At 42.4% G+C, this 144,179-nt stretch overlaps 2 protein-coding genes across 2 annotated transcripts; one reads left to right on the top strand and one right to left on the bottom strand.

Annotated features, from left to right (window-relative positions):
- Nucleotides 1-63,954: 63,954 nt before the first annotated feature.
- Nucleotides 63,955-98,645, top strand: PCOLCE2 (procollagen C-endopeptidase enhancer 2). Its single transcript, XM_084847216.1, has 9 exons — nucleotides 63,955-64,205; nucleotides 70,985-71,090; nucleotides 80,753-81,008; nucleotides 82,396-82,520; nucleotides 86,502-86,638; nucleotides 90,528-90,682; nucleotides 91,427-91,510; nucleotides 92,634-92,801; nucleotides 97,889-98,645. The coding sequence occupies exons 1-9, from the start codon at nucleotides 64,114-64,116 to the stop codon at nucleotides 98,017-98,019; spliced, it is 1,254 nt and encodes a 417-aa protein (XP_084703342.1). The 5' UTR covers nucleotides 63,955-64,113; the 3' UTR covers nucleotides 98,020-98,645.
- A 1,874-nt stretch (nucleotides 98,646-100,519) lies between these two features.
- Nucleotides 100,520-140,822, bottom strand: TRPC1 (transient receptor potential cation channel subfamily C member 1). The gene is made up of 13 exons (XM_084847215.1): nucleotides 140,474-140,822; nucleotides 138,935-139,089; nucleotides 138,661-138,762; nucleotides 134,758-134,960; nucleotides 133,076-133,207; nucleotides 131,342-131,537; nucleotides 129,538-129,874; nucleotides 125,623-125,762; nucleotides 118,106-118,249; nucleotides 115,891-116,066; nucleotides 113,855-114,056; nucleotides 112,167-112,361; nucleotides 100,520-103,603 (listed from the first exon to the last, which is right to left on the bottom strand). The coding sequence occupies exons 1-13, from the start codon at nucleotides 140,607-140,609 to the stop codon at nucleotides 103,376-103,378; spliced, it is 2,346 nt and encodes a 781-aa protein (XP_084703341.1). The 5' UTR covers nucleotides 140,610-140,822; the 3' UTR covers nucleotides 100,520-103,375.
- Nucleotides 140,823-144,179: the final 3,357 nt, after the last annotated feature.

The following is a 144,179-nucleotide window of genomic DNA, read 5'->3' as shown; positions in this document are numbered from 1 at the left end:
CACTCCATGCATAATTTTGTACACATCTCTTTTCTAAGTTAAACAATGTAACTTTTCCTCATAGGGGAGTTGCTCAAGCCCCTTGATCATTTTAGTTGCCCCTTTCTGCACTTTTTCCAACTCTGCAATATCCTTTTTAGGTGCAGTGACCAGAACTGTACACAGTATTCTAAGTGTGGTCACACCATAGATTTGTATAAAGGCAGTATGATATTTGCAGTTTTATTTTCAGTTCCTTTCCTAATTATGACTAACATGGAATTTGCCCTTTTCACAGCAGCCGCACACTAGGCTGACTTTTTCATCAAGCTGTCCACCACAGCCCCAAGATCTCTTTCTTCATCGGTCACCACTAGCTCAGATCCCAGCAGGCTATACTTGAAGTTGGGAGTTTTTGCCCCAGTGTGCATCCATTTATACTTGCTTATATTGAACTACATTTGCCATTTTGATGCCCATTCTCCCAGTTTGGAGAGATCCTTTTGGAGCTCCTCACAGTCCCTTTTTGTTTTAACCACCTTAAATAATGTGGTGTCATCAGTGAACTTGGCCACGTCAGTGCTCACTCCTAACTCCAGATTATTTATGAACAAGTTGAAAGGCATTAGTCCTAATACTGATCCCTGAATTGGGACCCCACTGTTTACATCCCTCCATTGGGAGAATTTACCATCTATTCCTACTCCCTGCTTTCTGTTCTTTAACCAGTTACTGATCCATAAGAGAACCTCTCCTCTTATTCCATGACTGCGAAGTTTGCTCAGGAGTCTTTGGTGAGGGACTTTGTCAAAAGCCTTTTGGAAGTCCAAGTAAACCATGTCTACTGGACAACCCCAGTCCACATGTTTATTGACACTCTCAAAGAACTCTAAAAGGTTAGTGAGACAGGACTTACCTTTGCAGAAGTCATGTTAATTCTTTTTCAGCAGGGTTTGTCTTTCTTTAATAACGCCTTCACCCAATTTACCTGGAGCAGACATTAAGCCAACTGGCCTGTAATTCCCCTGATCACCCTGGATCACTTTTTAAAAATTGGTGTTACACTGGCCATTCTCCAGTCCTCTGGTAGAGAGGCTGATCTTAGGGACATGTTACATATTTTTATTAGAAGATCAACAGTTTCATATTTGAGTTCATTAGGAATCATGACTAACAAATCCCATTGATTTTAATGGGTCTACTCTAAGTATGACTAAATCTAGACCCAACCCCAAGTATTTAAATGTTTGTTTTTACTCCATTGAAGGGCACACATGTAGCAATGCCAGCACAATTTGCTATTTAATGGTTTGTTGTTGTTCAGTTGTTCAGTCGTGTCCAACTCTTCGTGACCCCATGGACCATAGCACGCCAGGCCTTCCTGTCCTGCGCTCATTTAATGGTTAGTTATCCATAAATATGGACAAAAAAAGGACAAAATGTTTATAATATAGAGGTGCAAAATTATTTCAAAGTCAGTGGCAAAATCCTTTCTAATTTTTTTTTGTGAACAAGAGATAACCCCTGGACTGTCTCTTACAGGCAGGAGACCATTCCATTTATCCACAGGTATATGCATGGTCCACACAGTTGCTCTACTCTTGAGGAGTGTTCTAAGACAGGAGTGGGCAGCAAGTAGATCTCCAGATGTTTTGGACTTTCAGCATGTCTGACCATTGGCCATGTTGGCAGGAGCTTCTGAAAGTAGAAGCCCCAAACAGCTGGAGATTACCTTCTGCCCACCCCTGTTCTAGAGGACAGATTTTTGCAGGGCTTTGAATATTCTGGATTTACATAATTTCTTAGACTTTCTGTAATGTGTCTGGGCTTGTCACCTTTCTCAAGAAAGTCATAGAAGACTGAGGAGGTCATTTCTGATTAGTGTATGAAAACTGGACCTGCACATGCAGTGGACTGTAGAGGCTAGCAACATGGCTTACAGCAGTGTTTCTTTTCAGGGTGGTGTACCAGTTGACATGTTTATATGCACGTGCATGTCAATTGCCGGCATTGTGAATACCGATTGAACCCTGCTGGCTTTGACATTTGGGGGGGGGGGCGATGTGTACCCCAAAAGAGAGAATGATTTCAATAAAGTGCATAATGACCCATTTCGCATGCAGTGGTAACCAGTTTGCATGCGATGGTAACCAGTTCACCTGCAACAGTGACCAGTTTGCATGCAACAATTTGCATGCTAATTCATGTGGTTCGTTTGCTCTCACTTGGCTCATCCTGCCTGCAGCAGTGGCTAAATATCCCCTAGAGTGACATCTGAATCCAGAACTCTGGTTTGTCTCTGCCTCAACAAGTCAGAGTTGGAACTCAGGGTTTATTTTCATCTCTAGGTTATTTAGCCACTTCTTGGTTTGTTCATGGTAATCCAGAGTTTAAAAAAAAAACTTGTCACCAGTGGTTCATTGTGTATGAACCAGGCCATAGTTTCCAACTGCTTCAGAACCTATAGACCTATTTTGAATCTTCTCTGCCCTGAGAGGCTGATATAGATATAGAATGCCTGAAAGTGGGATCTGTGGTGTATTCATTTGTATGTCAGTGTGTAAATGCACAATCCTACTTAGGGTGGGAGAGTTAAGCAATGGATCATCTGCCACTTCCAAAGCTCTGCTGGCTCATTGAAGCCCAGTAGTTCTGAATGTCAATCGAAGGGAAAACACCTATGCTAGCTCAAGGCTGGCAGAGGTTCACTGCCTGATTCAGGGCCATTTCGGGGCTAGCAAGGGAGCTTTGGATGCGGCAAATCCAAGGCCATACTCAGAACACCCCACATAGCCCCCTACCACCACCGGGAATACTGCCAGTGGTAATCCATGGGTATACCAGGGGCCTCTGAGGCAGACACGTTGCTTCACTGGCAAAACTCCTCTCCACTGGGACATGGGCATTTCTACCCCATCCTAATCGTCCACATCCAGCCTCTGGCAGGAGTTAGACTACCCTGCCCAACTACTCTTTTATTTGGAAGTAGTTTCATTGGAATCAATAGGAATGACATCTGAGTAAATGTGCTTAGGATCATCCCTAAAATATGTGTCTCTTGCTTACAGTAAGGCTAACATTTTGAAAACTTAAGAAGCAACAGAAAGGCTTTGAATGCACAATTTGGCTCTCCATGTTGAAAATGTAGAAACAGATCAAAAATATTACCGTTCTGTCTTTCTAAGTTCTGATCCTCTTTTGAGCTCATGCTCTGTTTTGGGTTCCAGTCTGGTTAGTGATATCCAACAGAAGTGTGATCTGACAATTTTCTGTGTTTGAATCAGTAAGTATAATGTTCCTCTCAGTATAATATTCCTGACTGCGCAATTGTAAGGAGATGGTGTACATTGAAATTAGCTGAAATCATTTGGTTGCCCACATGCCTTACAGGTGCTGCATCATGCACACAGTAATTGCCCAAATATGCACACTCTAGTTGACTGCCTGAGTGGTTAAAGCACAGAGTTAGGAAGAAGGAGTTACCTGTTCTATTCCCAGCTTGCCTGCTAGATGTTGGCACAGTCTAGCCTTCCCCAACCTGATGCCTTTCAGATGTGTTAGACTGTAACCCCCATCATTCCCAGCCAGCATGGCCATTATTTATACCTTAATCCTAAACTCTTAAGACACAATCCGGTTTAGCCAGGGGAGTGGAGCTGTGAATTCCCCTCTACCTGCCTATGTTTACAGAGACAGCACAATGGATTGTTATGGACAATAAGAAGTCTGTGACTTTCTGTGTATCGCTAGCCTTCCTTCTCCCTTCAGTGCAAGTTGCATCCCCGCCTATGCTTACGTAGATGGGGAGAGGGCCATCTCCAGAGTCTTTGAGCCTTTGGATGTCTTCCCACCATATATAGTAGGGCTTGGTGATGCCTTGAGGGTGCAGTCCAACAAAGGTTAGGCACTTTCAGTTTCCACTGATTTCAAGCACATGTTTAGTTTCACTGAAATAAATGACACTTTGTGCTTAACTATGGCTGGATCGCTCTCTTACTTGGAATTTCATTGTCTTCACTTAAATTAAGTCCAAAAGAATTAAGTTCCATTGACTGTGCATAGGTTTGAGCACTTACTCCACAGAATTATGTCAGGCATTTATGTGGTCCTCCTTCATCTCTGTTTTCCTATCTGTAGAATGGGAGTTCTTTGCTTATTTACCTCATCAGGATTGTTTCTGGATTAGCTAGTGCTTTAAAAACAATGCAGAAAGAAGTTGTTGTTGTTGTTCAGTCATTCAGTCGTGTCCGACTCTTCGTGACCCCATGGACCATAGCACGCCAGGCCTTCCTGTCCTGCGCTCTCTCCCGGAGCGTGCTCAAGTTCATATTCATTGCATCCGTGATGCTATCTAGCCATCTCATCCTCTGCCGTCCCCTTCTCCTTTTGCCTTCAGTCTTTCCCAGCATCAGGGTCTTTTCCAGGGAGTTTTCTCTTCGCATTAGGTGGCCAAAATATTGGAGCTTCAGCTTCATTATCTGTCCTTCCAATGAGCAGTCAGGGTTGATTTCCTTTAGGATGGACTGATTTGACCTCCTTGCAGTCCAGGGCACTCGTAAGAGTCTTCTCCAGCACCACAGTTCGAAAGCATCAATTCTTCGGCGCTCAGCCTTCCTTATAGTCCAGCTCTCACAGCCATACATTACTACTGGGAAAACCATAGCTTTGATTAGACGGACCTTTGTCGGCAAGGTGATGTCTCTGCTTCTTACTATGGTGTCTAGATTGGCCATAGCTTTCCTCCCAAGGAGCAAGCGTCTTTCCTCCCAAGGAGCAAGCGTCTATGTAACAAATGGAGGGTTGGCCACTGAGAATGTCATTTACTCCTAATGGCTTGTTGTCTTTTGCTGTAAAAGAAGCACATATGCCTGTATGATCAAAAACTTTTCGGTCTTGAGTTTAAGCCCCGGGCCTTCTTCAAGTTATGGTTTGGCTCCTGCTCCCCCCAAAATTCAAAAACATTCCTTTTCCTCTTGAGGCCTAAATTCTTATTGTCTTCACCAAAGCTCTTACCAGACATGATGTCAACAGGGGTGTTGTTGTTTTTTTACATCAAGCATGCTGAAATGAAAAATGAGTGGCAGCAAGACAGCATCGCTGCCCCAAATATGCTTGTGGCCTTGATCACAACTCATTCTTGTCAGAGAGAGAGAGAGTATAATTAGTAATATTTAGCCAACAACAAGCTAACCCTTATCTAGTCATTTTAAAAGAAGCCAGCCCAGGTCATATATGACTGCAAGCCTCAAAGCACTCTGAGCAACGCTAGTTCAGAGAAAGTAATTCAGATACTTCACCCCTTTCCCTAACCTATGGGCCCTCCTTTTTAAATAACTTTTCTGAATGGTAAGGACAAGTGGTGCAGCTGAGTAGGTGAAAGGGACAAAATGTTTCTGGGGGCTTACGTGAATAGTGGTGTTAATGTGATCTGGGGAGATTTGAAGGGCAGTTTTAGCTGCAGCCAATTTAAACAGAAGAATTTTGGACTTAAGCCAGTTGATTCTCAGTGTAAGAGGAAGTTCTGGTGCTCTCCAGGAGCTCATGATATGCTAACCCAAAACTAGTTTTCAAATCAAGCTTGGGGACAAGATGAGAAGCCAAGTTTGCATTTTAAGTATATCTTAAGATATATATTTTTATAACTCAGGTGTCATGCAATTTATTATTTTTAAAGAGCCAGCAGTGTGCCTGCAAGTACTTGATCTTTTTAAAAGAAAAATGCCGCAGATCTCTTTCTCTCCAGTATGCATGTTCATAACAGCCTACTGGGAATTTCTCCTTCTCAAGCCCCCAATGAAATAAATGGCAGCTGGTTGCCCAATAGAACTTGCACAGAATATCTCTGTGTGTGAGAGGGAGAGAGAGAGACAGAGTCCAAGTGCAGGGGTGGGCAATTTGTAGCCTTCCAGATGTTTTAGCCTACAACTCCCATCAGCCCTAGCCAGCATAGCCAATGGTGAGGGATAATGGGAGCTGTAGACCAAAACATCTGGAGGGCCAGAAGTTGCCCACCCATGCATCTAGCATATATATTTGTTCTTTAAAACCAAGATTCTCAGAATTGGTGGTAGACCTCCCTACAGTGATTGCTCATGGCTGCATAAACTCTGGCCGCCCTTGTGTAAAGCAATTCACCACTCTAACAAGATGTTGGTTTTGTTTTGTTGCATTTACTTCCTCTTAAAGCCAATTTGAAAGTGCACCTCTGCAAGTGATGCAGTCTGCAAATGATACAGTCCTCTCATGGAACTGCAAATGATACAGTCCTTTTATGGAACGGTACCATCTCAGAATGCAGATAACTTATTTGGAGGCTCTCCCATCACATAATACTGGGAAGAATGGACTGAGGAGGTGCAAATTGCTTGTGCTTCCTCTGTTACCGCTTCTGGATAATGTATTAAGTGGGTTCAAGAGCAGCAGATATACCCTGGCAACTTCCTCCTTGATGGCCTACCATGAATTTGGCACCTCATACTTTTGCGTCACAATCATTCCTTTCATTTGCCTCTTGGGAGGGTGGCAAAAAAGAAAAAGGAAAGTGTGTCTCTAGAAGTGTACAAAGAAGGTTTTAGTATGTTGTTGAGTTGGAAAGTTGAAACAGAGACTTTTATTCACCTACCTTCAGGAACCTTAAATCAGGTGCAATAGAATCTTTCTCTTCTTCAGTCACTCTCCAGGCTCTCTCTTTTGGCACCGTAGCCCTTCTCTCTTTCTTTCTGTCTCTCTTCTGGACTTGGAGGGAGGAGGAGATATTATATGTACCATGCCAATGTCTGTTCATTTCCTTGGGGCTGTCTTCAGATTTGATGAGCAACGGCTGCTAGTGAAGGAGCGCTCTTGATAGAGGACCTATATTGTACATCCCACCATACTTCAGGGTTCCCTCCTGCAGTTAAGCGTTTATTGCATGGAAATGCTCAAGAAGACCATGGAGACATCTTAGGGATATCTTTGTACCTGCTGTTGTGTTGAGCACATGCTTCTATCACTGTTATTTTTAAGATTCTGTGCATGAAACTGAACAAACTAGAGTGCAAGTATTCATTTTAATGTTCATCTTTGCTTGTTTGCTTTTTGAAGGACTTGTTCTTCGTAAAGTCTTGGTTGCTAATTATATTGTATAAAGGTACTGTACATTTTTTGACACAAAGGGGAAAAGTAAAGAGTTCCAAATAAAATTGCTTCTGAACTCAATGTGAACTTTATTTATGAGTATTGGAAATGCTGGACCACAATTGTTGTAAACTGCCTAGAGAGCTTCGCCTATGGGGCAGTATAGAAATGAAATAATAATAATAGTAATCCTATAATCTCCCATTTTATATGTAAGTGATGGCTTGTGCAATGATACTGATACAGTTTAATGTATAAGTAGCTATTTTTTATTGAATTTGTACAGCATGTTTCAACTTGCACAATAAAAAGAAAAATCAGATTTACACTTCTCAGAATGGGAAAAGAATAATTGAAACATGTAGGTTTCAAAGAGGCAGTATGGAGTCACAGAAGAGCTTTGAACTCTTATGGAAATTGAAGGCTTCCACAGATCAACCTAACTGGTTCTACTGTGGCTACATTATAAGATATAACTAGGAACCTGTCATTTTAATTTATTGTGCAGTGGTAGTTCAACGTTGGGTACTTTATTCTTAACAATAGGTTTGTAGGGGATGACCAGATTCATAAACCTTCTCTTTACCTCCCATGGCACAGGGAGATAGCAAAACCTTGCATCATTGGGGCTTGTATATCTTATCCAAAGTTCTCACCCGTCATCACTCACCAGTTATAACTACCAGTTGACACCATATGTGTGAACTGCCACGAGTCAACTGGAATAAGAAGCATCATGACTACAACTGATCACTGATATCCTCACTAGCTGGTCACTACAAAAGCACCATATTTTGTAGAGTTCTCCATAAAGTATGATTTATTTAATTTTGGGGGGATACTATGATGTCTCGCATTTCAAATTGTTTTGTTCCCAATTGTTCCTTACCCCAGTGGTGAGCAGACCTCAGGCTTGTGGGATCTTCTTTGTTTCTTTTTGCTAAAACCAGAGATTCATCAACCAGAGCCTGGTTTAAAGACATACACTTAGAATTAAAGCACTCTGAGCCGTGGAATTTGTTTGAATACCAGAACTGCTCACAGTCCTTTCCCACAAAAATACAATCCTGATTATCCCAAGCTTAAAAAAAAAAAAGTAGTATAATTTGTGGGGGAGGGGAGAGAGATCTTGTTGCTGCTATTGTAAAATCATTGGAAGTCAGAAATCCCTGCCAATCTACTACAAATCACCCAGCGATCTCCCAGTAGATCCAGATCTGTCTTCTGCCCTGCCATACACAGAAAATTTTGTTTCTCCTTTTAAAGACTGATAAAGAGCTTGTTTTGATTTGTGCCTGCTATGAAGGGTCTCCCCAATTAGCTAATGACTGGAAACATAAGTATTCCTCTGTAGTCTTGGGCAATACCACTGTTGCTTGCTTAGAAGAGGTCTATGTACTTGAAGTTTATTCCTACCTGCAAAGCCCATTTAACCAGCAGATGAGTTCTGAGTTATGCAATCGGAAAGCAGGCTGATACAGTCTCTTCGTTTTTGCATCTAGCTCCTCCTTTGGCTCTGCTTTTGCACAGAGGATGGTCTACATCATCCACGTATTTACACTCCAGTCCTACAATTTTGGTTAAGCTGAAGTAAGACAAGGAAACTCCTATGTATTTCTCAACCATGGTTCTTATTGCCCATTTGCATTGAGCCATTTGACAGGCACATCTACCCCTACTTACACAGCATGAATGTGCCATGGAAGGCTCGGGGAAAACCATAGCTCATTGGTAAAACACATGCTTTGCATGGAAAAAGATTATACATTCATTCCCTGACCTCTGCAGGTTGCTGTGTCTGAAACTCTGGAAAGCCATTGCTAGTCAGTGTAGAACAGGGTTAGGCAACTTAGTGCCCTCCAGACATTTTGGATTACAATTCCCATCGGTTCGAGCCAGTGTGGCCAGTGGTCAGGGATTATGGGAGTTGTAGTCCAAAATTTGTAGAGCACGCCAGGTTTCCTAGCCCTGGGGTAGATAGTACTGAGCTAGATGGACCAATGATATAACTTAGGGAGGTACCATAGCTCAGTTGTAGAGCACTTGCTTTGCATGGAGAAGGGACCAGGTTCAATCCCTGGCACCTCCAGGGAAGGCTAGGAAAGAATCTTGCCTGAAACCCTGGAGAGCTGCTGCCTGTCAGTGTCGACAATACTGGGCTAGATGGACCCTTGGTCTGACTCAGTATAAGGCAGTTTCCTCTGTTCTTATGTTCCTACCTCGGTATAACGCAGCTTCCTAAAGTACTAGTTGATCAGCATCAGTGATTCAGGGCCTAGGTGCTGCCCTAATGTTGGTTCATGGTGGGATGAGTTGTCACCTCGCTTCCATTAATTTTTTTTTCTTATTGTAAAGTTTTTAAAAATGCATATAATGAATACCTAAATGGACCAGTCAGCTCAAATATTACAGCATAACTGGTATCTCCAATACAACTGATTCTCCAGATCCAGTTTGATTATTGTTTTTTAAGTCTCTGTTGAATAATTTTTTCCTTCCCGCAAATGCTTATAGCTTATAAGTTTGTTCAAAAGCATAATGTTCTATATTTCTTCAGATGGAAGTTGATCTGTTGCCCAACTTGTTGCCAGTACGATCCATTCAGTTGCTAACAATGAACAAATAAGTACGCATAAGAAAGTTATTTTCTGACTTTTACACAACCCGAAGGGGCAGTTAATAGATCCACTTGTATTTCATGTCCTGTTATGTCTTTTGTACATTTTATCTGCTTCCCATACTTCTTACTTCAATTCATATACAAGCAAAAGTGCCTGTACCTCTTCCATATCTCTGACAAGATCTGAAACATTTGGATACATTTTTGACAACCTTACTGGAGTATCACACCATCGATACAAAACCTGTATAGAAATTGTCTTTAAAAATTAAATCCAACAGAAACATCATTGCATCTTTATGTATATATGTCTTTGTGTCTTGTATATTAAGATTAAATTCTCTTTCCCAGTTTTCATGTATTATTCCTATCACCATCCTTCAGTACTCTATAAATAGACTTCTTTAACTGACTTTTAAAAACAAGACTTCTTTGGTTTTCCTAAAGTAATTCCATTCTCAAAAGGACTGAGAGACCTGCCGATATTAACTGCTCATACAGAATTTTGAATATAACTTTGAATTCATAAACAGTGGAAAATTGTAAACGGATATCTTCAACCCTCTGAGTAAACCACATATATGAGACTATAGAACTTTAAGATGTGTCATCCATAAATCTAGGACAGGAGTGTTGAACCTCTTTCAGCCACAGGGCCAAATTCCATTTCGGGGAAGCTCTTGGGGGCCAAAGGCAAAGGGGAGGAGCCTAAAATACCAGCATATTTTAGCTTAAAGCTTTTAGTGCCAGTAACTAAGGGCTCCTTCACATGGAGCTTTTATCCTGCTATTGAAATTGCTCACTCATGGAAGTTTGTGGGCTCTTTAGATGATGTTGTGAACCTCCAGGGTGTCTCCTGCAATAAATGACCTTTATTCCATTTTTAAATAGATCGGAGATATAAATGCAGGATTTTAGGCTGGTGTAGAGATACTCTAAGCCTTAGGAGAGGGATTTCAACCTTTTAGAAAGGGAAGAGGAGAAATTGCACAGAAGCTAGGAAACCATCAAATGATCTGTGGTTGGGGGGAAAAAGAGTATGGCCAGGGGAAGGCGTGTAGCCATCTTGAGAACCCTGGAGAGCAGGGTTAGGACCCCAGGAGGGCCAAATTTGGCCCCCAGCTCTGAGGTTCTATACCCCTGATCTAGGAATATCTTACCTAGCACAAAGGGTGAAACCTTCCTCTTCTCTTGCTCTTTGAAATCCACCGCTATTTATTGCTGATGATAAGGGAGAGATATCGGACTAAAATCTGTCCCATATCTTCACTATTATTTGTTTAATTTCAGTTGATTCTAGCCTCCCGCACTATAGTTAAAAAGAATAGTTAAAAAGAATTGTTCTGACCCAGCAATTGTTCCTGTGTTTCATTTAAACAATGTCTCCATTAAAGATTACTGGAATCCAGTTTTCATGGGTTGGCTAGACTCATAAGCTTGTTTTTATTAATTATGTCCCTCTCTTTAGTAATTCTGTTTGTCTCCCACTCTTCTTGTCAGCTGTCATACAAGGGAACGGCCTTGTAGTTGCTACAGACAGTGGAGTTGACGGCTCCATTAAGGTATGAGGAGTTAAGGCCATGTACACCTCCTTGGGAGTAAGCTCAATTGAACACAGTGGGATTTACTCCTGAGTAAAAATGCAAAGGATTGTCCTAGCATTGTGGCACCTAAGGTGGCACCATGTGTTGTTACTGTAACGCTAATATCATCAGTCACCACATGAAGTTAATATTGCATTAAAAAACTGGTCACCTCCTTAAGTGACACAATTAATCACTGTGTATTGATCACTGGGTTGCCTATTATTTACTAGGTCCCCACCTAGGATATCCACAGAAGATAACATGGTGATGAAAGCAAACACAAGAATGTGTTTGGCCTCACGTTGTAGGTTCGGCCACATGTGTCTTTGTTATTTAAAATGTTTCCATCCTGTATTTCCTTTTTAAAAAGCTCAAGACATGTAACAACAAGTTAAAACAAATAAAGCAAAATTACTAGAAGGAGCAGCACAAAATATACAAAGCAGCTATTAAAACAATTGGGCATCTTTCAGCAGTAAAAACAATTCAAAACAGTAAGTTAAAAACAGAAGCTTAACAACTATTCATGGACCCAAAGTACCCCTAAGCTAGAGGTTTCAGCCCTCCAGTGGAAGGCTATTAAAATGAGGGGAAGAGGAACCTCCCTTGGGAGGGTATTCCAGAACCTGGGCACTGCAAATGAAATGACCCTCTCTTTGGTCCCAATTAAGTTTACTTCTGGGGATGTTGAGGCACAGAAGGGGCATTCAGCGTGAATGCCTTGTGTATAACCACCATCGGACACAACAACCCACGGTCAGGGCTGAATATTCAGGATGGTGCCCATGGGTGCCACAGCTCACTGTGGTTTAAATAAGCCACAACGAGGGGCAGTGTGCCCTAATAACTCAAACTGAAGTTTGTGTGGGTGAGATGACTAGCAGTTAGCTTCTTGTTAATTCAAGTCAATTATTATTCTATAGAAAAGTAGCAATATGTCAAACAGCAACAATAATCCACCACACATTTACAGTAAATGACAACCATCTGTGTAGTTTGTAAAGAAGTTGCACCCACAATAAAAGACTCCCTAACCAAATAGCAGTTTGTTGGTTTGTTTTGTAATCCTAAGAATACTTTTATTTATTATTTTTAAATTTTTATTTACAATATTTCTGAATTACCCCTCTACTTAATGCATATTTGAGGCAACTTATAATAAAACCATAAACACAAAATAATACAACAGTTTCATTCAAAAAACTTATCACGTCATAATTTTATTCAATGGCATAATTCTGCAATCTACTGCTCTTGTAAAATTGGTATTATGTATACTGGGTTGCTCCAAAATTGCCAGCACACCACTTCCTGATGTGGGCAATTCTTCCTGTATTACTATATGTGCCACAGTAGTAATTTGCAAGGGTAAGGAAAATGGATCGTCATCTTCCAGATTAGAAAACACCATAAAGAAGAATGGTGTTTCCCCTGGGGAATTGAATTTCTCATTAAGGGCATCAGTAAGGGCTTGTTTACCTCTGTGTCTCCATGTACAGCAATACTGCATGGTAAACTAAACTTTGAGCATTGTATTACATAGTACAGTGGAGCTCATTTTTGCCTTCTACTTTACACAACAAAATTAGAGTTCTATACGTCTCTCTTGCCATGTGCTTAGTTTCCTTTATGTTACTAAGAGATACTTCCTAGTTTGGGAGCATTCTTTTCTCTTAAAAGTGTAGTCAACTGCTTAAGGATTGCTGTGTATTAAGTAAATTTAGTCTGACTCTGTGCCCTGTTCCACAAAGCATCTCTGGCCTTTGGGGATGGGTGGGGAAGTAATCTCTGAATGAGTGTCTGGATGGGCAGATGAACCAGTAGACAGTTAACCATATGCTTATTTCTTGTATACAAGTACTTGTACACAAACAGCAAGATTGTAGTACACAATCTTGTTATTAGGGAGAGGTTGAGATTATCATTCAGACTGTGTATCAATAACAAGTTGAAGGATATTTCAGAAATTAAGGGCTACAATCCTGGGTATGCTTATTTGAGAGAGAGCCTCACTGAAAACAGTGGGACTTAACTTTCAAGGAAACACGCAGAGTAGCATAGGCTGTAAAGCTGCACCTGCACAATAGCTTCCTTCAATAGTAATCGGAATAGTAAACAAGAAATATGCATGTGTGTGCGGGGGCATATACCTTCATATAATATAGTATTGGCTGGAGGGTTGATGCTAACATTGCTGGTTTTGTGCTGTGGTCGCTTTGCAATGTATATTTAAGACAATTTGAACAGAAGAAGTCTGCAGTGTCAGACCTACACGGATCTGATATAGTTTCCACTCGCCATCTAATCTGATCAAGATGAAACATTCATGCTTCTGCTGGGTTTCATATGGACACTCTTTAAGATTTAATGTGCCAGCCGAGCAATAAGTTTGCATTAAAAGAATTGTAGCTTGTTGCGTGCAAATCAATAAAAAGCATTAGTCTGTGATTCAGTATGAATCTTTATAAATAAACACATTATCCAGCCATGTATGGAATTTTTCTCTCAACTATTAAAGTGCTTGTTTCAAAAGAAATAGGCTTGGATCTTATGATAAGTTAACTTAAGGACGTTCACAGAAGAAATGTTTCTCATCCCCTCTCGTCTTGCAGCCACTTGCACCCCCAAAAAGCCTCTCCAAAGTGTTGGGGGAGCTTTCCAGAATTTTGTGGGATGGGGCACGGGGCGGGGGGCTGCTGAGGGGAGAAGGGGAATGGAAACTCTTGTGAACTTCCATACCAGAGCAATCCTTTGGTCCCTGGGAGGAGTCCCAGGGACCGTATGGTATAGCAGATCCCCCACTCCCCTACAAGGGTGTAGACAGAGCCATGATCTGAGGGTGAGGGATCCATGTGGGGATTCCTCCCACCCCCCCCAGCTCCCACAGAAAGCTCTGCAGCAGCTCCTTGTGTGACCTTGCACAAGGACGGGGAGGGTGAAAAGGGTGTGTGCTGGTGGGTGAAGAGGAGAGATGACATGGATCCACTAGATCCACAAACGTCTCCATCCCTATCTCTCCCCATTACCAAGTAAGCCAGCTAGACAGGCTCAGAAGACTTCCTAGCACTAAATGCTTTTTAAGGAGGTACAGGAGGCAAGAATGCCTCCTTTGTTCCTCCCACCCTGCCTGGCTCTTGCCTGCAGGGCGCTGGATTCTTGGAACACTCCAACATTGGTGTGCTCTGTCCTGTGGGCTAGATGCCCATAGGATTGCTCGGCAAGTTAATTTATCTTAGAATCCAGTATCTTTTCATGAACGATGGTTTATAAATATCCTAAGAAATATCCTATTAGGTCCAATTGAGGGTGATCCCCCTTATCCTTGCAGCCCATTCCACATTGTTCAGGAGGGCCCTCTGACCCTCCAGAAAGGTTTTGTGGCGGGGGTGAGCATAGGTGGCGGCAGAGGGGACAAATTCCGTGAACTTTAAGTTATCTTAGGATCCAAGCCATTGTCTATAGTTTAAAAAAAAATTAAAGGAAATTTTAAATTCTATTGCACAAATTCATTGATATTTAGAATTTCATGATATATGTGAGAACATAAAGGAAAAGTGATCTAACATTTTTTAAAGTTCACATATGGTATTCATACTGAAGATATACAGTGGCAGTAAAGGAGAAATACACTGCAGGTTCATTGCAATGCAAATGTTTCAGATTGTATTTGTATTAAACTGGTTGTATGACTGCTAATATTACAAGCTGATCCCCCTTGGGAGATCCCCCTGAAACCTTGGTCAGTCAGCATTTATTAATTAATTATAAACAGGTTTTATTGGTTGTTATTTTTAAATCAGAGCTGAACCCTGTGAAAAGCAATGTTATAAATATATGTATGTGCATCCTCATTATTTTTTATTTTATTCAGGCATTGTGTGTTAAGATTGTCTCAACAACATATTATTTGCCTGGTTTGTTTAACTGATAGTTGATTTTTAAAAGTGGTCGTAATTAATTATCAAACTTTCATCTGCATTTGTATATAACTATGCCAAGCACATATGCAGTGGATCAGTGGAACTTTCCATCTTCAAAATACAAAAGGCCAGTAGAGTGACAGAGTACAAAAAAGGACTGGACAAATTCCAGGAAGATCTGAGCATCAGCAGTTCCCAGGTGAGGTACATAAAGCATTACATTTTTCTTCCCGGTCAAAGAGAAAATGAAGTTTGCAAAATTTACACAGCTGTAATTTGCATTCCTCACAATAGGAGTTTGTTTGGTAGGAGTATAAACTATAGGACAGCAATTAACGCACTAGGGGCTACCAAGTATCCCAAGGAAGGAAACCTAAATATATCTGACACATTGGCATGAGAGCTTGGATCAGAAATGCATTCCAAAAGTGGGGAGAATGAGCAAGGCACTGACTAGCAGGAAACAGAGAAGGGAAACCAAGTGTATGTAAAATTATAGCTCCTCTTGAGCTAAGCGAAACCTGAGAATGAAACAGAGAACCTGCAAATATTAACAATACACGTTTAAGGCCTTTGTGTCTGTACCACCATCATAAATTTACATCCCCTTTATTTAATATACCCTTTCTTACCTAAGGTAGCTTGTCATTAGATATGAGACAAACAGTCCAGAAGTATAAGTATAGTAAACAGGGATGTTAAGGGTGCAATTTTATGCATGTTTAGACAGAAAAAGTACTACAACTCCCGGCATTCCCCAGTAAGACTTTTTCTGTCTAAACTTGCATAGGATTGCATCCTAAATATTTTATTTAAAAGAAATAAAACAAGAAAGCTTATTAACTTCTATTTACTGTTACTTTAGAACAAGGATTTAAGAAGCTACAGTTCCTAACCCAAACGAAACCTAGGCCAATTCCCCTATCAAGCTCTACCCCAGTTACCACACAGGCCTGTCAACCAAGGCTTGTAAGGTTTGACTGCCAACTAGGACCTTTAATGCAGTTTATCACTTCCCTTGAAGTCTTCAGTCTGGTCCAGCAGCTGCTCTGACTTCAGACCTCCACCATCAACTGTTGCCAGGCTTTGGCTATCCCCAAAGGTGGCTCCTCGAGTCATCCTCTCCATACTTGCTAGCCTTCTTCTGATCCTACCTTGCTTGCTTCTAGCTTGGTTTCCCAGTCCACCTGCTGGTGCTGCTGCTTTCTCCAGACTGTCAGACTCTCCTGAAGACACCCCTCTTCTCCAGACAAACTTCCCCAGACAAAAACTCCCCCAGACGCCTCTCTACAGCTCCTTATATTTGCTCCAGTCAGAACCCTCCAGCCAATCAACTTATTCATTGCCAACATTCTATCACACCACCTCTGTTCAAATATCCAATAGATATCTTTAGAATGTTTCACTATCTTCCAATCAGATGGTACCAATTTTGAGCCAACCATACTTCACGCAAGCTGGGAATATGGCTTCATATTCCCCTCTCAGTGGTAACTCCAGTCCACCAGCACACCATGTTTATAACGTATCACTCCTCGGGCAGAAGCCAGAGTAAAAGATGCACACTTTTCCCTTGAACTATTAAGCCCTTCATCTTCAATCCTTATAGCAAAACCTAACAGCTGAACACATTAAACTTTTACCTCACAAAAATCAGTTTTTTCATAGTGTCAGAACAGGATGTGGACCATAGCTCCATAGTTGAGCCCGAGAGTCCCAGATTCTATCCATGTTATCTCCAGGATCTCAAGTAGCTGGTGATGGGACCCAGATGAACACAGTGAGCCTAGAATTAAGCAAAACTTTGACAGAGAGACCCCTGGTGTCCTTTCTGTCAGGGCTGAAGTAACTCACCAAAGCCTGAAGACTAGTCCAAACAGGGCAGCTAAAGACGAGACTGGTGCAGAAATATTGGGAAATCCCAGACTGGGGGCTTCTTCACATGGAGCTTTTATCTTGCTATTGAGATTGGTTGCTCATGGAGGTTTGTGGGTCCTTTAGATGATGTTGTCAACCTCCAGGGCGTCTCCCATACAAAATGAGCTTTATTCCATTTTTTTAAAAGATTGGAGATGATGAGCTAACAAATTACAGAACTTGAGTTCCGTTTCAGTTCCCTTGCGAAAAGAGGAAAGCCTGTAATAAGAGGAGCTAGACCACAGCATGATCTAGTGACTGTATAATGAAACATAGTGAAGACTCAGATATGGGGGGAAAGGAAGCACCTGTAAAGGGAGTCTGTTGTGATCCTGCATTTAAAATGGAAGCAGAAAGCCCCTATTTTAAATGCAGGATTTTAGGCTGGTGTAGAAATGCTCTGGATATGCTAGCAGGTCAGAGAAGCTGGGCAGAAAATTGGAGCGGTTGATGCAGAGTGGCAGAAAATATACAGTGTGGATCCAAAAGCAGGACAAGAGACAAGCAAACATCATCTGTAGAAACAACATGTAGCAGGTATGTTCCTTTGCACAAAGAAAAGAGCTGGAGAAAGAAACAGGTGGCCAGTGGGACTTACTACCTAGTAAGTGTGCTTATGCTTGCAGACATGCTGATTCATGCATTACAGCTTTTCTTTTGTACATTGAGCTGTTCAAGCGAGTGCTCAAATGGAGTATAACAATAGAGAGGAACTTGCAGAAGACTAGGCAGCTATTTCTGTGAAAAGAGGTTGCAGTGTACCTTGCCATGGTCAGCTATGTCTGAACTTAGCCTGGAGGTTAGGCTCTGAGGTCAGTTGCTGGAGATGGTGAAGTTGGCAGATGCCCCAAATGTAGCAAACTGGCAAAAGGAGGAGTTGCTGTGTTGACAGAAATCAAGGTTCCTGGTATTTATACCTGGCCTAGCCAATCCAGAGGCTTCATTGTTGTTGTTGTTCAGTCGTTCAGTTGTGTCTGACTCTTCGTGACCCCATGGCCCATAGCACGCCAGGCCTTCCTGTCCTGCACTCTCTCCCGAAGTGCGCTCAAGTCCATATTTATTGCATCGGTGATGCTATCTAGCCATCTCATCCTCTGCCGTCCCCTTCTCCTTTTGCCTTCTATCTTTCCCAGCATCAGGGTCTTTTCCAGTGACTTTTCTCTTCGCATGAGGTGACCAAAATATTTGAGTTTCAGCTTCAGTATCTGTCCTTCCAATGAGCAGTCTCTCAAATCACAGGTGCTATTGCTGCACCTTCTTAGTTGTGCTTTGAGGCCTAACAAAGGACAATCTTGGGTAGCTCACTTGGTTACATCCTAACCCCAGGCCATGAGGTTCCCAGTTCAAGGCCTGAAGTCCTTGACGCTGGTCATGGAAGTAGTCAAGCAGTACTTCCTCTGCTATTACATTGCTTACATGAATAGACCACACATGGCCATTAGCGAGGGGATCTAGAGGCACTGGGTGGCTGCACCCTCTGCTTCCCAGGAATGACATCAAGCCAAGGGGGAGACCAACCTGGCCCATCCATTGGCCAGAGAAGGAGCAGTTGCAGGGAGCTCGCTTCCCCACTCCCTGCCAGAAAGAACAATTGACTCCAACCAGCAGTTGCCCTGGGAACAGAGGGGAAGCACACCCTGACCCCATCCAACAGTCAAAGGAACAACAGACACCAATTGCTATTCAAGCAAGAACCCCAGCAAGGCAACATCAGCCTGGCCTGAAGTTCATTTAAATGCCCACTTACAGCTCACCAGCTTGTTCTTGTCTTGAAAAACTGGCCTCCCTCCTTTTTCCTTCCACCCCCCTTCCCTTGTGTGTCTTGTCATTTTAAAAGGTAAAGGTGTCCCCAACCAGTCGTGTCCGACTCTAGGGTGCGGTGCTCATCCCCGTTTCTAAGCCGAAGAGCCAGCGCTGTCCGAAGACGCTTCCATGGTCACGTGGCCGGCATGACTGAACACCGAGGTGCACGGAACGCTGTTACCTTTCCCGCCAAGGCGGTACCTATTTATCTACTTGCAATTTCTTGCTTTCGAACTGCTAGGTTGGCAGAAGCTGGGACCGAAGACGGGAGCTCACTCCGTCATGCAGTACTTGGGTCTCGAACTGCTGACCTGCCGACCTTCCAGTCTGCAGTTCAGCGTCTTAACCACTAAGCCACCGCGGCCATTTGTAACTAAAATGATGGCAGGGCCCGTATCTCTCTCATTGATGTGAGCCACTTTTGGAGACAATAATTGTCTGAACAGTGGGATAAAAACACATTAAATAAATGTGGGGGAAAACAACATACAAAGCAGCTGTTAATGTCAGTACAGAATCCACAACACCATCATAAATTGCCCATGAAGTAGATTCAGCCTGAATGTATTCCACTTATCGGGGGACAGGTAGGCATTATCTTTTGTCAACCCTAAACCTCTGATCTCCAGGTGCCACTATTTCCTTTGTCCAAAGTGTAAAGAAACAGACTATATGAAAATGTCAATAAATGCAGGCCTCTTTCCGAATGCATAAAATTGCAAATCAGAATATCTACCTTAAAACATGCTGAAAAAGGAGCTATAACAGCACAAGTAGTGGTTAACATCATTTAGAGAAGAGCTTTAGTTTATTCATACGAAGTGGAGGGCTACGTCCTGGATGAAAGCAGTGGGAGGTGCTTTAAATCGACCACTAGGGGGAGTAAGAAGGCCACTCAGTTTGGTGCAGTCAGTCAGGTCAGGTGGCAATGCTGCTATTCAGCCCCAGGTCAGGCAGTTGAGCCGAGAGGCATTTTTCTTTGCTGCTGTATTCCTACTCCCAGGTTCCTCAAGGTCAATGACTGCGCTACTTCTCAGAGCACAGTCAAGAGATGGAGCTACTGTAGCAAATGCATCCAGACCCCGAGTGCTTTTCTGAAGGGGGATAAAACGATTGCTAAAGCAGTGCTGCATATGCAGCCGTGCTCAGGCGGGAACTGATTTTGTGTTGCCACATTCAGATTTGTACGGTCAAGCCCAAGTACTTTGCTGCCCAAGCCATTTGCTTTAAGAGTGACACAGGATTTCCCTGGGGAACCTGGAAGGGTGGGAACTGAAATGAGCAGCGTTCTGGAGGTCTGGCAGGGAGAAACAACGCCTGTCAAAACAGCTGCTTTAATTTCATCATAGCTTATGATAAATGGAAATGAAAAGCATTTGAGAAAGAAGGATACTTCAGCTTGGATGGCTGAAAACAAAAAAATTGGGTGTGAGGCAGCAGCAGCTGGAGTGTGTAATCAGCCACAGCAACGCAGCATGTCTCATTTAAAACTAATTGATCTGATGCTTTTTCCATGTAAACAACATGATATACAGCTAAGTGTGCTTAAAGGCAGAGCAAGTCTGAGTGTGTGTGTGTTGGGAGGAGGGCAGGGGGAAGAGTGTTTCATCGCAAACAATCCATCACTTCCAAAGCCCTACTGGCTTGCTCCTGCCAGTGATGGAGATGGAAGTGATTGTTTTCCATCTATTTTTTTTTACAGATCTGGTGGTGGGTCCCCAATTTCTCTCCCATTAAATACCTGCGCTAGCCTGGAGATGGCTTAGGTTGGGCTCCAAATCCAGGGGCACGTCTGGGGAGCGAGGGGGCTTTGGATTCAGCAGGTCCAAGGTGACTCCCAACACATCCCTGACATGCCCCAGGAACACCCCAGATTGGGCCCCACCACTGGTGGAAGCACTGGTGATTCTCCTACACCTGCAGAGATGTGCATGGGTGTATGTACTGGGATCGTCCAGGGCAGATGTCCTGCCCTACTGCTGGAGCTTCTCTCCACTGGCAAAGGAGCTCTTTCACCCACTTTGGTTGGGGTTAGGATTGTTCCATTAGAAGTTAAGCCACTCAGTTCCCTTGGGACTTGGTGGCTGGTGGCTCTGATGTCAGTGGGGCAGTGACTCTGATCCGGGCTTCAGTCAGAACCAGTCAGAACTCTGAAGGAGCTAACCAAGGCTAGAATTGCCTCCATAGTGAAAAAAAGGCTGTGCAAAGAAATCATAATTATGAAGATGAGTAAACGCCACTCTAAGATGAAACATTGCACTTGCAATGAAAACTGCAGTAAAGCATTCTAAAATTAAAATCCTAAAAATATAGCACTGGAGCTAATACAAAAGGTATCTCACATCGAACCTGAATTCTCTGAAGTTGAATATGCTGTTGTGGGTGTTCTTGAGTCATCACTTTTTAGACACATTGAAAGTGGCTTTTTCAATATCAGATCTTTCTTTTGTTTATAATAGAAGTGTTCAGATAATGAAGTTGAACCTGACAGTACACAGCCCACACATTTAACTTACTGGATGCATTGCTATGTGCTGCTGTGAGCAGAGTGTTGGGTAAGGAACATGATACAAATGCCCTGCTCAGCCACAAAAGCTCCCTGAGCAACCTTGGGCAAATCTCATTATCATGCAGACAAGCCTTGTTTGGTAGATTGTTGGGATATAGCTGAAATTAAAAATGGTAGGACAGTTAGTACATAATGCACAGTTTTAAGGATTTCCAAGTATTTTGGGGAACCCTTGTAAGAAAACCCCAGGGCCTTGTTGAGGGATGGAATTCAGGGCAGGCCCAGCCTCTCTTTGTTTGTTTACAATATTTTTACGCACTCTTCAGCAAAAAAAAAAAAAAAATGCTCCTAGAGTGGCCTACAAAGATTAATAATAAGACTGTCCCTGCCCCCAGGCTTACAATCTAAAAGACACAACACAAAAGGAAAAGGGATTGGGAGGGAGGAGGGGGAAAAAACAAAACTCAGGCACCAGTTCTTAGTTTCAAAGTTCTTATAGGTGTTATTTTTGGCAAGGAAAGGCCAGTTTAAAGCGGGGGTGGGGAACCCCCAACCCATGGGCCAAATACAGACCTCTCACCCTGGACCTCCAGACTCTCCCCAAGCCATACTTCCTCAAAGACTCCACCCCCACACGCAGGTTACTGAAATAATTTACTCCATCTTGCTCTGTCCCCCCAACTGCAAAGCTGATGGGGGAACATTGCACAAGTTGGGGAAAGAGAATGCTTGGATACAAATGACTTTCTCCTCTATTGTATACTATAGGAGTCATATCCATAATTCTGCCCACATTTGGCTTTGGTCACATGCATTGCTGGAATATGGACCCCCAACAGGTTTTGGCTAGGGTACTGTGGACCTCAACAGGAAAAAGATTCTCTACCCTGTTTTAAAGGGTGGGCTCAGCTTACCTACTCTTGGGACTCAGTATTTAACCTTTTACTTGTGTTAGATTAATAGAAAACAGTAGAAATAGTTACAAAATTATTTTCAGTTTATTTTCTTTTTATTTTAATCAAAAATTGTGTGTGTGTACATAGACACACATCTTTTGATTAAAATAAAAGTAAACATATATGTGATGTGGCAATTGTGGAAATCCATGTCCTGATGTCTCAGCTTATTGGGTGTTTTCCTGTCCCTTCCCTGGCAGCCACTGGAGCAGTGTGGACAAACCCACAACACTGGGGTTTCAAGGCACCGGAAATTTGTCATAGATGTTGTGGAATGGAAGGCGGGAATAAAATAGGCGATTGCCACCATCTGTGCCCACTGCACATCTAATTTAACATGTCATTCCACTTCTGTCTAGCCTATTGCATCTTGGCAGTTGACCCAATAAAGCTTGCTTGTTTCAATTTTTGAAAATAAGTCATGCTACTACTACTATCTTGTCAATGCTTTTGTTTTTATCCTTGTGTCTTGGAAGTTGCTGACTATTTAAGGGAATTCTATTACTCTGTATTTCCCCCCCTTCTTTCTAGGGTATTATTTTGCTCCATCTCCTTTCTTCTTCTAATACTCAAGACATGAAATTTTTGGTTTCTGGAATTAGACACCCAAGAACTTCTTTGAGCAGCCTCCTCTGTGCATATTCATCTTGCCTGAACATAGTATTTAAAAGTATCCTGCTACTGCCACCCATAGTCATTAAAGTACATGAGTCATGTCAGCCAAATAATCAGATTGTCTTAATAACAATAACAAAATAACAAATTGCTTTCTAAAAATAAAAGTGCATGTTTATTTGTCTTATGATTTCTAATCCTTTAACATACATCTTGAGAGACTACCTAATTCCATTTTTATATGGAGCCTACTGAGGAGGGCTGTCATTCTTCCCAGCTTGACCCTCCAAACCTTAGGGTTCGACTCTTGGGGGTTGAGCACTGGAATTCAACGTTGCCATCTTTCAGAGCAGGGGATATAGTCTATGGAGCTTAGTAATTTTTAGAGAGAGATCTCAAGACTTTCTTTCAAATTGTTGTTTAATGCAGGATTATTGTCCTCTTCCACAGATGTTTTCAAAATTACATGATGCCTTTATTGGTGCCTACTGCTCTGTCATTCTCTCCCGCCAGAAGAAATTCAGGCTGGAAAAACATTCTGAGAAAGGGTGTGGTTTAACATTTAGAATGGGGAATTCTTTCTCCGCACCACTGCTCAACGTCTGGCTCCTCACTTAGATATTTAACTCCATTTGGGACCGTGAGAAGGAGGATAAAACCATTAAACTTTGGATCTAACTCTGAGACCTGGCAACAATACTGGAGAAGAATTTGCAGACTCCACCATGATAGAGCCAGACTGGATCAAGGACACACCAAAATTCAGATGGAGGGGCTCCTTCACACGGAGCTTTTATCCTGCGATTGAGATTGCTCCTTCACGGAAGTTTGTGGGTTCTTTACATGACGCCGTGACCCTGCCGTGACCCTCCTGCACTAAATGCCCTTTGTTCCATTTTTAAATAGATCGCAGATAATGAGCCATCAAATTACCCCATTGTGTTCTGCTTCAGTTTCCTCTGTGAAAAGAGTTAAAGCAGCAAGAAGAGGAGCCAGATCAATGAAAGATAATGGAAGACTCAGATATGGGGAGAAGGAGGGGGAAGGGGGTGGGGGGAAAGGAAGCACGTGAAAAAGGGAGTTGTGATCCTGCATTTAAAATGGAAGCAGAAAGCCCCGTTTTAAGTGCAGGATTTTAGGCTGGTGTAGAGATCCCCTGGGTCTGCTACAGTCTGTAATGCTTGAGCAACATCCTGCATATGCATAGAGGTCTTCTACAGTGAGATGACATCATTTTAGCACTGCTGCATAGGAATATTCTGCATGTATAATGTGGCCTAAACTGTTGCTGAAGCCTCTGAATTAGTCAGACATACCAGTACCTAGCAGACATAACATAACGTAACAATATCAGGCATAGGGAAAGATATAACCGTGCACTCCCATTAGTGCTATTGACTTTGTGCTAGTGGAAACCAACACTTACGCAACATCAATAGTGCTTGGTAGGAAGTGCTACTGATGTTGCACAAGCTTTGGTTTCCTCTAGCGCAGTGCCAATAGCACTAATGGGAGCACATCATTGGATCTTTCCCATATGTCTGAAATAGCCAGATAGACTTCTGCATTAGCCAGACATATCAGAATTCAAGTTTAGTAAGTACATCAGCAAAGTTGTCTATTGAGAATCCAGAACAGATCCTAGATCATATTCTAAAAGTCTGGTGGAAATCTAGAACAACCATAGGTAGTTGGCTCATCTCTCAGTACAGCCAGACAAATTCTTCAGTATATCCTCTGCAATGATAGGGTAACTTTTTTTTCCTTTCAAATTGCCATAAGTTAAAATTTCACAAGAATGGGCAACACTGGGTATTTTTCCCCTTTCCAGACATGTCGGAAATTATGTTTCCACTGGAGGACAAAAAATGACAGCTGAGAAAAATACAGATTGGATTAAGTACCTCTCAGAAATTGGAATGGTATGGGAGGCATCTCCTCAGGTGTTTTCCAGACAGATGGCTCCTAGAGAAGATATTGTACAGCAATTCCATCTCCCCCCCCCCTTAATAGATTTTCTGTGGTAAGGAAAAGGACAGAAGAAGTGGTGGGAAAATATCATAGGTCACAAGTAGAAGACCACATCTAGACACCCTGTAAAATTCCACAAATGAAGCATGGAGATGGTGCAGTAAAAGCATCATCTGGAAGCACTGTTCTCCCTTCAGTCTCACACCCTGGCTGTGATAGTTAACCAAAAAGTGACAACACTGGGATACATAAATAGAGGCAGTGTGAACCCAGGGCTGGTTTCATGTTTGAAGGAATCCTTGGCAAAGTGCACTATACTGGAACCTTGTGTGGGTTCCCTTCCAGGTTTATGTAGTGGTGGCGGCAGCAGCAGCGCTCTAAGGGCTTCTTCACATGGAGCTTTTATCCTGCTACTGAGATGGCTCTCTCACGGAAGTTTGCAGGCTCTTTAGATGACACCGTGAACCTCCAGGGCGTCTCCTGCCATTTTCCCCAGCCTATCCCGTGTTTTCCCCAAACACAAAAAATGTGGTATTTTTTCCAGCCCACAGAACAGGAGCACCATAAGGTCCCCATGATATTCTCAAATTAGAACCGCAAAATGCAACATCGGGGGGGGGGGAATATTCTGAAACCTTAAACACACAAAAGTGTAAAACAATTTGAACCAGTTGAAAACAACTAATAATAAACCAGCAGGAGCCTAGAAAACAGCAACAGATGTTAAGAATCAGGAAAAACTTCCTGACTGTTAGAGCAATACGACAATGGAACCGATTCCCTAGGGAGGTGGTGGGCTCTCCCAGACTGGAGGCATTCAAGATGAAGCTGGACAGCCATCTGTCAGGGATGCTTTGACTTAGATTCCTGCATTGAGGAATCGAGTCCAACCTCCATTGAGGTTGGACTCGACGGTTTTATAGGCCTCTTCCAACCCTACTTTTCTATGATTCTATGATTCTCCAATAGCAGAAGAAACCGCTGTGTCTGGTTGGCTGTGGGCTGTGCTGTCTCCATGCCTGCCATATAAATGCTGGAGCACATTTCTCAATTGGAGGGAGAAGAGGGTAAAATGCCTCTCTGCAACGAAGGGAGACAGATCTGATCCCCCACCCCACCAAGTTCAGAATCAACATCCCCTGTTGATTCAGAGCACCCCATTAAGTTCAGTGGGGCTTACTCCCAAGTAAGTGTGCTGAGGGTTGCAGACTTACAGCACAATCTTATGTCTACTCAGAAGCTCAGAAGTACTGTAAGTCGTAGCTTTCCTGGGGGCTGCGAGGAAACAGTACCGCACAAGATAAGAGATGAGAACAAGACACACGCACACCCTGCTCCTTTGCACACATGCCGGGGAGGGAGGGAGGCGCTCCTTTTATTCCCTCCACCTTTGAAGTCACTAGAAGGGCTTCAGACTTCCCTCCTGCTGTGGCGGAGTGGAGGGACAGGCGGAGCCATCAATCATGTCACAGGAATCAACGATCAGCCTTCTGTCCTGAATTTTCCGCGCAGCCATGAAAAGGTATAAAGCAGAGGGAAGTGCTATGAGAGATGCCCGTGTACAGGGCCAGTCTAAATCCCTGAAAGGATCTGGAATCAAAAGGACCAGTTTGTAGTGGGATAAAATGCCAGGTGTGAAGAGAGTTAAAGTCAGCTCCAGGTAGCTAGCCACCATTTTAATATTTCACATTATGGAAAGGATTGCAGGAAAGTGAAATGGTGCCAAGCCACCTAGTGCTGGTTGGAAGGCCCAGGACAGGAGTCAGCTGTAGGCCCTGCCAGTGTTCTAGGACCCTGACAACTGGGTACCTCATGCCAGGTTTGCGTGAGCCACTTTTAAACTGTGCTCGACTGCCAGCGTCTTATTAGAACAACCTTCCCTACCCTGTGCTCTTCAGATGTGTTGGACTACAACTCTCAGCATCCCTAGCCAGCTATGTTTGGGGTTGGGCCAACACATCAGCTTGTGGAAGGCTGTATTTGAGAGCCAGTGTGGTGTAGGGGCTAGAGTGTTGGACTGGGAGCCAGGAGATCTGGGTTCTAGTCCCCACTCAGCCATGGAAGCTCACTGGGTGACTTTGGGCCAGTCACAGACCCTCAGCCCGACCTACCTCACAGGGCTGTTGTTGTGAGGCTAAAATGGAGAGTAGGAGGGTTATGTACACCACCTTGGGTTCCTCAAAGAGGGAAAAAAGGTGGGATATAAATGTAATTAATAAAAGAGAGAGAAAGAAAGAAAGGAGGGAAGGAAGGAAGGAAGGAAGGAAGGAAGAAAGACACCTGCTTTAAAATAGTGATTACTTGACCTCCAGGCCTGCTCTATTATTATAAGCCCTGATATTATTATAAACCACAGAATGCCTCAAACTACTCTTAAATACTAAAGAACATCTTGATAGTGCAAGACCAGCAGTATTTAAGGGTTTGAAATTAAAACATAGGGAAAACTAGTGATGGCCACCAATTTGGATGGCTTTAAAAGGGGATTGGACAAATTCATGGAGGAGAAGGCTACCAATGGCTACTAGTCCTGATGGCTGTATGCTACCTTCAGTGTCAGAGGCAGCATACCTGTGTACACAAATTGCTTGGGAACATAGGCAGGAGGGTGCTCTTGCATTCATGTCCTGCTTCTGTGTTTCCCTGGGCAGCTGGTTGGCCACTGTGTGAACAGAATGCTGGACTAGGCGGGCCTTGGTCTGATCCAGCATGGCTCTTCTTATGTTGTTATGAAAACCTAGCTAAAACAAGTAAGTTCCTTTTGAGTAAAAAGCTAATTTCATAAAGAAAAACAAGTATAAGCACAAGACTGGAAGTCCTGAAAAATTAAACATATGCAAGCTTGCTAGTTTGTTGTTTGGCAATATTGGCATGGCTTGTTCCAAAGCTGTAAATATCTAACCTCTTCCAGTTCAACCTGCCTAAAATCCCAGATTCCCAGCCAGGAAGATGCTACTTCTGACCTATATCTCTGACAAAGGCATAATCGCAAACTATCTTTCCTTGTCAGAGACACAAAACAGGTATCATGAAGCATGGTCAAAGGAGAGCAAGACTCGGAAACAAGCATCATCCCCTCTTTTTTTAAAGATTTTAAAGTCTAGCTTGAGGGACTATGTGACTTGCATTCCAGCCAAAGAGTAAGGCTGCTGGGTTTTGTTAACAGGCTTTCATTGCAAACTAAGAGTTGGCCAGGGGAGCAGGGGCATCATGAGAATAGGGCCCACCTGGGCACGGATCTTTTTGATCCAGCAATAGGAAGGGCTGTAGCTCAGTGGTTGAGCATGTACTTGGCATGCAGAAGGTCCCGGGTTCAATCCCCAGCATCTCCAGGTAGGGCTAGGAAAGAATCCTGCCAGAAACTAGGGATGTCGGAGAATTCCGCCACAGACTCCAGTGAGGCCAGATTCTTTAGAATTCAGCCCCCCAGAGTCCGTGGCGGAATGGGGCAATCCCCCCTGCCACCCCGCAGAATCCCCCCTGGTGGCGGCTTTGGCAGCAGCTCTGGCAGCAGCTCCAGGTTGTCTTCTGGCCGCTGCTGGGCTATGGCCGCTACGCCGGCCGCCATTTGCCGCCATTTGCGTCCCTGCCTTTTGCCGTGATAGGCTATGTAGATACTTACGTAGCCTATCACGGCTTGGCAGGGACACAAATGCTGGCCAGCGTAGCAGCCGCCATTTGCGGCCACAGCCCAGCAGCAGCCGGAAGTCCAGCTGTGGCCAGCCAGGCAGGATTCCGGGGGGAGGGAGGGATCGCCTCCCCCCATCGCAGATGCCCCTGAGCGGAGCAAGGTAAGGGATTCATACATCCCTACCAGAAACCCTGGAGAGCCACTGCTGCCAGTCAGTGTCAACAATACTACACTAGATGGACCCAGGGTCTGACTCAGTATAAGGCAGCTTCCTATGTTCCTATGATCAGAAAGCTTTAATAAAAATAGGAGTTTTTGGTTTGTTTTTTTAAGTGGAGGAGAGATAAATACTGTTCATTTATACAATCCTATGTATGCCTACTCAGAAGCCCCATTATGTTTAATGAGGCTTACCTTCAGGAAAGTGTGCATAGGATTCCAGCATGAGTTACTTTTGTAGGGACATTTGCACTTTGATATTCTGGATGTTTACTCAGAAATAAGTCCTGAGTTGTGAGTGTGGTATTGCAGGATTAATACAGTGCCTACCGAATTCTACCTAATGAATTGACTACCCTTTCAGCTCAGTCCTATGCATGTTTTTTCATTTGTGGGTTTGGTGGTGGTGGTGGTTGTTTTGCATGAACTCTAGCTTCAGTGGTGAGGGAAAGGCACTAAGCACATGCTCAGCGTTTCTCCATAAATGAGCCCTAGTTTTGAAAACAGACTGCTTGGCTGAATCCTGGTGAAGTCTTGGCACAAATGAAGTTATGGGGAGGAAGATACAATGAGAGCTTGTGCATAACAAGGAGGAGGTAGAGAGGAGTTGCACAAAAAAAGACATCTGTTTTTATGAAGAGTTGCTGGAGGATGGTAGGATGAGGAGGGATGGTTGCACCGAATAGAATTGGTAGGGGGAGAATGTAAATGCTTAGTGGTGAAAGAAAAGCATTCTGCATATGCTCAGAGGCACTCACTATTTAAGAACATAAGACGAGCCATGCTGCATCAGACCAAGGTCCATCTAGTCCAGCACTCTGTTCACACAGTGGCCAATCAGATGCCAATGGGAAACCCACAAGTAGAACATGAGTGCAACAGCACCTTGCCACCCATGTTCTCCTGCTGCTAATATTGGTGAAATGTAAATAAATTCTAGTCATTCTAAATTTGCATGTATGTATATCCTTCAGAAACTTGGCAGGTTTCTTGCCTGGGAGACACCTCTAATGACATATGCATTTTCATACAAATTTACCCAAAAAACTATTGGGGAAGGGGTGAAGGGAAAGCAAATCACTCCCTTCCCCAAACTGGAGAACTCTCCTCCCACATGAACTGCTTCACTTATCCTTCTGAAACTTTGCTGGTTTCTTACTTAGGGACAACTCTAGACTGTCTGTAATTTTCAGAACAATGTTCCACAAGGAAAATAAGGAGATTAGTATGTCCTCTTTTAGAGACCTCAAAATGTCAAGGCCACCCTTGCACAAAAATCCTTGTGGCTATCATTCTGAAATTTGGAGACATGATTGCCTCTGATGGGGCAATGAATCCTGAAATGTGTATCCAATTCTTCCAAGTAATAAAAATGTTACTGGCAGTTCCCTTTAAAATAAAATCAAAATATAAACCCTGCACCTATTTTTCTGACATTGGGCAGGTGTAATCCCCTTCTAGGGCGCTACTATGCCTGAAATTATTGTCCAGTTCTGACCAAGAGAAAAAAGTTACAGCTTTTTAAAAAAATTCCAATGGTAGTCAACAGGAAACATAAAGACTCATTTTGCCAAACTTTGACTCAGGTTTGGTGCTGAGCTGAAATGTCCGACTACAAATTGGCCCGAGCAGAAGCAGGATGTTTTCCAAAATGCTGAATCGGGGTCTGAGTTGAAGTGGAGTGGGTGGTCAGTGCATACTTCTTATGTATGTATGTATGTATGTATGTAATCTATACACACACGCAAGCACACCACTTGCACACACCACACCACATGTGTTTGTGTGTGTGTGTGTGTGTGTATGTGTGTATATATATATATATATATATATGGTGCACTTAGACTTAGATATATTATAAAGATAGGTAGACAGACAGAGAGACAGATGCAAATTTCTGTTATGGGCCTGTGCCCCGGATCTTTTAAGAACCTAGCAACGCCCCTGCAGGGGAGGGATATAGGTGGTAGCTCTTCCCAACCAGAAAATGTACTTTTGAGCAAGAACTGTAGTGGGGGACATACTGGAAAGTAATTCCTGCTGCTCTTTGCACTTGTGGTCTGTACATACACAAACGGCGCTCACAGGGCAAAGAGGAGGAAGCTGGAAAGAAATTCCTCTGTGCAGACACACACTACAGTGGTGACTGAGGATCATAATGGAAGTTAGTTACACAGAATTACTTCTGCCCTGTCCAGCAGAGACAGCAAGTTCATCTCAGATATTCTGCAATGTGAGGGGGCAGGTCTCCCAGGGTGCACAAGTGAGGTGGGTGTATGAGATGGTCAGTTGTGGGGTGGGGATGATGCAGGAGAGGGGTAATGCGATCGGCTGGGATACTACTTAGCAGAGCTGGCCTAACAGGCAACATAGAGGGGAGGGACTGGTAACATGGGTTGCCAGGGGGTGGGCCCAAGGGCTGGTGCTTACCATTACAGCCCTAAATGGCTTTGGGCCCAAGTATCTGAAGGAGCACCTCCTCCCATATAACCTGTCCATGCAATAAGATAATCAGAAGAGGGCCTTCTCTGTACACCTTCTAGAAGTACATTTAACATCTACAAAGGAAACGAACTTCTCTGTGGTGGCACTCCACTCTAAAATGCCTTCCCATAGGAGATCCACCTGGCACCAGTGCTTTATTCTTTTCGGTGCCAGGTGAAAACCTATTTATTTTCATAGGCATTTTAAAACAAGCTTTCATTTTTTAAAATATATTTTTAGATTTGGATGGTTGAAATAGTTTTATGCCTCTCGATTTTTTGATGTTTAGATTTTAGATCATTTTGAATGTATCATAGTATTTTTAAAGGCCATTTTATGTATACCACCCTGAAATCCGTTTCAGGATTAATGTGCAGTTCATGAGTGTTTCAAATAGAAATACATAAATGCTGGCAAAAGGTGGGGTCACCCCATTTCTCCCTGTCTGCCACCCCCTCCCCCCTTCTCCTCTCTCAGATACCCCCTTCTCCAGCAGACTATAACCTTTCTACACAAGGCATTGATAGTATGTTCATGATTTCTCACTCATGGTAGTTTGTGGGTGTATTACATGACCTCATCATTTTCCAGGGCCCCTCCTGTTCTTTGCAACCATTTTATGGGAGGGGGGTTCTATCTAAGAAAATCTGGTATATCCTGAGTGGTGGTATGAAACCCTATATTTATGCAATTCTGCTATACCACAGTGCCATCAAGTGGTTGTGTAATGGAACATAGAGAAAGGCAGAGAGAGAAACCCCCCTGAATAAAGCAAGTGTAAATGAGCCGCTCTTAATCATGAAAAGAATCAGGAAGCAGAAGCCTTGGAAAAGTAGCGGGTTAAAAGCCTCATGTAGAATAGTCCCAGGAGATGGACAGATTGTGTTTGCCAGAAGTCTGAATGGATTTCTTCCACAGTGCTTTTGAAGTTAGGCCATGGGCTGGATGAAATTTAGACCAAAATTAGCCATTGGAGCATAGGTTGCCCATCCTGACTCTTTTGAACATTACTCCAGTTTGGTTCAATTTTTTTCCCATCAGCATCCAGAACTACAAGGAGATTGTTGTTGTTTTGTTTTTCTAGGATCAATAACATGTCCTGATGAGCTGAGAAAGCAGCTGTAGCAGTTAATGGATTGCTTATGGAAGCCAAGAAAAAGTCAAGACTGCCTTCATTTCTCCTCCAAAGCCTTGTTAAAAACAGCCGCACGCAAGCATGCTCTGGTGTTTTAGTGGGCCACCATGCTTTTTCAGTGCCAAGGTTTACTCTCCGCCAGCCTTCCTGGAATAGAATGATGCCAGATCCACAAAGTGGCAAGCTCTGAAAAAGCCCTCATTAGATTTATTACTACATTTGACCAAAGAAAGAAATACAATACAACAAAATAGGAAACCCATTTATAAACATTAACAAATCCAGCTATAAACTTTAAAAAGGAGAATGCTATTTGGAATGCCCTTGATTTGTCCTATTACGGAATTTCCTGAAAAATAAAGCAAAGGAGTAGTGTTCTAAAAGAAAATGCTTCCCTTGTAACATACACTCAGTCCACTATATATATAAAAAAATCACAATCTGTGTAGCCTTGCTCAACCCTTAAGGGCTGATTCATGTGAGACGCAGGGCACGGATAAAGGACCACCCTTCCCTGTGCAGGATTGCACACAGCTGGGCATCTTCTTTAAAATGCTACTTACCTTTGCTCCAGGCCCTTAGCATGCAGTTAGCATACCAACAAACTAGCTGTGAAGGCATACTAATGGTGCATCTGGTGGAACCAGCAAATGGTTAAAAAAAAAAAAAAAAACACGTTTTAAATGAGATACCAGGTCATGGGAAGGGATCCTGCATGTGTAAGTGCTTTGCCTGCCCTGCACGGCACATGAATAAGCCCTTAAGAATAATAACAAAAAGAGATGTGTTGCTGTGTGAGAAATGACCGACTTTTGTGCACATCTGTCTGATTGCTACCAGCATAAGATCTGGTGCATCAGGACATTATAGTCCTATGTATATTTACTCACAAGTAAGTGGCCCCGGAAAGCATGTTTAGGATTGCACCCTTAATGGTGAAACAATAACCATATTGATTACAAGGGCTTTTCTACATGGGGCTGTTAATCCACTGCATCTACTTTCGGTTTCGTCACAGAATTGAGATCCGAGCACTACATGAGGAGCATTTCAGGTGGTACTGTGGTATAGCAGATTAGCCCAAATACACAGGAGGAAATCACCCTTTCTTTCACTATCAGAAATAATATCCCATTTTCCGTGCTCTAAAAAAACTCACAGAAAGTGCTGTTTACGAACAGAAGCAAAACAGGAGGGTCACAGTATCATCTAAAGAACCCGTGAAAAGTGCACAACAAATGCCTTGAGTAGAAAAGCTCCAAGTCCAAGCTCATAGCCAACCAATTAATAATTTGAACTGACCTTTCTGTATGTATGTAACTAAATTTGCTGTCTCTGTATAACTGAATAAGGTACACATTTGTCTGGGGGAAAAGACTCCTTCATCAAAGGAAGCTCCTTTCTCCAGAGGAAGGTGAGTTTTAGATCCAAGCCATTGCGTATAAAGAGAAAAAGATACAGAACCAGTTTTCTTTCTTCTTTTTAAAAGTGAAAATATTAAACATTTCTCCCCAGTAAATACCTCTGGTCTGCTCCTCTAGACTGGATTTTTTCTATTTATTAAAAACCCTCTTCCTTTCATACATACTTTTCTGGCATAATATGAGACTTTTTATAGCATTTTATAAGGAAGCCTTAGTTTGGATATTACAAATCTGCATAAATAAATTAATGCCAGCGGAGGGGTTTCACCTGTAACAGCAAAACAAAACCATGTTGTATATCTGAAATTATTTAATGGTATATCTTTTTATTTTTGTTGCAAATCAACAAAGAATATTATACCAGTAAGTTTTTAACGTTGGGGAGGTGGGGGGTTGCAAGGTTCAGCTGCTGTGTTGCATTAAATGTGCAAACATGGCATAAGAATGCCTTATTTTCTTTTTTTTTTAAATTACAGTGCAGGAACAGACTATTCCTCTTAGCTGATATTGTAGAACATATGAAACCTGTTTGTGCCTCTGAACTGAAACAGGCAAGGGCTATCATACTGTAATATTAAAACAGACCTAACTTTCTGCCCAAACCACATGATGATGATGTGTGTGTGTGTGTGTGTGTGTGATGTGAGATAGATAGATAGATAGATAGATAGATAGATAGATAGATAGATAGATAATGTTGTTCCCGTTTCTTAAATTTTTTCCTTGGTGCAAATTTTGTGGAACCACCTTGCTTCTCTCTCTCTCTCGGCTTATTTCAGTGGAAAATATCCATTTGGCTATACTTCGTGATCATCTGAAATAGAATCATAGGGCTAGTTGATTTACATTAACATTTGATACCACTTCATTAAAATATTTTATAGGTTCTTTTGGATCTATCATTCCCATAAAGATGTGATTTCATATTAGAAATCTTAAACCTTTCTATGATCAGCAGACCTTGGACATAACAGCAGTGGCATCCAACAGAAAATATACATAGCAATGTACTTTAAACAATAATGTACTGTTTACCAGGCTCTGTTAACCTGTTTATTATTTCAGAAATAAACAGGAAGTATAATGAAGCAGGGGTCAGTTCTACTATGTCTCTCCAGAATCATACGCTTTATATAGCCTCACAAAATATTATAATTATATTTTTAATCCGCCCTTTCGCCACAGAGATTGGGGTAGTGTACATGATCCCCCCTTTTATCTTCACAACAACCCAATGAGGTGGGGTTAGACAGAGATGCATATGTGACTGGCCCGAGCTCACCTACTGAGCTTCATAGCTGAGTGGAAATTTAAACACTGGTCTCCTGGGCCTAGCTAACCCAGCAGCACTCTTACCAAGATGCTACCATTTTCCCTCAAAGGGCTTCCTTGAGAAAAACTATTCTGGATGAAAAATCCCAAGTTTAGTTACTGAGTTGCTAAGAATGCAGCCACTACAGCAGCACTATATTGAATCAATCTATTGAAAATATTAAAAATATTAAAACAAAAACAACCCTCCCCTCAAGTTATTGCTGGTACTTATTTGCTATTTTAAGCAATGTGCTGAGCCTATTTTAAGGAAAAGACCAGTATAGTACTAGTTGCCATACGTATTTTAAAAATTTATTTGAAGCATGTTTAGCCTGCTTTTCAGCCAAAAAGGCTTGAACATACAAAAAATAAAAAAACCAAGATATCCCATACCCTCAGACTTACAGGGCTTCTTCACAGCAAGCTTTTTATCCTGCAGCTTTTATTATTTATTTATTTATTTATTAAATTTATTTCTCACCCATCTGGCTGGTCACCCAGCCACTCTGGGCAATGTACAGAGTGTATAATAGAACAGTTTAAAACAATAACATTCTACATTAAAACATCATTTCTAAAAATACCCTAACCCACCCCAGCTTACTGGGGCTTCTGCTTCCGGATTCTTTGTAGGATTAAGATCTGCTCCTTACACAGGTTGACATGGGCTTTTTTTCCAGGGCTTCCTTTGTCTACAATTTATGCCTGTTTCATTATACAGCCACTAGGTGGCACTGTGATATACTGGAACTGTGCAATTTCACACAGCCATTAAAGCCGAATGACTTTTCTTACCACATTATCCCCAATCTTTTAAAACCAGGATATTGGTCAGAATATGCGGGAGACACCCTGGAGGTTGATGACATCGTGTAAAGGACCCGCAAACTTCCACGAGTGACCAGTCACGAGTGTGCAATAAAAGCCTCTTGTAGAAATGCTCACAATCTAAAAGACACAAAACGAAAAGGGGACAGGCAGGGAGAAGGAAAAAAGCAAACTCAGACACCAGTTTTTTAATTACCATTTTTATAACAACCAGCTGAGATGGAAACAGTTCAGATGCCCTGATGGAATGGCTGCCACTGGGTGAAAGTTGAGGGAGAGCCAAAGACAGGTGATCTCTCAGCAGAGCCAGTGCTTCCCTTTTCTGCTTATGCTGCAGCCGGACGGAATGGACTTCTTCATGTGAATTACACCTCCAGTGGTACTTTTCTTACAACAACTTAACCAAAAGGCACTTCACTGCAGCACCTACAGCTAAGATTGTGTTTCTGCCTGTAAAATTTATTTGTGATGGTGCCCTGCTTTAATAAATGTGTTTCCCAGACAGATCCTTGAGGCACCGGTGTTTTTATCTTTTAGGACCAAACTAGGCTTGACGTTATTCACATGTTTAGCTCTGACATGCAAGAAAACAGCTGCTGTTGTGGGGCAGGGGTGGGGGAGCCAGATTTGGATCATGGCATGGGGGAAGGGGGCTTTAACCCCACCCCCATGCTGCCATTCACAATGGAAGGAAAGCTTCCATTGGAAATCTCAAGCCCCCTCCCACATGCCATAGTCCCAATCTAGTTACCCCTCCCCTCCCTGTACCAGCTATTCATTTTTTAAAAAAATCTTGGATGCCAGGATGAATAGACATGAATAATTTGGCCCTTAGTCGCCAGGTTAAGACTGTTTTGTTCTTCAAGGTTTTTAACAGCTGAGCTGTTTTTCTGTTTTTTGTCATTTTTCCTGTTTCTGCTGCTGATTATATTTGTGCTGTTTTTATTGTTGGTATTTTTTCATTTGTTTTAACTAGATTACTTTTTACTGGGATTTGTTTTGCTGTTGATCTTGTAATCTGCCTTCTGAATTCAGCTGTAGAAAGTGGAGTTTAAATCCTTTAAGCAAATCAAACGACTCTTAGCAAATTTCACAAAGCTGTTAAAATACTTGGTTTTAAACTGACTGACTTTTGCTTGCTTAACAAAGGGAGAGTTGACATAACTCATTGCTAGATCTCACACTTTGCATGGAAGGCATCTCTGATTGCATCTCTGGCATCTCCAGGTACAGGTGGGAAAGATTCTTACCTGAAACCCTGGAGACCCTCTGCAAGTCAGTAAGAACTATTCTGAGATAGGTGGACCAATGAATGGTCTGTCTTGTTTTAAAGCAGCTTACTGCTCTCCTATTTAACTAATAATGGGGATCAGGCTGTAAGTGGTTTTAGAGGGAGAGACAAAAAAAACCCTATAGATGTTTTGTGGTTTCAGTTGCATATTTGTTCTTTAGTTGCTTTTATACAGTTGTATGGTTCACATTACATTTTGCAGTAACTCCAGCCAAGAGCATCCCTAGTGAAATCAGGCAGCATAAACTTGGCCCTTGGTCCAGAATGCAGATGAAGCTTTTCAACATTAAAGCCAGCCAGGCTGAGACAGCTGAAAACTTTGTGGTGCCATCATGGAGCAAACAATTCATTCTCCTGTATTTAAGAATGTTGTAAGGAAAAAAGGCAGAGCAATCCTATACTCACATTATGCTGGGACCAGAGATATGCCACTCTGGGTGTTCAGCCTTGGAGGGGGAAGGGAAAAACACATAAGTAGAACATACAGAAATGTCAGGAAAATGAAAGATATGGCTGCAACGTCCCTGGAAACCACCAGTGCCTACCAATCAGAGACTGTGCCAGCAACAAAGAACAGATGTCACCCAGACATGGAGGGAAGCAATCAGTTCACGGTGATGGGAAAGTGCCCCCAGCACCCACCCCTGCATCATCACACACAGCCCACAAAAATCCCATTATTGAAAGTCCCCAGTCATCCCTGTAGTCAAGGTTTCAAATCCCGTTATGCTGCTCACAACAAACACTATTTTAGGAGCATAATCAATGTGATGGGAAGAAAGGGTACACAACGGAGCAACGTCATAGCTCTCTGGGCAGGATGCCTCCCATACAGCACACACAGCTCTCCTGGGAAAAGGGTTCAAGACCCACCTGGAGATGAAAAATCTCTTTTGCCAAGCAGCTAAGGGGAGCAGCTGGAACACAACAAGGTCAGACACCCACTGTCAACAGCAGACCACTGCACAGGGTTGGGAAGCAGGAGATGGGAGTGTCCCTTATAGAACCAGCTCCATGCTAGGAACACCTTCACCTGTTGATTAACTGTCTGTTATAGAGCTTGCAAGGGCACAGGAGCATGCCTGGAACAAGTTGGTTAATACCCCAGTGGAGTAGCAGCTAGAAGCAACCTGGTCACTGCTGCTTGCTATGGGGTGGATCTCCTTCGTGGTCAGCATAGAACGGGGTGTGGGATGCATCCTGTGCCTATGGGAGAGTGGTCTGTGGAGAGCAAGGAGAGACATAGGCATATAATAACAATAGTCAACAGCTAACATAAGAAGAGCCATGCTGGATCAGACCAAGGCCCACCTACTCCAGCATTCTGTTCACACAGTGGCCAACCAGCTGCCCACAAGAAATGCACAAGCAGGATATGATTGCAACAGCACCCTCCTGACCATGTTCCCCAGCAACTTGTGTACATAGACATACCGACACTAATACTGGAGGTAGTATATAGCCACTAGGATTAGTAGCCATTGATAGCCTTATCCTCCATGAATTTGCCTAATCCCCTTTTAAAGCCAACCAAATTGGAGGCCATCCAATTTGTAAATCACTACAAGCTTTTCTACATGGGCCTGTTAACCACCCTATGTGCTTTCAGTTTCATTGCAGAATTGAGACCCAAGTTCTTCACAAACGTTTCCTTTCCTGCTTTTTCACTATATAACCTCTAAGTGGTGCTGTGGTATAGCAGAATAGCACAAATGCAGAAATAGGAAACTACCTTTTCATTCACTTTCAGAAATAATACCCTATTTTCCCCTCTCTAAACCCCCCCAGGGAAGTGGTCTTAAAAAACAGAAGCAAAACTGGAGGCTCACAATAAGGTCTAAAGAACCCATAAACAACCATGAGCAAGGAATCACAAATGCACAATAAACGTCTCATGTAGAAAAGCTCTACATCTTGTGGTGGTGAATTCCATAGTTTAAACAATGTGCTGTGTGAAGAAGTCCTTGCTTTAATCTGTCCTGAATCTCCCACCAATCAGCTTCATGGGATGACCCCACATTCTAGTATTATGAGAGAGGGAGGAAAACATTGCCCTATCCACTTTCTCCACAGCATGCATAATTTTGTACACCTCTATCATGTCTCTCCTTACTCACCATTTTTCTAAGATAAATAATCCCAAATGCTGTAATAATTTCTCATAGGGGAGTTGCTCGAGCCCCTTGATCATTTTAGTTGCCCAGTCTAGTTTAGTTGCCCATGCATTTTTCCCAGTCCTACAATATCCTTCTTTAGGTGCGGTGACCAGAACCGTACACAGTATTCCAAGCATGAGCCCGCCATAGATTTGTATGAGGGCAGTATGATCTGGGCAGTTTTATTTTCAATTCCTTTCCTAATTATGCTGAACATGGAATCTGCCTTTTTCATAGCAGCCACACACTAGGTCAACATTTTCATGAAGCTGTCCACCACAACCCCAAGATCTCTTTCTTGGATAGTCACTGCAACACACAGTCCAGGGAGCTGGATGCCCAACAGAAGATGAGATAGAAGACTGGTGCCACCTGCATGCTCACCTGTGCTCCTGTCTTTGCCTACTGACCATGGGTGGGAGGGGGAGACTGCAGTCACTATGAGTATACTTTCCCCTTCAGGGTTACAGTGGCTCTTTGCAGTGGCTGTTTGTTCTGCTCCATGAATCCAGGCTGTGATCCTGCAAGGCCAATGTGGTCATTGGTGTTTGGCCAGCAGTGGCAATGGCTGAAGTGGATTACATGGCCTTTACCAACAGAGAGCTTACCTATATGTGGGGATGAGTGCCTCCCCAGCCTGTGTGGGACACTGCTCCCTGCTGCTGGAGGGGGAAGGTGTTAGAGCAGGGGTAGGGAACCATTTTCAGCCTGAGAGTCAGATTCCATTTTGGAGAATCTCTCAGGGGCTCCATTCTAAGAATGGGCAGGGCTGAAAAATCCCCACCCCAGTTTTATTGTTACCCAGTGGAGGCTGTAAATCCATTCTGGGTTTTAGTCAGAACCAGCCAGAACGCAAAAGGAGCTATCCCAGGTGCTGAACCTAAATTGTGTGTGGGGGGGGGTTCAGCACCTGGGATAGTTCCTTTTGAGTTCTGGCTGGTTCTGACTGAAACTCAGAATGGATTCACAGCCCCAATGAAATCGGAGCTAGCAGCCTCCACTGTTGCCAATTTATAGTCAGAAGCATGTCTACTCATAAGTAATCATGAGCCACATATCTATTCATAAGTGAGCAGGTCAAGCTTCTGCATATCTACTCAGATGTAGGCAGGTAAGAATCACTCAGCTTCACTTTCAGCATCCCCAACACCAAGGGCTTTTCTACACGAGGCTATTAATCTGCTGCATCTACTTTCAGTTCATCGCAGAATTGAGATCGGAGCACTACACGAGGAGCGTTTCCTTTCCTGCTTTTCTGCTAAGTGACCTCTAGGTAGCACTGTGGTATAGCAGAATAGCACAAATACAGAAGAGGAAATTGTGTTTTCTTTTGCCATCAGAAATAATACCCCATTTTCCCTGCTCTAAAAAATCACATGGGAAGTGCTGTTTACAAACAGACGCTAAACTGGAGGGTTTACAGAACCTGTAAACAACCATGAGAAGGGAATGATGTGCAAAACAAATGCCTCATGCAGAGAGGTCCAAGCCTCTGCATGACTACTCAGAAGTAAGCATGAGCACCAAGTAAGCAGGAAAAAGCTCAGAAGGAAGCAGGACTGAATCACTCAGCAGCTTCCTTCCATTGCCTCACAGAGAAAAGCTCTTATCTCCTATCTGCAGCTAATGAGAGATAAGTGCTTTTCCCTGCTAAGCACTGAGAAACAGAGCCCTTTTCAGTGTTAAGCAGGAGAAAGCATTTATCTCCAATCAGCTGCTGATAAGAGTTTTCCCCTGTGGGATGGGCAAGAAGAGAAGCTGCAACACAGGATGGGGAACCTCCAGAGGGTTTCCCATCCCTGAGTTAGACAAGACAGTTGCTCTAATATTTACATAATAGCAATGGGGAGGAATATATGGGAGGCAGTTGTAGTAGTTATACATTGCAGTACAATGTATAATATGCAGTACTTCCTGCCTTCCCTTGCTTACCTGTTGGGGTACTCTGTCCTAGCACCTGCAATTGTTGGAGTGGAGTAAGGTGTTTGTGTCTGGAGTCCCAAGGTGAAGTACCTGTTAGGGTCCTGGGCAGAGAAGGGTTAGCAGTATGTTTGAATTCCCATGTGTGTTGTGAGCTCAAGCTGTTTTGTATAGAATTACACCCATATCCTACGTCGGGGTGGGCAACCATGGGCCATGCTGGCTAGGGCTGATGGGCGTTGTAGGCCAAAGCATCTGGAAGGTCACAAGTTGCCCACCCGTCCTACTCTCTGTCGTAGTGATGTGGGTAGGGCAGTCAGCACTGCAGGCCTGATGGTTTTTTAATTTCCCACTTCCTGCTGAAGTTATGAGAGGGAAATGTCCTGTGCCAGGGCTGGGGCTGATGTAAAGTGGTGCTGTTGCTGGAAGAGGTATAAAAATATGGTGCACTTGTGATCCTCCACTGAGCTCCTGCCCATCTGCCCTGTTTCAGCCATTCCTCCAATGGCTGGAGGTATTCCTCCATACCTGCAATGACAGTGGTGTATCTGGCATTCTGCCGGCATAGCAGGGCTCCTGCCAAATCCTATAGTGCCTTCAGCATAGGATTGCTCCCTAAATGTTGCAATAAATATGAGAGATCTGTTTAGTTCAATGGAATTTGTATCAAGTTTACATTTCTCATCTTTTGTTGATTTTGTACCCATCATAAGAAACATTTTTCTGTGTCTGTGCAGAGCCAAGTAGTTGAGGCACAATGCTCTGTTTAACCTAATAAGTTTCAGTTAAAAGCTGGCTGGTTTTGTATTTAGCATTCCAACCATGCACTGGAATGAAATCGGTTTGTTTTCAATGTGGTTTTCCCCCTACTGCTATCATTAAGTGTCATAGGAAAGTGCTTTTCTTCCTGAATTAGGAAAAGGACTTAGTACAACAATATGATCCTTCCTTGTTTAAAACCCATTCTTTTTGTTGTTAAATTTAGCATCCTAAACAATGCAGCATTTTTATGTGCAAAAGGGAGAAAACAGAACGGATAAATAAATAGTAATTGTATATTATCCATCTAATTCAAATTGTCAGGGCTATTCAGAACAGGAGTGCTTGTCAGGCCAGCTGAATCATTGTGATTGACACCCACAATCCACTATGCCAATTTCTGTGCTACTTAATTATCCCCAATTAAGCCTTGAAAGTGCCACAAGACACTTTGTTGTTTTTGCTGCAATAGACTAACACAGTGATTTGCTGGCAGTTAAGGCCACTAGCAGGAGAAGAATGTGAGGAAGAGGGACCATGGTGCAAAACCAGCATCCATAGTGCTAAACCACCATGCTCATTTATATTTCTTCCCTGTCCCTCTTATTTGCAAGTAACTGGAGGAAGTCACCTTTAGGTGTCACCAATTTATTTATTTATTTATTTATTTTAATTTATTAATCGCCCATCTGGCCGGTCACCCAGCCGCTCTGGGCGATGTACAGCAATAAAAACAGTTTATACAATAAAATTCAACATTAAAAACATCACATTTCTAAAATTACCCTAGCCCACCCCAAATGCCTGCCTGAACAACCATGTTTTTAATGTATGGCGGAAGCTCATTAAAGAGGAGGCATGGCGGAGTTCCCTAGGGAAGGAGTTCCACAGAGTGGGGGCCACCACAGAGAAGGCCCTCTCCCTCATCCTCACCAACCTAGCTGGTTGATGGGACAGAGAGAAGGCCATCCGAGGCTGATCTTGTTGAATGGCCTATCTGGTGTTGCTGGAGGCGCTCCTTGAGATAGGCTGGGCCAGAACCGTATAGGATTTTAAAGGTCAAAACCAACAGCTTGAATTTGGCCCGGAAAACAACTGGTAGCCAGTGCAGCTCCTTCAGCACTGGAGTGATGTGATCTCACCAGCGGCTGCCTTTAATCAGGTGAGCCGCTGTGTTCTGTACCAGCTGCAGCTTCCGAACCGTCTTCAAGGGTACCCCACGTAGAGCGCATTACAGTAGTCTAAACAAGAGGAGACCAGGGCATGTACTACCGATGGGAGCAGATGGTCGGAAAGGTAGGAGTGCAGCGGTAGTATCAGATGGAGTTGGTACAGTGCTGTCCGGCTCACAGCTGACACCTGAGCCTCCATGGACAGCTGGGAGTCTAAGATGACCCCCAAACTGTGGACCTGGTCTTTCAAGGGTAACTGTACCCCATTCAACACCAGGTCAACATCCCCCAACCTCCTCTTGTCTCCCACCAAAAGTACCTCGGTCTTGTCAGGGTTCAGCTTCGGCTTGTTCCTCCCCATCCAGCCACTCACCATCTCCAGACATTTGGACAGGGATTCTACAGCCAACCTTGGTGAAGATCTGAACGAGAGGTAGAGCTGCATGTCATCCGCATACTGATGACACTGCACCCCAAACCTCCTGATGATAGCCCCCAGCGGCTTCACATGGATGTTAAATAGCATCAGGGAGTGGATGGAACCCTGTGGCACCCCACAAGTGAGCAGCCACGGTTCCAAAACCTCCTCTCCCAGTGCTACCCTCTGGTGCCTGCCGGAGAGGAAGGACCAGAACCACCATAATACTGTGTCTCCAATGCCCAACCCCTCCAGGTGGTCCAGGAGGATACCGTGGTCAACGGTATCAAAAGCTGCTGAGAGGTTGAGGAGAACAAGGAAGGAGCATTCGCCCCTATCCAGAGCCCTCCTCATATCATCCACCAAGGCGACCAAGGCCGTTTCTGTCCCATGCCCAGGCCTGAAGCCTGACTGAAATGGATCTAGATAATCGGCTTCTTCCAAATGTGCCTTCAACTGCATCATCACCACCCGCTCAATCACCTTGCCCAAAAAAGACAGATTCGAAACTGGGAGAAAGTTGTTCAGAACTTGGGGATCCAAGGAGGGCTTTTTAAAAAGCGGTCTTATCACTGCCTCCTTGAGGGCTGATGGCATCACTGCCTCCTCAAGGGAGGCATTCACCACCGCCTTGATCCCCTCACCCAGCCTCTCTCTGCAGCTCATAATGAGCCAAGATGGGCAAGGATCAAGTAAGCAGGTGGTTGTCCTTACAGATGAAAGCACCTTGTACCACTACCATGGTACCACAAGATGTGAAAGTATAAGAAAATAACTGTCATCAACCCATCATTAAAAAAACTGGGAGTACTTTTTCAAGCAACACACATAAAGGCAGGCTCAGAAGAAAAATGGCAAAAAATAAAAGATGTTACATGTTAAGGAAGATGGTAACCTGAATCTGTAGCTCTTTGGAACAATGCAATGCGAAAATTCCTCAGCACTATAGAGGGGTTTGAGGACTGCACAAGTCCCTGAGACAAGACCTTGGAAAATTATATCTTGTCAAATTATTAAGATGCTCAGTCTTCAGGCATATCTATATTAATTGTTTATTGTAGACTTTACCACCAGTTAGAGGCACAATGACAGCATATGTTGGATCTGTATTGTCTACATGAGCTTTGATAAATTAGGGCCCAATCGTATTCAAATAGGCGGCCGCCTCCAAACTCAGAGGCAATTGCCTAGCCAAAGCAAGGCAGGAGAAGCACAGGTGGGATCATTCTCTCCACACTTTGCGTGCCCTGCATTTTCGGCTAGACAGCCGATTGCGGCTGTCTAGCCATGGGAGGGCTGAGCAGGGCAGGAGGCTGCTGTACGACACATAGGATAGGATGTGTTGTACTGGCATTTCCTCCTTCCCCACCCCGGAATGCCCCCTGGAACACCCCTTTTCAGCCTCTCCATGCTCTTCTTGCAAGCGCGGAACAAGTGAGGGGAGGTCGATTCTCCGGGAACCGACCTCGAAGTGCAGGATCCGAGGTTGGTTCCCAGAAAACCTGATATCTAGGGATGTCAGAGAATTCCGCCACGGATCTCGGTGAGGCTGAATGCCAGTGCATTCGGCCCCCTGAAATCCGTGGCAGAATGAAGCCCCCCAGCCCCCCCACCCCCCCACCCCACGAAAGGTGCGTGAAACGGGACACCTACCTGCTGCCGTTCGTGCTGCTTTGAGAATGGTGGCCGCGGCCATGGCCGCCATTCGCTTCTTCATTATAGCCATGATAGGCTACATAAATACTTACGTAGCCTATCACAGCTAACGCAGGGACGCCATTTGCGTCCCTGCGGAAGATGTGATAGGCTGCGTAAGCATTTACGTAGCCTATCACGGCAAAAAAAAGGGAACGCAAATGGCGGCGGCTACGGCAGCCGCCATTTGCATTCCCTTTTTTTTTTTTTGCCGTAATAGCCTACGTAAATATTTACATAGCCTATTACGACAAAAGAGAGGGGCGCAAATGGCGGTGGCTACGGCAGCTGCCATTTGCGTCCCTGTGCAGGCTGCCCAGCAGCCGGATGTCCGGCTGCGGGCGGCCCCGGCTGGTGGCTCTGCAGAATTGCTGCGGAGTGGAGCCGGCCGGAGAGAATTTCGGTGGGAGGGACGGAGCACCTCCCCCCCACCGCGAATGTCACCCTTCGAAAAGGTAAGTGACTTTCGTACATCCCTACTGATATCCTACGGCCATCTAGCTGCTGTCTAGCGGCCATAGGATTGCTCCTTTAGTGTAGTTGTCATCAAGAAATCTCATAAGCTGAACACAACTGTCAACACTGGGCAAAGTTTAGTGTGTCTTTTCTTCTAAACTCCCTTTGTTCCATTTTCTTTTTCTTTAATTTGTTTATTTATTACATTTTTATACTACCCAATAGCCAAAGCTCTCTGGGCTGTTCACAAAAAATTAGATGAACATGCAGAAATACTTCCCATGGACGTGTGTATCTGCTGTTACTATAAGAAGTTTAAAGAGAGAGTTGCTAGTAAGAGACATACATAAACACTGGGATGCCAGGCTCCAACTTGAAGATTCATGCTGTACGTACATTCATGCTATGTTAAATACGTCGCATGCAGCTGATCCTTATCATTTTGTTTACCTTAAGGACTCCTTCACATGGAGCTTTTATCCTGCTATGGAGTTTGGTTACTCACAGGGCATCTCCCACACTAAGAGAGCAATCCTATGGCCTGCTAGACACTGTCTAGCAGGCCATAGGGTATGGTCTATTCTGGGAACTGACTTTGGAGCCCATGCTCTGAGGTTGGTTCCCAGAGAACTGACCTCCCACCTTGTCTGCGCTGCCTCGAAGGCAGCATGGAGAAGCCCCGTCCTCCGTGCTTGGAAGATGAGCGCGGAGCGACTGAAAAGGGATGGGACTTGGGGACATTCTGGAGCAGGGAAAGCGGAGCTGCATGTACAACACATCCTATGTTCCGTACGGCAGCTTCCTCTTCCGGCCAGACCCCCTGCTGACAATGGCTGTCTAGCGAAAAAGAGCGAGGTAGGAGAGGCATGAAGGGAACGATCCCCCCATTCCTCTCCTGTCTTCCTTTGGATAGGTGGTTGCCTCTGAGGTTGGAGGTGGCCACCTACCTACTTAGAATTGCGCCCTAAATGACCTTTCTTCCATTTTTAAATAGATTGGAGATAATGAGGTATCAATTTACACCACTTGTGTTCTGCTTCGAAAAGCCACAAGAGGAGGAGTGAGATCAATGAAACATATGGAAGACTCAGTTAAGGGGAAGAAGGAGAGGGAAAGGGGATGGGGGAAAGGAAACATGTGTAAAGGGAGTTCATTGTGATCCTGCATTTAAATCGGAAGCAGAAAGCCCCATTTTAAATGCAGGATTTTAGGCTGATATAGAGATTCTGTCAGTGTAAACATGCAGGGTCCCAATCTGAATTGGAACCACTGTGCATGAGTAGGGGAGATTTAAATCTTCCCACCCAGCCACTTTTTCCTCCCAACGTTCACCCTGCCTTCTCCTGCAGAAACTAAAGAGAGAGAAAAGGCTTGGTTCTTGTCACAGGGTGAGGGGTGAATTCTGGGGAGGATGGGAGAATGGCTGGATGGGAAGGTTTCAACCTACTGTGCACAGTGCTCCCAATCTGGATTGGGGCCTCACAAGCTTACACCAAGGTAAACAAAACGGTGAGAATCAGCTGCATGTTATGTATTTAATGTAGCATGTAGTTTAGCCCTCACTGATGAAGTGGAAGATGAAGCAGCCTTCATCTCCTGCTTCATTGATTAATGTAAAGGTGAAGTATGACCTTTTGAAGTTCTGACTGGCAACTCTATGAAACAACGCCATGCCCACACAACCCTGGGGAAAGCCTAGTAGACCCAGAACAACAGAATAATTTGAGAAGAATGTGAACGTATTTCTAATATGGAAGCAGTGAAAGCATCAGACAATAAGGTAAAACAAAGTATATAAACAGAGTGAATCAGCATTGCATCCCCCGAAAGCGAGAGAACTACACTGCAGTCATGTCTTTAGTTAGGTATTTGAGCAGGTGTGTTCAAGGGTGGAAGCTATTAATATCTGAATTAACAGGCATAGTCATGGGAATTTAATGATGGAATACAGTCCCAGCAAACAAAATATGGATGCTTGGGAAGGAAGTAAAAGCATCATTCAACAGAGTATTGGAAAAAGTAGAAGCAACATAAATACCCATGAGAAAACATGATTTGCAAATGAAATTCAAGGCTGCTATGTGCAACCACTGGGGTGCTGGCGTTTTTATACTGTGAATGTACATCACTAGTATAATTAAGTGGAGCTAATAGTAAATAGTATATGTACTATTTGTGAAAATGTGTCATCCTGCCTATAGACCATAAGACCAAGGTTTATATAACTGCTTCACAGTTATTTTTAGATGCTGCTGTGGAAGCATCAGGCATTCTCCAAAAGACTGATTCTAAGCATATCAAGTAAACATTACAATTTTTTCAAGAAATGTATTTATTTCCCTTATACAATAAACTATTTCCAGTTTCTCCTAAGGCATCAGCATTTTCATCCTTAATTGCCCCTGAGGTTATCCCACTTCAAAAAGTATTCCAGTGTTGCCCCACACTCTGGCTGACTGCCTCTGCAGAAGACCTGGATGTGTGACCAAAAATTCCATCTGATTTGCTCACACATGGAACACATTATCACTATTGTCTCAGCAATAGGAAACTGGAAGGCCTGCTGTGTCTCAGACTAGCCCAGGTAATGTTGCTTTCCACCTACTCCAATTAAATTTAAGTGAGTATATGCCTGCTTCATATCTCAGATTTACTGGAAATCATCAAGTCTGAATTCAGTGAAGAGGAAAAATATGCCATTTTAAAATAACTGGAGGAGAAAGACGAGAACGTTTCCATTTTAACACTTCACATACACACACACACACACACACACACACGCTCAAACCCTGACAGACCACATAAAATTGTGTAGCATTTTGTTCCCTTTTCTTGAGCCAGAATCAATATCTTGTCAATGTCACTACATTTTGCAGTAAATTGTAAAATGCAACATAGACATCATATAAGTATTTTGGTTCAGATATCCTTAAAAGCAACTGAGAGAGGGAGGGTTAGGGTTTGATCAAAGCAGCAGAGCTTGTGGTGGGGGGTATTTAACTCCCCCCCATGCATATGGGATCGAAACTGCTCCTCCAGAGATTGTTTTCCCACAGCAAAAAAATAAAATAGATAGCCTCTTGTAACGTGCCTATATATTTTTTCCATGGGTGTAATAATAACTTCAGGGGTTGATATAGACCAGGAAAATGATGTGTGTGGGGGAGATTAATCACTCCTTCGCAGCATTGTTGCTCCAATCAAAAGTGGAACCCCTCATGGCTGCTTTAAAGTTTTTTTAGTCAGGAGACCAGAACATAGATTTCCTGTGTCACATGTGGAATGGCTCGGAGTCTCCTCCTTCTGGAAATATTCCCTCCTCCTGCCTTCACACTTCAGCGGCTGTTTTGAATTCAAGCAGCAAGAAGTTGGTGGGGGGGGGAGAAGCCCGAGTTCTCTTAGCAGCTTTTCCACACATTGTGTGTTCATCATCCCCTACTCACGGTTGTTTACAGGTTCTTCTGACAATGTCATGACCCTCCAGCTTCTCTTCTGTTTGTAAGGAGAATTTTCGGTGAGTTTTTTTAGAGCAGGGAAAATGGGATATTATTTCTGATGGTGAAAGAAAACGCTGTTTCCATTTGTGTATTTGTGCTAGTCCACTATAATACAGTGCCACCGATGGGTTATGGAGCAGAAAAGCAGGAAAGGAAATACCCCTTGTCTAGCGCTCTGATTTCAATTCTGCGACAAAACCGAAAGTTGAATCAGAGGATTAACAGCCTCGTGTAGAAAAGCCCTAAGGCCTTGCACAAATATAACGGGATTTTTATCTGACCTAGGTTTCCTTGATGATTGCATTTGTTCTATGACGGGGGGGGGGGTGTTTCCATGACAACGGAAGGAGAAGTGAATGGAGGAGTACTGGATTTTTTGAAAGTAATCAGCTTTGCTGCGCTTTGGTCCATGCAGGGCTCCACAAGCTAGAGTTCTGCACCAGTAAAAACTGCTTCACAGAACATATTTTCAGGTGGGGGTGGGGGTTGGAGTGAATGTCCCCTGACTGGCAGGGGCCACTCAACCAATAAGAGAGGCTTCCCCCTCCCCCCTTTCCCCTTTCCCCTTTAGCTCCAGATGCACCTGCATTTCAGGAGCAATCCAATTGAGCACAATGGGAGTTACTTCTGAGTAGACACACACATATGGTTTTGCTGGAAAAGATGGGGGGGACACAGGGATGGGAAACCAGCCTTCTTTCTAACCTGATGCTGAGCAGGATCGCTATAGTGAAGGTGTGAAGTAGTTACTTCCTAAGGCAATAAACCAAACAACGAGTGCGCTCTACAGCACGTAGGGAATTTGGGCTTTAAACAGTGCCATGTCAATTGAAGGGGATCTCTGTAAGTTCTGATGTGGGCGTTCAGAGGGCAAGTCCCATTCAGAACAATGGGAGTTACTTCTGAGGAGACACTAATTGGTTTGTGCAGGGACGGGAAACACCCCTTGACCCGGGTCACGATGAAAGGCACACCCCTACACCCTCAAAGAGCCTTTAGGGGTGTTACAATAGTTAAGTCATGACAAAGGCATGAATTATTTCAATATCAGCAGCAATACTGAAGACTTGTTCGTTTCAGATTCTACAGAGAGTTACCCTTGTGTGAGGGTGGTCCCCTCAAGAGCTCGGCAGAGGTTTGCTTTCTTGGGCTGTGGACAAAGTTGCCCTGAAGCGCTCTATGCAGATTATGTTCTGTGGATAATCAGAGCATGTCATCTTCCAGCTCTGTAATTTCAAACCGTTTTATGATCATTATAAAAGGAACTGTAAACACTATTAAAACAAACAGCTAGCCCTTCAATTTACTTGGGTTAACAGCAAATAATTTCTCTGTAGTCACAGAAAATCAAAAAGTGCTAAGGATTCAACATTGAACAGTTGAATTTCCCAGCAAAGAATTTCCTTTTCGAGCTAAACAGACAAGGACCTGCAGAGCTCTCGCTGTCTAGAAAGTGAAGTTCTCTAACTTGTATGATATTATTACTTATGCAATACAAGGTACCTACGAGGAATGCAGTCTTTTCTAATGCCATCTTGAAACCCTAAACATTAGTTAAAATGATAAATGAAGCAACAGCCCTATTATTTTAGTTTTGAGAGTGTAAAAGGGAGAGCTTAATTGACTGTATGACAGAGGTATAATTGCTTTGTATAATTAACTTGAGTAAAAACATCAGCACAAACTGTACCTTCATAACTGGTCTGCTTGTCCCAGTGGAAGCACTGACCACCATATTTTTTATCTGGTTTGGACTAGTAACGACGTAGGTGACCATAGGCCATAAAAATGACCATATGGTGAGGATGTTTATTTGAACTTTTAAAGTTTACTTTTTAATATGTATAACTTGCTTTCCCATAAAAATAGAAGTTCAAGGTGGGTTACAAACAAAAGCATTATTAAATAATATAAAATATATCATGTGTAGCAGTGCAGGATTGGAAGTATAGGATTGAAAACACACAGATCACACACACGCGTGCACGTACAGACACACACACTTCTGCCCTGGCTGACGTGAGCTTGCAGGGCTGGGGACAAGGTTGCAGATCCACAAATGTCATACAAAATCATAAAAATGTAAGTACCTGTGGCATACTGTAGGATCCTCCAAAAAACAGTGAAGTCAAAGTAGTTGATTTAGATCTAAATCTAAGTATTTTGGCTTCCCTCATTTACAAATCCAACTTTAGTAGATTTGGGGTTACTAACTCTGCCAGAATTTTTTTTAAATGCAACTGTTACTTTCTTTTACTTTAAGAATCAGTAGTGGAAAATAACAAAAACATTCCACAAGTATTAAAAATACACATTATATTGAAGACCAATCTGTTTAGAATATTTTTGTGCATTTCCTACAGCACTCATTTTTAGACTTAATTTTACAACTGTAATACTGCTGGCAGTTAATGCGAGGATGACTTCAGATGATCACATACTACATCAGTCCACGTATTTGTATGCCTGTCGCTCAAATTAACATTTGAAATATTTTATCCCAAAAAGGGAGCAATCCTATGGCCGCTAGACAGTGGCTAGATGGCTATAGGATATCTGGTTTTCCAGGAACTGACCTCAGATCCTGGCCTCCGAGGTCGGTTCCGGGAAAACTGACTCCCTTAGAGGCAGTGCAGAACAGCCCCATCCTCCGCGCTTGCAACAGGAGCGCAGGGCAGCTGGAAAGGGGCGTGTCTGGGGGTGTTCCGGGGCAGGGAGGGCGGAAATGCTTGTATGACACATCCAATGTGTCGTACAGCAGCCTCCTCCCCAGTTCTGCCCTCCCACGGCTAGACAGCCGCAATCAGCTGTCTAGCCAAAAATGCAGGGCAGGAGAAGCACGGAGGGAATTATCCCCTCCGTGCTTCTCCTGCCCTAAATTGGAGAGGTGGTCACCTCTGAGTTTGGAGGTGGCCACCTATCTGAATAGGATTGCACCCTAAGAAGCTTAAGCAACACTGAACAGCTCTCCAGTTTGAACATTATTTTTTGCTGACTTTTGTATACTGTTTTTAAGCTGTGTTGTTTTATTGTTGGATTTTTTTTATTGATTTTAGTTCAAAGTTGTTTTAGTTACATGTTGTTTGTCTATATTGTCCATATGCTTTTATGTAAATGGTTTTTAAACTTCGTATATTGTATTTTAATGGTTTAACTTTTGTAAACCGCCCAGAGAGCTTCGGCTATGGGGCGGTATAGAAATGTAATAAATTATCATCATCATCATGCACATTTGCTCTTATGTTACACATCTAGAGAGAAAATAATTATTTTGCAACCCCCTAAAACACTGCTGGATTTTTTTCTTTTTTTAATTATAATTTTCACTGCATAATTTTTTTGTACAAATAGTAAAAACTGAACATAACCAATAAACAACAAATTGGGGTCATACAAAAAGTATACAATAAGGTAATAGTCAGTAGAGCAAAAAGATCAATGGGGACATATAACATCACCTAGTCCAATAAAGCCCTTTATAGTGAGTCTTTATCAAATCATCCAAAATAAATCTTTCCAGGGAAGCCCATGAGCAACTGCAGGTGAAGTGATTTCTCTAAGTTACATCATAAACTCAATAAATTTGAACCATATGGGATAAAAGCCATCCACTTGTTCCATGTTCCTTTCTGCTTTAACCCTTTTAATCAGCTTTTCCATTAGCACTAATATCCAAACTCAAGTTCTCCGTTCCAAATTTATTTTTGCCTCTGATTGCTAATGAGTGGCAATTTGCAATTTAGCAGCAACCCCCCTCCCACACACACACTTAACAGTTCTTCATACTGAAGATTTTTGACCCTGCCAGTATATACATTTAGCAGCCCCAGTAGTGGGGACAGTGTAATCATCTGACCTGTTACCAATTCAGCCTCTTCAAACACCTCTAAGCAAAATTTGTGTACCTCGGCTCACGACCACCACATATGTAAGAAAGATCTTATCCTCGAACACTGTCTCCAACATAAAGGGGTACCATTTTTAAAGATCCTACTTGCCTTCTGAGGAGTGAGATACCACCTGTGTAGTACCTTTAAACTATTTTTCCTTATCCTAGATGAAACAGACTTAAAGGGTTGTGTGGTCCAAATAGCATTCCATTCTGTTCATGTAAAGTGTACCCCCAAACCATGTTCCCAGGCTATCTTGGCTCCTTCTGATTTCCCAAATTGCACTACCGCCAACATTTTGTACAATTTGGAGACCAAGCTCTGCATACTTTTTTCACTAATAACAATCACCATTTCCAGTTGTGCTAGAGGATGCAATCTGAGCCCTTACCTGTGATTAGATGTGAAGTGAATAATCTGATGAATGAACAACCAAAGGGCTGCCCTATCCTGTAGTTGAGCCTAATGCTGAACCCGTTTTGGAGCTTTTCTACATGAGGCATTTATTGTGCACTTGTGATGCCTTACAGTTGTTTATGAGTTCTTTAGACAACATCATATGCTATCCGAGCTCAATTCAAAGTGCTGGTTTTGACCTATAAAGCCTTACACAGCTCGGGACCCCAGTCCCTGGCAGAATCCAACACCCTCCTCTGGGTGCCTCAACCGAGAGAGGTTTGGAGGGTGGCAACAAGGGAGAGGGCCTTCTCAGTGGTGGCCCTCCATTTATGGAATGATCTCCCTGACAAAGCCTGCCTGGCATTAACATTGTCATCTTTTCATACAAATGGTAAAGCTTTACCTTCACCTATGTCTAGATGTCCCCTTTCCATGTTTACCATGTTCTGTCCCCCATGAGATTCATTAATGGCACAATCCTATGCATGTTTAGACAGAAAAGTCCTACAACTCCCAGCATTCCCCAGCCAGAGTTGTAGGACCTTTTCCTGTTGGACTTTTTAAAACATGCATAGGATTCTGCCTTAACTGTATGACATGCCTAATTTGATGTGCTATATAATAAAGTTTGTAAATTTGGTATGCCTGCAGCCTCCTTCTTTACTTTCTCTGTATAAGATATTGTGGCTTTGTCTTGATTTTTTGTTCAAGTGAATAAAATTATTTAATAACTGCTACCACTTTTTAAAATAAATTAATAAGTTAAACTAATAGTTCAACACCTGAAATAAAAAAGCAGTTTTAGTAATATTGACATCATTGCAGCTGTGTTCCATAACCAGGTCAACTTTAATTTAGACCAATTTCTATGTGTTTTTACTATTCGTTTGTGAAGTGGTTGAAAATTGTTTACTGAGTATATGTAAGTTACAAGATAACCCTATTCTCCAATGCTTTATTGAGTCTGAAGAAACTGGTAAAACTTTTAAATAGGTTTTCTAGTTCGGTTTTTTCCTCTTTATGTAAAGGAAGAGCTAATATACTGGATTTGCTATATTTTATCTGACGATCAGAACAAGCACCATATTCACTGATCAGGGTATCTTTTCCGAATCATGTTTAGAGTTGGCTGAAATAATTGCAATATCATCAGCATACAGGTTCAAGGGATTTTTTTGGTCCATTTATTGTTATTCCCTTCAAATTTTCTTCCTGTTTAATGCACTTTGCTAATGATTTCACTGAGAAAGCATACAACAGGGGTAAAAAAGGGCACTCCTGCTTTGTGCCTCTTTGTTTCACTATGGGCTTCTTCACACAGAGCTTTTATCCTCCTATTGAGATTGCTCATTCATGGAAGTTTGAGGGCCCTTTAGATGATGTCATGAACCTCCAGGGCATCTCCCGCACTAAATAACCTTTATTCTAGTTTTTAAAAGATCAGAGATAATGAGGCACCCCGCTTGTGTTCCACTTGAGTTCCTTCGGTGAAGAAGGAAAAGCTGCAAGAAGAGGAGCTAGATGAATGAAACATATGGAAGACTCAGATAAGGGGGAGGAGGGGGAAAGGAGAGGGGGGAAAGGATGCATGTGTAAAGGGAGTCTGTTGTGATCACAGAATCATACGGGTGAAAGGGGCCTACAAGACCATTGAATCCAACCTCCTGCTCAACGCAGGAAGCCTGATTCCCAGGCAGTCTCCCATCCAGAGCTGATCCTGCTTAGCTTCCGAGACCAGACGTTCCCGCATTTAAAATGGAAGCAGACAGCCCCATTTTAAATGTGGGATTTTAGGCTGTTGAGCAGATGCTCTATAGGTTGAGAATCTAACACATTAGCATTAATTATTGCCGTACTTGTTTTATTTGTCTCAGTGACTTTATCATTGCCCTAACAGGTACGGGTGCAGAAATGGCCCAAAGGGCCATTTCTAAACCCTCCCCGGATTGGCCCGGCAGGGCCCATGTGGCCCTATAAGGTCACGCCACACCCCACTGACCAATAGGGACAGTTTTCCCCCCAGAAAAACAACCTTTCCTACCAACCAATCAAAAGCAGGGGCAGTCAGATTCGACTGAGCAGCCTTTTATTTTTATTTTTTTTCTTGTCCAGACATGTTTCCTGCATAGGGAACATGGAGACGCCAAGCACCCTTGACTACTGAACCCCAGAAAGGTTGTAAGCTGAGTAATGCCTACATACTTTTAAAAAAACTAGAAAGGGAGAGCTTCCTATAGCTCCTGCAAATGTAAGAAGAAAAGATGCAGCTGTGGCAGAGAATATACCTGTAGACATTTTTGCAGAATTCCTGGAAAATTTGAGGAGGCTGTAATCAGCCTGTTAAAACAATGAAGACCATCCGCAATAAGCAGTTCAATAAAACTTGAAGGAAGAAAGGAACTTTACATCTATATAGATGTACTGCCACAAAAGTTATAAGTGCAGTTTTCACAGAGCTTTGTTGTTGTTCAGTCATTCAGTCGTGTCCGACTCTTCGTGACCCCATGGACCATAGCACGCCAGACCTTCCTGTCCCCCGCTCTCTCCTGGAGTGTGCTCAAGTCCATACTCATTGCATCAGTGATGCTATCTAGCCGTCTCATCCTCTGCCGTCCCCTTCTCCTTTTGCCTTCAGTCATTCCCAGCATCAGGGTCTTTTCCAGAGAGTTTTCTCTTTGCATTAGGTGGCCAAAATATTGGAGCTTCAGCTTCAGTATTTGTCCTTCCAATGAGCACTCAGGGTTGATTTCCTTTAGTATAGACTGGTTTAACCTCCTTGCAGTCCAGGGGACTCGTAAGAGTCTTCTCCAGCACCACAGTTCGAAAGCATCAATTCTTTGGCACTCAGCCTTCCTTATAGTCCAGCTCTCACAGCCATACATTACTACTGGGAAAACCATAGCTTTGATTAGACAGACCTTTGTCGACAAGGTGATGTCTCTGCTTCTTACTATGCTGTCTAGGTTTGCCATAGCTTTCCTCCCAAAGAGCAAGCATCTTTTAATTTCATGGCTACAGTCACCGTCTGCAGTGATCTTGGAGCCCAAGAAAATAAAATCTGTCACTGCTTCCATTTCTTCCCCTTCTATATGCCAGAAAGTGATGGGGCCAGATGCCATGATCTTCATTTTTTTAATGTTGAGTTTCAAACCAGCTTTTGCACTCTCCTCTTTCACCCTCAACAAGAGGCTCTTTAGATCCTCTTCGCTTTCTGCCATTAGGGTGGTATCATCTGCATATCGGAGGTTGTTGATAATTCTCCTGGCAATCTTAATTCCGACCTGTGATTCATCCAACCTGGCGTTTCTCATGATGTACTCTGCATATAAGTTAAATAAGCAGGGCGACAATATGCAGCCTTGTTGTACTCCTTTCCCAATTTTGAACCAATCGGTTGTTCCATGTCTAGTTCTTACTGTTGCTTCTTGACCCTCGTACAGGTTTCTCAGGAGACAGGTAAGATGGTCTGGTACCCCTATCTCTTTCTGAATTTGCCACAGTTTCTTGTTGCCACAGTTTGCCACACAAAGGCTTTAGCGTAGTCAATGAAGCAGAAATAGACGTTTTTCTGGAATTCTCTTGCTTTCTCCATGATCCAGCGAAAGTTGGCGATTTGATCTCTAGTTCCTCTGCCTCTTCGAAACCCCGCTTGTACTTCTGGTAGTTCTCGGTTCGCATACTGCTGAAGCCTAGCTTGTAGGATTTTGAGCATAACCTTGCTGGCATGTGAAATGAGCGCAATTGTACGGTAGTTTGAACACTCTTTGGCATTGCCCTTCTTTGGAATTGGAATGTAAACTGAGCTTTTCCAGTCTTGTGGCCATTGCTGAGTGTTCCAAATTTGTTGGCATATTGAGTGAAGCACTTTAACAGCATCATCTTTTAGGATTTTAAATAGCTCAGCTGGAAGACTGACATCTCCGCTAGTTTCTTGTTAGTAATGCTTCCTAAGGCCCACTTGACTTCACTCTCGAGGATGTCCGGCTCAAGTTCAGTGACTGCATTATCATGGCTATCAGGGACATTCAGATCTTTCCTGTATAGTTCTTCTGTGTATTCTTGCCACCTCTTCTTAATCTCATCTGCTTCTGTTAGGTCCCTGCCTTCTTTGTCCTTTATCATGCCCGTCTTTGCACAAAACGTTCCCTTGAGATCTCCAATTTTCTTGAAGAGATCTCTAGTCTTTCCCATTCTGTTGTTTTCCTCGATTTCTTTGCATTGTTCATTTAAGAAGGCCTTCTTGTCTCTCCTTGCTATTCTCTGGAACTCTGCATTCAGTTGGATATATCTTCCCCTTTCTCCCTTGCTTTTCGCTTCCCTTCTTTCCTCAGCTACTTGTAAAGCCTCATCAGACAGCCACTTGGCTTTCTTGCATTTCTTTTTCTTTGGGATGAATTTAGTTGCTGCCTCCTGAACAATGTTATGGACCTCCGTCCATAGTTCCTCAGGCACTCTGTCTATCAGGTCTAATCCCTTAAATCTATTCTTCACCTCCACTGTATATTCATAAGGGATATGATTTAGGTCATACCTGAATGGTTTAGTGGCTTTCCCTACGTTCTTCAATTTCAGCTGAAATTTTGCAAGAAGCAGCTCATGATCTGAGCCCCAGTCAGCTCCAGGTCTTGTTTTTACTGACTGTATGGAGCTTCTCCATCTTTGGCTGCAAAGGGCATAATCAATCTGATTTCGATATTGACCATCTAGGGGGCAAACCTTATGGAGACAGAAAACGAGGTTTCCCAGTCAAAAAATATTTTATATTGTCTAGCAGCACCCCGCCCTTTTTTCTTTCTACCCCTCACACTTTTGTTAGAGAGTTTTGTGTTAGTCTTGCTTAGCAGTACCCCATCGTTCCTTCCTTTTAATTTTTGAAGTCTGTCCACACAAAGGTCTTGAAAAATTGTACCTGGGTATTGTTATACACCAAATGTCCTCTCCCTCTTACTGCATCCAAGATGGCATCTTTTGCCACCTCCTTTTCAAAGTGCATGATAATCTCCCTGGGACATTGTCCTGGGGGAGGCCTCATGTATAATGCCCAACCTGCCCTGACCATATCAGATAATTCTATCTGTAAGCTCAGAAAAGTCTCTGTCAATCATCGGACCAGGAATATTATCATATTGTCCCCCTTCTCAATACCTCCGTTACAGAGGTTTGGGCAGCAGCTCCTATTTTCTAACAATTCCACCCACTCCTGCAGATCTGCGTTAGATTTTGTAAGTTGCCTGAGAGCTCTGTGTTGAACTTTGCCCATCTCCAGAGCTTTGGATGCCATATCTGCAATATCCAAAAACGGAGAGGCTACTCAATCTATGTTTTCTTTTAATGGGTCGATAGTTCCAACCACTCTTTTTGTAAATTTTTTATTTTCTGTAGAATTTCTGACATTCCCTCGATTCTCTCGTGGAGGTTTAGGTGGTCATTTTACTATATTGAAGCCTGTCTCTTTGCTGCATTGATTCTGGTACTAAAATAAGAGGTAAGTTGCCCATATTTAGAAATTTGAGCGCTCTGTTGCATTACAGTCCAGATAATCATAAAAACTTTGTTCTTATCTCTTCCTGCTGCTAGCTATCAAAATTAAGTGCTGGTGACACAGGGACTCACTTCAAGAGGCCATCTTTCTCTAGTGATGCCCTGACAGCCCATTTAGATTTATTTCTGAGAAAAGCTGTACAGGATTGTGTGGTCATTATATTAAAATATCAGTAAAAATAAGTCTGCAAAAGTTACTAGCCCAGGGAAAAAAGAACTAGCTCATCTATCCACATATACTTATAAATTGACTGTGGTAGTCAATTTTGGACCATGTATGAACTTTGTTCTGTTTGGTTGCCTCAGGGATACTTACTTTCCAGGTGATCAGAAAAGTGATCACAATGTGATCACATTATATACAATGTTAAGAGTTAAAAATATTAATGGTATTCATTTTTATTTGTGGAAAAGGTTTTGCCCATATTTTAGTTAAATGGGGTAATATGTAAGACTGATTCAGTTAAAAACAGATAATTCACCATGACCAAATATGTTGCCAAAATATTATCCAAAAGCTTCAAATTCCTACTTGTACAATAAAAATAACAAAACAATTCCCACACAGCTTAGAAAAATATATGATGATAAACATGAGAAACCACTGGAAAAGAACTCAATATATGGACAAAAGTATAGTATTTCCCATTTATCTTGCATGCATGTGGCTTCCCTTTTTCTGCATGGTCACAGACTGATTGACTAATTTATACATTCCTAAAAATGTCATGAAAAAGTCAATGTCTTATAATGAAAATATGAAAAGTTCTGATCAAAGCAATTATTCAGTTTACAGTGTATCAGAGTTCATTTTGCATCTGCAGTTAATTATGGAAATAGGAAAAATACTATCCATCACACTGACAGAATTTGGAATTCAAAGCATGATTATGAAAGGCTAAGAAATACAGAATGCTTTCAATTGTAACTTTTTTTTGCGTCAAAGAATTAAAACGTAATTTTTATTTCTTTTTTATAAGCGGATGCAAGAAAGATGGTCTCACACAAACAAAGAAGTATATGTCAACTCAAGCCAGCATGGTGTAGTATTTAGACTGTTGGACTTGGGAGATCCGGGTTCTTGTCCCCATCTTGGCCATGGAGCTCACTGGGTGGCATTGACTCTCTCCCTAACCTACCTCATAGGGTTGTTGTGAGGATCAAATGGAGAGAAGGGGGACCATGTAAGCTACCTTGGATTCCTTGCAAGAGGAAAAAAGATGGGATTATAAATATATAAAATGTAATAATAAATAATACATTTAAAAAGCCAAGTAATTATATCATTCATATAAAGCAAAAACAAAAATTTTACATAACTATAGCGTACCAAGGGGCCGCGGCGGCTTAGTGGTTAAGACGCTGAACTGCAGACCGGAAGGTCGGCAGGACAGCAGTTCGAGACCCGAGTGCCGCGTGACGGAGTGAGCTCCCGTCTTCAGTCCCAGCTCCTGCCAACCTATCAGTTTGAAAGCAAGAAATTGCAAGTAGACAAATAGGTACCGCCTCGGCGGGAAAGGTAACAGCGTTCCGTGCACCTCGGTGTTTAGTCATGCCAGCCACATGACTCCGGAAGCGTCTTTGGACAGTGCTGGCTCTTCGGCTTAGAAACGGGGATGAGCACCACACCCTAGAGTCAGACACGACTGGTTGGGGACACCTTTACCTTTTTATAGCATACCAAAGAAAAAATAAAGTGCAAACAACTTATCTCTTCCCCGAAACCCTCACTTAAGCCTTCCCCAACCACTCTTACGTTGCAATCCAATACCCAGTTACCTAACAGTGAGCCTCACTAAAATCAATGGGATTTACTTCAGAGCAGGCATGAACTGGACTGGACTGTTAAATTACTCAACTAGAATTAATGAAGTATCAATTCAAGTTTTCTCATATTCTCAACTATGTTATATTATTTTTTGATATGAAAGTTGTCCATGTTATATAACTGGTTTTCCTTCTCCTTTTATCACTTTCATTTGATGTGATAGCTTTTCCATGATCATAAATTCCCACATTTTGTCTATCTATGGATTACAAATTGGCATATAATAGTTTATTTCCCTTTCCTAGCAACAAAACACTTTTGCTGCTAATAGGAAAAAATGTCAAAAGGATTGTAAGCCAGCATAAAGCACAATCCTGTACTGAAGAACCACTGGCTGAGGGGCTATAGGATTCACCAGCTTTGCTGTGCTGGCAGAATGCCAAATATATTGCTGCCATGACAGGTATGTTGGCAGAGTACCTCCAATATGCAGGTGGAACACAGGGCATTGCACTGACCAAGTTATGCTGATGGAACAGGTGCAACAGAGCAGTTGTGGGAGACATAAGGGAGGCACATTTATACCGTATCTTATACGCTTTCAACCCATCGACATGCCTCCATCTATGCTGACTGCAAGGGATGCCCAACCTATGACCAGCGGCACTGAACATGATGCTCCCAGCTGTTCCTCTGAGGAATTATTAACCCACCTGCTCCAAGTATGCTCCCATACACTTGCAAGCTCTATGAGAGACAGTTATGCAACAGGTGAAGGTTTTCGTTGAAGTCCGAATCAGCCCCATCAGTAGCCACAGATGTAGACAGAACACACTCGAGTGGTGGGTTAAGAACAGACTTTACTGGAGATTTAACAAGCTTACATCTCAAGGTAAGTTGGCTGAGGTCAGCCCCATGGACATCATCAATTGCAGGAAGAAGCAGGAAGAAGATAGGAGGGTAGAGGGAGGAGACAAGGAAAAAGCCTAAAATCCTGCATTTAAAATGGGGCTTTCTGCTTCCGTTTTAAATGCAGGATCACAATGACTCCCTTTTTCACCCGCTTCCTTCCCCCCCTTTCCCCCTCCTTCTCCCTATGTCTGAGTCTTCCATTATCTTTCATTGATCTCGCTCTTCTTCTTGCCACTTCTTCTCGGAGGGAACACAAGTAGAACACAACGGAATAACTTGATAGCTCATTATCTGCAGTCTATTTAAAAACAGAACAAAGGGCACTTAGTATAGGAGATACCTTGGAGGATCACGGCGTCAGGTAAAGAGCCCCCAAACTTCCGTGAAGGAGCCATCTCTGCCTGGGGCTGCTGCTCACTGTGCAGAATGCTGCTTTTTCTACTCTGACATTGCTTCTGTTGAGCTTAAGCAAAACTCATTAATTCTGAGCATCTCACATAGCTACAGGGAAATACATTTGCATAAACAGCCTCATGATCTAAATTTTCGTCTCAATTTTGGGCTAGCAAGAGCCCATGCCACCCCACCCTGGCCTCCAGGCCCTGGGGAGTGATCACAGCAATTCCTGTTGACGGGCCTATCATTCATCTGATCCCTTAAACCAGGGATGGAGAACGTGTGGCCCTCCAGATGTTGCAGTACTGCAACTCCCTTCAATCCCCCCCACTATTGGCTGTGCTGGCTAGGGCTGATAGGAGTTGCAGTCTACCAACATCTGGAGGGTCACATGTTTCCCACCCCTGCCTCAAACATTCTAAGCTAGTAGTCATCCAACAACTCATGTCAGTGAATTCCATAAATTAACTGCATGTGAAGAACATAAGAACGTAAGAAGAGCCATGCTGGATCAAACCAAGGGTCCATCTAGTCCAGCATTCTGTTCACACAGTGGCCAACCAGCTGCCCACAGGAAGCCCCCAAGCAGGACGTCAGTGCTACATCATTCACCTGCCCATGTTCCCCTTCACTGGGGTACATAGGCATACTGCTTCTGATACTGGGAACAGCACATAGCCATCCGGACTAGTAGCCACTGATAGCCTTATCCTCCGGGAATTTGTCCAATCCCCTTTTAGAGCCATCCAAATTGGTGGTCATCACTACATGGTAGAGAATTCCATAGTTTAACTATGTGCTGTGTGAAGAAGTACTTCCTTTTATCTGTCCTGAGTTTCCCACCAATCAGCTTCACGGGATGACACCAGGTTCTAATATTATGAAAGAGGGAGGACAATGTTGTCCTATCCACTTTCTCCACAGGATGTATAATTGTGTACACCTCATTCATGTCTCCCTTGTTCATCTTTTTTTCTAAACTGAACAGTCCCAGCTGTTGTAACCTTTCTCCAGCCCCTTGATCATTTTAGTTGCACTTTCATGCATGCAGCTCTACAAAGTCCTTCCTTAGGTGTGGTGACCAGATCTCCACACAGGAGTATGATCTTGGCAGTTTTATTTTCAATTCTTTTTCTAATTTTGCCTAACATGGAATTGGCCTTTTTCACAGCGGCCACACACTGGGTCCACATTTTCATCAAGTTGCCCACCACAACCCCAAGATCTCTTTCTTGGTTAGTCACCACTAGCTCATAACCTTCAGCTTATACTTGAAGTTGGGATTGTTTTGCCCCGATGTGCATCACTTTACACTGGCCTACACTGAACCCCATTTGCCTTTTTGATGACCATCCTTCCAGTCTGGAGAGATCTTTCTGGAGCTCCTCACAATCGTTTTGTCAGGAAGCATTTTCTTTCTACAGTCCTTCGAGGAATAACAGGGCAACACTGCCGAAAAGGAGGGAAAGAAGACCAGGGCATTGCCTTTTCAATATCCCCTCCCCTCCTTCAGTCACATGAGGGTAAAAGCCTTCAGGGGCAAATTCTTTATCTCTTAACGTCTCCCCGTGAAGCCGCAACTTGAATAGCGTCCCGCCCCAGAGCTCTCCTCACCATAAAGGGGAGGAGGACGCCGAGAGGTGGGCTATTCTCTCCTCCCCTTGCCTGAACGAACAAATGGGATATTCACGAGGAAGCAGAACTCCTCCAGGGGCAGCGTCACTTGCAAGACGCTTTATAAAGGTCTTGCAAGTGCCCGCGCCGTCGTTGCTCGCGAGGAGCTGACGGTGCCTGCCCGGAGCATTAGGAGAAAATCATGAAAGCCGCCGCCTCGTGCTCCTTGGCCCTGGGACTCCTGCTGGTCGCAGCCGCTCAGCCCTCCAACAACCGGCAAACGCCAAGACCGAGGTAACCCCTCACGCCCGCCGACGCTGCAGTGCGCGCGGGGGCAAGAGCCCGCGAGGGGCAGATGGCCTCGCGCAGCGCGTCTGCTTCCCTGTTTAATTGCCCAGTTTCGACGACGAAGACCACCGTCGCCCTCTCTCTCTCCCTGCCCGCCCAAACTGTCCCCACAACGTATATAGGTGTCGCAGGGGCTCCGAGCAGACTAGCGGGTAGGCTCAGGAAACATGCAGAGCTTCTGGGGAGACTTGCTCCCCCTCTTTCTTTTGCTTTTGTTTTGTTGCTCCCGCTACCTCCAGTCCTGCTTCCTTGTCCATCGCTCTCCTGCTCCCTTGCTGTGCGCCTGGCTTGTCCAAATCGAAACGTGCTGTCTGAGGGGGGAAAGTAACCCGCCGCGTTGCTCTGTCCCATGCCATGAAGAGTAAAAAAGCAGCCTTATCTTGCAAGGACGAGTCGTGAAGAGAGACAGAGAATTATTCCCAGCGTGGTGGGTGGGCGCACTACCTCGTCCTCTTAAATGCACGAGGATTGTTGGTTTGTGCCAAGTTTGAGTCCTTGCTGTGCGGTAAAAAAATAACAATAACTTGAATTGTGTGCAACTTTCACACGTGAGGGTTTATACAGGTTTTGCTTCTATCTGTGTTGGAAATTTAAAGCATCGCTAAAACTCATTATTTAATAAATTCTCACTTCCCTAAACTGATTTTTAGTAAATTCATATAGGATTCCAACTTCAACATCTTTTTGCCTTAAATCTGTACTGCGATTCTAAATCCTACATTGGCTAGAATGCATTTTATATTAACATGTTTCTCCTTTGCTTCCTATTCCATATTGAACCCATTTGCACATGGCACAAAAAGAACAAGGGAGTTTCAGATAAAGCATATGCTGGTTCATGTGTGAAAATGGTGTAAGCTCTGTATTTTCAGTCTAGTGGAGATAGTTGCTGTTGATGGTCCTGATCCTGTGCTATATGAATGAATCTAAACCTCTCTCTTTTAAAAGCCTAGAATACAGTCTACCTTCACAACATCCCAACATATCGGTCTATGTTACATAGGGAGGGGGGACTTTTTTGCGTGTTATAATTTTTTCAGATGCACTTGTTGGATTAAGTAAATGAAACCTCATGGTAATAGTAGTTTACTAGGGGATCAAGGGTGAGTAGAAGATCATGGTGAGCAGAATTCATGGTCTCACAATGGACCACGCCAATTTATTCTAAGCCACGTAGTGCCTACTGACTGCTGTGATTTTTGCAAAGAATACTTGACTCAGAGCTTCCCTACAGCAGCAATTAATTGCATGCTCGTGACTGGCCATTCACGGAAGTTTGCGGGTCCATTACATGACGTCATTGACATCCAGGGCCCCTCCCGTGCTTTTTCAGGTTTATCCTGCAGTAAAAAACACCAGACTAAATCAAGTATTTTTTTTTAAAATGCGCTGAATCTGTAGTGTGCAATGCCACCGTAGTGCTATATTTCAGCCGCTAGATGGTGCTGTCTAAATGAAAACATAGGAAAAGTGCTGAAACAGAAGGTTTCAATTCAGACCATGAGGTTGACCTGTCCGCCTGTGTAATGGAGCCGATCGTAATCCCGCAAAGAATCTGGAAGCAGAAAGCCCCAGTAAGGCAGTGGGATTTTCCATTAATGTGGAGATGCCCTAGGCCTGATCCTGCAAGGCAGATCTTAAGATCTTAAACAAGAGTGCATATTCAGGATTACATAACACAAGTGAAGACAGAAGGGGAACTTGCATGACTGCCCTCGCAAATTGAAAGCATGTGTGAGGGTCACAGGATTGTACTGGCTACCCCACCCCCTGATAATGACACACGCACCTGCCACATTCCCATTTGGCAGCTGTATGAAGGGGCCCTATGTGCATACCGACATACCTGTGTTGGGCTCCTCTATGTGAGAGGCAATCCTGTGATCTGATGTTCTTTGAACATATGTGTGTGGGGGGGGCAAAGTCATGTGAATCCACTTAGACAAACATGCTTAAGTGTGGGGCATGTGGTTTGAACACACATTCCCTGAATTCTGAGGCATTGTTTTTCAGAGTAAACAGTATGTGTTCAAACCACTTGCTCCACACTTAGAATGGATGTCTGCCTTTACCCCTAGTCCTGCCTTAACTACTAAGTGATCCTGAGGCTGGGTTCACACAACATGACAAGCCAGAGTAAAGATTGAGTGTGGGTTGTCATTGAACCATGGGTTATTGTTGAATGGTGAGTTGTGTCGTGTGAACCCAGCCGCACTAACAAACCATGGTTTGTTAATCACAAACAACTCATGATGTTGAACTCATGATTTGTTGTTCGGTTGTGAACGGTGGGTGTTCGTGGTTAACAAACCATTGTTTCTTAGCGTGGCTGGGTTCACACAACACAACAACCCACAGTTCAATGAAAACCCATTCTCAACCCATATCCTGGTTTGTCGTGTTGTGTGAACCCAATCTTGCTTTGTAAATTTCAAAAATTTAGATGAACAACTGGGATTATAGTAAAAAAAAATGTAGACTATGTGAGTCTGAAGACAGCCCATCTTTGGATCTAGGTTACTTCTTCATTTGGCATATCTGTATCATCTCCTATTCCAAATTAGTAAAAATGGGAATGAGTCACTGATGAGTCTTGTCCAGTGACCTTGCCATGGCTACTCCACCCATCCACATGGTCAGTTGTTGTTTTTTTTGCTTTTTGTTCACAGCTTGGAGACATTGGTCTCCGTTGCCTGATAATCTTCCATAGTTACGTACATACCATCCCTTTGTTCTAATAAAACAGACACTAACCTTTTCCTCTTTACTGCAGGTAATCCTTCCTTTCTCATCATCTAAATACATTGACCTAATCACACAGTGGCTTGTTTAAACTGCAGGGTGTGCCCAAGAGCCATTTGTCTAATTACTCTCCTATAGGGATATACGAAACTCACTTACCTTTTCGCGGAATCTTTCGCGGTGGGGGGGGAGGTGCTCCGTTCCTCCCCCCGGAATCCTCGATGGGGGGGGAGGCGATCCGGTCCTCCCCCACAGAATCCTTGACGGCTGGCTCCGCTCTGTGGCCAGGCCGCGGAGCAGCCGGCCAGGGCCGTCCGCCGGAGCAGCCACCATTTGCATCCAGCCAGGCAGCCGTGATAGGCTACGTCAGAATTTACGTAGCCTATCACGGCTACCCCCCAAAAAAAACCCCAGCGTACGCAAATGGCGGCAGCTACGGCGGCCGCCATTTGCGTTCCCTATTTTTCGCCGATTTATCTTACGTAAATATTTACGTAAGATAAAACAGCGAAAAAAAGGGAAACGCAAATAGCATAGTGGGCGCTATTTGCGTTCCTTTATTTTTCGCTGTTCTAGCCTATGTAAATATTTACGTAAGATAAATCGGCGAAAAATAAAGAAACGCAAATAGCGCCCACTACGCTATATTCCCCTTTTTTTCGCCGTTTTATCTTATGTAAATATTTACGTAAGATAAATCGGCGAAAAATAGGGAACGCAAATGGCGGCCGCCGTAGCCACCACCATTTGTGTACGCTTGGGTTTTTGGGGAGGGGTTAGCTGTGATAGACTATGTAAATTCTTACGTAGCCTATCACAGCTGCAATGGCAGCGGCAGCAGCCCGGCCGCAGCTGGCCAGGAGACCAGCCGCCGCCGCCGAATCCACCGCATCCGCCCCAGGTAAGTGCCAACCCCGGGGGGATTCCGCAGGGGGGCAGGAGGCCATTCTGCCACGGATTCCTGGGGAATGGCCTTCTTTTCTTTAGAATCTGGCCTCACTGGAATCCGTGGCGGAATTCTCTGCCATCCCTATTCTCCTGGGCACTTGTTGTGTGGTCTGAATCCAGTTGGCATGGCTTGTTGAAAAGGGAAACAACCCTCAAATAACCCTTGGGCTGTTGTTGATCGTGCAAACACACCCAGTGAATGCTCCACCTATAAAATAGTTTCCTTGCTATCTTCTCTCTAGGCTGTGACTACTTAATATGTCAGTTTCTCATTATACAGGAACTGGCTCTGACAGCCTTTTATAAATCTTTAAAGTCTGTTTTATTATTTTCAGTTTTACTACTTTCAACAGCTACACTTCACCACCATCACTTTTCTTGGGTAGCTCTGTTTTCTGGTAGTCCCCATATCTCTCTTAGTTCCCATGAGTTATATATCCATATACTTTTAATTCATTATTGAGGATATCCATGTATTTTAGTTCACATAGTCCAGCTTTTCTGGTAGAATTTGGGTTAACACGACACAGAACTTTGAACTTCCATTAGTACCAGTGACACAGAAGTCTGCTGAAGGTAGGATGGGCAACCTTTTTTCTGTTCAGGGCTGCATTCCCTCATGGATAATCTGTCAGGGGCCACAGATCAGGGATGAGTGGGACTGAAGCCAGTGGTGGGCAAGATCAGAGCCAAAAGTGGGTGGGTCGCTCCTTTTCTCTTTCTCTTATTCTCTTTCACTCACCCCTTTTCTCTCTCTCCTACTTACTTCCCATACAGCAGGCTGCCAGGGACGGGACAGATCGCTCTTGCCAGAGGTCTGAATTGATTGCATGCAGAGAGCCTCTGAAGGTTTGAGGCCTACAGAGGCAAAGGGGAAAATGGTCAGGTTTAGGGGTCTGAATTTTTTTGTTGGGAGGGGGTATCCCTGAGAGGATTAGTTTCATTTCCCCAGTTAAGTTTCATTTCTTCAGCTTTGAAGCAGTACTTCTGGTTTTGAGGGAGGAGGCTGTATAAAGACAGCGAGAGAGCCAGTAAAGGGAGAGTCAGGGAGACCAGAGCCTGAAGAAGGAACTTGCATTTTGCACCTTTTGTTTTCTCTTAAGGGCTTTTTTATCACTCAGCTCTATTGTGTAAATACCTTTAGTTGTGATTTGCTTGCTTTAACTTACCAGTAAACTGTTGTGGTTAAACCCTGTGTCTAGAGTGTCAATCACGCCACGTCTACAGCCTAAACCCCACTTTACTGGAAAGGCAAAGGCAAAAGAAAGAAGGTGGGACTCTTAAGGAGGCAGGTTGCCCATCTCTGGTTTAAAGGTTCACTTTCCAGCAAAGCAGCAACCGTCAGTCTATCGTGCTAGTACTTGTTGCCTCTCCTACCAATGTGGAAGTTAAGTACTGTATAGGGATAGGGAAATGCTGGACCAGCAGCAGCCATAGTCTGGGTTTTTCAAGTGGCTTTAGGACGATTTTATTCTATCAGTTCCCTGTCTATAAAACAGGGTGATAATACTGGCCTTATTGACAAAATAGGCTGGTTCAGATGGAACACTAAACCATAGTTTAGCATTATAAGAACTCCACGAGATTGTGTGCTACTCCTTCCTCCTCTGGCGCAACCATGAAGAGGACTTTAGATGCTTTTGCTTCCATTTGTTTATTAACAGCAGCTTGCTGTGCACTAGGACAGAATGGTTAATCTTAATTATGGTTAGTGGAAACAAGCCAACTTCAACCATAATTTATGAAGCTGGTTTGTTTTCACTAACCATAATGAAGCTGGCTTATTTTCACTAACCACATTTAAGATTAGCCACGGTTTAAGGTTCAAGTGACATGCTAAACCTAGTTAATCTAAAGTGTAAGCTGATGTATTAATTCATTTCTGTACAACCCAATAACTGAAGTTCACTGGGCAATTCGCAAAGTACAATATAATAAAACATAATATAAAAATCTTTAAAAGTTTAAAACAGAATAAAACCAAAGTAAAAACCACAGTAAAAACCAAGAGCAGCGTAAAAGTAAAAAAACATGGTAACAATTATTTTTAAAAAAATTAAGTTTATGATTTCCCAAGGGCCACATCGGGGGTGGGGGGTGGGAATACAAGCCTGGGGGAGATTAGGTTCATTCTTGAAATTCTAAAATCTTTGTAAACCGCCCAGAGAGCTTTGGCTATTGGGCAGTATAGAAATGTAATAAATAAATAAAACACATGTGGGCTACCCATAAGCTATATGTGGCTCTTGGTGGCCTTCAGTGCCCAAGCACCTGCCAAATTTTCCCATGAATATCACATTTCCCACAGCCTGTCAAGCAGCTGTTTGGCGGGCTGGGGGAGCACAATTGTGATGGGGAGGATAGTGCACAGAAAGGGGCAAGTTAATTGTCTCCTCCCCGTTAATGTGAGGAGGGCAGTGACTGTGTGTCTGAATGGGGGAAAGATTGTGTGTGAGTGTTTTTATGTGTGTGTGGCAAGGTGATGTTCTAGCTATGCCCATTACCAGCCCAGGGCCTGCCCATCAGTAGCTCTAGTCACACCTCCTGGCATGCAGCCCCCAACCTACCATCCACTGTAGCACACTGTCCTCCCTGTGCTAAACTATGGTTTAGCATTACATCCAAATGTAACTGTTGTGTGTGAAGTACTTCAAAAACATTGGGAAGAATAATAATAATAATATCCTGTAATGTGCTACCCGGCAATCGCAGAACCATATTGGGGGGCGGGGGGTGCAAGTATGTGTGTGCGTGTGTGTGATGATAATGAGGTTTTGCCTGAAATTCAGCTATTCAGCATCTCCCTATGCAGTTCAGATATTTCATGTTTTTCTCAACGGGACAGACCTGACTAATCAAAGAATGTTTACATTATAGATGTTGGCTATTTTAGGCAATGGTATTGCATTACATTTTAAATAGCTACAGATATTTTAATTGCTTTTCACAGATGCTATGTGCGTTTTGTCAGTGGCATTCTATGCAGGCTTTATAATACTATTTCAAAAGTAAAGCTATTTTCTTTTGTTTCCCAGGTCTTTTAAATGTGGTGGAATTCTAACTGGAGCATCGGGGTTTATTGGGAGTGAAGGATTCCCAGGAGTCTACCCTCCAAACAGCAAATGTACTTGGAAAATCACTGTAAGAACTTTTGGCATCACAAAACACATAGGAAGGAATAGCATGCAGTGTTTCTCCATTATTGGTACTTTGAACTGTGTGGTGGATGTCTTGCCTGTGATAATAAATTGGTAGCATATCAGTAATTTATCAGCAAGGACAAAAAGCAGAGAATCTGGGTAAAATCCAATATGTCCTACTTAGAATAGACCCATTGAAATGCATGGGAGCTATGGTGGCTTTTACCTGTAGATCTTTGCTCAGATACAGCAGTGGTATCAATGTCTGCAGTTGCAGAAAGGTTGTAACTTATCAGTCATTTTTATTTCCAATGAAGGCTTGGCTGTTGACCTCAATAGACCTAGGATCTCTTCCATTAAATCAGAATCTGTTTTGGAGTATAGGCCTTAATGCTAGTACACATGAACTTCATGGATGGGACTCACTGAACGGGCACTTTCTGTTGCTTAAGATAACACTAGGATTTCAGGATATGAGCTTCCCCTAGGTCAGAGGTGGTGAACTGGACTGATCCTGGGGCTGAGGTGGCCCCCAGTACCAATCTGGAGGGCTGGATGATGTCAGGGGTGGGACCCTCTCCTGAAACCCCACCCCCGGACATTACTCTGCCCCATTTTCATTTTCTCTGTGCTTATTGTACCACTGTATGTATTGTACTTTGTTTAGGGGTTTCTCTGCACCAGGCTTTTGTCCCGCACCTTTACTGGGGCTTCTGCTTCTGGATTCCTTGCAGGATTAAGCTCGTCTCCTTTACATGTGTTTTTTTCCGGGTTTTTTTTTTTCTCTGCAAGTTCTATATGTTTCAGTATGCAGCGACTAGTTGGTGCTGTGGTTAGCTGCAATACAGTGGGATTCTGGAAATTCATTAGCTGTTGGAGCACTTCAAAGTGCAATAAGAATTTATTATCATATCTTCTTTGTTAAGAATAAAGCTGCTAAAATGGTCAGAAAGCATGGGACAGGCCCTAGAGGTTGACAACATCATGTAAAGGACCCACAAAAAACCGTGAGCGACCAATCACAAGCGCACAATAAAAGCCTCATGTAGAAAAGCCCTATTTCCGGGAGTGGAATCCAACGGGGCACTTATGCCTCTGCCAGTTCCCTTAAGACTCACCAATTCCTGTCCACAAGCAGGATCCACTGCTTGCAGAAGGAAGATTTAGCACTTCAGGGGCAACTGGAAACGAGTGAAAACACTCATTTCTGGAACAGGGCAGGTCAGCGGAGCTCGCATAAGGGACCTCCGCCAACCTGCCAAAATTGAGAAACAAGTGCTTCTGTTTGTTGTAGGGCTTCCCCTAGGAAGTGCGAAATCACTGTTGCACAAACGGTAGGTCCTGTTCGCGCAACAGAAGTGGCAGGACCCACCACTTGCACAACAGAATCAACGGGGTGCAAGAGAATCAGAAGAGACATAATCACCCCGTTGGATTCTGCCCACTATTATTATTATTATTATTTTTTATAGGCTGGAAACATGCAAAATCTAATAGTTACAACAGCAGTAGGTGAGCAGCCGCAATTTAGTAGTAAATAAGTTTTAGAAGAAAATAGGTTTTAGAAGTTCTGTGATTGATGTACTAATTTACTAATGAAGTTGGATGCAAATATTACATTACAATCAAAAGACACAGTCTTTTATATCTCTATCTATAGAAACCTCCATCCTTAAAGGCAGCCTAAAAATAATTTTAAATAAATAATAGAAGCTGGTCATTCAGCACATTACATTACAGTTTAGATACAAGCTGTGAGCTGCGGTGTTACCACAGCTGTTACTGTTCTGTCTCTCATACAGCAATTTGTAGAGCACAAAAACACAAAGCATCACATACCAATGGTTTTAAAATAATCCCCTTCTTGACAGTCCTTAGTGATTTAGGGTGAGCAAACTAAGGACATTCAGAACATACAATGAATAAGAATATGATATAAAAATAGCATTCAAGACTGCCACAGTCCTTTATGTAGATAGTTTTAATCTGTTCAGTAGCTGAAGTCCATTAAAAGACTGGTGACAACAAGCATGTGTTAAAGACTAACTGCAATAAGCAGTGTTAAATTTAAACAACCTTGCCCGAAAAGAACTCAAAACCTGTTAAACACTCCTTAACAAGGTGTGGGGAAGAATAGCTGCCAATAGCAAATAGTGATGGAGCTGTGAATGTGTTACTTGTCCACTTACAGTTGTGATGCAACTGGTGCTGCAGATTAGAAACTGGGAGTAGGAACCAACTTCAGGTTCATAAGGGGGAAGGAGTAAAAAGAGGTGTCTTGATGGCTGTTAAAAAGAGAGCTGATGTATGTTGTTGTTGTTCAGTCGTTCAGTCATGTCCGACTCTTCGTGACCCCATGGACCATAGCACGCCAGGCCTTCCTGTCCTGCGCTCTCTCCCGGAGCGTGCTCAAGTTCATATTCATTGCATCCGTGATGCTATCTAGCCATCTCATCCTCTGCCGTCCCCTTCTCCTTTTGCCTTCAGTCTTTCCCAGCATCAGGGTCTTTTCCAAGGAGTTTTCTCTTCGCATTAGGTGGCCAAAATATTGGAGCTTCAGCTTCATTATCTGTCCTTCCAATGAGCAGTCAGGGTTGATTTCCTTTAGGATGGACTGATTTGACCTCCTTGCAGTCCAGGGGACTCGTAAGAGTCTTCTCCAGCACCACAGTTCGAAAGCATCAATTCTTCCGCGTTCAGCCTTCCTTATAGTCCAGCTCTCACAGCCATACATTACTACTGGGAAAACCATAGCTTTGATTAGACGGACCTTTGTCGGCAAGGTGATGTCTCTGCTTCTTACTATGCTGCCTAGGTTTGCCATAGCTTTCCTCCCAAGGAGCAAGCGTCTTTTAATTTCATGGCTACAGTCACCGTCTGCGGTGATCTTGGAGCCCAAGAAAGTAAAATCTGTCACTGCTTCCATTTCTTCCCCTTCTATATGCCAGGAAGTGATAGGGCCAGATGCCATGATCTTAGTTTTTTTAATGTTGAGTTTCAAACCAGCTTTTGCACTCTCCTCTTTCACCCTCAACAAGAGGCTCTTTAGATCCTCTTCGCTTTCTGCCATTAGGGTGGTATCGTCTGCATATCGGAGGTTGTTGATAATTCTCCCGGCAATCTTAATTCCGATCTCTGATTCATCCAACCCGGCATTTCTCATGATGTACTCTGCATATAAGTTAAATAAGCAGGGTGACAATATGCAGCCTTGCCGTACTCCTTTCCCAATTTTGAACCAATCGGTTGTTCCATGTCTGGTTCTTACTGATGTATATACATAAGTTATTAGGCTGATTGGCAGTTCATTCCTGACATCGGAGCATGGGTGGATGACAAGAAAACTATTACTGTCAAGAACAGAGACAGAACATGAAACTCATTAAATTAACCCATTGAACTGAGATATTATCCTCTCGACTCAAATGGGCGCAAAATCAGAATAGCTAGATTCATCATCTGAAAAATAGTTTTGTTTCTGATCATTTGGGTGAGGTTTGCTAACAGAGATAGAAATTTTTCTTTTCCTGCTGAGACAGCGGTATAAGTAAATATTTGTGTGGGGAAATTTTACCACAAAAACTACAGAGCACTACAACACTCACAAAAATAAATCCTTGTACATATTCAGTAATGGTGTTTTTGGAACCAAGCCAACATCTGTCCATGCAAATTGTCCATTCAAAAAAAGTGACAGGTTTAGGATTTGGCTTTCTGAAAAATATTGCAGCCCTTGGAAGACAAATATCACATACACAGGGTTTTTTTAAGGCAAGCAGAATAGGATAGAGAATGGAGCTGTGTGTTGCAACCTGGGAGCTCCCACTTTTTTTGTGTGGCTCTGTCATGGTTTTGCAAATTATATCTGTGACCTTCAATTTCCCCCCATTCTATTGGATTAACTGAAAACCATATCATAGAATCATATCATAGAATAGTAGGGCTGGAAGGGGCTTACAAGGCCATCAAGTCCAACCCCTGCTCAATGCAGGAATCCAAGTCAGAGCATCCCTAACAGATGGCTGTCCAGCCTCATCTTGAATGCCTCCAGTGTGGGAGAGCCCACCACCTCCCTAGGTAATTTGTTCCATTGTCATATTGCTCTATCGGTCAGGAAGTTTTTCCTGATGTTCAGCCGGAATCTGGCTTCCTGCAACTTGAGCCCATTATTCCGTGTCCTGCACTCTGGGATGATCAAGAAGAGATCCTGGCCTTCTTCTTTGTGACAACCTTTCAAGTACTTGAAGAGTGCTATCATATCTCCCCTCAGTTTTCTCTTCTCAAGGCTAAACATGCCCAGTTCTTTCAGTCTCTCTTCATAGGGCGTTGTTTCCCGTCCTCTGATCATCTTTGTTGCCCTCCTCTGAACCCTCTCCAGTTTGTCTGCATCCTTCTTAAAGTATGGTGCCCAGAACTGGACACAGTACTCCAGATGAGGCCTAACCAGTGCTGAGTAGAGGGGAACTAGTACTTCCCGGGATTTGGAAGCTATACTTCTATTAATGCAGCCCAAAATAGCATTTGCCTTTTTTGCAGCCACATCACATTGTTGGCTCATATTCAGCTTGTGATCGACAACAATTCCAAGATCTTTCTTGCTTGTAGTGTTGTTGAGCCACATATCCCCCATCTTGTGACTGTGCATTTGGTTTCTTTTTCCTAGGTGCAGAACTTGGCATTTATCCCTATTAAATGTCATTCTGTTGTTTTCTGCCCAGCGCTCCAGTCTATCCAGATCACTTTGAATTTTGTTTCTGTCTTCCAAAGTATTAGCTATCCCTCCCCATTTTGTGTCATCTGCAAATTTGATCAGCATTCCCTGCACCTCCTCCTCCAAGTCATTAATAAAAATGTTGAAGAGCACTGGGCCCAGGACTGAGCCCTGCGGTAGCCCACTCGTTACCTTTCCCCAGTTTGAGAAGGTCCCATTGAACATTCCAAGTTTGATGGAACTCAAAAGGAGATTTTCTCAACTTTGGTGTGTATGCTCTGTCTGAGCTACAAAACTCGGAATGGATTAGTATTCATCTCTACACATCCAATTTATTCTTGCTACTACCACAGCATCTCCTGCAATCACTGCAATAACTATCAACATCATTAGGTTGTTAACCCTCTGGCTTTAGAAGCCTTATAGTAAAGCATATCTTTGGTTTTAAATTGGCTTTACTTTCAAAATGTTTGTGTTTCTTTTGTTTTTTAAGATATCTAAAAAGCAAAAATACCAAAACAATGGATTAAAAAACACCTTAGGGTTTTGAAATCACTTTCACTAGTTGATATTCTCTGAATATCCTTACATTCTACTGTTTCTTGAGCAGCCTCTTCCTTCATGCAGAAGCCCAGCCTTCTCGTTCAAGGCAGTTCTCGGTGTCTTGGGCAAGCCACTGGCAAAAGAAAAGGTCAGAGTATGATGATTCACTACAGTCATCAGATCTGCAGCACCCATGTACTGGTGGATGGGGCCAGTTCTGTATGTGAGCATTTGCTCCACTTTAGAACACCACCAACTTTGAAGATGGGTGGAGTGTTCAGTGGAAGCCTCCATGAGGAGTCTGGCCCATGGAGAGAAGGAAAGCACCCAGAAATCCTTCTAGCAGTGTCCACAAATGCCAGAAATCCTTCTAGCAGTGTCTTGTCCACAAGAAAACAAGGAAATGCATTAGACAGTGAAACACATTTACCAGGAAAAGATAGAATTAGCCCTGGGAAGTGTGGGATTCCCCTGCCTAGCACTCTTAGAGATCCTCAAATGTTCATATACACATACATTTTCCCTTTCCAGATAGAGCATCCCAAGAAGAAATCAACACTGAATTAATACCCAGTAATTTGTCCCTGATTATGTGGATTTGTGTTGTTCTTTGGGGAGTAATGGTAGCCTGTTACTGAGCTTTTGCTGGGTGCTTTAGTGAGCTACTGGCAGTCAGTGCATCACCAGGGAGCAAGAAAATAAGGGCAGAGAGAAGAACTGTATATGAAGAAAAGTCAGGAAATCTGGGCAGTTTTGGTTGGGAAAATAATCTATTTTCCCTGAAAAAGAAGGAATCTGCTCACTTGTTCCCTAGAGAAAGGGTGGAAGAGAGAAAAACTGCAGCTGATTTATAATATTTTCTAGCTTCCTTCTTTACAGTTGGCAAGAAAGAGGCGAGCAGTGAACTTTGGGTTTAAAGTTTGGCCACAGCTTTATTGATTACATTCATTAAATGATCAGCTTGGATCAGTGCATACAGGTCTGTGTGGGGATAGGGAGGACATCTCTGTTTAGGTGATAGTTTGTTGGTTTTATCTAGGAATGTCATAGTTCCCTAATGAGACTAAGCAAAAAGGTTCATGCAATCCAAGATAAATGTGTGAGTAATGCTGCCTTTTTATTTTTCTCATTAATATACATTGCAGAGAATAAAATTGTTGAGAGAGGGCACAAGATAATATATGATCAGATTCACATGACTGATAAAATAAAATTATGCTCATGTTTCAATATATCCAGAATTGGATTGAAATAACCCTTCTGGCTGCAGCTCATCATGCCCCCTCCTAAAATCATAGATAGAATAGTAGGGTTGGAAGGGGCCTACAAGGCCATCGCGTCCAACCCCCTGCTCAGTGCAGGAATCCAAGTCAGAGCATCCCTGACAGATGGCTGTCCAGCCTCGTCTTGAAGGCCTCCAGTGTGGGAGAGCCCACCACCTCCCTAGGTAATTGGTTCCATTGTCGTATTGCTCTAACAGTCAGGAAGTTTTTCCTGATGTTCAGCCGGAATCTGGCTTTCTGTCACTTGAGCCCATTATTCCGTGTCCTGCATTCTGGGATGATCGAGAAGATCATTTCACCATGCACATAATGCAACTCAAAATAAAATGGCAACAACAATACATTCAAAGGGGGAAAAGTGTCCCTGCTTCCTTTTCCCTGTGCTGCACAAAGCAATTCAGATACAATGCCTCTGATGTAGAGTAATTGTCCTAGGACACTTTTCTCTAAAGGATGACATTTGCCAAGCTTTGCCCACATTTAGTCTCAGTTAGCATATTAATCAAAAAAGACATGAGACATAACAGCGCAGGTACATCTCTGTGTTAACTAATATGGTTATGGGAAGGACCATAGCTCAGTGCTAGATGCTTTGTATGTAAAAACAACAACAGGTTTAATCCCTGGCATCTGCAGATAAGGCTGGGAAAAAGTCCTGTTTGAAACCCTGAAGAGCCATTGGCAGTCCATGTGGAGTCTACACTGTACTGTGCTCAGGGCCAACCCTACCGTTAGGCAGAGTGAGGCAGCTGCCTCAGGTAGCAAATGCTGGCAGGGTAGCAGAGTGGTGTTGGAGGACAGAACTGTATGAGCCATGTGGCCTGTCATGAGGCCCTTAAGTTAGTCTGCTGACCTTAGGAGGATGCTGGGCTATCATCCATGTCAAAATAAGATTCAGCTGTCACACTGATCAGCCTCTGTAGTTGGAATGGGTGTGTGTGCCATCTTGTTTTGCCTCAGACAGCAAATTGTCTTGGACCAGCCCTGACTGAGCTAGATGGACCAGTGGTATAAGGGAGCTTACTAGGTTCCTAATATAGCTGAAATAAATAAATGTCCATAGTTAACTGCGGGTGCTTCCAGATGGGGGACCCCAGTGCTACCAAGTATAATGCATTGTGCAGGTATTCAGTCTTTTTCTTCTTAGCGGATCTTCTGCGGCAAGAAAAAAGCTGGAAGAAGTGATGGGAAAACATGGGACAGTTACAAACTGGAAGACAGCAACATCTGCCCCCCCCAATTCCATGAGTGAGGCAGGGTGATGGCACCATAAAAGCCTTATCTAGAAGCACCCTGGATAAATAACCTGATTTGTTTAATTCGAGCATTTATTTATATTTATCCAAATATATTCAGCATATCACTTATCACTATTTTAAATTCACGTGCTATGGGAGAATGTGATATTTCTTACCTATTTAGATTTATAGACATGGAAAGCGACGGTGTGATTTTGGTTGTGTCTCAGTAGATTCTGTAGTACGTTAAAACTATTATGTATGGTTTCATTAGGAAATGCTTCATATTATATTGCAGCTGTGAAATTTAATAGTTCATTCTGCTGCTGGATTTTAGTCACGCAGTTTCACACTTCAACCTTGTGCATTTATTACAACTTTGTTTAAAAATCATTAGAAAACACAAAATCACATTTTTAACAGATTTAACATAAAATCATTAACAATGTAGATAGTCCAGATAAGGGGACAGTTAGGCATAATTAATTCTTTTGATGTATTTACAAAGAACTGACACACACAATAGCATTTGCTTCACTTTGTGTATGTCTTTGCTGCTGTGGTTTTTGTCGTTGAGGGGGACCATTCATAAGAAATTTTACATCCGGTAAAGTAAATATTGAGCCGTGCAGCCAGTTCAGGCACTGACATGGGAAACTGCCTTATACCAAGTCAGACCATTCATCTATCTAGCTTAGTATAGTCTACACTAAGGGGGCAGAACCTCTTATACTTGGCCCTGAACCTGGATGCCAAGGTCTCTGCAGTGGTGAGGAGCGCGTTTGCACAACTGAGGCTAGTGCGCCAACTGCACCTGTTCTTAGAGACATCTGATCTGGCCATGGTCATACATGCCTTAGTTACATCCCGTTTGGACTACTGTAACATGCTGTACATGGGGCTGCTTTTGAAAACTGTTCAGAAACTTCAGCTGGTCCAGAATGCTGGGGCCAGGCTGCTGACTGGGGCTGGTTACAGGGAGCGTGTGGCCCTCTTGTTACAACAGCTTCACTGGCTACCGGTGTGTTTCTAGGCAGAATTCAAAGTCCTGCTTATGACCTATAAAGCCCTATGTTGCTTGAAACCAGGCTACCTGAAAGACCACCTTCTCCCATATGCGTCTGCTCAGTTCTTAAGATCTTCTGGGGTGGCTCTTCTTTTGAGACTGCCACCATCAGACACATGACGCGAGAGCGGGTCTCTGGTGGTGAAGCAAGAGAGGGCCTTTTCAGTGGCCACTCCCAGGCTGTGGAACTCCCTCCCAAGGGAGGCTAGGTTTGCTCCTTCTCTGCTGTCCTTTATTTAAGAAGGCCTTTAGCCTGTAAGTGGTTCTGTTGAGTTGGGTGCTATTTTTAATTTTAAAAAATGTGTCATTGTTAATGTTTTTATTGTATTTTAATATATCGTGTTATTGTTTTAATCAATTTTAATTGTTTCTGTAAGCTTTTGGTAGAAAGGTGGGGTACAAATCAAATTAAACAAACAAACAAACAGGCCCGGGAGCTAAATCTGGCCCTCTGGGTGTCCTAATCCAGCCCTCCAGGAAGCCTTTCCCCTAGCCCCCTCCCCCCCTACTGATTGTTTGATGGTTTTCTGTTCTTTGTGCAATTTTTTCCCCATTCTAAAAGGTTAGAATACTTCTCAGGCTTAGTTACTGGCAGTTTTAAGCTAAAATATGCTGGCATTGGGGGGGGCGGTATTTTTAACCTCATTTTTAGTATGGTGATATTTTGAGGGGGTATTTTGAGGAAAAAAGAGGGGTTTGAGAAGAACTTGATGTTCTGTTTGTAACAGACAGTACATAAAATGTATAGATAGTAGCATTTACACCACAAGGGCAACTTATAAATGATAGGCCATTAAGCTCTACTATCCTTTCTCTCTACAGGTTCCTGAAGGAAAGGTGGTTGTTCTTTCCTTTAGATTCATAGACTTGGAAAGTGATAACTTATGCCGATATGATTTTGTGGATGTGTACAATGGCCATGCAAATGGACAACGTCTGGGCAGGTTCTGTGGCACTTTCAGACCTGGTGCTCTTGTGGCCAACAGCAATAAGATGTTGGTCCAAATGATTTCGGATGCCAATACAGCTGGAAATGGCTTCGTTGCAAAGTTTTCTGCAGCAGAACCACATGAAAGAGGTATTATGCAAATGCTTACAGCATAAAACAGTAGATATACTGAGGTCTATAATTTCTTGTAAAAATCTTCATAAAACCAAGGGGATTAATCTAGAATTGAAGTTAATTTGCTAGCCAGCCAAAAAAGGTGTATGTACTATTTAAAGCAACACATTCTTGATAAAAACACAAAGAGATAATAATTCAGTTTTCTATTATCTAAACCTTTCATGGTCTTCTTCTTAAATAAAACAGATTATTTTCATTTTTTTAAATGAAAAGCAGTATAAAAAATTCTGAAATAAAATGAATAAAAATCTGAGTGACCTGGTTTGCATACAACAAACCAGTTGATTGGGCTGGCTCCTGCCTGCTTGGCAATTCCACTTTGCATCCTGTTTAGCAAACAACCCAAGAACAAACCACGGGATAAAACTCTGGGTTGTGCAGATGTTGCAGCAAACAACCCAGGACAGTATTTCTGGGCTGTTTGCTAAACCAGATGCAAAGCAAAAGCAGCAAGTGGGTGGGAAGCAGTACATTTGCTTGCTCCTGCACAGTCCCAGCAACCCATGGGTTGTTGTTAAGTACATACCAGGTCAAAGTCTGGGCTCCCAACCATTCACTTGCTGAAATCAAACTGTAGCCTGATTCCTAATTCTCATGAACAAAGGGAATGAAATGCTATCGAACGAGCGTGATGTGTAATAGTATTGTATTACGTTGCTGCAAAGAGGTCTCTGAAATCTCTGCCTCAAGCAGCATGCCTTTCCAATATGTCTCTGAAGAAATGCGAATGGCCTGGCAAATGGGCAAGTTTCTCAAGCAGTTGTATAGTCATTTTCACTCCAGTGGCCTCCCACTAGAGGTAGATTCACTAATATTCTCCAAGATTCAAATATAGAGCTTTCAGAAACTCCTTGGTGATGAGGAAGCTGTCAACACACTGTGCCTCCTTAGCATCACGCTCTGATTTTATTCCCTCCTGGCTAAGCTAGCATTTGGCTCTGCAGATGAATCTATCTATCTACCTACCTACCTACCTACCACATTTGTATACCGCTCAATAGCCGAAGCTCTTCAGGCAATTCACAACAATAAAGTGAGGTGGTCCAGGACTGCAAATTTTTCCTCCCTTTAAAGTTCTCTGTTCTGATTAGAAAAAAAGTGGCCACACTATCTGGAAAGAGAACAGCTGGAATAACAGACCATGTTTCAGTCTATGAGGGTTTAAAAACAAATTGATGATAGGATCACCGGTGGAGCTCAGTATCTTATCAACGACAGTTGGGTTTGGGCAGAAGGATAGCAGCAGGTTGGGATTACTGTGTGATTTATTTGCGTGTTGGGCAATCCAGCCACATAGAATTGTGGGGGTTTTGCCTAGCATTATGTTGTTTATTTTTAGGAGACCAGTACTGTGGTGGGCGACTAGATAAGCCTTCTGGATCCTTTAAAACTCCTAACTGGCCTGATAGAGATTACCCAGCAGGTGTGACCTGTTCATGGCACATTGTAGCTCCAAAAAATCAGGTGAGTTGTGTTCAAGTACATGATCTCATCTTCATCTACTGACTGCAAATCAGCCCCCCCCCCTTCCAGCTTTCTGTCCAGCTCCACTCCAGCCATGTCATCCCAACAAAGTTTCTAGCATTCACTTGTCCTCCAAATGCTTCCAGCCAGCTGCCTTCAACCCCATCCCAGATCACGGTCAAAGCCCAACCTATAATTTCTAGTGTGTCCTGTAACTGGGCTAATTAGAAGACAGGGCTACTTCCACTCTGATTTAGGCTGTGAAAATGGGCACTCAGAAGATAACCCTGCCCAGCAGTTAGCAAATCATTAGCTGTGCATTATACCTGTTATTGATTTGTCCAAGTGGCAGGAAAAATAATGGTATTAGTTGCAGCATAATGGATATGAGTTCCATGGGAGACATCAGTAGAATTTGTCTTCTGCTGCTATCACATCCACAAGTCCTATTGCATAATAAAGTATTCATATTCTCATAATACAATCAGCTTTTAGTAGTGATCATTTTTCATTAGTTGTGTAGTTATGGTTCTTATGAATAAACCCTGTTTTATCAGAAATGTAAATTTGATTTAAAAAAAATACAGTTAGGATAAAATTAAGCGTTAGTTTCTGCTTTCTAAATCTAACTAATGAAAACTATTTTCCTTTTTAGGTTAAGTTATAAATTCCTGTCATAGAGAAATCATATTCTCACTGTATAAACTATCTTCTGTGTTCATTTACACTGTTTCCTCTGTGTTTACTATATCGACAGCAGTCTAGTTTTTTGTGAACATTATTTTCTATTGACTTGTGTTAGTTCAGGCTTTTAAACTTGAAAAGGAAGGATTGTCTTGTTAGAAGAGAAAACAAGAAGTAATTTTTTTCTCATTATGTTTAGTCTACGATACATTTCTGAGCACCAAACTGAATAACAAATACAATTTATTCAATTTAAGATCATTAAAGGTGAATTTTCTATTCAAAGAGATTATTTCAATATTTATTCTTCTTATCTGACTTGAACCAAGTAGAGGCACTCATTCCACTTGGCAGTGTCTAGCTGTCACTAAACTCTTTCAGTTCCCTTTGCTCTTTCCATCGTCACATTTTGATGTTGTACATTCTAGTGTTTATCCTAGTATTGAGCATGCTACCATTTCACTTCTTGGGAGTGAAACTATTTTGCCTAGTTTCATATCCATTTGCCAGCCACCCTATACCAGTCCTACAAACACGTCTTTTCATGCTATGGCAGGCTACTCAATCTTTGCTCTGTCTTTTTGTTGTTGTTGCCTAGGTTTCTGCTCCATAAACTATATTATGGCAGGAGACACATAGTGATTGAAATATCTTCAAGCATATTTGGTAGGTTGGTTGCTTTTCATATCTACATTTAACTTTCTGAAACCTTTTCCATGCCACTTTAGGTTGCCTTTTAATCTGCTTCTCATGACCATAATCCTCTAAATGAAAGAGCTGGCAAAGATAAATATATTCTTCTGATCCTTAATTTACCTCCCACTTCCATCCTGGAATTTATCAGGATAACATTTTCTTGAACGTGAGGCTGCACATCAGCTTAGTCTTTTCCTGTATTCATCTTTAATCCACATTCCTTGCTTTCTATGTACAGATAATTTAACAGTTTATGAACAGCAAGTGATTTAATTGAACATGATAAATTACAAAGCACTTGATTGCTCTTGTGTGTTCCCAAATGTGCCTGAAAATCTTTTTCAGCTCTCAATGAATTATATCATCCCATCAATGTGTTCTTTCTCTTCTTGGGTTCTTATTCTTACGTGTCTTCTATAAGTGGCTTTATAAGTCTTTATTAGTGGCTTTTAATTCCAGTAACACCTCTTGGGAAGGCATATATCTACCAATGAAACTTTTATTGCCCTTTTATTTCATGTGGACAGCATCAAACTGAAATGAACCAACAGAAAATATAACTTCTAGCAGCCTGCTTTGATTTACAGATTTGTTTTTTATTCAGCTCAGGGTTCTGCCTTTCCATTATGGCCATTACATACAAAGTGTGGGGGTGGGATTTTATCCTTGGCATGACATAAACATAAACTCATTATTAAACAACACAGCACTTCTACCATTTTAATTGATGGGGCATAGCCTTAGTGTAGGGGATATGCACACTCCTGTTCACTTTTTTTTTTTTTTACAACAAAAAGAATAAACTTGGGACATTGCAGTGCAGCACCGAGGTGTAGTGGTGGGGGTGGGGGCTGTACACAGAATTCAGAGTATCAAAAAAAGGAAAAATGTAATTAAATGCTATGGCATTGTTGCGGGCAGAAAGGCTTTATACTGGAGACAAGCTGTTCTGCTTGGTTACAGCCTGCACATGTATTTTATAGCACATACGTACCTGTCTCTGTTTTCTTTGTATTTCATAATCAACCATGGTTTAATGTAATGTGACACAGTGGTGCTATTGCCAGATAGTCAAGGAACAAACATTTAACTAAATGTTTAAATTGAGCTTAAAAAAAAAAAAGTAGGGGAAAGTGTCCCTTTGTTCACTGTCTCACCAAACACATGATGAGGCTCTGTAAGGGATGGTTTGTGTTCTCTCTTTTTACCTTCAATAGGCAGGCACTCACTACAGTTATTCATTCACTGATCTTCTTTATTACCCTGCCTTTTTATGAATAGGCACACAAACCCAGTAGGCACTCAAGGTGTATAAACAGCAACTAAAATACACATAATAGAGCCTAAGTGCGCTCTTTTGTATTCCAATTGAGGTATATGTAGACAGTGGCTGTATTCAGATGTGACGCTAAACCATAGTTTATCATTACAAGAACAAATGGAGGTGAAGGTTCATCTGGTCACCACACTCTCTTCTCCTTCAGCATAGCCGCAAGTAGATTGGAAGCTTCCCCTTCTGGTTTAGATTAACTACAGTTTAGTGTGTTGTCCACATTCTGAACTGTGGTTAATCTTAATTATCGGTGGTGAAAACAAGATAGTTTCATAAATTATGAAGTTGGCTTGTTTCCACTAACCAAAATTAAGATTAACCATGGTGTGTTTGGGATCAGATGATATGGCAAACTGCAGTTAGTCAACAATGGAAGCGAAAGTTGCATAATTCCTCCTCATGGCCACACCAGAACATGGGAGTGTGCATGAACACTAAATTATGCTTTAGTGTTACTTCTGAATCAGCCCATTACATAAACATTTATCTTTCACTTGGTTTGTTCTGCTAAAATCTCATCAGATGTATTTAAGGGGGGCTAGAATTCTATGCATCGCTAAACAAGCAGTTTAAATAATGAATAAATGATACATTCTGACAAATTGTTTTTATCTATACAACCATGGAAATAATTCCAAAACCCATCCAGTAACCATGAAGCATTCCATTAGACCTGGCCATTCTAGGAAAACTTATAGGAAACTTTCTGGTCATGCTTTAATTTTGCTTTGTGCTGGACTGGGAGTCGGGAGATCCGGGTTCTAGTCCCCACTCGGCCATGGAAGCTCACTGGGTGACTTTGGGCCAGTCACAGACTCTCAGCCCAACCCACCTCACAGGGTTGTTGTTGTGAGGATAAAATGGAGGAGGAGGAGGATTATGTACGCCACCTTGAGTTCCTTGGAGGAAAAAAGGCGGGATATAAATGTAATAAATAAATAAATATAATTCATTTACTATAGATTCATCCTTCAATGATCTGGTTGTGTTTAAACTTTTGTAATAGTATATTGGGTAGTATTTGCAAACTGGTTTTCAGTTAATATTGTTGCTTGTAAGTACTGTAAATAATCAATTAGAGCTTTATCTTACTACAGTGTTGAACACAGTCATTTGAATTCTTCATATGACATCCTCATTCGTTCACTCATTCAAGCACACTAGCTGTGTGCTTAAATGTACTACGCTGCACAAAATGTTCTAGGATAATCTTAAAACGTTTTTTAGAAGAGGATGTTTTCATTAGATTCCTAATCCTTTTCTTGCAGCTAATAGAGTTAAAGTTTGAAAAATTTGATGTGGAGAGAGATAACTACTGCAGATATGACTATGTGGCCGTGTTTAATGGTGGCGAGATTAATGATGCTAGGAGGATTGGGAAATACTGTGGAGACAGTCCACCAGCGTAAGTAATGGTATTAGTTTTATTTAAACTGCCATGTTTTCAAACCCTCTGAAAAGAGGCAAGGGGAAATTGCATAGCCATTACAGTTCTTTAAATGCCTGCCTATCCTTCCTCTCAGTAAAGCCTTTCCATTAAAGAACTGTTATCATTCAGGATTTTATAACTGATTTTCTTTGTTGTAAAATTTACTGTAGCTTCAAATCTGAATAACAAAGTGTGGTTTCATTACAATATTAAATAGCCCACCTGGCTGTAAAAATTGTAGTGTTATTTTTCAAGTGTGCAAGTTGGATAAAGTGAGAGGGTTGTTGAGCACCATACTGATGTTTGTAAATGCATGGGGTCCATAGCACCAGTAAGCTTTTGCTTGTACTTTGTTGCTGTTTGGGGCTCATGGATTTCAGTTCATTAGTCAGCTAATTAAAAATGAGACTTTTTATCAATTAGTGGCAAAAGTAGTAGACCCTAATACAATGGTAATCTCAGTAACACAATAATTGCACACAGTAGACCCAGGTAGCAGGTAAGAATACACGTCCTTATCCACAAGATGGATGGGAACATGCATCCTTAGCTGTACTGTGCTATACTGTGAGAATTGCACTGGGTGGGTTGCATACGTATATCTAGAACAGTTCAGTTATCATATTATTATATGCCTCCACCCTCCACTGATCTACACCACTTCCTATGCATGTCTGTCAGTTTACTAGCCTGTAGCACATCCATTACTGAGCAATATTTGTGAAAGGCACTCTTTCTTCCATGTACTACAGAGCTGAATTAAGGGGGAAAGTTGGGGGAGGGGCTCAATGAAATCCACAAGCCCCAGCCCCTTATTCTCTCCCAATTTTAGCTAAATCATGCCCGTCCTTTGTCTGTAAGGGGGCAGGCCCCCTCTGCCCCCCTCCCCATTTGTGCACTGATGCACTGCGGGATTGTGCTAGGGATGAATGAGAATTCATTTCAGTTTTTTTAAATCAGGATTTACCTAGTTTGCACCTTCTAGACTGAACACAGACTTGAATGCAATTTCTGACATTGCAGTGTCATTCGTGGACCAAAAAAGTGCACTTTACAGCATGCGTACATTTCACAAATGTGCAGGAAAAAATGCATACTTTTGAAAAATGCATACAAATATTCTCTAATCAATGGGAGAAGAATAGTACATTTCAAAGATACGCACAATTGATGGGTGCATTTGGAAAAATACACATGAAAATACGCATAGATTTTTGTGTGAAAAGAAAAAAAACAAAGCTCACAGTCTGATACGGACTTGAGTCAGAACAAGCTTGGAGATGTAATTCAAAGAACTTTGGTGAGCTTGAGTTTTGCTGACTCACACATCCCTAGATTATGCACACAGAACCAACTGTTTGCCAGTGCAGACTTCTTACCATACGGCACTAGGAGCTTGCTAGATTGAGTCAGTAGAGTTTATAATTTTTGTTAGTGGTGGGGGGTGGGGTGGGGAGCTTCCCCAGAATATACCACTTCTTCAGATAAGGATCCTGCCTCTATTAGTGCTATGCAAAGGGCCGGATACTAAGGCTCCATGTATGTACAAATGCACCATGGTGGACGAGTGTACATCTTTAGTGCTTTCATTTGGCGTTCAAAGGATGTGTGTATATGTGGAGCTATGCTGTGCAGCTATACTCTGTGAATTTCCAGGTGCTGTGCTGCATGCCAGGCTGCAGCACAGTAGCCCAGGAACTTCCACAAGTTCTAACAAGCCATCCACTCTCTCAAAACGCCTCTGAGTTTTAGCAACTCACATGTTTCTTGCATCAAGAGCACAAGTAAAGCCCACTTGGCAGGGTGGTTGAGTCACTGAATGCTACTAGCAGCATGCTCCGCCCTCACAGAAATTGCAAAGTGGGTTTTGAGGAGGTAGGAAGTACATGGAGACAGTCTGATAGAAATAGAGGAAGAAACTGTTTGCAGTTTAGCATGGTATGACAAAATGCCTGGAATCTGAAATGGGAGAAGGTGACAAAAGATAGTTACAAGTGAGTGAAGGGAGTGAGAAAGGATAACAAGAAAGGATAACAAGGAAGGATCAGGGACTTCAAGAACTTTAAAAGTAGGGCTGAAACAGTTAGTCAATCAGTTCAGTTAAAAAAACTTTTGATTAACTAAAATGAGTAACATATTTAAATGTTAATTATTTGTTATACTAGTACTTATAAAAACCACAGATGGCAGGCACTGTCTTAGAAAATACATTGTGCTTTCTCACACAGGAAGGAACACCTCTTCTGAGATAGCACCTCCTGCAACATGTTTTTTTTAAATTATTACTTGCAGTTATAACAAACAAAAAGAGAAAGGGATAAAAACAAACAAGAACATAACCAAAAAAATCATTATTTAGTCACAATAATCAATCACAACAACTTTAATAAAAAGGAAAGAAAAAGAAGATTCAACAATTTGATTTCATATATATCTTAGAGGTAATGTGACTTGAATGGTTAATGTGCATAACAACCAGCCATTGTGCTCATACACCACGTTTTATGGAAAATGTGCATATAATCTGGTGATGATGAGATAATTGTTCACATTCTCTGGCCATTATACATAATTTCCAGCAGGCCGTGGGGAATGCATATCTCTACTGCATTTTGTACATTTTCTGGCCATTGTGTCTGCAAGTGATCTTAGAGAATGTTTATAAATACCGATTACTTGTAAGATTATCCTGAAGGATTAATTCTACACGCTGGTGCCATTTGGCTCTAAACACACTCAGACTGAAAATAAAGTTGATTTCTGGGATTATAGAAAACAAGGCTCAAATAGAGTTCTCTCAGTAGGTCCGATGGTCAGCTGGTTTCTCTCTTCTTCTGCCCTCAGTTTATGGCCTGGTCTACCCATGCAGCAGAATGAGGTGGTAGAGTGCAGAAGTGGTAGAATGGCCTGTGCTTTTATCAAAAGTATGATGGGACCTAGAGACTGCCCCACCTCCAACCCCCACTGCCCCTTTCCCCAAAATTCTTTGGCAGCCGTGGTGAGGAACACTTGCAATAGGGCCTCCACAAGGCCCTGGACTCTGCTGTTAGGGCTGCCAGAAATCATGGCAAATTGTCTCTTATGTTCCTATTGGAGGCATTAGGAATCATGGGAGCTACATTTTCTATGATGCCTGACATGTAAGATGCTGCAAATTATGCAGCATGGTGTAGGTGAAGGGCCTAATGGAGGACCAGCCACAAGCTGTTCACATGCTGCTGTAGTTTTTGTAAGAAAGGGAAGGGGACATTGCAAGCCAGGCCATAGCCCTTGTGGAATCAGGGCTGTTAGAACTGGGCTGGGGTGTCCAACATCTGTGATTTTTAATTTCTCAAATCCCCAGTTATTAGTTTTGTCTTAATCACTAATGCAAATTTATAAAGATGTGACCTGATGACGTTCGCCCAGTGGAGTATTTCTAAATTAAATCTGAAGTCTGTTGGACTTTCTCCTATCTATAAAGCTAAAGTGGTACATAAAATGTTTTCAATTTTGTAGATTTAGTTTAAGACAAAATTACACAGATCAATAAGTAGACCAGTGCATGTGTGTTATGCAATGGTCCATTTTAGATCTACTTGTTTTCTCTTAACCTATTTGAATGTTACTATACTCCTGAGAGCCTAAGTAAATATTTGCGTGGAGAAAGATTTTTTCAGGAGTTATGAAGCTTGCTTCATTCTGAAAATTAATCCAAGTACATACTCGGTAACAGGGATCTGTATGTTCCATATGGAAAAATTTCACATTAACGAAGGAAGATCTAAACTTCCATTCAATATTACTCAAAACATTTACATATATGTTATGTTTCTATACTATGTTGTGTTACAAAATCAGTTGGTTGTACATTATTGTCTTTCAGGCCTATTACATCTGAGAGGAATGAGTTGCTTGTTCAGTTCTTATCTGATTTAAGTTTAACTGCAGATGGCTTTATTGGACACTACAAATTCAGACCAAAAAGATTACCCACAACCACATCACCAACCACTGCTAGAACTCTCCCTGCGACCACAAGTGAGTATGAAGTTCTCATTTAAATGGTACCGAAGAAAAAAGAGCTTCAGCGTAAACTTTGGTACCATTTTCTTCTCTACTGTAATCTTATTGTAATTAAGAGGCTGGAAAAAAGGATTGTTTGGATTAAATATTAGTGGCAGGATCTCCTAGCCTGCATATTCATGTACAGGGTGATATCAGATTAGACTGGAATAATACGATCTTGTGAACCCTACACAGTCTTACATGCAAAATGTTGTGTATAGATTTTCAGAAACAAAATGGGCTTTTGTCTTACGCTGTCTTATGATATAGTTATGAAGCAGTTCTGGAAGCTTGGCAAGACTGCTGGCCCTTTTTATACAAAAACCTGTCCCCTTCTTGTTCCTGATGACAGCCATGAGAAGCTCCTAGATTCACTGTTGTCTCTGGAACTTCAGATTTGCTTAAGTTAACTTTTGCTGCAGTGCTTACTTTCAGAGTTGGATCTTGAGAGTCATCTATGCCTCCATGACCTCGAGGCTTGATCTTTGCCACATATAGCATGACTCTTTTAGAGCTACATCTGGTTCAGAGTGTGACAAACTAACAAGAATACATTCTGTCAACAGAACATGAGTTTCTCTGAAGTGTGGTTTTTCTGGACTGCTTTGGGTTTTTACTTTGGAATACCAGTTCTCTCTATATATTGGGGGTAAAAACAGGCACACAGAAAATGAAAGTCCTTTTTAGCTGACTTCACTAACTCTATCTATGGAACAGCTTTGAAGCCTACAGTTGCCCTGTGCCAGCAAAAATGCAGAAGGAGTGGAACTCTTGAGAGTAATTACTGTTCAAGTAACTTTGGTAAGAGCAACAAAGTATTTTTTTCTTCAACCAGTGACTTAGGGATGTATGTTTAGTTTCAGGGGAGGGTCAGGGCATTTATTTGTAAGCTACCATTAGTGCACAAGGAAATTCTTTCAGATCATGCTACCTGCATCTCTTATACTGGTGTCTATGACTCAGTTATATTCATTGAGATGTTTTGAAGAGAAGACAGTATGAATGTGTGTCAGAAAAAAAGTTTTCCAGTCTAAACACAAATGACCAAACAGAAGGAGAACTGTTGCTCCATGAAAGTGTTGATTCAGTGACGATGCTGGCATGTTGTCTTCTTGGAACAGCCTGTATTTCTTATTCACAGTGATAAGTTTGTTGTATGTACAGCTTCACTCCTAATTCTATAATACCTCTTTTCTCTCAAATGTAGAAGTTGCTCATTATGGCAGTTTAAAGGCATATATTCTCTCTTTGCCTATTCAAATATAAATATCTGCACTTTATAAGTGGTGTCTCAGTGTGACATCGGTTACAATGATAGAGGAACTATCAGTTACAATAAGTACTTACTTGGGGCCAAGTATGTTCCACTATTTTCAGTGTGTAGCTGAGGTTTGTCTTTTTACTCTTCTGTCTGTATGCGTAGCCTCAAATTAGATTGGGACCATGGCAGTCTGACCTTTCCCACCGGAGGGGGGCGGGGAGTCTCCATTGGAGTCAACCTTTTCAGCCCTGAGGCTGAAATTACACTTAAGACACACACATTCTTTCTTTCTCCCTCCCTCCCTCCCTCTCTCTCTCTGTCACACACACACTTATCCCCCCTGCCCTACCCAGGCACACACTCTTAACCCTGTCCCCAGACAGAGCTTTCACTTGGTAGCGTTAGGGAAAGTATCCCCTTATCTCTGATCTCTCCAGAGAGACCTGAAGGAAAGGATTCTCTTGCTAGCGTGCTAGTTAGTGCTTCATAGTGAAACTTTGGGCAGGATCCCCACGGCTCTGTGGGCCACACTGGAAATGGCTGTGGGCTGTGCACCTGGGTTTAGTGGATGCAGTTTGAGATTTTTAGGTAAAGTAGTCACATTACTGCTTCATTGTGTTCCAGTTGCATTTCAATATATTAATCCTACATCCTTCCTTTTAGTATTAACTGGATCTGTTATCACAACAAACACGAGAGGTGGAAGCTTGCATGCAACAATATCAATTATTAATTTATACAAAGAAGGAAATTTAGCAATCCAGCAAGCAGGCAAAAATATGAGTGCCAAGATTGTTGTTGTCTGTAAACAGTGCCCTCTTATCAGAAGAGGTAAGTAGACACAGCTAAATAGAATTCTGTATTTTGCAAATTACGCCCATTTCCTCATTACTCCTTTCATGTTCATAATTTCCTCAGGAACCTATATTAAGATAGTTCATTTACAGAACAAAATGTGAAAGCAAACTATCAAAAAGTATTATATATTGATGAATAGTTGAGAAAAATCATAGGCCTTATTCTTTTGATTCTAGAATTGCTTATCTGAAACCTCTTCAGTTATTCCAATTTATATACTCCTATAATGAAAATGAATTGAAAAAGAGAATTGGTTAATCTGTTTCTGCTGCCATAAAAATCACCTCTTAGTAGGCTGAGGCATCTATGAAACTAGCAGATACCCACAGCTTTAAAATCTGAAATATGTTAAGGAAGGAAAGAACTTGGATTGCATTTTCCTGCTCAACTTCTAGATTCGCTGTTGTGACTTATTCTGGTTTTGAATAAATCCTAATGAGGTTGTGGACTCTCACTGGCTTTCAGGGTAGTTAAGGGGCTAGGAAAAACTGAACAAACACTGAATAAATGCTACAAATAATTCCCTCTATGTATAATATAAATGCGTCTCAGGACAATATCCAAGTCAACACTAGCAGTAGTGTAAATTACGTTGCACTAGCACAAGCAACCTGTAGCATAATGCTATGCAATGTAATTTATGTTCGTGCTAGTATTGATTTGGATTCTGTCTCAGCTTTCTCCAAACTATCAATGATTATCTGTTCATATTTTAAAACCACAAAGAAATCAAATTACAAATAGAACAGAATGAATACAAGAAAGATAGAACAAACAGTAAAAAAAAAGACTTAACATTTCCTGATGCTTGTGCTGTGGCAGTCAGAAAGCAACTGAGCAGAAAGGCAGGAGCCATCTCCTCTTAAGCATGCAATTGGAGAGGGGGGAAAGATACTTTAGTCTAGCCATAGAATAGCCTTTGCACAGACTCAGAAACCATATTTTGGATTGCACAGAGACCCTGAAGAGGAACAGAGGAGATACCACGTTCAACTGGGAGACTAAATTATATCTCTAGCATACAGAAATTGATATTTGGAGGTGTTGTTGTTGTTCAGTTGTTAAGTCATGTCCGACTCTTCGTGACCCCATGGACCATAGCACGCCAGGCCTTCCTGTCCTGCGCTCTCTCCCGGAGTGTGCTCAAGTTCATATTCATTGCATTGGTGATGCTATCAAGCCATCTCATCCTCTGCTCTCCCTTCTCCTTTTGCCTTCAATCTTTCCCAGCATCAGGGTCTTTTCCAGTGACTTTTCTCTTCGCATTAGGTGGCCAAAATATTTGAGCTTCAGCTTCAGTATCTGTCCTTCCAATGAGCACTCAGGGTTGATTTCCTTTAGGATTGACTGATTTGACCTCCTTGCAGTCCAGGGGACTCGTAAGAGTCTTCTCCAGCACCACAGTTGGAAAGCATCAATTCTTCGGCGCTCAGCCTTCTTTATAGTCCAGCTCTCACAGCCATACATTATTACTGGGAAAACCATAGCTTTGATTATACGAACATTTGTCGGCAAGGTGATGTCTCTGCTTCTTACTATGCTGTCTAGGTGTGCCATAGCTTTCCTCCCAAGGAGCAAGTGTCTTTTAATTTCATGGCTACAGTCACCGTCTGTGGTGATCTTGGACTCCAAGAAAGTAAAATCTGTCACTGCTTCCATTTCTTCCCCTTCTATATGCCAGGAAGTGAGGGGGCCAGATGCCATGATCTTCGTTTTTTAAATGTTGAGTTTCAAACCAGCTTTTGCACTCTCCACTTTCACCCTCAACAAGAGGCTCTTTAGATCCTCTTTGCTTTCTGCCATTAGGGTGGTATCGTCTGCGTGTCTGAGGGTGTTGATAATTCTCCCAGCAATCTTAATTCCGACCTTTGATTCATCCAACCCGGCGTTTCTCATGATGTACTTTGCATATAAATTAAATAAGCAGGGTGACAATATGCAGCCTTGTTATACTCCTTTCCCAATTTTGAACTAATCGGTTGTTCCACGTCCGGTTCTTACTGTTGCTTCTTGACCCTCGTACAGGTTTCTCAGGAGGCAGGTAAGGTGGTCTGGTCCTCCCATCTCTTTCTGAATTTGCCACAGTTTGTTGTGATCCACACAATCAAAGGCTTTAGCATAGTCAATGAAGCAGAAATAGATGTTTTTCTGGAATTCTCTTGCTTTCTCCATGATCCAGCGAATGTTGGCGATTTGATCTCTAGTTCCTCTGCCTCTTCAAAACCCCGCTTGTACTTCCGGTAGTTCTCGGTTCACATACTGCTGAAGCCTAGCTTGTAGGATTTTGAGCATAACCTTGCTGACATGTGAAATGAGCGCAATGGTGCGGTAGTTTGAACACTCTTTGGCATTGCCCTTCTTTGGAATTGGAATGTAAACTGACCTTTTCCAGTCTTGTGGCCACTGTTGAGTGTTCCAAATGTGTTGGCATATTGAGTGCAGCACTTTAACAGCATCATCTTTTAGGATCTTAATTAGCTTAGCTGGAATACTGTCATCTCCGCTAGCTTTGTTGTTACTAATGCTTCCTAAGGCCCACTTGACTTCACTCTCTAGGATGTCCAGCTCAAGTTCAGTGACATGGCTATCCGGTACATAAAGATCTTTCCTGTATAGTTCTTCTGTGTATTCTTGCCACCTCTTCTTAATCTCATCTGCTTCTGTTAGGTCCCTGCCTTCTTTGTCCTTTATCATGCCCGTCTTTACACAAAACGTTCCCTTGATATCGCCGATTTTCTTGAAGAGATCTCTAGTCTTTTCCATTCTGTTGTTTTCCTCGATTTCTTTGCACTGTACATTTAAGAAGACCTTCTTGTCTTTCCTTGCTGTTCTCTGGAACTCTGCATTCAGTTGGGTATATCTTCCCCTTTCTCCCTTCCTTTTCACTTCCCTTCTTTCTTCAGCTACTTGTAAAGCCTCATCAGACAGCCACTTTGCTTTCTTGCATTTCTTTTTCTTTGGGATGGATTGAGTTGCTGCCTCCTGAACAATGTTACGGACCTCCGTCCATAGTTCCTCAGGCGCTCTATCAGGTCTAATTCGTTAAATCTATTCCTCACCTCCACTGTATATTCATAAGGTATATGATTTAGGTCATACCTGAATGGTTTAGCGGTTTTCCCTACGTTCTTCAATTTAAGCCGAAATTTTGCAAGAAGCAGCTCATGATCTGAGCCCCAGTCAGCTCCAGGTCTTGTTTTTACTGACTGTATAGAGCTTCTCGATCTTTGGCTGCAAAGGACATAATCAATCTGATTTCGATATTGACCATCTGGTGATGTCCATGTGTAGAGTCTCCTCTTGTGCTGTTGGAAAAGAGTGTTTGCTATGATCAGCGTGTTCTCTTGGCAAAACTCTGTTAGCCTTTGTCCTGCTTCATTTTATACACCAAGGCCATGCTTGCCTGTTATCCCGGTGATTTCTGGACTTCCTACTTTAGCATTCCAATCCCCTATGATGAAGGGGACATCTTTTTTTGGTGTTAGTTCTGGAAGGTGTTGTAGGTCTTCATAGAACCGATCAACCTCAGCTTCTTCGGCCTCAGTGGTTGGGGCATAGACTTGAATTACTGTGGTGCTGAATGGTTTGCCTTGGATTCATACTGAGATCATTCTATCGTTTTTGAGATTGTACCCCAGTACTGCTTTTCCCACCCTTTTGTTGACTATGAGTGCTACTCCATTTCTTCTAAGGGATTCTTGCCCACAGTAGTAGATATAATGGTCACCTGAATTAAATCCGCCCATGCCTCTCCATTTTAGTTCGCTGATTCCCGAGATGTCGATGTTCAATCATGCCATCTCATGTTTGACCACCTCCAGCTTAACCTTGAGTCATTGATCTTACATTCCAGGTTCCTAAACAATATTGTTCTTTACAGCATCGGACTTTCTTTTCACCACCAGACACATCCACAGCTGAGTGTCCTTTCGGCTTTGGCCCAGCCGCTTCACTCTTTCTGATGCTACTTGGAAATTCCCTCTGCTCTTCCCCAGTAGTATATTGGACAACTTCCGACCTGAGGGGCTCATCTTCTGGCGTCATATCTTTTAGCCTTGTGATACGTTCCATGAGGTTTTCTTGGCAAGAATACTGGAGCGGGTTGCCATTTCCTTCTCCAGTGGACCACATTTTGTCAGAACTCTCCACCATGACCTGTCCGTCTTGGGTGGCCCTGCACAGTATAGCTTATGGCTTCATTGAGTTACGCAAGCCCCTTCGCCACAACAAGGCAGTGATCCATGAAGGGGTATTTGGAGGTAATGAGGTGCTATTTTGCCAAAATTACACCCACAGTTTTATTCAACTCTTGTAGATCACAAGCTGAATATGAGCCAACAATGTGATGTGGCTGCAAAAAAAGGCAAATGCTGTTTGGGGCTGCATTAATAGAAGCATAGCTTCCAAATCCCAGGAAGTACTAGTTCCCCTCTACTCAGCACTGGTTAGGTCTCAGCTTGAGTACTGTGTCCAGTTCTGGGCACCACACTTTAAGAAGGATGCAGACAAACTGGAGAGGGTTCAGAGGAGGGCAACAAAGATGATCAGGGGACTGGAAACAAAGCCCTCTGAAGAGAGACTGAAAGAACTGGGTATGTTTAGCCTTGAGAAGACTGAGAGGAGATATGATTGTGCTCTTCAAGTACTTGAAAGGTTGTCACAGAGAGGAAGGCCAGGATCTCTTCTCCATCATCCCAGAGTGCAGGACACGGAATAATGGGCTCAAGTGACAGGAAGCCAGATTCTGGCTGAACATCAGGAAAAACGTTCTGACTGTTAGAGCAATACAACAATGGAACCAATGACCTAGGCAGGTAGTGGGCTCTCCCACACTGGAGGCATTCAAGATGAGGCTGGACAGCCAACTGTCGGGGATGCTGTGACTTGGATTCCTGAATTGAGCAGGGGGTTTGACTTGATGGTCTTATAGGCCCCTTCCAACCCTCCTATTCTATGATTCTACATTATAAAGACAATCTGCAAAAATAACTCTGTTTTCCAAGATATAACAGCAGAAATTATGTCTTACCATTTGTTGTCTTTCTCCCCTCTCTCAACAGGTCTAAATTATGTAATCATGGGCCAGGTAGAAGAAGATGGCAGAGGTAAAATCCTGCCCAGCAGCTTTACTATGAGTTTCAAGACTAAGAACCAAAAGGTCCTGAATGTTTTGAAAAACAAACAATGTTGAAATGAGAATTTTTGTAGGTGGACCCCATCATCTATCCTCTAAAATCTCTTTATACAAAATTGGGGAAATTGTCCTTTGTGAGTTGGTCGTTCAACTATGTAATTCCTATTGACTCATGGTGCAAAAAACACACACACCTTGAATTCTATATTTCGAAACTTTCTGCAGCGCCAATCAGCCTGAAACATACAAAGGGTTAGATCAAGGATCTGCCCTGTTGATAGAAGGGCTCCTCTCCTGGAACGCCTTTGCCCAATTTTGGGAGATCCCCCACACCACAGCTCACCCGATTCAGTAGGGTCTCACCCTCTTGTGCAGAATTTTCAGGAAGCTGCAAAGGCTGCCATGGGGAGGAGCAGGTGGGAAAGTCTGCTTCTGCCAGTCCAGTTGTAAGCACCTAAATCTGGATCCAACCCAATATTTCCACTACACTGAATCTCTTAATTTATACTTGTCTTAGAAGGATTTTTTAAATGACTGATGTGGTGATACAAGTGCAATATTTATAGTAATTCATTTTAAGCTTTCCTGTTAAATTACGTCATCATCTACATGTAATAAAACCTTTTAAAAACTCATGATGTACTGAATTATTAAGTAGCAATAATAAATAGGCATTAAGAGACAAAAACTCAACTCTATCTGCATATCGTTTCAGCTCTTAGGGTTAACAGTATTCCTTTTCCTGTGGTCTGCTTATTATTCTCACCATACTACCACTATAATGTGATGAGGAACAATTCTGATACCACTGCATATTTTAATAGAATTGTCCAACACATGCAGACATACATAGTTACTACTTTTTCCAGTCAGTCCCAACATGGTTGCCACTTATGAACACTAATTTTGGGAATCACAGAAAGGTCGATTTTTTATCCTTGCACTGCTTTCACCTCTCCTTTGAGCCCACATTTCTTATGTTTTCATTCAGTTGTTCAGAGTCAAATCTAATTTAAGCATTGGGCATTGGATGTTACTAGGTTGTACTAGGGCTGGGACCTTCTGTAGTCACAGCAGTCGCAATCAGTGAGAGTTACAAATACGTTTTGGACTTTGGTCAGGTTGGACTTCTAATGGTCTCTAGTCAATGGCCATGTTCACAGGTAACAGCAGCTGATCATGAGTAAATTAATTATTTGCAGGTTAATCAACCCAAAGTTAACCTAAGAACTAATCATAGGTTAATTTTGGATTGTTTAATCCATGAACCCATAGTGTTCAGGTTTGCACATCACACAACAATCTATGATTGCTGGTTGATTATGCAAAGCAGAAGTAGCCTGCATGCATTCCAGCAAATCGTAGGTTAAGCAACCCACCATTTGCCACCATTACATGCAAACTGAGTCAATGCCCAGCCATGCACGACCTTCACTTGTGACTGCTGTGAGGAAGGGCTAATGAAGATTTTTCATTCCCTATTTGTAAATAAGAGCGGTCAGATGTCATAGAACTGTTGTAAAGATAAATGTGATAAAATAATGGCAAAATTAAAGAAATAAGAGGAGATTGGTACAGTAGCTAGAGCATTGGGATTGGGTATGAGCATTCTAGATTCAAATATTGGGAGAATAAGCTCATACTGTGGAACCTTGGACAAGTCACTATCACACTTCAATAAGCCGTTGAGAGAATAAAATCCTGCTCTGAGATCCCTGAACGAAGGCAAGATGCAAATGAAATCAATATTGCCTGAGCCGTAGAGTTAGAACAAGCAACTATGTTTAAAAATTAATAAGTTACAGAAGCATTTATTCAGAAATACACAAAATGCACTTACTTAAACAAAAAAGTTTGAAAGGATAAGCCTGGTCAAAGCCATCAGCTGGCTCATAAGTAGAGCGCCGTCAAGCCTTACTGGATTCTGCATTCTATATAAAGACATCCTGATTCTTGCAGCAAAACACATTCTAATGGGGCTTCCTACGGAGTTCTTTCTCTTGTTTTAATTTGTTTCAGTTTTGTGCCCTTGTGGAATGATATTGACAAGGAAATGTGTGGGTTTTTTAAAAAACTTAGAAGAAAATATGGAGTATTAAGGCTATTGGGATCAGAGCAGATGATTTGCAACTACTGTTTGAAATTGTTACGAAGTATCACAGATAAACACTCTTGGAGCATCTCTACATCAGCCTAAAATCCCACATTTAAAATGGGGCTTTCTGGTTTTGTTTTACATGCAGGATCACGACGGGTTCCTTCGCTCCACCTTTCCCCCCATCTAAGTCTTCTATGTTTTATTGGTCTAGCATCTCTTATTGCGAGTTTTTCTCTTTTCACAAGGGAACTCAAGTGGAACTAGCACTGTAATTTGATAGCTCATTATCTCCGATCTTTTTACAAATGGAAAAAAGTGCGGGAGATGCCATGGAAGTTGACGATGTCATCTTAGGAACCCGGAAACTTCCATGGGTAACCAATCTTAATAGCAGGATAAAAGCTCCACATGGAGAAGCCCTTGATGTTGCCCTGTAAGTTATTCATGGGACAACCTGCAAAATTTAGCTCTTCATTTATTTCTGTAAGAACTTTAAAAATGTACGCTCAGTTTATAGTCTGACTGCATGGAAGAAAAGGAGACAGAAAAATAAGATAAAGAAAAATAGTACTACAAAATATACTAGATTGTTTTTCTATACGTTACAATGAAGATCTGCAGACTGCACAGCTTCATGTGATATATATGGTAACAAACGTAATACATTTCCTGAATAAATTCTTGCATTATCAATTAGGTTTACATTAGCCAATCTTTTCTTTCCAAATAGCTACTTATTCTTTATCTGCAGTGTTCAGCTTACAAGATATATGGCAGAAAACATTCTTATATCTTAAGCAGAAATCTTAGATTTGCCTTCCAATGGTAAGAATGCCATAACTTTTTCTCTTGGAAAACAGGACTAACAGTGCAATCCTATACATGTCTGCTTATACAAGTAAATAGGTACATAATTGCAGCCTGAGTCATTATTCAAACTGAAGTCTACTGACAATTCTGAATAGACCTTTAAGTTAGCTGAATCCCAGTGACATGTAAAATTCTATAATGCACAAAATATATTAGTTTAAAAAAAAAAAAAAATTCCCCAAAAGGAGGAATGCTGACTTAAACCTTATTCTCTCTTTATTCAAGATACTATTATTGGTTATAACTACTTAGGTGACCAGCACCTTTTAGCCTTAAGTTCTGGAAGTTAACATCTAAATCAGCCATCGCCAATGCCTAGCATATTTACATGCCATGGGACTTCACATGTGAATATGAGGAGCCATGTTGGATTCACACAGTGGCCAGCCAATTGCCTGTGGGAACCCCGCAAGTAGGACATGAATGCAATCGTGCCTTCCTGGTCATGTTCCTCAGCAACTAGCGTACATAGGCATACTGCCTGTAATACTGGATGTAGCATATAGCCATCAGGACTGGTAGCCACTGATAGCCTTATCCTCCATGACTCAAGTACAGCAATGCCTGGTGCAGCTGTAGCATTTCTTAATCCCTTAACCATGTTTAACAGATCAAGAAGGCCATATAAACTCCCCAAACCCTTTACAGCGTTAACCATGACATAGGCTTAAGGGCTATCCCAGTCTTTTAAGGGATCACAAAACATGTCTGCACCAGGCACTGGATTATCAGGAAACATCTGCCCCAGGCACTGGATTGTACCCATCAATCTCACAGTTAAAAATAAAGTCTCACGCATAATACACTCAAGGTTTTCCATTAGACATATACAGAAGCATGGGTATTCTGTACTCACAACACTAACCCTTTCAGTTCCTCAAATAAAATTAAATTTCAGATAATTACAATATTTACGATATTAATAAACCATATTACACTTCGCACATGTACAGTATGTGCATTAAGATACCAACACAATACACATTCAGAATAGGAAGTATGAGAAGAAAAATGTTGATGGCTTCATAAAGTATTCTCACCGAATACACAAGTCACAATCCAACTAAATTTGGGCATGCTGTCAAAGAAATCAGTGATCAATGGGCCTAAGTTTGTTGAATCAAACTTGACCCATTCATGTAAATGGGACCTCAGCACAACTAACCACAGCTGGATTGGGGCCATAATCAATCAGCTTTTATGTATACATACTAGCAAAGCGTTCCCATTTGAATAAATATTTCAGCATTTCATCAAATTATTATTTCCCTTATTTTATTCACATTCTTATGACAAGGAGTAACTCTCCATAATCACTAATGTTGTAATCTAAGAAACCCTGCTTTAAATGATTTCCACTCAAAATATCAGTGAGGCTTATCTAAACAAGTCCAAAAGATATGGACACAGATGGCATCTTCAGATTTTCTGCTAGAATTTTTACCCAACCACCATTTTTATATACGGATGAGATCACAAATCAGTTCCAAATGCTATAATCTTTGATATAATTCAGTGGCATAGAGTACAAAAAAATGTCAAGGATTATTATGATAGTGATATGACCTCTCAGGTTTTATGTTGGTCTACTCCAAAATGGTCCTTGGAGGAAGCAATCCTATCAGGATAGGCAGCCACCTGCGAACTTGGGAGGGGGCCGCCTATCCAATGCAGGATGGCCAGAGGGGATCTTCTCCACACTCCGCCCACCCTGCATTACCAGCTAGATGGCTGATTTCGGCTGTCTAGCTGGAGAGGTTCAGGGGGGAGGGTGTGCAGCCAGACAATGCATAGGAAGTGTCCTAATTATGCTTCCGCCATCCCTGCCCTTCCCTGTCCCCAGGAACGCCCCCTTTTCTCCTGCTCTGCTCTTCTGAGCGCAGAGCCCGGGATGATCCGTGACACCTACGAGGTGGTGAAGGAGGGGGCGATGAGGGAGTTTTCTGGGAACCAACCTTGGAGTGTGGGCTCCGAGGTGAGTTCCTGAAAACTGAAAAATCCTATGGCCGTCTAGACACTGTCTAGCAGCCATAGGATTGTGCCCTAAGTCTGTCATTTCTGCTGTCACACAATCTATATATTGGGAAAGGGGAAAAGACACTGAATCATCACCATTTCCTTCTCGGCAATGCGAGGGTGTAGAAACAAATCATCCCCTGGTACTACATTCTGATGTCTAGTCGTTATTGAGACTTGTCAAACTCCACATTTGGCAGAATATTTGCCTTTGGCAGACTATGTACAAATTTTACATACTGTATAACATCATAAAAAGCTTTAAAATATACAAAAAACAGTAATCCTTTTTCACAATTGAATTTGGCTGCAGCTCATGCAATCATATTTTTAAAATGTACTGATAAGAAATTGTAATGTTTTTATTTAGGTTGGTGACAAAACATATTTAAATGAAGGTTTAGGCATTTTATTTTAAAACCTTAAACCTTAGTTTCTTTGATAAAATATAGCATATTTTGAAGTCCGGAAGCCAAGCAGGTCTCTCATTTCATTTCGGAATTTTGATAAGTCTTGCCGTAGTTCATTGAGATTTTCTACAGTCGCCTGATCAGTACTTTGCATTCTCTGTCTCATGGAAGTCAAATAACGATGAACTAAGCAACACATCACCTTTTGGTAATTCTCATCCCTCTTCTGCTTCAGATTTCTCCACTCCTTTAAGCAAACAGTGTCATATTAGATATGATGTACAGATGGCTAAAGGGTTGTCTCAGTTAAAAAGGTTGTGTGTCTTTGTAAAATAACACTGGGCATGATCCAGCCAGAGTGAAGTTATTTTAAGCCCGTGAATTTAACTGGAGATATTTAAATGTGTGCTTAATTCCCCCATGGAAATCAAAGGAACTTAAAAGAACTTAATTGGATTTGGGCACATTTTGTGTGCTCAAGGAGAGAAGATTGGGAGTTGAAAACAAAGCTCTCCCCTTTCTTAGCTTCCCATACCGTATTTGCTTCTTTAGATCAGTGGTCTCCAAAGTGGGGTGCACGCACCCCAGGGGGTGCGCAAGATGATGCATTGGGGTGTGCGAGCCAACTGATAACTGAGCAGCCTCCCGCTGCCCTAACGAGCTGTAATGATGGTGGTGGCAGCAACAGGATGGGACAGGAGTCAAGAGGGAAGCTCCATGGCATTTCTCTCTCAGTTCCAGTCCTATCCTGCCTTTGCTGCGGCCACTGAGAGTAACTGTGCCAGTCTCTGCCGGGCAGCAGAGGAAGCTGGAGCAGCTGCCATCCTGCCAAAGGAGAGCTGGAAGGAGATTAACCTTCCCACTCTCCTTTGGCAGAATAAAGCCAAGAAGAAAGCATGTGCTATGACAGCTATGTCAGACACTGAAACCAAGTATTGAAATAAACTGAACTTAGAACCAGACCTTCGAACTGCTACACCATAAAGTGTTAAACCAAGATTTTCAAAAATGATGAAGCATATTCACACTGCTCTCACTAAAAATATTATTATTATTAATTTTTTTAGTGAGCAGAAAGGGATTTTATACCGTTAATAAATATTTTAAAATACTGTTTATTTCTTCTTTATCCCATCCTTTTTAATTTCTATTTTTTGTGTATGTTTTATGATGTACATAATATATTAGTACAGTAGTACATGTATATAATTTATAAATAAATATACATATATTGGGGGTGCATGCTCAAACATTTTTTACTGATAGGGGTGTGCAATCAAAAAGGTTTGGAGACCACTGCTCTAGATGTCCAAAACTCCACATGAAATCTCCTTCCAACAACACTGCAGGCTGACCACCTAAACAAGACCTCTTCAAAGCTTCACATGCTGAGGAAATAAACGGTGAGTGATGGAATATTTAATTTGACTTGACAGCAAGTGCAGTTAATGAAATTGCAACATTATACTGTGCAATGGTTCAAGGATTTCCAACTGGTGACTTTTGACTGACTTGGCCAGTTTTGTGGTGTGTGGACTGGCTACTAAATGAAGCTTGAATCTAAAAGGGGAAAGCCATTTTATCCCACCAGTTTACACCCCTTAATTTTTTTACAAACATTTTATTTTGCATACATATGTTTTGTGCATACATGCCTGCTGGCAGGGATTGATCCTGGAAGGTATATACATTATGTCTCCCCAGCCTCCCTTGCTGGCTTGTCTACATCGCCTGTGATTGGTGTGGCAGCATAGCAAAACACCTATCCTAAATTTAGGGCTCTCAGTGAAATTGTGGGGCTTTCCAGCATCAATAAACAGCTAATGCTGAGCTCCTGTCCCTAAATTGCCCAGCCTTGGGGTGGAGGGGGTGTTGTGCCCTCTGCCTTTCTCTCTTATCTGTTCCTTCCTGTGTCTGTCAGTCTGTCTGTCCCAGGATGGTGTTTTAGGTTTGTTGTACTGAAGAGCTCTGCCACAGATTAACTGATTTGCTCAGGTCAAGGCAGGTAAATGTTTTCTGGGGAGCTTTATTCTTGGTATAATGTGTACCTAGCTGCAGCTTGACTAGCTTTCCTCGGTTCTCTGCCATGAATTCACTCATTGCCCTTATGACTGTCCATCTATAAAATGGGTGTTTTCTAGACTGTCTTCTAAATTCTTAATTCCTTAATAATATCCTGCATATAATGTTATACAAATAAACATATCTTGACATGTCTTAATCTGGTACTAAAACAGTTAACAAAGAATAAAGATGGCTGATTTGATCTGGGGGAGGCCTACAAGAAGAGCCCCTAGAAGACCCCAGATTGGTAACCAGCTTTATATTCCAGACTCTTGACCTCTGGGCAAGAAGACCATGAAGTTTGATTCTATGCTAAATGATGTTATTTCACTAACTGAGACTCTGAGATTTTGCAAGACTATCTTTGAAGAAAGGGGAAAAAATGCAGCTGTCTTTACAAGCGGCTTCACGAAGCTTGCTCAAGGCCACGACAAGCTGGCAGAGTGTCTAAGTGAGATGAACAGCAGAACTGAGCATGCTCATATGCCTACTGAGAGGAGGAAAAGTACTGTTTTGACATCTCGTGGTGTACACCTGCTGATAAGAGAATGTCCTTACTCGATGCTAGTTGGGCAGGGAAGTACAGCCCTGAGCATGAGTGACAACCAGGAGGAGGTGTTTGGGCAGATATGACCAAAAATGGCCAAAGATGACCAGGAGTTCAAAGAAGATATACTAAAGAGAAATGCGTCAATCAAGATAACATGCCCAGATGGCAGACTTTGGGTCATATTTTTGGACACATCAAAGTAACCCGTTTGTAACGGTGCCAGACATGTTCCCCAGACACATGAAATTTTGGGAGATAGATGAGACACCTTGCTTCTGATTGGTGGGCAAATGCTCTAACCATGGGCATTCCATTTTGATGGGAAGCTGATCATCTCATTGTTCATGGACCCCACCTTTGACCAGAGCAGGGGTATAAAAGCACAGGGAATGGGAGCTCCGGGGGTGGTGCTTTTTGTTCCTGTTGCTCTGGTTCCTACTGCTGCTGCTACTCCACCCTTTCTGCCACGCCACCAGGCCCAAGGATTTGGGTAACTATGGACCTCTTTAGACTCATAGACTGTGGAACTTAAGGTGTTTTCTGAAAGTAGAACTTAGAATTATTTCTCAGTTCAGGACTTAGAGTGCTTTCTAAGCTTGAGACTTGGAGGTTATTTCTGAGGAGGGGATATGGAATCCCATCCTCACAAGTGGCAAATGGAATTGTTTCCAGGTCTAGGGTTTTCTGTTCACTCTTAACTCCTACTTCTTCATATGCCTAGAGGAACTTAGCAATGCTATAGCTTTTGTATTAAAGTAAGAAGCAGGACCCCTTCATGGATCACTGCCTTGTTGTGGCGAAGGGGCTTGCATAACTCAGTGAAACCATAAGCTATGCTGTGCAGGGCCACCCAAGACGGACAGGTCATGGTGGAGAGTTCTGACAAAATGTGGTCCACTGGAGAAGGAAATGGCAACCCGCTCCAGTATTCTTGCCAAGAAAACCTCATGGAACGTATCACAAGGCTAAAAGATATGACGCCAGAAGATGAGCCCCTCAGGTCAGAAGTTGTCCAATATACTACTGGGGAAGAGCAGAGGGAATTTCCAAGTAGCATCAGAAAGAGTGAAGCGGCTGGGCCAAAGCCGAAAGGATACTCAGCTGTGGATGTGTCTGGTAGTGAAAAGAAAGTCCGATGCTGTAAAGAACAATATTGTTTAGGAACCTAGAATGTAAGATCAATGACTCAAGGTAAGCTGGAGGTGGCCAAACATGAGATGGCAAGATTCAACATCGACATCTCGGGAATCAGCGAACTAAAATGGACAGGCATGGGCGGATTTAATTCAGGTGACCATTATATCTACTACTGTGGGCAAGAATCCTTTAGAAGAAATGGAGTAGCACTCATAGTCAACAAAAGGGTGGGAAAAGCAGTACTGGGGTACAATCTCAAAAACGATAGAATGATCTCAGTATGAATCCAAGGCAAACCATTCAACATCACAGTAATTCAAGTCTATGCCCCAACCACTGAGGCCGAAGAAGCTGAGGTTGATCGGTTCTATGAAGACCTACAACACCTTCCAGAACTAATACCAAAAAAAGATGTCCCCTTCATCATAGGGGATTGGAATGCTAAAGTAGGAAGTCCAGAAATCACCGGGGTAACAGGCAAGCATGGCCTTGGTGTACAAAATGAAGCAGGACAAAGGCTAATAGAGTTTTGCCAAGAGAACACGCTGATCATAGCAAACACTCTTTTTCAACAGCACAAGAGGCGACTCTACACATGGACATCACCAGATGGTCAATATCGAAATCAGATTGATTATGTCCTTTGCAGCCAAAGATGGAGAAGCTCTATACAGTCAGTGAAAACAAGACCTGGAGCTGACTGTGGCTCAGATTCTTGCAAAATTTCGGCTTAAATTGAAGAACGTAGGGAAAACCACTGAACCATTCAGGTATGACCTAAATCATATCCCTTATGAATATATAGTGGAGGTGAGGAATAGATTTCAGGGATTAGACCTGATAGACAGAGTGCCTGAGGAACTATGGATGGAGGTCCGTAACATTGTTCAGGAGGCAGCAACTCAATCCATCCCAAAGAAAAAGAAATGCAAGAAAGCGAAGTGGCTGTTTGATGAGGCTTTACAAGTAGCTGAGGAAAGAAGGGAAGCGAAAAGGAAGGGAGAAAGGGGAAGATATACCCAACTGAATGCAGAGTTCAAGAGAATAGCAAGGAGAGACAAGAAGGCCTTCTTAAATGAACAATGCAAAGAAATCGAAGAAAACAATAGAATGGAAAAGACTAGAGATCTCTTCAAGAAAATTGGAGATCTCAAGGGAACGTTTTGTGCAAAGACGGGCATGACAAAGGACAAAGAAGGCAGGGACCTAACAGAAGCAGATGAGATTAAGAAGAGGTGGCAAGAATACACAAAAGAACTATACAGGAAAGATCTTAATGTCCCGGATAGCCATGATAGTGCGGTCACTGAACCTGAGCCGGACATCCTCGAGAGTGAAGTCAAGTGGGCCTTAGGAAGCATTAGTAACAACAAAGCTAACGGAGATGACAGTATTCCAGCTGAGCTATTTAAGATCCTAAAAGATGATGCTGTTAAAGTGCTGCACTCAATATGCCAACACATTTGGAACACTCAACAATGGCCACAAGACTGAAAAACGTCAGTTTACATTCCAATTCCAAAGAGGGGCAATGCCAAAGAGTGTTCAAACTACCGCACAATTGCGCTCATTTCACATGCCAGCAAGGTTATGCTCAAAATCCTACAAGCTAGGCTTCAGCAGTATGTGAACCGAGAACTACCGGAAGTACAAGCGGGGTTTTGAAGAGGCAGAGGAACTAGAGATCAAATCGCCAACATTTGCTGGATCATGGAGAAAGCAAGAGAATTCCAGAAAAACGTCTATTTCTGCTTCATTGACTATGCTAAAGCCTTTGATTGTGTGGATCACAACAAACTGTGGCAAATTCTTAAAGAGATGGGAATACCAGACCACCTTACCTGTCTCCTGAGAAACCTGTACGAGGGTCAAGAAGCAACAGTAAGAACCGGACATGGAACAAACAATTGGTTCAAAATTGGGAAAGGAGTACGACAAGACTGCATATTATCACCCTGCTTATTTAACTTATATGCAGAGTACATCATGAGAAACGCCGGGTTGGATGAATCACAGGTCGGAATTAAGATTGCCGGGAGAATTATCAACAAGCTCAGATACGCAGACGATACCACCCTAATGGCAGAAAGCGAAGAGGATCTAAAGAGCCTCTTGTTGAGGGTGAAAGAGGAGAGTGCAAAAGCTGGTTTGAAACTCAACATTAAAAAAACTAAAATCATGGCATCTGGCCCTATCACTTCCTGGCATACAGAAGGGGAAGAAATGGAAGCAGTGACAGATTTTACTTTCTTGGGCTCCAAGATCACCGCAGACAGTGACTGTAGCCATGAAATTAAAAGATGCTTGCTCCTTGGGAAGAAAGCTATGGCAAACCTAGACAGCATAGTAAGAAGCAGAGACATCACCTTGCCGACAAAGGTCCGTACAATCAAAGCTATGGTTTTCCCAGTAGCAACGTATGGCTGTGAGAGCTGGACTATAAGGAAGGTTGAGCGCCAAAGAATTGATGCTTTCGAACTGTGGTGCTGGAGAAGACTCTTACGAGTCCCCTGGACTGCAAGGAGGTCAAATCAGTCAATCCTAAAGGAAATCAACCCTGAGTGCTCATTGGAAGGACAGATAATAAAGCTGAAGCTCCAATATTTTGGCCACCTAATGCGAAGAGAAAACTCCCTGGAAAAGACCGTTATGCTGGGGAAGATTGAAGGCAAAAGGAGAAGGGGACGGTAGAGGATGAGATGGCTAGATAGCATCACCGATGCAATGAGTATAGACTTGAAGACACTCCGGGAGAAAGCGCAGGACAGGAAGGCCTGGCGTGCTGTGGTCCATGGGGTCACGAAGAGTCGGACAAGACTGAACGACTGAACAACAACAACAAGAAGCAGGAGGGGGTAACGGGAGGGTTAACACTTAATTTAGGTTGTTTTAGTTTAGCTTTGACTTGCAAGTAGTAAATAGGAGTAAGTTGGAAAGAGGAGTCATAACAATGTTAGAAGCACAAGCCGTTATCTTATCGGCCAAGTTCATAGTACCAGCTTTGGCAATTGCAATTCTTTTGATTTATCTTCTATTTTTGTTGCATTCTCTTTCCCTGTAATTGTAGAGACGTTTCTAATGTTCATATAACCACCATGCCACTTTATTTTGTATTTTCCCTAAAATAAAGCCTTGAATAGATTTTAATCTACACTTTTGTCTGTAGTGATGTTTGTCTGTTGGGATTAGCTCGGTTACCCACTGGGGTGCTTCGGACCCATTTGGTGCAGGTTCTGAGGTTAAGGAAAGGAAAGGTTCCTCTTGTGCAAGCACCGAGTCATTACTGACCCCTAGAGGGATGCCATTTTTCCTCGGCGTTTTCCTGGAAGACTATATAGTGGGGTGATTTGCCATTGCCTTCCCCAATCCTAACTACCTTTCCCCCAGCAAGCTGGGTACTCATTTTACCGACCTCGGAAGGATGGAGAGCTGAGTTGACCTGAGCCGGGTACCTGAAAACCAGCTTCCGCTGGGATCGAACTCAAGGTTGTGGGGAGAGTTTCGGTTGCATTACTGCCGCCTACCACTCTGCGCCACATGAGGCTCTTCTGAGGTTAAACAGGACCTGTTACAACATGCTATCTGCATTCTTCAGATTGTACATCACATACATACAAATTAGACAATTCTCAAAACACAACAAAAGCAAGTATAGGCTTGGATGAGGGCCAATAAATTGAAACTGAATGCCAATAAGACAGAGATCCTATGGGCTGGCAGCTCCCAGGTCTGGGAATTGAGGTGTTTGCCTGTTTTGGATGAGGTTGCACTCCCTCTGAAACCCCCATAGTTTGGGGGTGCTCCTGGATCTAATTTTGTCACTGGAGGTCCAGGTGGCCTGGAGCACCCGTTACCAACTCCAGTTGGTACACCAACTATGCCTGTTCCTAGATAAGGATAGCCTAGCCACAGTGATCTATGCACTGTGTAACCTCATGATTAGACTATGTAACCTCATGATTAGACTACAGCAATGTGTTCTATGTGGGGCTGCCCTTGCATGTGGTTTGGAAGCTGCAGCTACTGCAGAATGTGGCAGTTAGGGTGCTCACTGGGACACCTAGCTATGCTCACATAACACCTGTGTTAAAATACCTGCACTAGTTGCCTATTATCTACCAAGCCATATACAAGGTTATGTTATTATCATATAAAGCCCTAAACAACTTGGGACCAGGATACCTAGCAGACCACCTTCCCTTATATATATCCAGACAACATTTAAGATGAGGTCCTACTGGTAATTCCAAAATGAACAGAATGTTGCCATGAAGAACCTTGATAGCAGGCCTTCTCTGTAGTGGCACCCACTCTCTGGAAAACCTTCCCCTGTGCAGTTTGGGAGGCAGAAAATGTAACATCTTTTGAACGCCTCCTGAAAACACACCTTTTCACACAGGCTTCCCCTGGGCTGTAATTGCTGCTGGGTTTTACCTTGGTTTTATCTGGCACTTTCAACACTTCTAAAAGTTCTATGTTTTTTCAAGTTATATTTCATGGTTTTATTTGTGAATTGCCCAGACAGCCTCAGCTATTGAGCAGTATAAAAATGTAATAAATAAATAAAAATAAAGAATGAGCAACTGGATGCATAACAGGTTGCAGAAGCATAATATGCAACCAGTTGTATAACAAGTTGCATAAGCGTAATGTGCAACCAGTTCTACAATGAGTTGTGCAAGCATAATGCAAAATATTTAAAACTTGTTTGTTCTATGTAGGTATCAAAGACAGTTATGGCTTACTGGGGCCAGTAAGAGAAGTACATTTTGTTAGTTATTATTAAATATGGAATATTTTTATGCTGCCATTCCTCCTTGAGGCCAACAAGGCAGGATATATAAATTAGAAACAAAGTTACAAAACAAAAAATAAAATAAAATCAAAAAAATTTAGAATGGTCAAAATTTAAAAACCAATGATCAAGAGCAAAATTAATGAAGACAGAGCTCAAATATAAATAAGAGATCAAATGTTATGAAGGGTAATGTTGGTAACATTTTACTTAGATATCTCAGCTATGGAAAATCACAATGCATTCAGTTTCCTGATTTCTTACCTTTAAGCTATTCTGCCGCTTGACTTTGCCAGTTGATGTATGAGAACAGATCCACTTACTGAGACTGTTAAACAGATAGCAGACAGTCTTGGGACAGGGAATGATATTGAAAGGTGGAGGTAGTGTGCATTTGTCATCAAAATAGCTAAGCCAGAGCTTGGCTCGAGCAAATTTCCATTCTTTATCCTCATGATTCTAAATTATTGAAAATAAGAAGGTATCAGAAGTTCTGCTAAACCATGATTATGCAAAAGAGTATATAATGATGGACAACTCCCATGCACCCAGGGAAGAAAAGATGCTCCCTGGGACTTATGAATAAAGCCTACAAGGCCTGTAACCATCCAACCCTCCCTCCCTCTGACCCCCACTTTGCAAGGTGGAAAACTGCAGGTGAGGAAGAGGCAGGGAGGGCTGGCTGGCAGCAAATTCACTAAAAGCACTAAAATGCTCTGTAGCATTGGACTTTGCTCATAATTGGGGCGGGGGGGGACTTTCAGATTTATGAACTCCCAATTCTGAATTTGCCATCACTGTTAATTTAAATCCTTAAGAATGTGATTACTAATATACTCAATGAAAAGGGTAATTGCCAGTCACCTCAGTGCAGTGGCACTCTGTGCATGGAAGATCTTAGATAAGTGCACATGGAGGACATCCATAGGGCTTTTCCATGCACGTCTCCTTTGTACACACAGAACTGCCTCTGACATCGCAAGAATTGGAAAGCCTGTAAGGGTGCGTCAGGGACCTTCATGTATCAGACCATGTGAAATTATTATTCCTCAGGCACATCTATCCCTTTGGCCACCTCACAAGTTCTACATACTGTTTCTGTAAACGTTTAAATGGATTATATTGTAACGTATTTCCTTGAGAACACTGCTATATTATGAAATATTAAACAGAAAGTACCATAGGTCCTCTTAAATACATTTTCCCCCACAATTTAATCTTGAATGTACCAAGGACTAGCTTTTTGAAAAATCTTGCCCCCACCTTTATTGAAATGTGAAGTGGCTCCCCTGTTATTTGTGCTCTTTGGAGCGCGCACAAAACTCTGTATTGGGCCCAACGTGTTTGTGGCATTAGATACACATTAAAACAAGCTACGCCACTAAAATGGCATAGTACTTTAACAGGAAATTAAGTCCCCATGACTCTAATACTGCTATAGTCTGACTATATTCATTGACAGTAGAAGGCTTTTTGCATTATTCATAGCATTATTCATAGCTAAAGTACACAAACGATCCACCACTCATGCTGGTGCTACATAATATGCCTGGGATTTTTGCATTAAACTTTCCATGTATCCCTGAGTTTATGAGGGGAAGAAAGTGCTACAAACCTCCCTTTTCTGTCTATTCCACATGAAAAAATGGGAAGATCTGATGCAACATGCAGACACAGATGCAGAGGTTTGGTTACAGCCTCATCAATTTCTTCATGTTAGGATCTATCATGGTGCAAAGATGTATGTACACCCTCACCTTGCATGAGAATAGCCCCCTATCAGAGGATTAAGTTACCCAGAAGCAAATAGCTTCACATCCATCCCTTTTACCTTGTTAAATCAGTCAGGATTAGATTTCAAATCAAGTTATTCAGGTTAGGGATTGTACTAGACAGAACCAAGCGCATATTTTATACTTAAATACAATAAATCTTGTTTTAAAAAAACTTACTGCTATCAGCTGAAAGCTTTTATGAAGCATTGCCACTAAGAGCTTGGTAAGGACAATCACAACGACTACATTGTAAGTGCCAACAATAACAGCACCCACAAAAGACTGCAGTTCTTCACCATAGCTAAATCTGGTGACAAATATGGCTACATGTGCAAGTGAGAATATGTACCAGAACAAGGCAAAGCAGGTGCCAATAAACCTGAGAAAAGGGAAGGAAAAAGCTGTGATTAGATAAATTATAAAGACATGCAAGAAAAAAGTAGCTAGCATGCGTTCAAGATCTGATTGATGCCACACATTCTTCTTCAATGAAAGAAAAAATATTTGTTATAAGGATGTTCATCATTTTACTCATTCAAAAAATCCTGTTTAAGGTTTGAAAACTTAATGATATCATTTTAGTTCATTTCAATGTCCGAGCGCTACAGTTATATAATGGTCCAGTGAGAGAAGGGTGGAAGAGGGAGGATATATCACTGTCCATGTCAGGGCAAGGCTTAATGTGAACACTCTGAAAGTACTTTACCGTGGTTACTCAAACACATGTATGTTGGGTAGGGATGCAGTTCTTGGCTCAAAAAACGTATCAGATTATGTTTTAAAATATGTACTTTCAGAGAAAACACATTTAAAAATACATATGTGAATTTTTACAAATTCACAGACATTTGGATTTATGGGTGAACCCATGTAAAAGTGACAAGGACACCCATTCCTAATACTGATGTACTGTATCAAGGAAGAGCGGAACATCTATTTTTAAGCAGATTGCTTGCTAATGGGTCACGAACAATTGGCTGATATTTCTGAGGTAGATAATGCCAGCACAACTGGTGCTATTCAGATTTATTAGAATAAACTGGAGTGTGGACTGTGTGCTATAAGCATGACCCAGGGAAGGTAAAATGCACAAGACCCATTAATATAAGAGCATAAGTAAGTAGATAATGTGCCTATGATTCAACAAGGTCTCTCTGGATTGCATTCAACAATTACAGAATTGAAGAAGAAAAAAATCAACAGTAGATCAAGGAACTGAAATCCTGTGCCTCAAAGAAAGCTAGTGCAGTGACTAGAGGTGTATGCTGTGAGTGGGGTACTCCCACTTCAAAGTTTACATCAGTCATGAACTCCCACTATTTCTCAGGTTTGTCTACATCTACAATGTGTGGATAATAGTAGTCTACTTTACAGGAATGTTGTAGGGATTACTGAGATAATGCATAGGAAACATTCTGAATACACTAAAGCGCTACATAAATGCCAGGTATTACATTTTACCAGCTTAGTGACGCTGGAGTCCTACATTCAGAACCGTACAAGCAAAGGGTGTCATAAGAGAGAATGCAGCACAATTATTGTTATGCATTGACTATTCACATACCTTAAATCAGTGCTATTAAACACATCTTATATTAACTGTTTGTTGACTGACAAAATCTATGTGCTAAAAGAGCATTCCACAGTCCAAGCTACTTATTATCACAGCAAATAATGCATTAATGAAAGACCTCTTCAACCTTTACTTATCCAATAAGGGTCATATGATACAAAGCAGGGCATTTTTATTGCCACGCTTCCAGCCCAGTTAAAAAGGAAGTTTCCAACAACGTGAGAGAATGTACTATAAGCTACAGGCCCAGGGAACCACACAGCATACTCCTTGGGAGCAGCAGGGTTTCTGACTCTTCTAATAGCAGCTGAACATGGTGCCCAACAAATGGAGATTTGCAATGTAGCGCAACAAATGGCTTCATGTATGCAACTCTTGAGTATGCCTAAACGGGTTCTCTAGCTAGCAGCCATGGTCCAATTGCATCAACTGTAAAAAGCCAGAGATTCCTGTGAATTTAATTATCTTAAATGAGACAATACTGCTCTGTTCATTCAATGGTCTTCATAGTTGATTCTGTGCAAGAGTTGCAATGGTGATGAACCTGGAAGCTAAAAAAAAAATCACATTGGAAACTACATTATAAAACAGAACAGCTCTTTTTTACTTATGCCATCTTACTCAGCACTCTGGAACTTACGAGTGGAATGTGTCATTGCTTTGCTGCTCACAGAAAATCCCAGCACAGTCCTTCTCTTCATTCACAGTGAAACCTTTATCATATAGTTGGGTCAACCCAATTGTAAATGAGAACAACACAAGAAGGAACATTCCAAGAAATTTTCCAAAGTCTTGCAACATCTGCCCCATTGAAATCTGTAGAACAGATTTATTGTTATTTATTTTAAATAGCTATGAAATATCAAGTCATGCTTATTGAAAAGTCATACTAGAAAAACTCTTATGAGACAAGCAGATAATCCCAGCTGAATTTTCCAATACAGAAAAAGAGTCAAGAAATTGTACTGAATACAGTTAGATGTGACTTAGAAAATGCCAACTTAAAATTGTTTGTTTTTATTGTCAAATATGTCTGCTATTTTGTTTTAATTATTTTTAATTAAAAAAAGCAAAATGCAAACTATATATTGGAATTCACATAGTACAATTTAAGAAAAGCAACTATTAGGCGATAGCATGTATAATCATTATGTAGCCCTCTAAAACTTCATGACTGAAGGTGGTGCAAATCCTAGGTCACAATAACATACATAATTTAAAAATCTCCTTACAGTCCTATGCATGTTTACTCCGAAGTGTCTCTATGTTCACTGGATTTGCTCCCAAGTAAGTGTGCATAGGATTGTAGCTTTATAAGTAATTTATAAAGTCTTATTTCTTAGTATTTCACAAGACTGATAAAGGGTTTTAATGTTTGGGATCTGTAGCTTTTATAAGTAACCCTGAAACAAACATGAAAGTAACAGAAAGAAGTAGCATTCTCTCTGGAGAACTGCACAAATAATTGCAGTACCAGATATTTCTTACTCTCCTGAACCCTGTTAAGTTAACTGCAAGTTAGTCATTTTCAATATTCAGAATTACACCTTCAATGTGTTAATAGCTTACACCTGTGATGTGCTAATAGCTTATAGATGGTTTATGGGGAAAAATTACTACATAAAAGGAACCCCCCCAGTTAACTGTATTTAACAACAAATTATTTAAGATATTTCTGTCCTACTTTTTTACCCAAGCAGGTCCGCAAAGCAGCTTACAATAAATGTTTAAAAATTACAATGAATTAATAGCTTTTCAAAGTGTTTATTAATAGCTTTTAAAATAAGGATTGAAGATTAAGCAAAATGATTCACTACTTTGAAAGCATCTATGGAAAGATAAATGTGTTGCAGTAGTATGCCTTTCATTTCATTGATGTGGGGGGGCAATTTATAGGCATTTTAAGGCTATGACCTACTTTTGGGAAATAGTGTGTGGGTATTGCTTAATCTATGGTTGTCAACAAGAGCAACTAAAGCTTCAGTGTGTCACTGAATGGGGTGACTGTTGCCTGTTTACGTATACCTGGAATGTTGACTTCACTACCATAGAGGATTAATAAAAATACATGTTATCACTGCAACATGTAAATAAATATGTGCGTTACATCGTGAGCCTTTTCAAAATGAATAAATACATTTAATGGTCAATTGTTTTACATCCCTGAACTATTAAGGCTTTTAAAAGTTATTAATAATGAACTTGCAACAGAAAATGTGATTAAGAGCCGGTACGTTAGAAAGGAAGTACGTTACATTTCTATACCGCCCCATAGCTGAAGCTCTCTGGGTAGTTTACAAAAGCTAACATTTACAAAATGTTTCACCACTAACTCTTCTTTCTTCCTGTTTTGCTTGTATATCTCATCCATTAGCTGTAATGAGGCAGAGACCCTAACTGTTTATAGCACATTATCAATATTGATTTTTGGGATATATCCAACACATGGATATGCGCTATTCTCTGTTACTTTCCCTGGTTGCTGTTGTCTCACAGCTAGATCTATTTTGAACAAGGCCTCAGAATTCTCAGAATATCTGGCTCCATAAATAGGGTGTGCTGCTAAAGCTTTTGTCTCAAGCAGCTTTAAATGGAACATAAATCAAAATCCTTTATGTGCCATTTAAAAAAGACATATGATTTCATCTTTGTTTAGTTTCTACAGTTTTGAGTCCAGTGGAACTACCACCACTTAATCAGATAGACCCAGTAGGCCCACATAGCCAGGTCAACATCTAGCCACATAAAGAACAACTGTATGAATACAGCCAATGATAAGCATAGAGTCTATTATCTGAAAAAATTGATGAGACTCGTACAGTAAATCTGGCCATTTTGCCCATATGACAACTTACCTGAAGAGGCCCCAGGACAGAGCTTGTTGTATACATGAAGAAAAGCCGAAGGTAACTGAGAACATTAGCAAAAGCAAACAGACCTTCTGCCACCAGTGTAGGATGGAAGGCATCCCAATCTTTCCTCTCAGCAAAATCATGGAACTAGAAATTTTTAAAAGAAGTTGAAGTTACTTTAATTATAACAGATGGACAATTCAGTGGTGGTTGTCATGAACCAATGACACACTAGCTCAATTCAAACGATCTTCCAACTGTGAACCAGCCATGACAAACCCCAAGGTCACACAGTTCTTTTTCCAATTTACCTCCATTGCATGTGACAGACAAGATGAGAAGCATCTGTTTCTAATTTGCAGGAAAACCAAGTTTGCTGTTTCATCCAAATGCAGCAAACTGTGCTTTGCGCAAACAATAGTTTGGTGCGTTTGGAGGAAACTGGAACCATGAATTGCCATACATTAGAACTGGAAGCTTCTAATCTGCCCCTCTCAGGCAAAAAGGAGGGAGCAAGGCAAAAAGGGAGCATGCAGCATCAATGCTCACTGCAGTTCATCATCAGAACAAACAAACCACAGTTCATCATTACTACTAAATACAGCCACCAGGAACCTATAACATGGCAGGACTCTTTTTCAGCAATCCAGCGCCATGTCTCCATGACAACAGAAGGAGAAGCAAATGGAGGAGTACCAGGTGTTGTTGTTTTTTTTTAAAGGAATCAGCTTTGCTGTCCTTCATCCATGCAGGGTTCCATGAGCAGGTTCTCCACACCAGTAAAAATCACTTCACAGAACATACTTCCTGATGAGAGTGGGAGTTGGAGTGAACATCATCTGACTGGCAGGGGCTGCTCAACCAATAAGAGAGGCTTCCCTCCCCCCCCTTTCCTTTTTCCCCTGAAAGTCCAAATGCACCTGTATTTCAGGAGCAAATCTAATTGAGCACAATTGGGAGTTACTTCCGAGTACATACACATATGTTTGTGCTGGGAAAGGGCCGGGGGGGGGGGGCACAGGGAGGGGAAACCAGCCCCCTTTCTAACCACAGGACCTCTAGAATGAAGGTGTGAAGTAGTTACTTCCAAAGGCAATAAACCAAGCCACTGAGAATCGCAGGCTCAGTAAAGTACTTTGCAGGCTTCATGTAATCCATGCTTTAAACTCTACATTCAATTCAGGGGGATCTTTGTAAATTCTGATGTGGGCATTCAGAAGGCAAGCCTCATTCAGGACCATGGGAGTTACTTCTGAGGAGACATTAATGGGTTTGTTGTGGGAAAGAGAGCAGTAAACACAAAGATGGGAAACCAGCCCCCATTGTAACACGATGCTGTGCAGGATCTCTATAACGAAGGGTGGAAGTAGTTACTTCCTAAGGCAATAAACCAAACAACGGAGAATCGAAGCCTCGAGATCATGCTTTACAGCACTTAGGGAACTGGGCTTTAAACTGTGCCATTTCAATTGAGGGGGATCTCTATAAGTTCTGATGTGGGTATTCAGGGGAGAAGCCTCACTGACCACAATGGGAGTTACTTCTGAGTAGACACTAATTGGTTTGTGCAGGGATGGTCTAAAATATAACCTAGCTTTATTTGAATGAAGTTTAGCATCTTATGAAAATATTTTGCCAAGATAGATATAAGCCTATATGGATTTGAGCACGCTCCGGGAGACAGCGCAGGACAGGAAGGCCTGGCGTGCTATGGTCCATGGGGTCACGAAGAGTCGGACACGACTGAACAACAATAACATTAGTCTGAAAGGTTCTTACATGACTAGCAAGCAGAGCTAACAAGATACAGGTTTATCTTGCACTCCAAATGAGTACCAGACAACAAGAAAACCAGCTCTCAAGACATCAGCTGCATGAAAAAAAAACTGAGAGGTTCAGATTAATCGTGTTGCAGTAAGGCTATTTCATTCATTCTAGTATGGTGCAGACAGAATATTTTCCCTCCCTTAGCCATTACTGGGATTAGTGAATGGGCCATAGGATCACGTTCCCCCTCCCATGAAGTGCATATTTCCTTGCCACCCTTAACGATTGCTCAGTGTCATATCTGTCTCCACATTAAATATGATTAATGTCAACCGGGGATCGCCTCTAGCCCAGGATTTAGAAATCTAGATTTAAAACTTGGCTTGGGAGCAAACCTAATTAGCATTTACTATTGTTAACATAGCTGCAGATATAACATGGAAAGGTAGTGTCTGGTGGGACAGAGGCTGGGGAATTCATTCTAAAGAGGGGAATTGAAATGAGGGAGCACACAATCACGTGGCCCATTCCTGATCCCTTAACAACGGGTAGGGGGTGGAAATGTTACATCTGCAGCATATCAGCTACTGAAAATGGAATATTATGCTACTGGCATAAGATCAAGGGGTGCAGAAGTACTGTACTACTAATACAATGCAAGTGGATATACTTTATTGATTATAAGGAAAAGTGTGTGTATTTTAAATAACAGTTGCAAAGGACCGTGATCCAGATCTGAACCTCTACACAAGTGGGGGGGGGGTTAAGCCTCCCCCTCAATGAATATTCTCTCCCCAAAACTGCTATTTGTGAGAGGCGGAAAGCTGGTATTGACACCAAAAGAAGATTCCCTTCAAGAGCAAATAGCAGCTTTAGGGGAGTGGGCATTTTTCACTGGGATCACAACACAGTGGAAAATACTTATGCCTCCCCGCAGCACCATACTCCTGATCTGAATGAGGGCCCTCCATGGTTGCTATCTAACTCACTCTCACTCTCACTCACTCACTCTCTCTCTCTCTCACACACACACACACACACACACACACACACACACTGCAATGTGCAGTTTGGCCTTTAAGAGTCTGTTGCAGCTGGGAATGAAGACAGAGAATATGGGAATTCAAGTGGTTGAGAGAAGACGGGCACTGTACAGGCATTCTGGGAGAAATGTCCAGGTTTAAGGGGCAGCAATGGAAAATATACAGAATTATTTGAGATAGCCTGAGAGATTAGGATGACCAACAGTATAGGGCTGGAGGAACAACTACCACAGGGAATAGGGACAAAATGTAACATGGGTTAAGACTGTTGACACATGGGTGGCCTTGGACAAGTCACAGTATTCGGCCTTAGTTTCTCATGTATAAAATGGCAATATGAATGTCAGTGCTCACAAAATTATTGTGAGGAAAAGCAAGATACAGGATGTAAAGCACTTCATTAATTTGCAAAATGCTGTATAAACACAAGATCTCATCAGTAGGAGGGGAACTTGCAGCTGATCATAGCAAATTAGACAGTTTTTTTTGACAAATGTAACTTCTTCCTCTAGAAAACAAAGGGGAAGAGTGTTCCAGGCTGAAGCTAAAGCTCCATCTGTGGTAATACAGCCTCCATTGGAGTAAATGAACCCAAATTGGGATTAGTATATATCCAATGTATAAGAAACTGTATTATATATATGTCTACCACATAAATCCCCTTCATGGATCACTGCCTTGTTGTGGCGAAGGGGCTTGCGTAACTCAGTGAAGCCATAAGCTATGCCGTGCAGGGCCACCCAAGACGGACAGGTCATGGCAGAGAGTTCTGACAAAATGTGGTCCACTGGAGAAGGAAATGGCAACCCACTCCAGTATTCTTGCCAAGAAAACCCCATGGAAAGTATCACAAGGCTAAAAGATATGACGCCGGAAGATGAGCCCCTCAGGTCGGAAGGTGTCCAATATGCTACTGGGGAAGAGCAGAGGGTATTTCCAAGTAGCGCCAGAAAGAGTGAAGCGGCTGGGCCAAACCCGAAAGGACACTCAGCTGTGGATGTGTCTGGTGGTGAAAAGAAAATCCGATGCTGTAAAGAACAATATTGTTTAGGAACCTGGAATGTCAGATCAATGAATCAAGGTAAGCTGGAGGTGGTCAAACATGAGATGGCAAGATTGAACATCGACATCTTGGGAATCAGCGAACTAAAATGGACAGGCATGGGCGAATTTAATTAAGGTGACCATCATATCTACTATTGTGGGCAAGAATCCCTTAGAAGAAATGGAGTAGCACTCATAGTCAACAAAAGGGTGGGAAAAGCAGTACTGGGGTACAATCTTAAAAACGATAGAATGATCTCAGTACGAATCCAAGGCAAACCATTCAACATCACAGTAATTCAAGTCTATGCCCCAACCACTGAGGCCGAAGAAGCTGAGGTTGATCGGTTCTATGAAGACCTACAACACCTTCTAGAACTAACACCAAAAAAAGATGTCCTCTTCATCATAGGGGATTGGAATGCTAAAGTAGGAAGTCAAGAAATCACCGGGATAACAGGCAGGCATGGCCTTGGTGTACAAAATGAAGCAGGACAAAAGCTAATAGAGTTTTGCCAAGAGAACATGCTGATCATAGCAAACACTCTTTTCCAGCAGCACAAGAGGCGACTCTACACATGGACGTCACTAGATGGTCAATATCGAAATCAGATTGATTATGTCCTTTGCAGCCAAAGATCGAGAAGCTCCATACAGTCAGTAAAAACAAGACCTGGAGCTGACTGGGGCTCAGATCATGAGCTGCTTCTTGCAAAATTTCGGCTTAAATTGAAGAATGTAGGGAAAACCACTAAACCGTTCAGGTATGACCTAAATCATATCCCTGATGAATATACAGTGGAGGTGAGGAATAGATTTCAGGGATTAGATCTGATAGACAGAGTGCCTGAGGAACTATGGACGGAGGTCCGTAACATTGTTCAGGAGGCAGCAACTCAGTCCATCCCAAAGAAAAAGAAATGCAAGAAAGCCAAGTGGCTGTCTGATGAGGCTTTACAAGTAGCTCACGAAAGAAGGGAAGCGAAAAGCAAGGGAGAAAGGGGAAGATATATCCAACTGAATGCAGAGTTCCAGAGAATAGCAAGGAGAGATAAGAAGGCCTTCTTAAATGAACAATGCAAAGAAATCGAGGAAAACAACAGAATGGGAAAGACTAGAGATCTCTTCAAGAAAATTGGAGATCTCAAGGGAACATTTTGTGCAAAGACGGGCATGATAAAGGACAAAGAAGGCAGGGACCTAACAGAAGCAGATGAGATTAAGAAGAGGTGGCAAGAATACACAGAAGAACTATACAGGAAAGATCTGAATGTCCCTGATAGCCATGATAGTGCGGTCACTGAACTTGAGCCGGACATCCTAAAGAGTGAAGTCAAGTGGGCCTTAGGAAGCATGAGTAACAACAAAGCTAGCGGAGATGACAGTATTCCAGCCGAGCTATTTAAAATCCTAAAAGATGATGCTGTTAAAGTGCTGCATTCAATATGCCAACAAATCTGGAACACTCAACAGTGGCCACAAGACTGGAAAAGGTCAGTTTACATTCCAATTCCAAAGAAGGGCAACGCCAAAGAGTGTTCAAACTACCGCACCATTGTGCTCATTTCACGTGCCAGCAAGGTGATGCTCAAAATCCTACAAGCTAGGCTTCAGCAGTATGCGAACCGAGAACTACCGGAAGTACAAGCTGGGTTTCGAAGAGGCAGAGGAACTAGAGATCAAATCGCAAACATTCGCTGGATCATGGAGAAAGCAAGAGAATTCCAGAAAAACGTCTATTTCTGCTTCATTGACTACGCTAAAGCCTTTGACTGTGTGGATCACAACAAACTGTGGCAAATTCTTAAAGGGATGGGAGTACCAGACCACCTTACCTGTCTCCTGAGAAACCTGTTCGAGGGTCAAGAAGCAACAGTAAGAACCAGACATGGAACAACCGATTGGTTCAAAATTGGGAAAGGAGTACGACAAGGCTGCATATTGTCACCCTGCTTATTTAACTTATATGCAGAGTACATCATGAGAAATGCCGGATTGGATGAATCACAGGTCGGAATTAAGATTGCTGGGAGAATTATCAACAACCTCCAATACGCAGACGATACCACCCTAATGGCAGAAAGCGAAGAGGATCTAAAGAGCCTCTTGTTGAGGGTGAAAGAGGAGAGTGCAAAAGCTGGTTTGAAACTCAACATTAAAAAAACGAAGATCATGGCATCTGGCCCCATCACTTCCTGGCATATAGAAGGGGAAGAAATGGAAGCAGTGACAGATTTTACTTTCTTGGGCTCCAAGATCACCGCAGACGGTGACTGTAGCCATGAAATTAAAAGACGCTTGCTCCTTGGGAGGAAAGCTATGGCCAACCTAGACAGCATAGTAAGAAGCAGAGACATCACCTTGCCGACAAAGGTCCGTCTAATCAAAGCTATGGTTTTCCCAGTAGTAATGTATGGCTGTGAGAGCTGGACTATAAGGAAGGCTGAGCGCCAAAGAATTGATGCTTTCGAACTGTGGTGCTGGAGAAGATTCTTACGAGTGCCCTGGACTGCAAGGAGGTCAAATCAGTCCATCCTAAAGGAAATCAACCCTGAGTGCTCATTGGAAGGACAGATAATGAAGCTGAAGCTCCAATATTTTGGCCACCTAATGCGAAGAGAAAACTCCCTGGAAAAGACCCTGATGCTGGTAAAGACTGAAGGCAAAAGGAGAAGGGGACGGCAGAGGATGAGATGGCTAGATAGCATCACGGATGCAATGAATATGAACTTGAGCACGCTCCGGGAGAGAGCGCAGGACAGGAAGGCCTGGCGTGCTATGGTCCATGGGGTCACGAAGAGTCAGACACGACTGAACGACTGAACAACAACAACCACATAAATCGCCAGTCTCATCTGTTATTCATGATTATTTCATGTACAAATGGCAAAACACTGGTTTAAGGGATTCTTTAGAACATGGCATTTCTGTTAATGAAGTGGGGTCATGGGTGGTAAGGAGGTGAAATCAGATCTCCAGCTGGCTTTTAGCTGTGACTTCCCTTATTTAAAAAACCAGTAAGTGATGGCTTTTATCTTAATGATATAAGATCTTCACTTTCCACTCATAATGATCTGCATAGGCAATTTTTAGAATTATATGCTCATGGCTTATTTCTTTTTTGAAGCAGTTAAATCATTTCATATGCTAACTTACACTGAAAGTGTAAGTGGTTATTCAGTTCTACCGTGAGGCTGATACAGATTACAGTAACCTATCAGTTTATGAACATGGAGTCCTTTAGGACATAACCAGACAACTTGCAGGCCTGTTCTACGTTCAGAAAAATAGTGCAAGTCTGTTGTACTAAGCATTCAGAAACTTTTTGCCTGGTTCGTTTTATAGTGTGTACGTAATACATACAGCTTATGAAGGGTAATAATAGATGTCCTAATTTCAGATGAAAATATACATTTACCTGCTGAACAACAGTGATGTTCCTGTCATTTCACTTTCTGTTTTCAACAACAGAGTAAATGCACATGAATCATATTCATTTGGACTAAAAACCTACTAAACTGTAAAGACTCAATATGCTGTTTGCCCTTCACAAAACCTACTTTTTGTACCAGGCTTTAAGAATTAGTGTTCCCAAGACCCTTTCAGATTTTTTAAAAATAGTGTGATTTTATACTGGTGTTAACAATCGACAGAGTTGATGTTTACCTTATTATGGGCAACTACTTTGAGAGCAAAAGTTGCCAGGTAGAGAGAATTCATGACAAAACTAAGTTGATTTCGGGATTCTTCTAAGAAGTCTTCTAAGCCATCATACCAAAGTCTTTTAACATCTGACCACACCATTCCTGAGTGTGGGAAAGAGAGTGTAGTCAATGGGATATACTATACTATTTTCACAATGGTTTCAACGCCTTCTGTCTGTCTTTTAAAATAAAATAAGGACACATCTCCTACCCCCAAGTAGTACTTGGGAGCAAAGGAATATAAGTATTATGTATATTGTTAAACAGCACTGGGTTTGAACACACAGACAGGAATCCCAAGAACTGTGCAAATAGTTCTACATGCCCAACAAGGCTTTGGGCTTGACTTCTCCAAACATTTACTCTCCCAATTACATAAAAATGCTTTTGAAATTGAAGAGGCTTGAGATATTGTTGGGGGGTAGGTGCGGCTGCACAAAGGAAAAAAAATAAATTGGGCATGCTCAAGCCCTTGAGTAAGCCTCAAGTGTGACCTTGGAGCCCAGTTTTGGTTCTATATCCATAGATATGCACATCTACAATGACATGTACCTATTTCCAGAAATCCAGCCTTCTGTTAAACAGCCCAGCTCTTGAAGAGATATTTCTCTTACCAGTGACCACAAGTCTGATAAAATTTATTAATCTTTTTCTGTTAGTTGTTAAAAATTAAAGGAGACAACTATATTAGACACGTTATAGGTTTTTCCCAGAAAAATATAACCCCATAAGTATAACCCCATTCTTTTAGGACATGACTCTAGTGCAGTGAATTCAACATATCAGCGGGATGTAAAAATTAGCACCGCTGTCAATCGGTTTTAACTGATTCAAGTCATGATGACACAATTGTCATATCAAGAACTTCACAGGATTTTCTTTCCATGTTGACTAAAAAAATTGCCTCCTTTTAAAACTTCTATACTACTGACTACTTGGTTATTTAATGTGTTTACTACCATCTTAAAATGTAGAAGAAAAGAGAATGTTTACATTTCAGGCCACTAAGTGTTGGAACTGGCATAAGCCACAGCTAGGCTGCATAACCTTTCATGCTCATCAGGACCTAAGCAGCAGCAAAAGTGTAGATTAAAACTGAAGAAAAGCAAGCAACTTAAACTTGTAGTCCTCTGGTTTTCTTGTTCAACTTATATATGACTGTCTACATATGCACTGTTCTAATTGGTTTGCATAATTAAAATGGCTGACACCTCAGTCCTGGACATCTGCCCAGGCACAACTAACTCTCACGCTGGCATAATACCAGTGTAATATTTTTATTTATGACCAGCCCCAGCGCACATTCTCTCACCACCTGAAGCAGGGAAAAACATGCACTGCTACATCTCCCCCTGCTGCCATGTCATGCACCTTCCTGCTGCTGCATCGCACCTTCCCACCCCCTTCCCCTGTCCCAAGCCACCTTACCTTTACAGCCACAACACCAGCTCTGTGGAGAAGTGCATGGCTGGAAGAACTGGCTGCCAAGGAGAGATCTTGAAAGAGCCCAGAAACCAGTGATTCTAGCTGCACAGCTCTCAATAAGGGAAGGAGAGGGTAGGCACCTGCTCCAGAGAACTGTACTGGCTGCTCTCTTGCTGTGGCAAATGCCACAGTGGGAGACAGGCTGGCAAAGCTCTCTAGAGCAGCCACTGGAAAAGGCAGGGCAGCAGCAGCAGCAGGAGGCCCTCCTGGGGGTGGGGGGATGAACAATTTGCCACTCCGCCACCTGATGCAGGCACCACACTCTGCTTCAGGGTGGGCCAGCCCTATTTATGACAGTATACTGGAACAGCATATATGCCCCAGCCTAAGCAATTGTTTGCTAGTGCAACAGCTCTTTGGATCAAACCAAAGGGGTGCACATTCAAGATGATATGTGGATTAATTATGTACCCTGTAGCACCCTTCCATGCTGCTTCTTCACTCTGTCAAGAGTCATAATCAGAGTGATTAAAAAGAGAAGGAAGTGCCTCTCAAAGGGATGGTGAGTATCTCTATCTCTAAGAAAAACTATACTTTATGTAATTAACATCACCTGCCACTACTCGATGGACAGAAGTAAATGTTAAAATATAAATATATGAATAGGTTCAATATTCCAGACCATCACAAGTAGTTTGGGTTCTTTAAGAATATCAAGCATTTGTAACAGCAGCAATGAACAGAATTCTCCTGTAGGATTAAGTTAGGCTTAAGTGGCCAAAAACATGTGTGTAGTTATATTTGTACCAAGAAAATAATAGCAAAGGTTGGCGAATTTATTTTTAAAATCAATACTGAAAGTAGTAGTCTGTGCTCCCTCTAGTGGTTCTGTAGTTACTTCACATATTCTGTGATTTGTTTCTGGAGTGGGACTTACAGTTACAGAGCTCTATATACATGGTGCAAGAAAGTAAATACTCAGGCTCCATCTGCTCTGCTACCCCTCTCCCCAGTGTTAAATATATGGACCATATGCACACATGATTTACACAGTCCTTTCTTCCGAAGACTGGATGGAAATAGCACAAATACTTGCAGATATACCTCACATCACAGGTTTATTGCAAGTGCAGTGGCAGCACACGGTTTCTGCTCCCCCACCATGCATCCCCCCCCAAACTTCCTAAATGGATATTATCTCCATGTATAAAACAGAATGTATACTGCAACCCACAGGGAGGCAACCCAGTCCACAGGCAGCCTTTGGCTGCTCTCTCTTCAGTCCCCAGAGCCCCAGGCAGCCCTGCCCATTATTACCTGCAGCCAAGTTGATCAGGGGAGCTGGGGGCGGGGCAGGGGCTTCTAGCAAATGCTCTGAAAGCTGCACTTACATGGTTAGGCATCTCAGTTGCTGCCAGTGTACTCTACAAGCTCCTATGGTGCACCTTCCCCATCTGATCACACACCTTTCCCTATTGCTGAGCTCATTAGTGCAGGGAACAACTGAGGTCAACCAAGAACCACCCATATGTTCTCTATGGGGAACTCCCCTTCTGTGGAGGGAGATATCATGCCCTAGTTATTCTCAGAGCGCTCCTCAGCTGACCCCAGCACAAATCTGCTGTGTAGCGGAGAGGAAGCACTCCCATTATGCACCTCTCCCCTGTTCCTGCTGCCCAGCGTAACATAGGCCTGTTCAATGCAAAAAGCAACTGAGCTGGAAGAGATCTAGACCAGGGAAGAGCTGGAACAAGAATACGGTACACCCAAACAGACCTCCCATTCCTACACTGCCCTGTTACACTTCCTGTGCACGTGCAACAGGGGTTGGGGCTCTATTTTGCCCTATGTGGATCCCTCCACATGTGATTAATATATCCCCACAGGCAAGGATCATGCCCTCAGAATGTTGATATACCATTTTTTTTTTCAAATAAAGTTTGTATTACAATAAAAAGAGAGGGCAAGAGAAATGACTGACAGATGGTAAACAACTGTTGGATAGAAAACTGTTTTTAACAAAACCAATGAATGGGTAAAAGTGATTCAATATATGAACAGGTTTGATAAAGATTAATGCCTGTTTTCCCATTTACGATAAAATAAAATAAGTATATGGCATACACCACTATTTGCTGTGGAGGGGGATCAGTGTTCAGAAACCACACTTTTAGTGCCAGTACAAACACTCCTAAGATGAGGTTGGGGGACATACTTAAAATTTCTATTTTAATACTTCCAACTACAGCATAATCAGTCATGCCCATAGGAGCTATTTTACCTAAGCCTGGTAAAATAGGAAAAGTATCTCGCAGAAGTATATTAAAGATTGTCTTTCATTCTGACAAGGGAGGACCATAGCAATGAGAAGTTTATCTACATCATCACATAATATTGTTGGGATGAATGGGGGACCCAGTGTTAGAATTGCAACAACTAATTTTGTACTTACCAATGAGCCAAAGTATTAGAAGATAGTCTATTCTCTCCAATGCTGGCCCCATTGTGTTTTTTTTATCTTCGTTGTAGACAAGTGAGTACAAGTTTAGTAATAGCAGAAATGTGAAATATGAAGCTCCATGAATAATAAACTTCATAAAAGGCGTATGAATTATTCGGCCTATTCGAGATCTTGGGGCCAATAAGTAACAAAAAGATAGTAGTGGCCAAAAGATGCCTACTGTTAAGACTGTCAAAATCTTCTTAAATGTGTGCTTGCGGCGGTAACCTGCCATTTGTCCAAACCAGACAGTATTGAGAAATTGCTGGCAATTCGACTGAGAAACAAACTGCAATAGGAAAAGATTTTATATCAATAACACTCTCTAAAGTAGCGAATGAACTAATTATTCAAGCTTTGTTTATATTAGGAAGAAAAACAGATAAACATATTTAACTTGCAATGGGAGCATAATTTGAAGGGTACTACTTTTTAAAAGTTTAATTCTGAATGATTATTTAAGATCAGGGTAGTAAACAGAAATTTATATTATATCTAAAACAGCAAACCAATAAATAATTACCATGCCATGTATTTGCCAGCAGTAGAGCAATTAACTGCAATAAATAAATAAAAAAAAATAACCAAAAGCAAACTTTAAATGTAATCATATGAACCTTGCCAGAGCTATAATCTGGCAATCCTTCCTGGGTTTTCTCCAGCAGTAGGATAATTAGAATCCACAACAAATTGTAATGATTTATAGACAGATGTGGAATGCCAGTCAAGCACACAATTGGCCAGTATGTGCAACACGGCCAGCTCAGCATGGGTTATTTAATTCATGGTAAGTCATGTTGTGTGCCAGACAACATTTTGAATATGTATCCCCAAGCGGGATTTGCCATGTTATGCAAATCCAGTCACCGAGTTATTTGTTGATTAAACAACCCTTGCATAACCCTACAACAAATCGAGGGTTATCTTATTGTGCAAAGTAGCCAGCTTTGCACAACAAGATAACCCCTGAGTAGGGGTTGCATATTCAAAACGATGATCCCCACTGTGTCGTGTGAACTAGGTCACTATGTTGAATAAGAAATAAGACTGTAAAAGTGCTCAGGTGAGGAACTGCTATAATAAAAATGTTATTCACTGTAATACAAGACACCTACTGTAAAAGACTTGCATAATATTTTACCCCTCAGTCTAAAGATGTAATTTAGCTGCAACAGCTGCTGTACCATTGCATATTACCAGCCAGTACAAATACAATACAGTAAAATTAAGCAGACAGCTGCTACATCAGATGCAAGAAGTGAGAACCAGAGCTGCAGAGCCAGTGGAGGCTCTTGAGCTGGGGCAAGGGACCAATGCTAGCATGAAGGTGCTAATTCTGTCTTGCCAGTATCACCCTAATACCCATTTATATCCACATAGGGGATTGGGCTGCTAAATCGAATTTCCAGTTGGTGCTTCCAGTGCAGATTTAACAGATTTTATTCATTTAGTCTGTGATTCTATACCCACTTACCTGAGATTAAGCTCCATTAAACTCAATGGGACTTACTTCTGAGTAAACATGTATAGGATTGTGTTATTAGTGCTATAGTTGTTGCAACTGTTATTATTATTATATATTATTCTTTCTTACATTTCTATACCACCCCATAGCCAAAGCTCTCTCGGCAGTTTACAAACGTTAAAACATTAAATACTGTTAAAACCAGGACACCTACTGAGATATGTAACTGGTCAGTGCCATCTATTTGTTAGGTGATTCTATGATAAATTCACCCCCCCCCCCCCAACATACCTCCTTTTGGTTATACTTAATAGCAAGCTTTAACCGACTCAAATTCATTCTCTCTTCTAACAGTCCTCGCTTATCCACATGTTCATCACTTGCTGTATGGTTCAATATAACTTCAAGTTCCCGGGAATTCCGTGCCTGCGCAAGCAGATCTTTAGCAAAGGTTTTACACTGTTGGGCTAGTTCTTCATAATCATTTCTAGGAAATACAGAAGGTGATAGATACTAATATACCTTTGATGCTAACTTCAGCATAGAATAAAGGTATTTCCTGGACTCAAATTGAATACCAGACTGGACTGAATTAAAATCAAGGCAATTCAAATTAATGATTTAAATCACCATGAAAATACAAATGGTTTAACATTATTTAGATTAATTATCCACTGTGTAATTTATGCATTTCCTCAATGGTGCATACTAATTGGTGGCTCTAAAAATTAAAACGTATTGGTTTGCTGCTAAATAGATCCTCTATATAACCAAGGGCATAATCTAAAATGTATGAATCTATAGTCCACTTGTTTTTTATACTACATAATTATCTGCATAATTATTAGAGACAAGGTGGGCAACTGAGAAATCAATGAACTTCTGTTTGGCTCTCAGTACACATACAAGGACAATATCTCTTAACAAGTAAATGTCCAGAAACTTCTAGGAGCAGAGGTTGGTAGTTACTGGGTAGAACAATGAGATGGAAGATAGGGACAGAATTCAAAATTAAGCATGTTGCAGCTGCCATTGACTTCTATTGGAAAGTAAACATAGACCTCAGAGTCAGGAAAGTAAACACAGACCCAATAGTCTTAAAATTGCTTAACTTTGGTTGGATTGTGCCCTAAACATCCATGTTGTTTAGTGGACAGTCATAAACAGGCAACTGAGCTCTATGCCTTGGAAACTAAAGTGGCTCCAGTGTAGATTCTTCCACAGTCAACCCATCTGCTGTGAATCTCTGAAGTATGCATCCCTTGCAAAGTAATTAAAGTTCCATACCACTGACTTAGAACAGTGAGGGCGCAATCCTACCTAGATAGGTGGCCACCTCCAAACTCGGACCGCCTATCCAAAGCAAGGCAGATGAGGCACAGTGGGATCGTTCCCTCTTCATCTCTCCTTCCTTGTTTTGCAAGACAGCCATTTTTGGCTGTCTAGCAGCGGGGAGGCCAACAAGGAGAGGGATCCAAATGACACTGGATGTGTCGCATGTGCAGCTCTGCTCTCTCTGCCTCAGAAGGCCCCCCAGCCATGCCCCTTTTCAGTCACTCCGCGCTCCTCTTATGAGCGCGGAGGATGGGGCCCCTCTGCGCTGCCTCTGAAGCAGCGTGGACAAGGAGGGCAGTTGGTTTTCTGGGAACCGACCTTGGACCATGGGGTCCGAGGTCGGTTCTTGGAAAAGAGCATATCCTATCGCCCTCTGGACAGTGTCTAGTGGCCACAGAATTGCTCCCTGAATCTTCATTTAATATTTGTAATTCGTACTTATTTCTTAGTAACAAGACATTTTATTACTTACAGACCAAGGCGGCACACTAATCAGGGAGGATAGCCTACTGAACAGTGGAACTTACTTCCAAATAAACATGAATAGGATTGCACTACACATTTCCTTATATCATTTACAATTTATAATTTGGATTTCGTTGACCCACTTGTGGTGTGCCTGCATCCAATTATATTTAGAAACATGATACTGAAATGAAATAGTAATACAAGTTCAATTTTTATCCATACCTGAATTCAACTTCTACAAGGCTTAGTTCTCGTAAGTCTGCACTAAGTTCAAAGGCTCTCAGAATTGGATCCTCTTCTGTCAACATTATTAAGGCAGGACTAGCCAAACATCGATATATATCAAGACGAAATCTGTGATAAAAATGTCAAAGGATACAACTTAAGGCAAACAGTCTCCATTTGATTAGTATTTTCAAGTCATATCTGTTTAATTTTTGAAATCTGAAATTTAACACCATTTCCAGTAAGATAACAGAAATTTGAAATGTCCTATGTTCTCCCAAGAAGCATATGCACTAGCCTATTACTTAAGTGTTTTTTAGCTCCAGCCTTGAAGAAAGCTTATTAATGATCTGGTCCTAAGATTTACTGTGCCTACTGATTAGTGCTTAAGATAGGGGTATACTCACCAATGCAATTTCACAGATCAAAATGTTATGTGGAATTTCAGATACATATGCAACCACAATAGATTTGGATTAAGTTGTCAGGCATTAATTGTTTTGAAAGAATATGCACACTGCATTGATATTAATAGGAAAACTGCAGCAAATACATGCAGGACTCCCATTATATCAGAACCCAAACAACGTCATGCAAACACAGTAACTATAGGGACATCCCATGTAATCCAACTGGGCCATGTTTTGTTGCTATGCTGCCCTCTATTTGCAATTCTATTATAATAGATCACTAATAGGGGTGTTCCAACATAATTGGCTTCCTGGTGACTGAGGCTGAAATTCATGTACCTGGGAGTAAGCCCCATTGAACTCAATGAGACTTACTTCTGAGTATAAGTATATAGGTTTGCACCATGAAAAGTCTTTGGGACACTGCATAGAAGAGACTATCTAGTCTTGCTTCAGTCCTGCCCCACCACCTCTCCAACCATAGGCTCCATTATGGCCTAGCATACTATAAGAATGCAATGTGAAGAGGGAAAAACCTCTCAACACCATCATGTTACTCAATGCCCCTAAAGCCATAACACCAAAATAGCAGAAAAATATCACCACACCGACAGTCTCCATGTCAATACAAATGAGTGCCTTAACCCTCTCCCAATAAAAAAAAATTTAGGTGACCAAGGCTTATGAAGCAGTACACTGTATCAAAACCTTCTACTAAGTTCCAGATGCTCAAATCTGTGGTGGTCTAAAAAGCACAACCCTCCTCTCAATTTTGCAGAAAGACCCTATAAGTTTCTCACTCTAGTAAGATTTCATTGCTAGTACTAAGACAGTCCTGCATGTAAGTCCACAACATTTCTACACAAAAATATTTGTACAAGCCTGACTGCCCACATGTATGTTAAGTACTTTATAATGACCTAAAAGAAAAAATAAGCAACTTTCTTTCTGTTTACAAAAGCTTCATTCCTGGTCATCTGGAACATACTAGGAAGCTACCTTATACCCATTCAGACCATTGGACCATCTAGTTAGTCTACACTAACTGGCAGTGACTCTCCAGGAGACTTTCCTAGTTCTACCTGGAGATGCCAGGGAGTGAACCTGGGCCTTCTACCACTGAGCTATGACCCTTTCCTGGAAACGATTCACTTGCCACAAGTGATCAGGCAACAGGCTACTTAAAAGTCTGTACTAAGCTACTTTGGGAGTACTACTGAAAAGTAGGGGGGAAATTTCATGCATGAATAAAGAGCTAATTACTGTAACCTGGAGTGCCGTAGACTATCTTTTTTGTTCTTGGCTGTACACAATGTGCATTCACAGCCCACAGCATGAGGTTTAGGTAGTGACACATCCTGTTTTAAAAGCATAGTAAGGATTTCATAGTTGTTTCGGTGAGCAGCTAAAATAACAGGTGCCACATCCATGGTTGTTGAATATTCTGGATTCTGAATACGTTCCATTAATTTCTGCAATAGATAAAGAGAGGTCTGAGAAAATAAATTAAGCATTATTCACTATTAATTCAGAGATCAAATCTAAATCATGCCGAACCTGGAACCAGAAGCCGTCTACTGCTTGAGGTCTTGTATATTTTTAAATTCAAAACCTTCAAAACTGTATGGGCTTGTTACAAAAATATAACATGTTAATTTTGTCCCACAGTGCCGTTTAATAGAGGCAACCTGAAAAAGCCAAAGTCAATATTTCTTCTAGTCACCCTTTAAAATACATTCTGTTTATAATCTGAATAAAAAGAGACATCAAACAAGCAATTTGCTAGTTGTCCTGATTTAATTTTTTGCAAGCTCGCAGAATTCCAATGTACACATGGTGTGGGTCAGGTTCAGTCCGCAATATGCTCCTTTATGCCCTTTCTTCTGAAGCAGGGGGATCGAACCATTTGGTAGTGGTGTGCCAAATTCCCCCCACCAGGCTCCCCATACGCTAGATTGCCAGGCCCTCCATGGGCCATTTTGCCTTTCTCCATGGTGAGAGAAGCACAGAGTCCCTTATCCCTCTCAGTATGGAGAATGACACTTGGCTACAGGCCAAGTCCCTGTCTTCACCTGGTGCACACCATCTCCATGGTGGCGGACTCTGCACAAAAGGACTCAACTGGTGCTGAAGATCAGCTGTTCTTCTGAGCATCCTCCCTGGCTTTGGGCAGTATGTGTTGCATGAAAGGACTCTGCCACTTCTACCAGACACTTGCTGCCTGCATCCCCACTGTTATCTCTAAGAGATAATGGAAATAACAGTAGGGATTCCTCCAAGAGGCAGGGCTTGGAGGCCAAGCTCTGTCTCCTGAAGGAACTCAAAGAGGCTCTACAGGCTAGATAAGGGCTCTCTTCACACCTGGCATTTTATCCCACTGCAAACCGGTCCTTTTGATTCCTGATCCTTTCTAGGATTTACAGGCATCTCTCATAGCGTATGGCTGGGCCTGGGCTGAGCTGCACAGAACAATCAGGACAGAAGGGGGCTGCTGGCTCCAAACCCACTCCACTCCCCGATCATTGCTTCCTGTAACATGATTGATGGCTCTGCCCCATCCCTCCACTCCTCCACAGCAGGAGGGAAGTCGGAAGCACTTCTAATGACCTGGATAGAGGGCTATGGGAGCTGGTCCCCTCCTTCCTCCAAAGGAGAGAGAGTTTTCTCGGTGGCTTACCATGAGGTTGCTGGAGCTGCTAGTCCTTCTCTGCTAAGTATGCCTGTGTGTAATGGAATTAAATGCAGTATACTGCTTGCACTACCGAGTTTGAAGGGTATACAGATTTCTGAGTTCCCAGCTACAGAAGTAAGAAATCCACAAATGGATTTGTATACAGTCCATGCACCAAGCCATCCCTAGCAGCCACCCCCCTCTTCCACAGGCAACTGCTTCACAGGGGACACCTTCTTCATTAGACCTGGCTTGCTTCCACGCCCCCCCCCCCGCCCACATGCTGTTGTTGCTCTTCCCCCCTTTTTGGCTTCCCAATGACCCTGCAAGGTGGGCTAGGAGAAGAGATAGTGGCTGGCTAGGTGGGAGGGAGTACTATGGAAAACCACCTCAGCATTACTACCTTATCTAAAACAACTCCGCACACAAAAAGTAAACTATTAAAAATGACAATTCCAAGCTCTGCATGATGAATTTATTAGGGATGTACGAAAATTCCACCATGGATCTCGGGGAGGCCGAATGCCAGCGCATTCAGCCCCCCAAAATCGGTGGCGAAACGGCCCGCCACCCCCCGCCACCACCCTGGGACGAGACTTACCTTGGGTGGATCTTCCTGGCGGCGGTGGCTCCGGCGGCAATTCGGCGGCCGGTCTTCTGACCGGCTGCCACCGCCGCCATTTCCAGTTTAAAAAAAAAAAAAAAACGTGATTGGCTACGTAAAGATTTACGTAGCCTATCACGGCTAGGTTTTAAAAAAAAACCATGATAGGCTACATAAATGTTTACGTAGCCTATCACGGCTGACTTTAAAAAAACAACAACAAAAAACGCGCGTACGCAAATGGCGGCAGCCGTGGCCGCTGCCATTTGCATATGCGCGTGTTTCTTTCTTTTTTTTTTTTTTAAGTCAGCCGTGATAGGCTACATAAACATTTACATAGCCTATCACGGCTGACTGCAGGGACGCAAACGGCGGCGGCGGCTACGGCCGCCACCATTTGCGTCCCTGCTAGCCAGCGGCCAGATGTCCGGGTGCTGGCGGAGCTGGCCGGTGGCTCCGCAGAATCGCTGCGGAGCACAGCCAGCCGGCCAGGATTCCGGGGGGGAGGAACGGAGCGCCTCCCCCCCCAGCGAGGATTCCGGGGGAAGGGACGGAACACCTCCCCCCCAACCATAAACATAATTCGCGAAAGGTAAGTACCTTTCGTACATCCCTAGAATTTATTCAGGGGAGGAGAAAAGGCACTTTTAATACCCACTGAAATCCTAACTGTCAAGCCTTTCTCCTGCGTGGCTGAGAAGAGAGACTCCCCATCCACCCTGGGAGGAAAAAAGCCCATCGATTTGGTGAGCAAAAGGAAGAAGACGCAGTCAGTGAAGTCAATGGGAGGGGGAGGTTCAAAGTAAATGCATTGAAGGGGATAGGAGGCCTTAAGACTGCTACTTTAAGTAGACTTACAATGCACTCCTATGCATGCCTACTCAGAAGCAAGCCACACAGATTTCAGTGGCACTTAATCCCCGGAAAGGAAAGCCTTACAGCCAATGAGTTTACTCATAAGTAAGCATTGCTGTGTTCAAGGGGATCTCGGCGCCCAGAGTGGAATGGGAGAGAGGCAGAAATGGTCACTGGAAGCACAAGTCAGTGACTTGCCCCTCCTTCCCACCAATTTGTTGTCATGACAATTTTATTCAACACCATCCAGCAACACCCCCTAGCACATGCCCACACAAAGCATGACAAAGGCCTAAGAGGAAATATACAGGGGGGAAATGACTATTTCAATCACAAGCATAGAAAATGCCGGGTTTTCTATTCTCAGATAACACGGGAAGAGGGAAGGAAAGTTGTCAGATTGCAGAAGGAGAGCAGCAGTGTCATTTAAAGCTCCCATGAAAACCAGTGATTAAAGAATGATTATGCTATAAAACTCAGGTGTGAAGAGAGCCAAGGTATGCAAGCCAGAGGTTCCACATCCCTGCACTGAAGTGAACAGAAGCTCCAAGCACATACTTGAGTGTATATAGAGTACTCAGGGAAGCAATAATATTTGAAATTATGAAAAAATAAGTATAATTTGACAATCAACCTAAAAGTGATAATTTGAATTGTAACCTCTGGGGATTGTCTCATGTTTAATTTAAAAACTGATAGAAAAAGACCTTGAAGCTTTGAATTGAATATTTATACTACAAGAAAGACAAGAATAAATACAGTTCTTTTAATATATGCATACAGGTCTTTGGCAGTCTAGTTTGGGTCAATTCTCAAGCTTCAGGGTACCAATAGTTTTAAAGCCCCTATCCTAAAACAAGAGGGGGACAACAAATCTGTCCCTTTTCAGATACATAATCAAAAGGAACTTAAATCTATTCTCCAAAGCTTCAGAGACCAAAACATTCCCACTATCAAATATGCAGCTAAGAGTAACATTGACGTTTGAGTACTATAACTGTACTGAATGTGTCCTAAAACATTTAATTAAAGCAATACTAACAACAATTGTTGGTCTACTGGATCGTTTTGGTCGATGATTAAGTAGTATATCCACAGCTCCCACAACTTCTGAGTCAATGGCAACCAATAGTGCATCTGTAGACTGAAGAAAATTAAGCAGAAGTAATACAAAACTGCATGCTATGGAAGAAATATGCCTTTTTAAATGACAAAAGAGGTAAAATTAAGGAAGATGTGTTTTTTGCCTGAAAGTACAGGCAAAAAAAAAAAGTAGATTTTGTTTTTTTTAACAACGTAAAACAACAACAATGTACCTGGCAGCCATAATCCAGGAGGAGCTGTAGTATGTCTAGATTCTCATTTTCAATAGTTATGGTAACAGCATTTCTCCCAAGAACATCCACACAATTTATGTTCATTTCACCTGAGCTATTTTCTTCCAAAAGTTTCTTCACCATGTAATAGTCACCTAAACCAGTAATAAAAAACTTATTTTGGGGATATTTGAATATGTAAATATTCTAACATATTATATTCAGGAATATTAATCAGATATAACAATTTTTATTTTAGGCATCCCTGTGTAACATATATTTTAACATTCTGATTCAGAGGGCCAAAACTACTTATCGAAACAGTAATAATAATAATTTTTTAAACCCTGCACCCAACACTTGCTGTGTACAAGCACTGTTCCTGTACCTCTCATGCACTGCCTAGCAGCTGATCAGCACTTCCAGTTCTAACATTCTGGTGAGTAAATCAAGCTTTAGAAACCCTTCTCCCCATCCTGCCTGCCTAAAAAAAACCCCACATCTCTGCAAGCACAACAATTGGATATGGTCTTCTGCCAACATCACAGTTCTTTGGATCAGGAATTAGGTGTTGTAGCACGAGCGTCTGGTTATGCTGCTACATCCAGAAACCTGGAAAGATCAGGTGGCGTATCTCCCAACAAAGTGACAGCACCAACGTAAATAAGCACCAAAAGTAATCACAGTTCTACTATTTGGTTATCATAGTATAGTCTCCAAGGCAGGAACTTCAGCGCATGTCCCCAAACCACTGCTATTGAAGAAAGTATACCTATTTGGGGGCATACATGCCCGCTGGCATCTATGAGCACTGATAGTTTGAATGCTTTTCTCATTTGAAGCCAGAGCCTTCAAATACTGCATAAGAACAGAAGAGAATTCTTTAGGAAAGCTCAAAACCATTGTTAATGGTATATTTTTAAACTGCTTTTTGAGTTCTAAAAGAATGAATTCTCACCACTATTAAGTCTTTAAAAAAAGAGTCAGACCTACAATACAAGTGCACTACTAGCTAAACTGTATGGAACGAGACACTTCATCATAAAAATATCCACCAAAAAAACAAGTGCAATCCTATATATCTCCATTCAGTTATAAGTCCCATTGAGTTCAATAGGACTTCGGTAGCTGGGTATAGGACTGCGGCCTAAGTTAACCATTTTGGGGATGGGGCTCAGCACCTTGGATAGCTCCTTTACAGTTCTGGCTGGTTCTCACTGAAACCCAGAATGCATTCACAGCCCCACCGAAACCGGAGCCACCAGCCTCCACTGGCCTGAGGAGTAGCAAAGGGAGACTATCCCGTCCATCAGCCCCCTCCGTACATGATATGGGTGAAGCGGGTTTCTCATCCGCGTTACTGCGCCGAGATACGTCCAAGGAAAAGGAGGCGACAGGCCTGCCCGCGCCGGAGGGGCGTGCTTGCTAGCGCGGCTCTTGCCGCCGGGCGGATCCGCCGACCGAGGCCCGCAGGCTGATGAGGGGACGGAGGGAAACGGCCTGTCCTAACCAACGCGGGAGCAGGGGGACGAGACCTACCTTTGTCGCAGGCCAGAAGGAAGAGCTTCTCGTCCAGGGTGGTCTCCTCCTTCACCTGCCTGACATCCTTCAGCGCCAGCAGCTTGTTCGGGGAAGCCGAGGCCGACGGGTCCGCGCTCTGGTAAAGAGCAGCCATAGCGCCGGCCCCGGTAGGCTGAGGCCCATCGGGGGAGGCCGCTTCAAGGGACCCCCGCCCTCCCGCTCCTCCCTCCCTCCCTCCCACAGCCGGGAATTCACCCGGCCAACCCACGCCTCACACACCGGCAGTCGAAGGATGAACGAGCGTCGACGCCAGACCTGTCAAAACGGAGGAGAGCGAGAGCTCGCCGCGCAGGCGCAAAGAGGCGCCACGACCTCGCCTGCGCTTCGGCGGCGGTTAAGTGGCTTAAACGGCTGCTCGCTTCCGTCGTCCCCCTGAGGGGGTGGGAGGCAGCAGAGTGGGGTTTCGTTCGCTGTCAGGGGCGCAGACGACGGTTCAAGCTACAGTAGGAACTCAAGAGCACAATAATTTAATCTCTGTGAACCGCCCAGAGAGCTTTGGCTATGGGGTGGTATAGAAATATAATAAATGAAGGGTGCAATCCTATCTGGGAAAGGAATACGACAAGGCTGCATATTGTCGCCCTGCTTATTTAACTTATATGCAGAGTACATCATGAGAAACGCGGGGATGGCGGAATCACAGGTCGGAATTAAGATTGTCGGGAGAATTATCAACCACCCTAATGGTGGTTGATAATTCCTAATGATAATTCGATACCACCCTAATGGCAGAAAGCGAAGAGGATCTAAAGAGCCCCTTGTTGAGGGTGAAAGTGGAGAGTGCAAAAGCTGGTTTGAAACTCAACATTAAGAAAACGAAGATCATGGCATCTGGCCCCCTCATTTCCTGGCATATAGAAGGGGAAGAAATGGAAGCAGTGACAGATTGTATTTTCTTGGGCTCCATGATCACCGCAGACGGTGACTGTAGCCATGAAATTAAAAGACGCTGGCTCCTTGGAAGGAAAGCTATGGCAAACCTAGAAAGCACAGTAAGAAGTGGAGACATCACCTTGCCGACAAAGGTCCGTCTAATCAAAGCTATGGTTTCCCCAGTAGCAATGTGTGGCTGTGAGAGCTGGACTATAAGGAAGGCTGAGCGCTGAAGAATTGATGCTTTCGAACTGCGGTTCTGGAGAAGACTCTTACGAGTTCCCTGGACTGCAAGGAGGTCAAATCAGTCAATCCTAAAGGAAATCAACCCTGAGTGCTCATTGGAAGGACAGATACTGAAGCTGAAGCTCAAATATTTTGGCCACCTAATGCGAAGAGAAAAGTCACTGGAAAAGACCCTGATGCTGGGAAAGATTGAAGGCAAAAGGAGAAGGGAGAGCAGAGGATGAGATGGCTTGATAGCATCACCGATGCAATGAATATGAACTTGAGCACACTCCGGGAGAGAGCGCAGGACAGGAAGGCCTGGCGTGCTATGGTCCATGGGGTCACGAAGAGTCGGACATGACTTAACGACTGAACAACAACAAGCAATCCTATCGGGATAGCTGTGGCCACCTCTAAACTCGGAGGCGACCACCTATCCAAGGCAGGAGCAGTGCGGAGGGGATCGACCCCTCAGCACTTCAGCTGCCCTGCATTTGCGGCTGATTTCGGCTGTCTAGCCGCAGGAAGTCAGAGCTGGGGGGGGGGTGGATGCCGGATGACGCGTAGGAAGTGTGGGAGTGGGACTTCCACCTGCCCTGCCCCCAGGAACGCCTCATTTTTGCTGCTCCATGCTCCTCTTACGAGCATAGCGCACGGGTCTGATCCATGTTGCCTGTGAGACGCGGGAGGGGGGTGGTCAGTTCTCAGGGAACCGACCTAGCCTATGGCCGTCTCACTGCTGACTAGCAGCTATAGGATTGCACCTGAAATGAGATCAATCTCTAGTTAGTTACTTTAAAAGTAAAATTACTGTAACTGCTATTGAGTCTTAACATATGAGCCTGGGTGGATACGCGGGATATTATCTTGAATGGCTTCAAGAGGAGGCCCTTGCAGCTTACTATGACTTGCGACCACTACCCACAGACACACATTTGATTAATGCGATTTGTATTCTGCCTTTCTACCCAAAATGGCACTCAAGGTGGCTTACAGTCACTGATAAAAACAATTAGCAAATACATTCAAACACAAGTAAAAACAGCATCCAACTCAACAGACCACTTGCACACCAAAGGCCGGCTTGAATAAAGCAGTCTTTGCCTGCCAGCAGAAGGACAGCAGAGAGGGAGTGAACCTGGCCTCCCTCAGGGAATTCCACAGCCAGGGAGCAGCCACCGAGAAGGCCCTCTTTTGCGTACATACACACAGTTGACAACTGAAATACCCCACCCGCCCGTTCCCTCATTATTCAGATGTTTGACTGCCATGCTTTTCTGTTTTCCTTAAGCCAAATCCCACTCAGTTGTTTTCCGTCTATTCCTTGGTAATATGTTCCAGAGTTCCAAGTCACTGGATGCAAATTGTTAAACGTGGAGACATGGAAGTAGTGTGATAATATATGCAGAAGAAAACCCAACAAGGAATGGGGAGAGGGACAATTTAAAACATACATTGCCTTTCCATCTTGAAAACACACTTTTACATTTATGTTTCACAAATATATAATAATCACAGTCTGGCTGCACAAGCAACTTAAGCAGCAGCTGAAGTGACAATATATTGTTGAAGGTATCTCTGAAGAAAGAGTAGTCGGAGGAATCTGATACGCAGCTCTCTAATTTAGCCCATCCCATTCTATGAGGAAGGACCATAGCTCAGGGACAGAGCTCAGTGATTTGCATGCAGAAGGGGCCCAGGTTCAATCCCTGTCATCTCTGGGTGGGACTGGGAAAAACCCATCTGAAACCGTGAAGAGCCACTGCCAGTCAGTGTAGAGTTTGATGGACCCCTGGGACTAATTGGTCATTATGAGACAGCTTCCTATCTATCTGCCACATTAACCAGGTAAAAGTTTTGTATTGATCCACCTGTGGAAGGCTGGGGTTAAATGGACTAAGCACAAGGGACACAGTCCAAACGGGAGAGGTGGAGGGGTAATCCTTGCCCCAAATTCATACAATCCTTCCCCTTGGGGTTGGGTTTTCTGTGAGTCTAATTAAGCAGTAGGGCTGGAGATAAATCTCAGTTTTTTGAGTGTAGAAGGAATTAATTTTTATTGTATTTATTCAAAATATTTTTTGGCTGCCTTTCAGAGCAGAACCCTTCCAAGGCAGCTTATAGCAACGTAAGAGTTTGTTTTCGGTAGTATGTGTAGTCATCCTACTATTGCCTTTGGTAAGCAAGCTTTTGCATTGTTGCAAAAACTTATTTGAGCTGAGATTACATTTTTCAGCTGTCGTTAAATGCGTGTTCCGTCTTCAGCCTAAATCGTGCAACCAGCAGTAATTTAGCAGTGAAGCCACTTCCGTCTAGATATAGCCTTAAGCTACCCAGCTTGACTGTATAGATTCTGGTGTGTCTCTGGCAAAGCATCTGAAAACATTCCACCACAGTCACCAACTCTGTTACAACCTATTGATTGTGGTGGAATGTTGAGACTAGGGATGTTAGAGAAATCCGCCACGGATTCAAATGAGGCCGGATTCTTTGGAATCTGGCCTCCGGAATCTGCGGCAGATCGGCCCCACTTACCTCCGCTCCAGGAGGATTCTGCGTGGGA

The sequence above is a fragment of the Heloderma suspectum genome, chromosome 3 (assembly GCF_057233095.1).
Source record: "Heloderma suspectum isolate Gila_16-S chromosome 3, 16-S_ref, whole genome shotgun sequence".
Lineage (NCBI taxonomy): Eukaryota > Metazoa > Chordata > Lepidosauria > Squamata > Helodermatidae > Heloderma > Heloderma suspectum.
Note: the sequence above shows the minus strand (reverse complement) of the source record. Positions and strands in the feature narration are given on the sequence as shown.

Coding starts and splice junctions, on each gene's coding strand:
- PCOLCE2 (XM_084847216.1), top strand. CDS start 64,114: ATGAAAGCCGCCGCCTCGTGCTCCTTGGCCCTGGGACTCCTGCTGGTC. Junction 81,009..82,395: donor AGCAGAACCACATGAAAGAG/GTATTATGCAAA, acceptor GTTTATTTTTAG/GAGACCAGTACTGTGGTGGG. Junction 86,639..90,527: donor TGTGGAGACAGTCCACCAGC/GTAAGTAATGGT, acceptor ATTGTCTTTCAG/GCCTATTACATCTGAGAGGA.
- TRPC1 (XM_084847215.1), bottom strand. CDS start 140,609: ATGGCTGCTCTTTACCAGAGCGCGGACCCGTCGGCCTCGGCTTCCCCG. Junction 133,208..134,757: donor GATAGTCTACGGCACTCCAG/GTTACAGTAATT, acceptor TTTTTATCACAG/ATTTCGTCTTGATATATATC. Junction 118,250..125,622: donor AAGTAGTTGCCCATAATAAG/GTAAACATCAAC, acceptor AAAAATTTCTAG/TTCCATGATTTTGCTGAGAG.